The sequence below is a fragment of the Hyposmocoma kahamanoa genome, unplaced genomic scaffold, assembly GCF_003589595.1.
Source record: "Hyposmocoma kahamanoa isolate Upper Pololo Valley unplaced genomic scaffold, ASM358959v1 92, whole genome shotgun sequence".
Lineage (NCBI taxonomy): Eukaryota > Metazoa > Arthropoda > Insecta > Lepidoptera > Cosmopterigidae > Hyposmocoma > Hyposmocoma kahamanoa.
The window spans coordinates 5,672,429-5,816,607 of record NW_020654748.1 but is presented as its reverse complement, the minus strand read 5'-3'; the positions used below and the strand labels follow the sequence as shown (position 1 = coordinate 5,816,607).

General features: G+C 36.1%; 1 protein-coding gene across 2 annotated transcripts; it reads left to right on the top strand.

Annotated features, from left to right (window-relative positions):
• The first annotated feature begins 60,826 nt into the window (after window positions 1-60,826).
• Window positions 60,827-139,958, top strand: LOC113236783. 2 transcript variants are annotated; one of them, XR_003310976.1, is made up of 10 exons: window positions 60,827-61,010; window positions 99,893-100,128; window positions 116,126-116,334; window positions 119,578-119,713; window positions 129,592-129,725; window positions 133,295-133,642; window positions 135,465-135,588; window positions 137,948-138,014; window positions 139,413-139,524; window positions 139,822-139,958. XR_003310976.1 is itself a non-coding variant. In XM_026472959.1 (9 exons), the coding sequence occupies exons 2-9, from the start codon at window positions 100,062-100,064 to the stop codon at window positions 139,423-139,425; spliced, it is 1,098 nt and encodes a 365-aa protein (XP_026328744.1). In that variant the 5' UTR covers window positions 60,827-61,010; window positions 99,893-100,061; the 3' UTR covers window positions 139,426-139,697. The 2 variants fall into 2 exon arrangements, 1 of the variants encoding a protein (XP_026328744.1); XM_026472959.1 differs by lacking the exon at window positions 139,822-139,958 and having other exon boundaries at window positions 139,413-139,697.
• Window positions 139,959-144,179: the final 4,221 nt, after the last annotated feature.

Below are 144,179 nucleotides of genomic sequence, written 5' to 3'. Positions count from 1 at the left end.
ACTGGGCCCATAAATCTACGTACAGTTATTTTAGTAGTTTCTTTTTAGCGTCAAGACGAGTTGTTTACGTTAACATCTCATCACTGGGACTATTATTTTAGCATTAAACAACAAACGAGAATTTGCGTGTTTGTGATTTCGGCATCTAAAACTAGTGTTAAGATAGCACTCATAACTAATGTAAAATGTACTTACTTACCGATAACATTTTGTTTAATATTATTTAATGATATACATATAAACGAAGGAAACCAGTCACTAGCTTTACTCTTAGCCTATATACTATGTAAATATCATAATGTAACGCCGTTGCGGTGGTTCTCTTATTAAAAAAAGTAATAAAATAATAAAATAAAAACTGTAACATCTATTCTATTTATGAAGATCATTAAAATGATTGAGTATTGAATAGTCAAAATAACAGATAAGCCGTTTTAGATTACAAAATCGCCCGATAGCTCGCCCGATCTCTGATCCACCTGCAAGTGACTACAATAGATGTCATTGTTCTGACAGTATACGCGAGGGCATTATTAAGCTGTTCGGGCACCAAACTTCAACCAAAGCTGTCGTATATAGTTTCGTTGTACGACTGTAAGAATGGGAGCTGGTGGCGATGAGTGAAACGAGTGAAAGCTGGTTTAAAACTGGTTTATTGAGAATAATATGAGTATACATATAATACACATAGATCTACACTACACCTTCCTTGGAGGGAAAAAATAAATTAAACATGGTTGTTTTATTTCATTTCTCCTCCTTTAACTTAGAGAAAAAGATCGGTTTTTTCTTTAAGTTAAATGTATAAACCTATAAGAATATTAAAATAGTAAAAGTATAAACCTATATTAAATTACATAGTTATCATAAGATTGTTCGTAGTAAAATATAAGAATTGGCTCATTATTACACAATGACTTACGAGTTACTAGTAACATTGGCTTACAATTATTAAATGTATAATTATTAAAGACAATTATTCAAAATATTAGACTATAGTATTACATATTATATGGTTTGGTGCGGTTTTTATGCACGATATCTTCTCTTCCATTTCTCATTATCTTTACATTACTACCTAAATCTTGCAAGATTAAAAATGGACCTAAATAAACACTATCTATGTAAGGACGGGAGCTGGTGGCGATGAGTGAAACGAGCGAAGGCTGGTATAACACTGATTTATTGAGAATAATATACTCATAGTACGCATAGATCTACACTACGGAATTTACGCTTTCAGTGTCTCCTCCAGACCTTATAGTTACGACACTGGAACTACCCGTGAAGTAAATGATGTAAACAGGGCAGTAAATATCTATTATCTGCGCCATTAGTGCGTGTAAATGAAGCGGACCGGACGCAGGGGACGCGTGCCCAGGACATGAGGGACGTGGCGTAGGGCCACAAGCTTTGATTTGCTGTTTCTTGTCAATGCCGTCTAAACGTACTCTGCCTTCCTCATCACACTAGCTTAATCGACATTTTTATGGAAATTGAGTTATTAAATATCTGGGATCAGTGAAACTAGATCTACATCCTCCTCTAATCGGTTTTTTATTACCTTATTTAGTTTCTGTTTTATTCTAAAAAAACAAGAAATAAATTGTTAAGTAAAATCAGCGTAGTTGACATTTTTTTAGGTGACAATAAAACTATAGATGCCAATATTAAATGCAAAACTAAACTTCTTTTCGCCTCTTTTATCATGAATTTTAAAATTTATGTATCTTATAATTTTAACGAAGAAAAGCTTGTTATATCAGTTCGATTTATAATGTTCTGTGTCGCGACGTACATAATTCCTTACTGTCAAAATTTTAATTTACCTTCATTAGTATTGAAAAAGACGACTTAACGGTATATTCTTCATCAGAATTAATGTAACTATAGAATCAATTCAAAATATATTTTGTTTTATAGAGTTCCTTTTTGGTTTTTGAGTTTGTTACATATTGGAAAATTAACTATCTTTTTACGAATCTAACGACTTCATAAAAGTAGGAGGTTAAAGGTAAAAGGTTCGAGTTTATTTTTTTATATACGTTAGGCGATCACATTTGTGAACCAATTTCAACGATTCTTTTTTATTGTATAGGTGGTACATCAGAAGTGGTCCCATTGAAAATTAAAGCAGGTATTCTATCTCCAAGGGTGGCAATGTAATTCTAATGAAAGTAAAATGTTATGGTGACCTAAAATCTGATGATGGAAACGGCAGACAGGTGAGAGGAATTCTTCAACATTGTACAGCAGCTACGTTGTGTTAAAGCTCATATTATTCGTTTTGATGAGGACTTCCATATTACGCGTTTCAGTTATCGTTAAGGAGACCATGGCAAAGAACCCAGTGACAACGAAGCTAACTTTTAAGGTCTTTTTTTAATAAAAAAAGTTATAATTATTTCTTTTTACGGATCTAAATAGCGCATATTTCTTTTTCCAAATAAACCAACGTTTCGGGCCATTTATAGGTCCCATGGTTACGGCTTTTTGAAAGTTCTATTTGTTTATACTTACAATAAAGTATTGATAATACAGAATGAGTAATTGAGCCAAGTTTCATATTTATAATTAGTTTAAATTATTTGACACTAATTATGCAATGTAACACGTTTAGACTTTCTTTTCAATTAGAGAAGGTCGAATAATTTTTTAACCGTGCTGCGCTTTTATTTAGAATTAGAAAAAAAAACATAAACAAAGAAGCAGTGATCGTAAACATTTTGCTTCAGTCTACCACTAACAAATAAAGGAAAACGTCGTGAGAACCTATGACAAATAATATATTTTTCATAACTTTGTAAAAAGTTTCCGTTTGTCGGTTGGGAGCTCTGTTTAAGTTTTTCTTACAGTGTAAGTCTTTGAAATAGATTAATTGTGTAAAGATATAAATTTTTCTCTTAATTTATAATAGACAATACTAGGAATAAAAAACGCAATAATTACATAAATGTTACAAATATATTTTTTTACGCCTGTATTTAATCTGTCAATTATAATTTCATAGACCATATCACAAAGGCGCTCTTTTTGGTTCTGAACTAAAATTCTATTGTCTGTGGCACTCGCTACTGAACAAAAAATTAAAAAAACAACGTGATATTTTTCCTAATTAAAAGAGTTTCCTTAAACGCGTCACTTTGTTCCTGAACAGAATAACGTCACTATATTTGTGAAATTGTTAAATTTTAAATTATTATATTAATAATATCTCAAAATGTTATATAACAGGTACAAAGGCGTAACCATAGATTTAAAAAAAGGGGCGATATGTAATGACGCTATGTAAGATCGGGTACCGATGTCGCCACTTTTTAGCTTGTGTGCAATTCAAACTTTAAGCACTATTATCTACTACCATAACTTAAAGATTTTGATTGGGTAGGGTTTAAAAACGTGAAAACGACGTAACACAATTTTAAAATTTAACAAAATTAAACTTACAGTCACTTGAGCAAGAGTTATATTACAATATTTCAGTTTTTTTTTCATCCTGGTTCAGCCATTCACCGTCAGGTGGCGTTTTAGTTTCAGATAGCGCTGAAACTCATTTTTCGTTACACTAAGAACTCACGGAGAGGTTTTCATCCGCGTCTGCCGCGGGACCGCGGCATCTGTAGAATGTAACAGTTAAGTATGTAAAATTAGTAGCACATTTCACGGCGCGTTATACGCCTGTAGTGGTGACGGTTGCTCGCGGTTGCCGCGGCGGGGTACTAGTAGAACCGCGCAAGACGCGATGACCTGCGCGCTTGGCGGCCGTCGTCGCCCGCACACTTTGGCGGTCGGTTCAGGCGCAATGTGGTGCAGGCGCACGCAGGGTAAGTTCTCTATTAACTGCGCGACTTGCAATTAACTCCCACTAATTTCGCAGCCCGTTCCGCAATGGCAACGGTTTCGTGCCCGCACAAACTTGCAGGGTCGTAAGTATTGAAATAAAACCGCTGTCTAGCAGCACCGGCGGGCGCGGATGGAAACCGCTCCGTGAATTGTTAACCTTATTAACTTTGTACTGACGCTGCCCCACGAGGGATGCGGTCCTACCTAATCGATAGTTGGAAACTACGTGGCTGTTTTTAATATAAAAAAGAAACATATTCCATTTTTCATACTATGTCTACACTGGTACTGGGGTATTATTAAATTAATATATTAATATAAATTATTATTATTTTCTTAATGGCAGCCACTAGGCTTGGACCAGTGTCAGTTTTATAAGAATAATACAAAATTTGGCGATCGTCGCCCGTGTCAATTTTCCATTATACGTTACCACGGGTTGCTGAAGAGTAAACTCGAACCATCAACGAGTTTAATAAATTAAATTATATTGTTTTTTTATGAAGGACTTATGTAATTTTCTATAATTGTTTCTAATTTATTTTGCATGCACATGTAAAATAAAGCCTATTTTATTTTATTTATTTTTAAAATGCATTTGCTATGGAAATTGAAATAGTAATAAGAAAACCAATCTTTCGATTTTCCTGCAGCTTCAATCCAACCTTCTTTTATTTTAAACTCATTGGATAAACTTAAAAATTAAAAATACTCGACGTTTAATCTACGAGTATAATGGAATTTAAACATCTAAAACACATAAATTTTTCTGTAAGCAACAGCAACATTCAAATTGACATGAAATTGAAACGGTTGTCCGAAATATGAGTTGTGTTAAAGTTACTCGAAATAAAATGTTTAGTAATAATAATAATAATAATAAAATAAAAGAAATCAATTTAACGTGAATGCTTTTCGCTTTAATTACAAAAATCATAGTAAGAAATTCAAACATTTCAGTAAAAATTTATTGTCGATAATATCAGTCATCGTAAATGAACATCACTATATTTGAGTCTAGAAATTTCTATGGAGATAAAAAGAAAACATTGAATAATAATAGAAATACACACATCAAAAGTGTCTAGGGATCAAGTGAATATTTTTGAAATAAAAATTATTTAAGCAATATTTACCAAATCCAGTCTTCCAGGACGACTTCTTACTTTAATGCTTATGTTTTATTTAACCGCTTACTACTATATTTAATTAAAATAAACTAAAATTGATGTTTTTGCAAATTGTGGGAAAAAACTCAAATTAACGGCGTCAATTAAATGACAAAAAAATGGCGAAAATGATGATTTTGCTAATTTTTATTGTAAAGATAAGAAAATTAATAATCTGTATTTCCACCATTAACACGAATCACACAATTACAGCGATTTGGCATGCTTAAGATGAGTTCATCAAAATCACTTTGAGGAATGGCTGCCCATGTGTTTTGTAACAAGTCAAAATATTGTTGTAGAGTATGTACGGTATGCATACTCGGTACAGCTCTTCTTTGAAGCATATCCCATGCGTGCTCAATTGGATTGAGGTCTGGCGATTGAGCAGGCCACGGCAGAACGTTGATACGAGCTTCGGCAAGAATGCGTGTTACGACTCTAGCCGTGTGTGGACGTGCGTTGTCATGCATTAGTTGAAATGAATCACCCAACTGGCCTCGCAAAGGGATGATAAGATCTGAAACAATCCTCTCTGCGTAAACTTGAGCATTGAGGTTACCCCTGATCCAAATGAGATCGGTTCTTCCGGCGATCCAAATACCGGCCCATATCATTATTGTTCCCCCACCATATGGATGAACTTCCTGACAATATCTCAAACGTTCATGACGTCCAGATGTTCTCCAAACTCGAGTACGTCTTGTATCCGGTCTCATACCGAAGCGGGATTCATCCGAAAAGCACACATAGCGCCAGTCTTCTTCCTCCCAGTTTCTGTGTTCGCGAGCCCATCGTAAACGGGTCCTGCGATTGCAGGGTGCAATAGGTGGAACTCTGAGCGGCCTTCGGGATCGCAGACCCACTTCACGTAAACGATTTCGGATTGTTTGATCGCTTATTAGCAAGCCTGAGCAGCTGTGGAGCCTCGTAACCAACATCATGGCGGTCATGGTACGATTCCGTCGAGCAGTATTTTGGATATACCGGTCCTGTCTGCGAGTCGTGATGCGAGATCGTCCTCCATGTCGCTCGGCCACGCTGCCCGTCATGCGATAGCGCGTCCAGAGGCGACTTATGACGCTCTGTGTAGTGTTAAGAGTGAAAGCCACAGCACGTTGCCTGGAACCAGCTTCCAACATTCCGACGGCTCGCATCATCACTTCTCGGGTTAAATGATGTCGTCTCTCCATAATAATGTAAATTATTTCGGTTCCGATGCAGATATTGTAATGATTTTGTCAAAACGCTATAACTCATTTTTATACAAAACCACATTGACAATCGATTTTCTTCTTGTTATCGAATTTTAAACAATATTCCTTATTTAAATGTTAAAACTCACTAAAAAGTATCAATAGCGATACAAAAAAGTTAATATAATTAACCCTAATTGCAGCAATACTCTTAAACGTACTTGATCCCTAGACACTTTTGATGTGTGTAGTAACTAAAAATGCAAATAGCCGGTGGAATGTTATCTCACTGGTTTTAAAATTTTTGTTTTCACTCCAATTTTTACAAGGTGTATCGCTACAACTTGGCATTTTTACGTTTTATGAGAGATCTTGTATGTACAACGGTCGCCATGTCACTGTGAAGATGTTTGTAGGCGTGTCACCTCGATATGGTAATTTTGACCATATCGAGGCGACGCGTACCACGCCCCTATACCATATCTCCCCTTTTTTTCTATATCTGTGGACGTAACCATTTGGCAAAAAGTAACTATATTAAAAACAATATAAAATATCATATATGACGCTATTCCTTGCTCTACTGCCTCCTGATTGGTTGAAATATAAGCGATACTTGGCCAATACGGACACTTCATTGGTTTCATTCCTCTTTGGTTTTTTGTTTTGTAGCGCTTATTTGGCTTCCGTTAGAGTTTATTGTCGTGGATTGTCAACAAAATATACATTAAATATTGGCTGTGTTTCATTATTTTATTTATTCAATCATTACATAATTAGGTCTTAAAATCACGTACCTATTAAACACTGTAGTCAACTTTAAGAACCCTCACTATGCAACGATTGCATAATATGCTATTAACAAATAAATCACTAGAGGAATTTTCCTGTCTGTAAAGATAACTTTGCATTGGACAACCAAGAGACGGGGATACCCATGTTCGCTTATAGATTGACGTTGAATACTTTATACGTCAGCGATCGTTGAGCCCTGTTTATTGGACCAGCAAATTGATGTCACTCTTGATTAAGATCTTAAACGCGTGCTCATTTGAATCGTTTGCTAAAGAGTGTATGTACTACTTCCATTTTAAATAAATATACCAGGAACAACTTTAACGGAACAAAAATAAGTGAGAATACAAAATTGTAATAAGAATCCGGTTTTGAAGGGTATGGGTACTGATAAAATTAGAGGCACATGGGGCTTGTTAACTTATGTCTCAGGGTGACGGGCGCAGGGACAATGTCTCTCAAATCTTTGCAATTTAAAGCTCTGAGTGGCAGTGCAACCTTATGGACAAGCGTGTAGTTTAACATCGGGCACACGACATGCTCAAACACAATATAAATTCCTTCGATCTGATTTGATTCAAAACTGCGTTTGTTGCCTCACAGTGGATACAAAATTACAATTTAATTATCTTTGACATGTACTTTGTAAAACATTAATCAACCTTTATTAGAAATAATCTAAATTAAACAAAATTCACTTTTTTTGGTATTGTGATAAAGGTGAAAAGTGCAAAGAATTAAAAAATTGGCATGGTTAAAGATTGATTGACTCGAGTCTCAAATTCGGTAGTAATGGTCAAAATCATATTTAAATTAAAACCACTTCCTGTCGTGTGGAGGCTATCTACGTTGTTACGTAGATAGTGGTAGTGGCGGAATTGTGAGACAGAACAAGCCACTAAATTACACAGAAAGAAGAAGTAGTCAAAGTATAATGCATGAAAACATTCCCAAATATACTACATTATTTACGCAATACACAAGAACAAAATCGATCAGAAAACAACAAACTTGTATAAAACCCGTAAAATTCAGTTTGATTAGAATGACACATGTCAAAAGTTCATAAACCAGTGATGGGAATTCGAAATTCAATAATTCATTAACAGGGTGAGCCACACAAATAATGTCGAATAGACGTGACACCACTACAAGTTAATTTCAGTTTAGTTTTCATAGAACACAACCGAGAATATCTAAATAATATTATAGTGGTACACATTAGATACAAATCCACCAAAAATAATTTAACCGAAAGTCAATATTACATCGTTGCCTTTACGCGCAGTATTGCAGAATATATTTTAGTAGAGCTCCATGTGAAAGATTTCGTCCTGGGAAGTTACTTATTTCTACCGCCAAGTAGTGCGAGCATTACTGCGTTCCAGTTTTGAAGGGTAAGGGTGCTGGTGAAATTATAGGCACATGGGGCTTGTCAACTTATCTCTCAGGATGACAGGTACAGTGGCAGTGATTTAAAGCTCCGAGTGGCACTGCAACTGTCATGGACAGGCGTGTAGCTTACCATCAGACGTGTGTCTGGCTTGTTCTGACTTGTTTGTCCCGTCACTTGGTAGTATAAAATAATAATAATAACTCTTGCAATTCGCTGCAATGTTATATTTGCGAAGTTATCTAATATCGTTTAAAGTTATCTTTACGAGTTTGAGTAAATTCCTGATACACGAGCTTGCACCAAATCGAATTATGTACAGCAAGTTTAACATGAACACAGAGACAAAAAGATGAACACACATTATTGTTTTCCTATAGTCGTCACAATTTAAGCGGCTAAATTCCACAACTAAAGATGATAACAGTATGTAACTTTGAAAGCAATCAACGAAACACTAAACAAACAATTATACACATATTGAGTTTTTAAAAAATACATTAAATATGCGCCGTTTAAAAAACCGAAACGCAGTAATGCTCACATTACTGCTTGGCAGCAGAAATAGATAAGGGGGCAGTAAGTACTTCTAATTAATTTTATAAAGCCTTGCTAGAGTAACAGCACACTCGTTCTTGAAAGAAGAAAATTATGAGGTCTGAACAAGCAATGTTAATTACATTTCTAAAGTTACATATATGTATATAGCCTGACAAATAAATTGACGAGTCTCATGTGCCCGTAATATCACCAGCAGCAGGGTAAAGATTACCCTTCAAAAACTATTTTTACATTCATTTATTTAATTCCCTACAATACTATGTAAAATTTACTTTGATTAAAATTACAAATTAGGACGATCAATGTAAGTTTGAAGCAGCGCCCTTATTGTTTTAATTGTGTATTTTCTTTTTTACAGAGACATAGTCTCAGTACAGAGTACTAAAAAAACCGATCTCAAGAGTACGTGGAATTACATCCATTTGCCAAGTTTTATTGAAATATGGGGATGTTTAGTTCGCCACTATACAGGACTTGACACAGGAGATAATAACAATCAGTTCTCATTACTCAAAGTATATTGAGAGAGAAAAACGCCTTGAATTGGAGAATAGTAAAACCAACCATTAAAATAATTGCTCCTTAAGTAAAATTTAGGCGCTATTTATAAAAATGAATGTTCATGCGTGGCTGATCACGCCCTTAAAACCAAACCCTTAAAGGTTGATGATTTTCTTCAAAATGAAATGGGACCACTAAGGAGGTACCCTCTTTCCAACATCGTCGGTTAAAAACAATAAATATTTTACATATTTACGATGGCACTCATTATCATCATCATCATCATCATCATCAACCAGCCTCCACTTCATCCGTCTTCGAATATAGGCCTCCTCCATATCTCTCCATTTATGTCGCTCCCGTGCCACATGCGTCGGCTGGTTTGTTGTTGTAGTGCGGCCCGCGAAAATTTTAATGTCATCCACCCAACGAACTGGCGGACGACATCTGCCCTGGCACATGGTCGCCACTCCATGGTCCTCCTTGTCCACTGATCTGCATCCATCCTAGTTATGTTATACGATCATTGAAATCCATAAATCACTTTTCGGGTGAATTACACAAATGCATTATTAACGTTTATTTTCAAAACTTCACACCACGAAGTTAAGTCCGACTGCAATATTTTTTTTATTATTCTAAGTGACGGGACGAAAAACTCGTGCACCTGGTGTTACTGGACGCCTCTGTCCATAGCAGTTGCAGTACCACTCAGATCTTCAATCGCAAAGTTTCGCAGGGAGGCTGCCACTGCGCCTGTCACCCTGAGACATGAGTTGACCAATCTCATGAAAATGAAAATGTCTTTATTAACTTTCACAATAGAAACTTATACTTATATATGCCTGTGGTCTATGGTCCTCACATGGTCTTGAAGGGTTAAGGGTGTTGGTGGAATTACACTTATCAACTTATGTATCAGGGTGGTCTCTCAGACCTTTGCGATATAAAACTCTGAGTGGCACTACAACTGTTATGGATAGGCGTGTCGCTTACCACCAGGTACACTTGGTATTATAAAAAAAACTTCCATTGGCGAACTCTTACTTCTGTGTTGCAAACAATATCTACTCTGATTGTAGATACCACTTCCAGTATCTTTCATTCAAGTATCCTACCAGGCCTATTCCGCTTTGTATTTTATATGATTTATTGACAGACCTCTTTTAGTTTTACTCAAGCGCATTAAATATTATTTGCTTTAGATGTTAATAAATAGTGATATATAACTCAAACAACTTGTCTTATTAAAGTAGAGATTCTTTTTTATTTTATTATTTTTATTTCTTTATTTATATTCAGGTTACTGAGACCCATAGATACATACCTTACAGACTAACATACATAACAATATAAAATAACACTATTACTAATTTAACACGTATTTAGGTTGTCGGCGACGTGTGGCGCCATCTGGTGTCAGGCAACCGGCCACGGAATCGCCGGTATAGGACACCCTTCGGCCAGAACTCCTCCTTCATGAAGGTCGACAGATGTTCGGTCGGCACTCTCACCACAAACGAATTAAAGTTCACGTAGTGGCGGGACTCCAACCGCTCGACCCTCAGGGTGTATTTGGATTTCAACCTGATGTACTCCACTATCTCCTCAGACTTCGTGGAGTAATGCAGGCGTGACAGGTACAGCAGCGTTGTCGGGATTGCCGGACGCAGCAAAAAGTTGGACCCTGTCGGTGCAGTGCCGCACAGGTTACGGCTGGTGGGCTTCCTCTTCTTCTTCTCCACCTTTGTGAAGCCGTCATCGTCGCACCGGTCCGTCTGCCTCTGTGGTTTTGCAACTTCAGAGACAGGTACACGAGGTTTTTTCATCCCCTTCGTTGATAGCTGCCTGGCTTGTGGTTGTGGAGCAACGGGTCGGTTAACAGCTGCGACAGCGGCGTAATCACGTGGAGGGGTCAACGTGTTTACGCGTGACGTCTCCGCCGGAGCGGACAATCGAGGGGCGGGGCGCGGGGAATCGGTGACGCATCCATATGGGCCGACTCAAAACTGCCGATAGATGCATTATGTGCCCCGCGACGAGTATTCACGTTACAGGCCTCGGGTGACCTACTTACCGAAATTGCACTACTCAGTAATACAACTTGGGCACGTAACTCACAGATGGTGTTATCCGAAGCCTCCAATTTACATTGAACTTCGGCCAGACTTGCTTTCAGGGATGTGATGTCCTTAAGCAGCCTAGTGACATCGACATGGTCCTCCTTTGCCACGAAAGCAGGCACGTCGTCTGGGTCGGTTTCCTTTAACATCGTTATAATGTCCTGGATACTCTTCGTTCCTCCATCCCTCCGGCGAGATGGCATCTGCTCGGCCTTGCCAAGCACACGGAAAAGCAGCGCCTTGCCACTGCAAATCTCATCTTCTTTAAAGTTTGATTTGCAGATCTGCATGATGCTGACCTCGTCCATAGTGTCGATGGCGTGTTGTATGAACGCCAGCAGTTCATTGGCTATGAGTTGTTGGGAACCCATAGTCAATTACGCGCAGCGGTCATTACCGCGTGGATCGCGAATTAATATAATTCTTACTGTGTGAGCACGTCCGAATCTGAGCGTGCATCGCACCGGACTTCATGATTTTAAAGTTTCGTTTGTAAAAGTCTGGTGTCTATACTAGGATTAACCTGTGTTATAATATAGTGAAAGATAGGCATAAGACAGGAGCATATGTGTACTTAAACAATTACAAAATAAAGCAAAAATGGAAATTAACTTTTTTTAAGCCCCGCACTAGGGAAACCCTGTGCCGTGGGTGTTATGTACACACACATAGACAATCACAAATTACACCCAAACTCACGAGAGAAATATGCCATATAGGCCATACAAATATTTCTCCCAGCCCGGGAATCCAACCTGGGGCCTCTGCATGGCATTTCGGCATGGTAAACGTCAACTGTTGTTAAATTAGTTTTAGTTATAATAAAAAACCATTGTTGATATGTTTTGTTGTAAGTGTTATATGTATGGGCCTGTGTTTATATAAAGCACCCTTACCCTTCTAAACCGGAACGCAGTAATGCTTACATTACTGCTTGGTGGGAGAAATAGATAAACTGGCAGTACTTTCCAGGATGAACTCTTTCACAAGGAGCTCTACTGCTACTTGAAACATACTTAAATAAAGTAATAAAGTTTCATTCAACTCTAATGACTTTTTATAAAACCGTGTTATAATTCAAACGCCGTATATAGACTTGCTAATTGAAGACTTGTATGAAATCAACGAGACCAAATTTCCATTGATCGTTGGAGTGAGAATATATTTCTGCCATGTTTGGATAAAACAAATTAATCACGGTTAGATAAGTGTGTCTTGAGAGCATAACGGGCGGGATTCTCTCGGGTTACATCCTGGGGTCTATAAAATTTTACGAGCGCACCGTATGAGCATTATGGTTCTTGTCGATGTCAATCCGCCAGCCGTAGTTCGTCACACGAGTTTAGTTCACTAATAAAAATGTGCACCTCTAGAATAGAGTTTATGCTTTATGTTAAATGGAGGGGTTAGTGAAACTTTGCCCTTTGCACCCGACTTTAAAAAAAGGGATGTTTACAATTAGACCGTATTTATTTTTTGTATGTATATTACGCGACAACTCCTTTTTTGTTGGAAAGCGGGTATCTCAATGATCCCATTTAAATTTGAAGAACATATTCGACCTCTAAGGGTGGCAAAATATGTTTAATATCAAATCTTTATTGCCCTAGTACATGGTAACCCCGTACATTTTCAATATTTTTTTACATAAAATAAAAAGTGGTTTATTTTTGCATAATTTAAAACTAATGTGGTTTTTGTATGCAAACATCCATTGACTGGGTCAGATTATGGATCTTTGCCGATCTTTGAAAAGATAATCTGATCTATTCAATCAATTTCAAAAAAATCGCTACGACTAAAAAGTCGTTGAAAAACCAAATACAAAGACACGACGCAAGCACATAGAAAAATTCGTGAGGTCCGCTGGTTCGTTCCGTTGCCTAGTTGGTATAGCGTCTGGCACGGTAAGCTAGAAGACGTCGGTTCGAATCCGGCCGGATCGAAGGATTTTTTTCTGAGTGTTCGATCTTTGTATTAATAATTATAACAAACTAGTGGAGTAATTTCCCAAAAAAGAATTGAATATAAAATCAATAAAAATTTAAAAGATAATCTCAGTACAAAGTAATAAAAAAACCGACCTCAAAAGTTCGTGGGATCTATTTGCCAAGTTTTATTGAAATCGGTTACCGGAAAATACGTGAAACGGAATTTATCCCCTAGTTTGCCACCCTAATCGAGGTGAAAAAAAGAGTTAGAATATGTTCATCAAATTGAAACCAAATTGGGACCAATAGTGAGGTACCCTCTTTCCAACAAAAAAGAATCATCAAAATCGGTCCACAAGCCGGAGTAATCGCGTAACATACATATAAAGAAATAATCTCAGTACAGAGTACTAAAAAAACCGACCTCAAAAGTAAATGGAATTATGTCTATTTGTTAAGATTTATTGAAATATATAGTTCGCCACCATACAGGACTTGACACTGGAGATAGTAAAAATCGGTTCTCACTACTCAAAGTATATTGAGAGAAAAACGTCTTGAACTGGAGAAATAGCAAAATCAACCATTAAAGTAATTGCTCCTAAAGTAAATTTAAGCGCTATTTATAAAAATGAATCTTCATGCGTGAACAGCCACCCTTCGAGGTGGATGATTTTCTTCAAAATAAAATGGGACCACTATGGAAGTACCCCCTTTCCAACAAAAAAGAATCATGAAAAATCGGTTCACAAATACCGGAGTTATCGCGTAACATATATACAAAAAAAAAGAACATACAGACGAATTGAGAACCTTCTCCTTTTTTGAAGTCGGTTAAAAACACAGTCGAATTGAAAACCTTCTCCTTTTTAAAGTCGGTTAAAAACTTGGCAAATAGACACAATTCCACAAACTTTTGAGGTTATGTTAAAAAAAAAACTTATTTATGCCTATGCTACCTAAACTTCAAATTGGGGGTTTTATTAAATGGGTATTTTATGTAACTCGGGTAACCACCATGAAAACTATAGCTTTAAGTTTGTCTATATTTACTGCTTAGTGATAATGTTATTGGAGCTAGTCGAGACATGTTATACGAGTCCTATAAAATGTAGCGAGTTTCGGATCTGAAAAACAGTTTTGGCTGAAACATTTTCCTTTTTATCTACATAATACATGTAACTACGGACCATGCTATTAAAAGCCAAGCTAAATAAAGCTTTTTACTATTATTATTTCTGTGGAGATTTTCTATCGTAGATTCCTGTTAACTAGACGGTCTGCAGAACGATTTACTGGATTGTTTTGTTACTTTATTTAACTAAGTTAAAAAGAAAGCTACATCATTAATAGTACGGTGTATGTATATGTTTTTATTCCCGTTTTATTAAGCTATTGATTTTCCATGAAATAACATATACACAATTGCTGTCAAAAAGTTGTATGTTTAGTGATAATTATAATCATTCATCTTTTGACATTCATCATTTTTCCCGAGGAGTCTTCAAGTTCGCCTTACTGCTTGGCGGCAGAAATAGATAAGGTGGCAGTCCGCTTCCCTGGACGAACTCTTTCACAAGGAGCTCTACTGCTACTAATATAATTTAAAGTAAAATATTGTAGAAAAAAAAAATGTGGGCTATAACACTTCTGCACTGATAGTCTCAATTAGTACAAAATAATATAAAACATTTATTATATTTATAAGTAATAGATTTAGATTTAGATTTAGATTTATTTTATTATCTTGTAAACTTTACATTATTACATACAATACAAGAATCGTTACAAATAGTAATAAATGTTACATTTCAAAAAATTACAAATATCCAGTACAAGTTTTGTACTACATAATTTTAACATAGTCAATGTAGTTATGTGAAATAATGTAGGAACATATTAAATAATATAATAATAATTATGTCAATATAATGATTGTATGCATAAAGTTTATGTAATTTATTCATTTCTGTAAAATAATATCTATACCTAATAATCTATAAATTACAACATATATTACAAGACCATGTCCCTATATTCTTCAGTGGAATAATACGCATTATCCAACAAAAAGTCTTTCAGTCGACGATCAAATGTTTCATCATTAGGCTCATTTTTTAAGTCTACGTGTAGGTGCTCATAATAAGCCGGGCCGATTAGGCGCGGATTTTTATCTATCTATCTATCTATCATTCTTTGAATAAGATTTGGTGTCTATAGAAGCCACAACAAGATTAGGTAAAGTATGAAATTAATGATAAACATACTTAGTATAGTAAGCATGCTAAACTAAATTTTATTGTGTACGTATTATTGTTTATTGTACACTGAAGCATTTTAGCCGGTCTGTACAAAGTCGGATTATACACATTGTCGGTAACAAGTATATTAGAGAATTTAGAATGTTGAATTTGAAATTTTAATATCCTCCAAGGCTTGTTTATAGCCAGGAGACTCTGTTTTTAAGATATTATTGTTAATTAGTAATTACGGTAATACGCGTCAATGAAGTTTATTTATAAATTAAGATAGGATTCGTACGATTCAGACGAATTTTTTATTTTTTATTTTGTGTTCTGGTTACAAAAGACCCATAAATATAGACCAACATACATAATAATATAATAAAACAATAACGCTATTTATTTATTTACACGTAAGGACCGTGATGTGTGACGCAATGTGGGTGTCCGGTAGCCGTCTTCGGAAACGACGGAACATTACACCCTTCGGCCAAAAGTCCTCCTTCATAAGGTCGACAAATGTTAAGTTGGTATTCTGAGTATAAATGAATTATAATTCACATTTTGGCGGGACTCCATCTGCTCGACCCTCAGGGCAGCATTGGCTTTCACCAGTATGTACTCACATGTACACAGTATCCGCAGAATATGCGGAGTAAGAAGTCGTGACATATATAGCAACGTCGTCGGGACTGTTGGACGCAATGGATGATTGGGGCCAGTCGGGACAGTGCCACTAAGGTTATAGCTGGTGTACTTCTTTTTCTTTTCCACCTTTTTTAAACCATCCTCGTCGCACTAGTCCTCTTGTCTCGGTGGTTTTATGAAACTAAGTGACGGAACGAACAATTCGCGCGCCTGGTGGTAAGCGACATGCTTGTCCATAGCAATTGTAGTGCCACGCAGAGCTTTAAATTGCAAACCCAAAAACTAAGTTGACAAGTCCCATGTGCCTGAAATCTCACTAGCACCCTTCAAAATCGGAGTGCAATAATGCTCACATTACTGATTGGCGGCAGAAATAAGTATTGTTCTTCCCTGGAACTCTCATCATATTATTTATTACAATATTGTTTAGAAATAACCTATTCTATGAAATGTTACAGTCGATGAACGTGTTTTCAAAGTAATATATTGATGGAGTCATCTCTGAGTAATGTTTTATTAATGTAGAAAATTCACTGTGTTTTTTTAATTGTTAAATTTCGGCTTTCTACTTTCTATGAACCCGATACAAATCTGATATGACGGAAAAAAGACCATGTCTGCAGACAGGCAACTGACATTCTGTCTGAATATTTTTGTTCAAATTGATATAACTTTACACATGTTACAAGAATTTACTACTACGTGCACGATCACGACTCGTTCGTCCCGTCTTTTACTTGTTATCACAAAAATGTTTAAGTTATGTTATTTGTGTAGTTTTGAAAACGACGTTTGGTCCGTCAAGGTAATTGTGTATGTCTTTAGCGAGTATACTATGTACAATGAAGCAATAGATACTGGAACGTGTAACCAGCAGGTCTGGTACATCCCTAGCCTCGGGCCAATCATTGCGAGCTGAGTTAACGAACTCTGAATACAAATTGAATGTAGGTTAACAGGGTACATATAGAGCTTTGCTAAGGCAAACTGCCTCGTCTCAGCTATGAACAAAGTCAAGAAAATCCTTTTAAATTTTCGGATATATGTACATTTATTAGTGGAAAGTACTTTTACTTGGTTTTCCTCTGGTTTCTCAAGTTTCCTTCGAGAATGAAGGTAGCATTTTTACTAAAGTTTGAAGCGTATTAAGGTATTTATTGTGAAATAACTACACTAGTTTTGTTATGATTATAAAAACAAATATCGAACACACAGAAAAATTTTGGTCGTCCTGGTGGGACTTGCGCCCACGTCCATGTTGCACCGTAGCATGCTCCAACAATCTGAGCCACGGGTCCAATTACCGAGTCGTCGAAATTCTCCTATGTGTTTTTGTTATAGATCTTTGTACTGACTTTCGGCATTCGTCGCAGCTAGTGACATCTAGGGAGAGATTTTTTAATAACCTTATCACCGCAGCCGATACCTTTACAGGTGTCACAACTACGATGACGTCGCTTTTCGATCAAAAGTATTTATTGAGTTTTTTGTGAAACAACTCCACTAGTTTTATTATGAGCATTAAGGTGATTGGTACACTGGATACAAAATTGAGTGCTTTTACCATTGACTTACAAATAAATGGACGACGGGTCTAATACAAAAACCACGAAAAAAATGTCCCAAGTCAACCTATTCGAAATTTAAATTGTAATGTCATCGCAGTATCGCGCTGTCAGTCGAACAAATGAAGACTAAAGCGGAGTTTGGCGCTCTGTATAGGATTTAGTGCCTTACAAGTGCGGACACTTTTTAGCGCGGACCCGACGTGCATATAATTGTAAGTCAATGGCTTTTACCAAACAAGTTGCATGCGTTTTTCAGATATTCTCCTCCTTCCAACTCTTATCTTGCCCATAGTTTTACATTGTAAATAGAACAGACAAATTTATTTCGTAATTCGAAAGGGATGCCCACAGTTAAAGTTATTTTGTTTTCATTTGTCGCATATTCCGTTACTGGAGTAAATAAAACAATGATTATAAAATCTGATCAAGACAATTAATTCATTAGCTGAGTACATTTTGTCAATAGTACAACAAACGAACTGACTTCACTGTTATTATTATTCGTTTTGAAAGACATACGTTGCCACGAAACGGAAATTTCCATTAATCGGCTACGCAATTTCGTTGTGACATCATTTACGGAAGAATGATCCAGAATTGTAATAAGCGTATGTAATATTTCTGCGTCAAACTCGGAGTGTACAATTCTGAATACGTTACAAAATATATAGACTTCGGGAATTATTTATCGAATGTGACAATAAAGTAGACTAAAAAAGAAATTCGGTGTTGCAAAATCGTGCCAGGAACGTGGTACGATCAAACTACACGAAATAAACTTTCTCTAGGTGGACTGGAACTGTCGTTCAGTGGCAATTAAAACTTTTCCCACTGATCAAACTTCAACAGTCACATCTTTGCGACTCCGCCGAGTCACGAATCTCCTCAGCGACACTATAACTATTGAAATTTGTTCACAAAAAAATATATTTTTTAACGTTACTATTATTATATGGTAACTGGCAAACGATAAAGACGACAACAACTAGACTTATTTACAGTTGCTATCTAGAAAACGTCTATAAAGTGTCTTTAAATTGTTTTTTGTCCAATCCAGGAACGAGTTTTTTTCATAATAGTGGGCAGGTAGATTGTAAGATTTTGTTATATTTGAGAGTTTGTCACCGCCAACAAACTGTTATGCAGTTTGGCGGGCTGAAATGTAACCAATTGTTTTTGTGAGAAATAAATCATTATTATTATTAATCATTATTATTATGGCTCTTATTTTTCATTTTTTAGTTATCCTACTTTGAGGGTCAGGGAATATATCTTGTAATCTTACCCTAGTTTTAATGTTTTGCTGTGAACTAACGCTTGGAAATAAATGCATTGAAAAGGTTGTAAGCCGCCAGTGTCGCGAGTAATGAAATAGATGACTCGGTCCACATGAACTTATTGTAAATAGGCAGAGGAAAAGGTAAAAGAAGGCTGCAACAATAAAAATAGTACAAAACATAGGTACAATATCAAAAACCCTACCTACTTAAATACTACGAAACATGTGTGAAACAGTAAAGGACTTTTCCCCAAAAGGGCCGTATTTTCTACAAATATTAGTTAGGTTACTTGATTTTAGTGATATTAGATAAATTACTTGATTTTTATTAAAAACTGGTAAAAAAGATCAGAGTTTCTGGTGAAGGCGAGCAGGAGTTCGACATTAGGTAGAGAGTGACGATGGAACGAAACAAGGTGAGAATGACGAGGCAAAAGAATTAAAGAACGATTCAAAATTCAAAAATAAGTGGCCAGGAACCAAAGAAAAAAAGATAAAAAGGTGGGATGAAGATGGAGGAGGTCGCATCGTCACAACATTATTAAGTCAATAGAAACCTTCTAGATTTATCATTGTTACAACGAATTAGAGGCGAAAGTATACTGCTGCAATAAATATTGTAAATTGTTTATTCTCAACGAGCAACCCCTAGAGTTTTTTACTCATTCTTCTCAGGGGAATCTGCGTTACGGATGAGTAGTAGAGTTTAATCAATGTTACGATTTCATTAGTTATTTGCTTACCTAAGATTATTTGAGTTTGTAGATCGCAGTCTGCAGCTACTGATCGACGGTGACGTTTGGTTTTTAGGTAGACGCTATTGTGACATTGCAAGCAATTTCACAAATTTTATAGACAACAGTAGACTCGTTTGCTGTTAAATACACGAGTACCACTCGAAATAGCACCTTCATTCATTTCAAAATTAAGAACTTTTAGAGTTCAGAGAAAAGATATTTGTGGAATGTTCGAAATGCGCACTATGAAATCGAACGCAAAGAGAAAATTGTCACTTTCCATCAGGTGAGATGAAGGTCAAATGCACACTTACAATGAATAAAAAAAAATTGGAAAGTTTTAGTGTCGTTGCTGACATCGAATGATTATGAATCTTTTCTTTAATACCAATGTACCAAATTTGATTACCAGTACTTGTACCATGAGTATGCAAACACGTAAATTATTTGACAATTTTAATTAACCCGTTCATAGACTTAACTACATGTGGTCTGTGGACATAACTTACCTAATTACTATCGCACACCAAAATGTTACTATTTTACCTTGTGCCGTAGTGCTTAAATTGATTCAATATCAACCGTCAACATTTGCACAACAAAAGTTCCTTGTACAAAAGCAAATACGGCTATGGTAATAGCAGTGTCATTGCCGTTGTGTCATAATCAATTATTGGAAACTGAGAGAAATAAAATGTTTTGGGCTTTAAGTGCAGTGACCGAGTGCGTAATACAATGCTGTGGTCGATGACAGGCATTGCTGATGTGGGGAGCAAAGCAGCCAGGCTCAAATGGAATTGGGCGAGACACGTTAATCGGATGCAACACGAGAAGTGAGCGAACGTCGTAACTCCTTGGATGCCCGAGGACGGAAGGCGATGGCAGGGACGGTCGTGAAGGCATTGGCGGGACGAACTTAATGCGTTTGAGGAGTGGCGGAAAACAACCAAAGACAGGGACCAGTTGGTTTTGAGGGAGACCTTTGCTCAACAGTGGGATACAATAGTTCAATAAACAAAAAGAAAAAACAAAAAAGGCGCTACTGTCTATTGTATCACCTCATACAAATATGTTGGTGTCCACCGTACGGTCTTAGTGTGCACATTATATATATGTGCGTGCGTGTAAATTATTTAATTTTGTCACGTTATTGATACTTCTCTATGTGGAAGTAGTAGGCGGAAAATACACAGAATACATTTGGATATGGCACCGTAGAGCCCGTAGTTCGTTTATTGAGAGCCATATAGCAAACGGGATACTGTGTACTGTCATATTTCGATGTTTTATTTTGCAATAAACTCCGTTACTGTCCGTGAATGGGTTAATTTATGTTACAATTTTCCTACAAAAATAAGTATTTGTCAGTCCTTACTCAACTCAGATTCAAGCCGTTATCATAAATATGTATGGTGTATTCAATTTATGTGTGCTGTGTAATGTACGAGCTGGGAGCGACACTGACAAGTGATCTGTCACCGTTCTCGTCTCGCGGCGGGCTTACACGGATTTGAGGAAGTCGCCAACTCCCGTCATCCTCCTTGACTGATTGTCTCCAACGTTTCTTTGTTGCCTCGTTATTAATCTGGTTTGATCGTTTATTATGTTGTATTAAATGTATTAAGATTTTGTTTAACTGACGTTTAAATATATTTTATATATTTATTATATATCATGCACATGGAACTTGTCAACTTACGTCACAGGGTGACGTATGGATAGATGCGACCACATATCATAAAAAATAAAAAATGTTTTTCGTACGTAATACCTAACTTCCTATCTAATGTTTTTCCTATCATGTTAATCATCGTTCTTTGTATCAATAGTAATAACAAAGTAGTGGAGTATTTTCACAGAAAATAGATGTCTAATGACAATGTAAAATAAATTTTTGAGAGGTGGCCTAAGTTGCGTTAGAAATAAAAAAAAACAAGTAAAATGGCATTTCCTAGACTGAGACCAAATTATTTTTAACAAATGACAGATTTAAAATACTAAAAAGTTACATCGTTACACCTAATTACTAAAAGTTAAATCGTTATAACTCCTAAAACTTGCATTTATAACATATACGAGTTGTGCTAGCAATAAAAAAAATATATCATACGAACGTACTTTGGAGTATAAAGTGGATTGAAATTTTAAATACTATAAACGCTACTGTGGTTCGATTTCTAGAAGTAAAACGAAGAATTTGTCCTTTTGACTTATAAAATATCTTTGAAAGTTCAACAAGAGATGTTACCTTGGCGTACACAGGGACAGTTGTTTCAGTTGTCCCAAGCACAAGTTCGGTCGTGTATGGAGTACTGCTGCCAACTAAGGGATGGTTTTGCTAAATACCAACTGGCCAATTATGCCTGGTGTACAAAACATAGATTGGGTCTTGCATCGAGTATTGTTCGTACCGCGCAGATGGCTTTTTTGAAGTGACGGGATGAACAAGTTGTGCGCCTGATGGTAAGCTACACGCCTGTTTATTACCGTTACATTGCCACTCAGAGCTTTAAATTGCAAAGATCTCAGGGGCACTACCACTGCGCCCGTCACCCAGACATAAGTTGACAAGTCCCATGTGCCTGTAATTTCACCAGCACCCTTATACCCTTCAAAACCGGAACACAGTAATGCTGACATTACTGATTGGCGGCAGAAATAGGTAAGGTGGCAGTACTACCCCGGACGAACTCTTTCACAAGGAGCTCTACTACTACTGGCTCCATCAAGTACTTTCTCCGATACCTTGGATAGCCGCTCACGCGATACATGCAGCCGTAGACGTATACAACACCTAGAGGTGCCGGTGATGATTTTATTTTTATTTTATTATTACCGATTTATCGGATATCGAAGTTATAACAGGTAAAAGAACTAATATTAATTGCTATTTCGGTAACTACTCTAGCAAACCATAAAGTTTTTAATGCCTGGGTCTGTCATTTAAAAAAATAAACAACTTCAAAAATACGTCACGACAATCGTGTGTGTTATTGTTTGGGCTGGTGATTTCGGTGTTTATTTATTGAAAACATACCGTAAGTAGCATTTTTTAAGTTTGCCCTGAATATAAATGTTTATAAACTATACTTTAAGGAGTAATTTCATGGTAAACGTTAGAATCACTCAAACGGAATATTATCATATTTATCCAAGTACATCAAAAATTTCATTAGTGTTTTTAAGTGCAGGATTTGCGGTGTATTACTGCATTTTATTTGAGATGTTTTTGTTGGTAGTACGGAGGGTATTTATTTAGCAATGCAGAATAATAATTTTTATTTATAAAAACTTGTATTTAAACTGAATGCTTTTCTAATTGCGAAACCAAATAGTCGCCATTTTGCGGTAGGAGGAGCGCATCGCGTGAGCGTCTATTTTGCAGCGTCGCGCCTGACGAGTTATTGGCGATGAAGAGGTCTCATCGCACCTTGAACCTCTACAACTACGTAGAGACGTTGTATCACTTAGCGCCTTTTATCGGATGTACCATGGCGAGTGCTCTGAAGAACTGTTCAACCTTATCCCGCTCTCCCATTTCCCGCTCCAAAGCATGTGTGCTGGCCTCCGTAGCCACCGTTTTACAACTCGCCATATACCATCGCGAACTAAACGGTTTGGTGACATCTTCCTCAGTCGCTCAGTTGAAAAAAAAAGGCTACCTTGGACTCAGTTGAAAAGCGTGTCAAGAGGCTCATGGGTGACTTGGAATCAATAAAGATGAAGCTGCAGAGTGTTGAACACCGCCGCGGGATATATCACGGAAAATGTGCGATGGAATTGCATAATTTAATTCCGCCTTCCCCTTTCTATGATCGAGGGACTAGACGTAGGCTGGGGTTCCACCCCAATGTTGTGGATATTTCTAGGATTCGCACGAAGCGTTTTGCTTCCACATTTATATGGGGAATGGCTAGGGAGTGGAATTCCCTGCTTACGGACGTATTCCCGAAAGCTATAACTTGGACATTTCCAAGGCGATAGTGAATAGGTATTGTGTGTGCATGTTACATAGTCGACCTCATCGTCACTTTCCATCAGGTGAGATGGAGGTCAAAAGCGCACTTATTTTTATATAAAAACAAAAACAAAGCCACATGGTATACTATAGGACCAAGTACAAACAAAAAGCTTCTAGATTTACACGCGTTCAGGAGATCATCCATAACTACAATGTTTCACACGGGTTATTTAAGTCACTTCTAGCGATTTTGGTATTTTGTGTTGTTGAGTTTTTTTTTTAACTTGAAGTCGCATCATAATCACCATGAGCTATGTAGAAGGAATAAGAAACACGGACAGGATATAGTAACAGAAAAATGATTGATGAAGACATTTATTATCTGTAATATTAGATAAAAATAATCTATCGATATTTTGCACAAAATTGCCAGCACTAGCTAATTCAATGATTCCTAATTATACCGTCAGAGGGCATTACGAATCGCAAGCACGTTCTAAATTTAAGTTCAATAATTCACAGACTGGCGATAGTAATGATTTATCTTGTTTGATAGACTTTTGGGAATAATGTTTTAATTAATAATGTTCATAAATGAACAGTTCGGATCAATTTACACTACTACAGCGTAACGGAATGGAAGTCGTGTCATGTCATTATGTCAATCTCGAGAATTCCCGCAGTTACCGTATTGTATCTGGTTTGTGTGTGACAATTGACATAAAGTTCATTATGATATGTTATATACCGTTACAAAAATTCACTGCCATTCCATTCCAATATACAACGATGTAAATTGATCCTTAGTGATTTTTTTTATGACACCAAGTGACAAGGCGAACGAGTCGTGAGCCTGTTGTTAAGCGATGCGCTTATCCATAGGTTGCAGTGCCACTCAGATCTTGAAATAGCAAAGATCTCAGGGACACTGCCACTGCGCCTGTCACTCTGAGACATAAGTTGACAAGTCCCATGTGCCTGTAATTTCACCAGCACCCTTACCGAAATATAGTGATGCTTACATCACTGCTATCACAAGGAGCTCTGTTGCTCGTAAAAAATGTGCTATAACGAAACTACTTAATGTTCGAAAATAATATATTATTACTACTGTACAAAGTTGTTTAATATGACGGGTATTTTGTGTAGGTATTTTATACAATTAAATAGAACCAAAGCTACCTAAGCGTATTAATGAAACATTTTGCAGAGTAATTACATTTATGAATTTATTAAATTTTGGATGACTAATAATGAAAATAAATTTATAGTAAGTAAATTATGGGTTATTGAAATAATTTTTTATATTTAATGATGTCTAATTAAAATAAATTTGTAGTAAGTGTTTATGTCTCAGAGTCACGGACGCAGTGGCAGTGCCACTCACATCCTTGCGATTGAGCTCTGAGCGGTATTACTACTGTTATTAGTACTTACTGTTATTAGTATTAGTTATTAGGTGTAAGATTTCTTCGTCCCGTCACATGATATCATAAAAAAGTTTCGTTAAAAATATTTGTTTTATTAGAGTAATGTTCGGAAAGAAGTATCACCCGTAAAGCGACAAAATGTATCAATATTTGTCGGAAATGTATTCGGGTTGAGACGATACAAATTTAATGTCATCTCTCGAGGTGCAACCGAGCCCGGAACTAGATGCGACTCAAATTGAATTATTTTTGACAAGCAACCAGCTCCGGGGTCACAAGATACTCACATTTGACTTCATTCGGGTTCCGTTGTAACTTCTCCGTTGTAACCGATCTCGGGTTCAGATGCTACAAACCCAAATGTGAAACAGCACAACATCATCTTTTTCATAGTAATCTGGACAGAGCGGTCATGGTCATCACGAAGTATGTTTCTTAGGGGCTGATGTGGCTCTCATCACGATATCTCGCCATCTCTCTCTCTTAGTGGACTCCCTGCAGGGCTAGCACGATAAGGCGCGACTTGAGCGAGAGCGATTTATAGCGCGAGATACTGCTATTCTCGCATAGAAATCATGCGCTCTGTGTCGCTCTCGCGGAAGTTCCGCCCTATTGTGCTAACCCTGTTGCGCTCATACAGATGACCCACAACAGATTTTATATTTTAACTCAAGGTTCATTGAATAGTTACCTCAAGTCCGTTGTAACTTTACACAAATGTAATAAATCTAATTTATATGTACCCATTATGTAACAGTGTATTCAATCTAACAAACGATTACGAAAATGGTATCCGTTGACCTCGAAAATATTGTTCTGTTTTTCATAAATTTTTTAAGTACAAATTTTCCCTACGTTTCAATTTATTGAAGCGTAAACAGGAAATTAAGGAGCAAAGTATCAGTCGTTCCCTTATTTACTCCAAGAATTTTAGAGGTAAAAAATCAAATTGGGAGAAACAAAATCGATTACAAAGAAATACCATACATCAACGTCAGGGTTCGTGAAGCTGCGAAGTGATTTCCTAAGGAACCTGAACGCTCAGGAATGTTAAGCGATTTAAGAACTGATTCACGTAATACTTTAATGCCGGGCTTTATTTTTTAGAAATGTTTTCAAGTTAATGCGGCGTAATGGCTTTTATGGTCCAAAGAAAAGCTAATCTACGTTTTATATCTAAGGATAATAACATTCTGAATACCTTATACTGATAACTGGAAATGTGTAAAGCTTAGAATCAACGTGAATTGTTTAAGTACGTTTCTTTTAATATTTTTCCACCGATTTCAAAAAAAGGAGGAGTTTCTCAACTTCTCTGTATTTTTGATGATTCTTTTTTGCAGGAAAATTATTATTGGTTATTATTGGTCACATTTAAATTTGAAGAAAATATTCCACCCTTAAGGGTAGCGGATGAATCGGTTTCGCGCACTTTCCGGTAACCGATTTCAATAAAACTTGCCTGATTGATGTAATTCTACGAACTTTAGAGGTTGGTTTTTTTAAGTTTGATTATTGAATTTTTTGTGTAATAACTCCAAATAATCATAACAAAACTAGTAGTTTTGTTATGATTATTACATAAAAATGTCTTCGACCTGGTGGGATTTAAACCCACGACTATGCTGCATTGTAGCATTGCTCTAACCAACTGAGTCACAGAAATTTTTCTATGTGTTCGATCTTTGTTTAACAATAATCATAACAAAAAGTTACAATTATTACATTATTTGAACTAATGAATTTACAAACACAAATACACACATACCGCATACTCTCTCACACTTACTTACATACACACGCTCGCGCTTGCGCATCTACGTACTTTTAACTTACACACATTAAAACGTACGTTTTTAGCAAAATTGATAGTATTTACAATTTTTATTGCTCAACAGTATATTGCTTTTTTCTTTTAAGATTTGACTTTACTTAAGACTACTCTGAGGGTCGTATTCCAGAACTCTACTCAATACTCAAGTCAGGACTTGAGTATTGCAGTGAGCACTGAAGATCATATTCATGTCCTTGCCATTAGGGTTGTATTTCCAGTGCTTGAAATCATACTCAAGTCAGCTCAAGTCCTGACTTGAGCATTGAGTAGAGTTTTGGAATACGACTCTCAGAGGGCTAGGGCCTGGTGAGCTGTAATACAGGTTTAGTTGCCTAGTACGGTCTCCAGTCCTTATTATAAAATAAGAGTATATTTATTTCCTTGTGTTGAGAAAATAAATCAATATTATTATTATTACAGGTTCTCATACTAATAGTATGAGAATCAACATCAAACTTATTTTGAATGTAACGCAAATTACATATATTTCTATTTGAATGTCAAATTGAGAATAACAATTGAGAATCCCCAGTCATATATCGTCGGTTAAAAGGTAAAACTCATTAAGTGACATTTTGTTCAAAAACTAGATTTTTTCAATTTTGCTTTATTGGGAAGAACATCTATGACAAGAAAAATTCAGTAAGTCTGTGGTGTCCTTCATGTTTTAATACATACCAGTCCTTTAGTGATTTTTCATAATGAAAAAATACAAAATCTTAATTATCTCCCTTTGGCCAATTAGGCTATTAGTGAGTTTTACCTTTTAACCGACGATATCTCCACAAATGCGGAAGTGCAAACGATACATGTAAGTAGCACAAAGCGCAAAGATCTTTAACATTAAATGTACGAAGTTGAATCCTCATCTAAGACATAATCACAAGTTAAGTAATATACAAACCTCTAGCCTAATTCTCGAAGACCAAAACAATCAGTAAAACAGAAAAGATAAAAGCATTGTCGCCTTGGAACGTTCACGTTTTTGCCAAGGGTCCCTCGTAAAACTTTATTAGGCGCATTAAGGTCGTGGTTGAATCCTGTTTATGTAATCGCCTCCGGGGACCTTTACCAGGAAAAATATTAAGTGAAAAAAGAACACACAATGTCACCCTTAGTACGATTATATTTATTACAACCCTACTTAACGTCCCGACCCTCGATACGTAATACCAGACTGATACCTCCGACTCATAACCAACACGACATCAAAACTTCTACCCGTTGTAAATGTAGCAATTTCCACAGTGTCTGTATTAGTGGTGTTCTTAACTGGTAAACACAAGTTCAATCGCGAATTCCCCAACTTGTATAGCTTAAGAACTTTTAAAAAAAAAAACATGATTTCGGGAAAAAGGTGACGCGCGCTCTGGGGAGAAATTCTCAATACTTCTTCAACGAGTATTGTTGTGTATGCCGGTTATTTACGGTACCTAACATACACGATCTCATAATTTCTTATTATGCTCCATTTAACGCTCGAATAAGGAAATGCGTGCACGTTTTTATTTTAAAACTCATGCGGAAAATATAAAATTCTTCTGTACTTTTTCTCAGAATAGACGCTGACAAATGGGGTAGTTTTCAGAGAAACTTGAACTTGACTTGTTACGTTATTTTTGAAATTACGAGTTTTGCGTTAACGTTGCTAAGTGACTGTGAGGGTACCATTTACATAAATGTAATTATACCTATATATATATATATATATATAGTTACTCTCGCAATGGGAGGGCTTGAGCTGTAGTTCCCATACGGCTGCAATGAGGATTGGAATTTCACACACATAATTAAATTGTTTAGCAGATGTGTGCAGGTTTCTTCACTGAAAAGCTGATGGTAAGTTTCACATTAAATTTCGCATGTAAATAAATAAATAAGTATCAGACAACCAACTTCTGATCAACAACCCATTCGTAAAACCCATTTGGACATTTGGTATTCAGCTGTGGGGTATGGCAAACATGAGTAATAGGCATACTTTGTCTCCAACGAGGGCAGAATTGTATCCTGAGGGCAATAGTCAATGCCCCTTGGTTCACTCTGAATAAAGAGATCGCTCATCGCGGAACTTCTAGATCCATCAACTATGGTCACCATTTGCGAGACAGGCCGTTCGCAAAATAATATAAAAAACAATTACACAACATCACATACGTTGTTCTGATCCCAAAGTAAGTTAATAAAGCACTGGTGTTATGGAAATCGCAAAGAACGACGGTACCACAAACGCCCAGACCCGAGACAACATAGAAAAATAGTATTCTGCGTTGACCTGGCCGGGGTTTGAACTTGGGACCTCAGAGATGGCGACATCACGAAAAGCGATTTGCAAGCCACTCAACCTCGGCAGTCGCGTCGTCGAAACGTAAAATTCCGAAAAATTCAGATCTGCAAGCCCAGATTCGAACCCACGACGCTTGGGAGGCAGTAGGTTAAACCATTATATAGTCTAAAACATAAAAAAATCGTAAGATCTGTGGAATCGGTCTGAAGCTCAGTGGGTTAAGAACGGTCGCCCCGGCGTGGCAATGGACACTGGTTGGCGGTAGAAATAGGTACGGTAGCAGTACTTCCCTGGACGAATTTTTCCAGGAGGAGCTGTACTTTTTCATAATGATACCAAGTGGCGGGACGAACAAGTCGTGCGCCTGGTGGTACGCGACACGCCTATCCACAACAGTTGCAGTGCCATTCCGAGTTTTATTTTTATGCGTGGCAGTGTCCATAGGATCTTTGTGATTAAATAATCTGCCACTGCGCCCGTCACTTTGAGACATAAGTTGAAGAGTCCCATGCGTCTGTTATTTCACCAGCACCCTACTAAACTGGAACGTGGTAATGCTTACAGTACTGCTTGATGGCAGAAATAGGTAAGGTGGCAGTACTTCCCTGGACGAACCTTTCACAAAGATCTCTACTGCTTCTAAGATAAACTACGCCTACGCGCAATTAACTCCCTACGTTTTGTTTTACTTTTAAAATGCTCAAACTAACATAAAAAAATGTTGGTAAAGGTGCTTCGACCATTTTATTGTGTTCCATCTACCACGGCTGTTTACCATGGATCAATTTAAAAGTTGCTTAGCCGTTTTCACACTATAATTTGAGAAGCGCGGCGTTTATCTCGCTTTGCTCATCGTCCCTTGCTCGTTGGCGCGAATAATTTCCTTATTGCTCTGCGAAATTCTATTCAAATAATCAGAAGTTCATGACTGCAATCCGAGGAGATGCAAATTGCAAACAGCTGGTTTATTAGTATCTAACTAGCTCGCAGTGCGACATAAGGCGCTTGATCAAGACATATCGGCAACTTTATTGATTTATTAAGACAAGATGGAGTCGAGTTAGGTGGCAACAACCAATAATTGTCAGATTAGACAAATTGTACTCTAATAAATATTGGTTTCTATAACAACTTTAAATGTTTTTCAATTTGATCGACAATCTTATCTACGAGTATACGTCTTCTTATGTCTGATTGCTGATTAAAAAACAATTTCAATTTTAAGATATTATTTAGTACCATTTGTATAATAAATATTGATGCAACGGACATCTGTTTCTGCTTTCGCAACTGCGGAAGTTCCGCATGCTTTTCCACATCTTTTTCGCTTCTGCTTCCGCAACTTATCGGTCCGCGATGGATCAGGCGTGTGCGCGTACTGTTTACCCCACCGGTGTGTAATTATGAAACCAAACACAAGCCCTACTTGGAACTATATCGTTGAGATCTTTATAATATTTATTCTTCTGCTTCCGCATTCGCTGTCGTTTCCGTTTCTGCTAAGATGTACATTTGACATGTGTTTCCGTTAGGACACTTCTGTTGTATCATTATAATAAAGCCACATGTAATACGCCAAAAGTGCTTTTATTAAATGAAATTCATAAATACTAGTGATGCAACAGATCACTGCACACTGCTTCTATTTCTGCAACTGTGGAAGTTCCGTACGCTTTTTCACATCTGTTTCCATTTGTGCTTCCGCAAGTATAACGGAAATTTAATCGAAAGTTTACAACATTTGCGATGGGTCAGGCGCTGGTGCGGATTACTTGGCGGTGGAGCGTGATTTTGTTAGTAATTTCGTGTTGAGTATAATTTGCACTTAAATTATGAAACCAAACAATTTTTCTTTATAATGTAGATGTTATTATATACGAGAATTATAATAATGTGGAATTGAGTTATGGGAAGAATTTATTTATTTATATCTATTAAAATTAGTTTATTTGATTTTGACACAAATGAGGTACACCCTTTCATATCTCTACTTCAGACGTCCTTTAATGTTTCACAGCTGCCCCCGTAGCATGGATAGTCTCGCCAGTTGTACGCGATAAAATTGAAATAAGCGCGCGCTATTTATTAGCTATCTAAATTAGATCTGATTGAGACAGCTAATAGCGCGCGCTTGTTCCAATTTTATCGCGCGTGTCGCGACTATCATGCGTAGCCATGCTACGGGGTCAGGACGCAACATAACGTCGCAAATATATACAATAATGTAAACAAATCATAGTGATCTATTGAAACACTTGTTTCTAAATGATTATGGCCATGCTGGTGCAGGAATTAATGCAATAAATCAAAGTCAGGACATGTTTACGAGCTAACAGAGTTAATTCCTCCATGACATGACGTTTATATTCGTGAATAATTGTTGATTGCTCACCTCTAATGCATGAACGTTTCGGTGGAACACAGAATCCCTTCTACTTTTGCTTCTAATAGTAGCAAATACTAGCAAGTGGTATATCAAGGTTTTCACGCCCTTATACGTGTAATTATACAGCGAAATTATAATATTTGTCGATTAGTTACGTTCGTAGATTATTTAAACCGCTCTTCTGAACAGTAACCTTATTGTAACAAATTAATCACAAGAAGTACTTCTTCTTCTTATCGTATCGATAGTGTCTCTCGTGTGTTTGTAAGTTTCGAGACAAACTTAAAATAGTCAATAAAATAGCCAGCTGTTAAATATTTTTTTCAATTTTGAATTTGAAATGTTTATATTTGTATGTTTATGACTAATTTCTATAATTTATCTCGTGATTGAGAGAATAAAACAGTTACGTGCGACCAACTGCAACTTCGCTACATATGGCGGGAAAAAAACCAATTCCAATTCGAAATCAACTTTGTATATTACACCATAAAACGTTACAAGGAGATTGATTCTCTGAAAGATCGCTAAAGAAGTGGTTGACCGCGGTCTGTAAGGACTGAGAACACCAAAATAATTAGAAAGTAACTTCGCCGAAATCCATGTTGCACCCAAAAGAAACTTGCTTTGCAGACTAACATTTCGCGTGTATCAGTCAACAGAATACTGAAAAACGATCTCAAGGTAAAAGCCTACAGTTGAAGGAAAGTTCACTTAATGAATGATCGCCTTCGTAAATTACGACGCGAACGCTGTCGGAAAAAACATTTACGGTCCAAGAAAAGTTCAGCCGATAAAACTATAACAGCACGCGATACAGGGTTTCCCTAGTGAGGGGCTATGTTGAGTGGGTGCGTTATTATTATTAAAGAAACAAAAACAAGTTAATGCCAAAAGCAACAAACATGTTCCAGTTTCGGCACGAAATTCGCGTACTCATCATGCGGCGAGTGTAATGGTATTGTTGGAGGCTTCGTTTGAAGGTGTCACTCCGTTCCAGCAAAACATTATCAAAGTGACATTTCAGAGACTGTGGTGAAACTCCTCTCTAAACTTTAATTCACAACAAAGAATGGACTTTCCAGCAAGACTCAGCACCGGCTCATAAAGTTAAAACAACTCAGGCTTTGTTAAGGGAAAATTTGCCGGGCTTCCGTCAGTCTTAATCGTAGCGTACTTAACTATTATCTGTGCACTGAATTGGAGCTCTAGGTCTGCCAAAAGTCCCACCCAAACTTAGATTCTCTAAAGCGGGCCCTCATTAAGGAAGGGAACCCACTGGAGAAGATTCGTGTCGCGATCCAAGATTGGCCAGAACATCTCAGAGTTTGTATTAGGAATAAAGGCGATCATTTTGAGTAGTAATTGCTTGTAGTTGTTGGTTAGTGTCTATATATATCATTATTTGAATTTTTTAATAATCTCAGTACACAGTATCAAAAGTCCGACCTCTATCGTTAGTGGAATTACATCTATTTGCCAAGTTTTATTGAAATCTGTTACCGGAAAGTGTGTAAAATCGGGCAGCTTTCCAGAAGCTCCGGGACGTCTTCTTGTCGGCAATACCGCAGTCCTTGAAAATAAAAGTCTTCGAGCAGTCGTGTTGCCAGCGGATCTGAGACGTGGTCACCTACTATGGGTCTCATTAAAAAATCTCAAATTCACTCAACGAGTCATGGAGCGAGCAATGCTCGGCATTTCTCTACGTGATCGAATTAATCATGAGGAGATCCGTAGGAGAACGAAAGTGACCGACATAGCTCAAAGGATTTACAAGTTGAAGTGGCAGTGGGCAGAAAGGTTCTCGAATGGAAATCACGAATCGGAAGGCGTTCAGTGGGACGTCCCCCTACTAGATGGACGGATGACCTGGTAAGGGCGGCGGGTAACCGATGTATGCACGTCACCTCCGATTGGCTGGTCTGGAAATTTTTGGGGGAGGCCTATTTTCAGCAGTAGATGTCTTCCGGCTGATATGGTGATGCTGATGATGTGCAAAATCGGATTCATCTCTTAGTTTGCCACCCTTAGAGGTAGAATATTTTTTTAAATTTAAATGGGACCACTTCTGAGGTACCCTCTTTCAAAATAATCATCAAAATCGGTTCACAAATGTGAGTTATGGCGTAACATACAAAAAAAAAAGAACATACAGTCGAATTGAGACTCTCCTCGTTTTTTTGAAGTTAAAAATATAACTTAATTCTTTAAATTTTTACGTAACTTTTATTTCGTCTCAAAACTTATGAACGCACGGGTACAATAATTTAGCCACATTGATCGCGTTAACGTGGCCAAGTTGTAGGCCACGCCACGTCCCTTGGTAAGAATCCTGTAATAATTAGTGATAATCATTTAGTGAACAATAACGAAAGTCTAAAAACGTATAATAACATTTTTTTACATTACTGTACTGTAAAATTACACATGGACCTAATTTTGCCAGCTAAGTTTCCTTTACATTAAACTTACTTAACTTAAATATAATATGAAGGAACAAAAGCCATTATAATAACTAAATCATTCTTCTGTGACTGCGTGCGATCTCGGTGGAACTGTGTAATTCCACCACTACGCAAGGGGGTGCAATTTGCCTAATTGTTATAATTATGTTAGAAGTCACTTAACGCTTTAAGAAAATATTCTTATATATTTATGAAGTTTTATGCTCCGCGTAGGCCAGAACAAGAAAATCTTGTTAAAAATTCTGTTTGTCTTTGACAGAAATAGAGTAGCGTACTTTTATGACAATTTAAACAACATATTCAAATTCAAATTCAAATTCAAAATAATCTGTTTTTCATAGGTAAGCATTATTACACTTGAAATCATCACAATGGTTAAACTCTACCGCTCATTCGTAAGGCAGATTCCCCTGAGAAGAATGAGCAAGAAACTCTAGGGGTTGCTCTTTGTAAATAATATTTACAATATTTTTTTTTATTTGAAACATCAGAGATCGAGACTACCTCCATGAGCTAAACCGGTACTACCACGGATTTTTGTCATCCAAGTACGCAGAAGTTGTATAAATAACCTTTAGTATAAAGTTTTTGTTTCACTATAGTTTTAAACCTCGTGAAAGGCAAAATTTGTATATCAACCGGAATTTGTTATAGAAGCGTATACATTGCCCCTTAAATGATTTTTTGACTTTGTGAAGACGACTATCAAGAAAAGCTAGTTTATTTTTATTCCTCGTATTAATGTTATGTCTGTCACTATTTTTCATAAAGAAATTACTATTCCTTTTAACATAAATTACATTTTCATAAATGTACTGTGAGGCTAGTGTAAGAATGTTAATTTCATTAAACTTATCTTTCAAAGATACTTTGGGGCCCAGATTGTAAATTGCCGTAACTGCACGTTTCTGCAGGACAAAGATTCTATTGATATCGGCGGCATTACCCCAAAGCAAAATGCCGTATGTCATTAGACTGTGAAAGTAGCTGAAGTAAACCAATCTAGCGGTTTCGACGTCTGAAAGTTTCCTTATTTTTTTAATCGCGTACATTACAGAGCCGAGCCGTTTTGATAACTTACTTATATGGGGACCCCATAGCAATTTAGCATCTAACGTTATACCTAGAAATACAACTGTATCCACAAGATTCAATCTATCGTTTCTAACTACAATGTTTGTAACCGTCTCTCTAATATTGGGTAATGTAAATTTCACACAATTTGTTTTTTTCTCATTAAGAAGTAGGTTATTAACAGCAAACCAATCAACTACTTTAGATATAGCATTGTTCACATCGTCATAGGAACATTGGTGCCTTTTAACTTTAAATAATAAGGAAGTATCATCAGCAAACAATACTATCTCATGTTTTATACCCTACATAAGGCTAGGTAAGTCATTAATATAAACTAAAAACTAAAATGGGCCTAGAATTGAACCTTGAGGGACACCCATGCTAATTGCAGACCCTGATGATCTTGTACCGTTAACATCGACCCTCTGTACCCTACCACGCAAATACGATTTAAGAAGGTGGAGATCACGTCCCGCCACACCATAATGGCGAAGTTTCCTGACCAGTGTATCATGGTGCACACAATCAAAACCTTGGAAAGGTCACAGAATACACCAATACCATCATGTGAGACTTCCCATGCATCAAATATATGATTAATCAACTCGACACCAGTGTCGGTTGTAGAACGACCCCGAGTGAAACCAAATTGTTTAGGAGACATTAAGTTATCACTATAAAAATGTGCACACATCTGATTTAGAATAATTTTTTCAAATATTTTACTGAGAGTTGGTAGTATTGATAAAGGTCTGAAATTGGTGGGGTCAGAAATACTACCAGATGAAAAGTGGATTAACTTTACTTTGCTTCATGAGGTCAGGAAAGACACCATCATCAACACATTTATTAAAGATACAGGCTAAGTAAGGCGCAATACAATCAACTATAGAACTAATTACTCTGACTGAAAGACCATCAAGATCAACAGTATTTTTTATGTTTATGGACTTAAAGGCTTTAACAATATCGTTTGGAAATACATGACGGAACCTTAAATTAGTGATACTAACTGCATTATTTTCTTTTAGTAAGGATTCGGCGGTGATGGAAGATGAATTTAACGACTTAGTCATGACTTAGTAGTCAAAATTGGAATGTCAGTAAAAAAATTTCAAATATTTTAGCAACTTCTGCGTCTGTGTTTACAATTTTGTCATTAAATTTTAGTTGAAAATCTAAGTTACGAGGTTTGACCCTTCCAGTTTCGCTGTTTATAATATTCCAAGTCGTTTTTACTACATTCGCGCTGCTTTTTATTTTATTATTTATAAACATTGCTTTGGCTGCAACACAAACACGTTTAAACATTTTCGAATATTTCCTAACAAAATCATTAAAACTGTTACTAGTGTTATAAGACCTTTCATCGTAAAGATCATATAGCCTTTGTCTACTTTTGTGAATTCCCACAGTCGCCCAATCACTAAATTTCAATGAATTATTAATAGTTATGATTTTGGACCTAAAAACATTATCACGTCCACTTTTCACTATGTTGACAACTTATTGGGATATACAATTTATTGGGATCGTTAACGTACGGAATGTCAGTTAGTTTAAGCATTACATTATTTGTATAAGCTTTAAGTCGACCAATATTTATCGGAACACATGTGATATCATTTTTTGGCATTTTGTCAACAGTTATATTAAAAGTGGCCAATTGACCGCAGTGATCAGAAGTTAATTTATTTATAAAAGATTTATTACTAGGTATGGCGTTAGTATAACCACTCACGCGATGCGCTCATCTTACAGCAAAATGACGGCTATTTGGTTTCGCAAATTAGAAAAGGATTCAGTTTAAATACAAGGTTTTATAAATAAAAATTATTATTCTGCATTGCTAAATAAATACCTTCCGTACTACAACAAAAACATCTCAAATAAAATGCAGTAATATACCGCAAATCCTGCACTTAAAAAGCACTAATGAAATTTTTGGTGTACTTGGATAAATATGATAATATTCCGTTTGAGTGGTTCTAATGTTTAACATGAAATTACTCCTTAAAGTATAGTTTATAATCATTTATATTCATTTATACGCTACTTACGGTATGATTTCAATAAATAAATCACCGAAATCACCAGCCTAAACAATAACACACACGATTGTCGTGACGTATTTTTGAAGTTGTTTATTTTTTTTTTAATGACAGACCCAGGCATTAAAAACTTTATGGTTTGCTAGAGTTGTTACCGAAATAGCAATTAGTATTAGTTCTTTTACCTGTTATATCTTCGATATCCGATAAATCGGTATAAAATTATCACCGGCACCTCTAGGTGTGGTATGCGTCTAGGGCTGCATGTATCGCGTGAGCGGCTAGATGTTGTCTAAACAAGTGGCAGTAGTAGAAGTTATTCTAGTAGGCTCCAAGAAAAGATTCACAAGATTATAACATTGGTAAAATGATATGAGCCTACTGCTAGCACTGGAATCTTCTAATAAGTTAACATTGAAGTCACCACAAACAGCAATATATTTATTTGGATTATTTAATTTGCCTATAACTTCATCTAATATTTTTTCAAATAGTTCGTAAGATGAATGAGGGGGTCTGTACACGCTTAATATAACAAGCCGTTCAAGCTCTATGCAGGATATCTCTATAGTCCGCTCAATAGATAGGCTCACAATATCTGTACGTTCTTTAAATTTTAAATTATTTTTAATAAGAATTAAAGAGCCGCCATGAATAGCTTTTTCTCTGCTGAACGAACTAGCCACCTGGTGATTGTTGAAGCTAAACATGAACTGATGTTTTGATAGAAAGTGGTGTTCAGTAATACACAGAATATCCATATTATTACAGTTAATAAATAATTCTATTTCTAACTCTTTGCCTTTCATGCCTTGAATATTTTGATGCACTAGGTTTAATATACAATTTATTTTATTTCTGTGTATTTTAGGTTGGTTTTTTACTGTCATTGTGTTGCAAGAGTATCTCTCCGTTGTCTTATTAATTATTTAAATAATTAGAAATTGAATTATTTTCAACAGAATGATTATTGTCAGTAAACTGACCTATATCAGCGGACTGCTCAATAGAAGCAGCCGGTCTGGTAGCCAATGATTTGGCTGAATTATAGCAACTCTGCTATCTGTCTCCTAAAATAACTAGTAAGATAATACCTATCTTTAGTCAAATAAAAATATTTACTAATAAAATTATTAGTGTCCATAAAATGAAATGAACTATAATGAAATGTCAAGCTGTGTAATGTTCTATTTAAGTTATGCCTCAAATTATTTTCACTTGTTGTGAGGCTATTGCTGAAGGGAAAAGCTAACAAAATAATTTCTTTTATAAGAAGATACTGCCGATGCTTGAATATATCCTTTTTTTTATCGAAAATCATGATGTTTATACTACCATGTTATTATACAGTTTTATAAAAAGTTATGAATTTATATCTTTAAAAAAAAATACAAATATTAATGACAAAATAATAAAATTGTTACATGTAAAAAATAAAGAAGAATACCTTAATAAATAATGCACATTATATGTACATATAATGCACAATACAGAATGTAATGCACAATTTCAATAATTGAAAATATTATGTTTATCGACCTTGAAATGGTAAAACGTCTAAAATGCGTTTCGAAAATATTGTAGGAGAGCGATTTTAAGCAATTGTTTTTAAGAAAAAAAAAATCATAATTAATTTCATTTGTTATGTGGAAAACTAGAAAATCCCAGCTTTTTCTTATAATAAATAAAATTATATTTACGATTTTTTTTTAATTACATTATTTTTTTTATGTACATTATAATGTACATATATATTTATTTATTACAATTAAAAATTGTTTCTTACCATTATTTTAATTTTCTTTTCATAAGTGAAATAAAAACCTTTTTATAATTTTATATAAACAATATAGAACCCCATTTTTAACAAACTAATTCATAAAAACTAGAGGGCGCGTATTATTTTTCCATTTTTTCCAAATTGTTTGGAAGAAAAACATCTCTCTGAATAATTATATTATTATCACCTTTTCCTTATTACTTTAGACACTCCGACTCGAAATGTAATAAAAAAACGTTTTTGTTATGAAAATTATGCAGAGTAAGATTATTTTAAAGTTCGATAACTATGGAATTGCTGAATGTGTATTTTTCTGTTAAATTCTTTATCTGATGATAAATATTGTATAACGCAATTACAAAACAATAGTAGAAATCGTATCGAGTTAAAAAATTAAATAGTTTGGTTTACGATTTATACCAAGCAGAATTTACTGCTATTTTAAATTAACTAAATCCGTATACGCCCGAAAGGTACACCGGTGGTAGCACAGTGCAGGCAGTGGGAGAATGGTTGTTACCCAGTTGGCCCTGTGACTGTTTTCTATATCTTTAAAACGTTACATTACCTAGAGATGCATGGTGTTTCTAAAGATTTTGGTATTTTTTTCATAATAAATTTTTCCATAAATAATAATAAAAATAAAAATGGTGGATGAAAACACTGCGTTGCGCTTTAGAAACACCGTGTGGATCTAGAACGCTACAGTACTAAATAAATTACCTAACATTTTTATGAATTTTTAAGTTTATTGCAGTTCACGATGTTTTACTATCATGACATTCAATTATTTTTTGTGAAAATACTCCACTAGTTTGTTATAATTATTACAATAAAGATCGAAGCATTAAGAAAAATTCACTCGATCTGGCTGGATTTGAACCAGCACCCTTAGGCAATCCGTGCCAGACGCTCTACCAATTAAGCCACGGAACGAACCAGCAGATCTCACGAATTTTTTTGTGTTTGTTTTTTAATGACTTTTTTGTCGTAGCGCCATCATATGTTGTGAGTGATTAGTACATATGGCGCACTGTAAGTTTTCCGAACTGGCCACTTACATAAACAATATTTAAAAAGTAATTACAACATTTGAAAATGGAACTCTTTGGCTGTAGAATACAGTTTGTTTCATCTGACTGTCACTTGTTTTTACATTGTGGCGTCATTTTAGAAATTGGTTGTCTACATCACCATGGATTTAACTCGTGGTTTTTCACGTAGTATGATTTTCTACGACTTTAAGTGTAATTTAACAGCTCAGCGGAGCGTCTCTCGGCTTGACACTGCTTTTGGCGATGAAGCACTATGCAAGATGACTATTTATAGCTGGTTTGCAGAATTCAAACGCGGTCGTGTGAATCTCAGGGACGAATCGTTTCGAATTCGTGATGGTCGTCCGTCCACTGCTGTGAACAACAAAAATATCGATGCTGTGCGCCGTATGATCAAAACAGACATGCATGTGACATGTGATTTGGGCATCTTTAGGCATAGGCATCAGTCAAATACAATCAATGCTACTCAAACTATTGGGTGTGAAAAAGCTGTGCTCTCGGTTGATCCCAGACAATTCTCAAACAACGGATCGCGTTACTTGGTGCAATGCCATGCTTACCAGATTCAACGAAGGGGCGTCAAATTTGGTGTGGGATATAGTAACATGCGACGAAACATGGATACGATTACGGATTAGGTACGATCCCAAAACAAAGCAGCAATCGAGCGTATGGGTCTTTCGAGATGAGCCGTAACCAACCAAAGTGGCGCGCGTGCAAGTGCCTCTTACCGGATGATTGCTTCTTTTTTTAATAAAACTGGACACGTGGCTACTGTTACTTTGGAGAATCGTTGTACCGTGAATAGTGATTGGTACACGACCATTTGTTTGCCGGAAGTTATTGCAAACAAACAAACTCCTTAAAAATAGCCGTAAACGCTGTATCATCTTGCATCACGATAATGCCAGTTCTCACACGGCCAGACCGACAAACGAATTTTTGAAGGTGAACAACGTTGACCTAAAAAGCCATCCCGCGTACAGTACCGACCTGGCACCTTATGGCTTTTATTAAGAACTAGTTACACGATCAACGATTTTCATGACCTGAAGAGGCTGTTAACGAGTATGAAAAATATGTTTCAGAGATTGTCACGAAGGAGTGGCATAAATGTTTTCAAAATTGGTTCATTCGTATGAAAAAGCGCATTAGCGCTAACGGAGAATATTTTGAGAAACAATAAATTCATTTCTGACCATCTATAATATTTTTTTCTTATTCATTCCGGAAAGTTATAGAACGCCCCACGTACTGACGGTGAAAGATAATATTGTGATAAAACCTGTACGTCGACCAAGGTTTACAATCCTTGATAAGCATGTGAAGTTCCCAACCCGCATTGGAACAGAGTAGTGTACTATAACATAAACCCTTTCCTTAGAAACCCGTGCCCGTGATGGAGATGTTTATATCTCGAAGAATTACTTAATAGCAGCAGAACTTCTCGTGAAAGAGTTCGTCCAGGAAGTAAGTACTGCCGCCTTACCTATTTCTGCCGCCTAGCAGTAATGTGAGCGTTAGTGTGTTTGAGCTTTGAAGGGTAACGGTGCTGGTGAAATAGCAGGCACATCGAACTTATTAACTTATGTCTCAAGGTGACAGCCGCAGTAGCAGTGTCTCTCAGATCTTTGGGATTTAAAGCTCTGAGTGGCACTGCAACTGCAATGGACAGGCGTGTCGCTTAGCACCAGGCGCACGACTTGTTCGTCCCGTCACTTAGTATTATATTTTTATATGCTATGTTTTATATTTTTTTTATTTCGTAAATATTACTTACTACTTGCATAGCATATAGTTGCTCTTTATTAAACCATTATCTTTGTTGAAAAGTATTCTAGCAACGTATATGTATGTTCTAACAATACATGCTTTGACTACACATGCTTTAAGTACAGATTAATAACTACTGTGGAGACAGGATAGGTCTTATCTCTATAGTAGTCCAAATGACAGGTCATTTGGTATAAAAAAAATCAAACATTCAAAATGACAGAAAAAAGCACCTCGCCTCGTTAAAAAAAGGTTAAACAAATAACAATCTACATACATATACCGTTGGAATCAGCTAATGTTTCTGATTCCAACGGTATATTATACAACTCAATATGACCCAAAAGTGTCGCTTATAGCATTTTGCCCTTCAAGCGTCAATATGTACATATACCATTGACTTACAAATAAATGGACGACGGGTCTAATACAAAAACCACGAAAAAAATGTCCCAAGTCAACATATTCGAAATTTAAATTGTAATGTAATCGCAGTATCGCGCTGTCAGTAGAAAAAATGAAGACTAAAGCGGAGTTTAGCGCTCTGTATACGATTTTAGCGCCTTACAAGTGCGGACACTTTTTAGCGCGGACCCGACGTCCATATAATTGTAAGTCAATGACATACGTTCATTTGTCCCGTATATATTCCATTATTATCCATCCGATAGCGATAAATCTTTCGTCGTCTAGTTGTACCTCCCATAAAAGTTTTTGAAGTATTAGATCACTCTGCTTGGCACGGATCTCTTCTAGTAAGAGGGTTAAAGCCATTGTCAACCACGCTGGCTTAATGCGAGTTGGGGATCTTCCACGTTTTAGTTGCAATGAAACTCATGCCGGGTATACTTAATCGGAGGGTAACGGCTATGAAACTAGGTCAAGTTTACAGATAACCTCGCTTTTAGACGCTCAGGGCAGTATGTTTGTGGAAGTTGTATCTGGCCCAAATCGGGATCAGGTGGCCCCTAAATCCTAGTGATCCTCTGCTTTACGCTCGCGTCACGATTTTGATTTCCAATTTTTTCAATACATTTATCGACGATCTTGAGCTATAATAAAAACACATATGCGTATTTTGGACTGTACCGGCACGAACTAGCATACCGTGTCAGACGCTATACCAATTAAACATAAGCGTATGCTAGAAGACGTCGGTTCGAATCCGGCCGGATCGAAGGAATTTTTTTCTGAATGTTCGATCTTTGTATTAATAATTATAACAAAGTAGTGGAGTAATTTCACAAAAAATAATTGTATATCAATTCAATAAAAAATTAAAATTAATAAATAATTGAAATTACTAAAATCAGGAAAAAGATAAAAAAAAATTAAAATAAAGTTTTTTAATCTTTTTATTTTTACATTGAAATTCTAAATTTCAACGTATTTATTATTGTCGTCGTTTTCTACACCTTACATATATATTTTTAAATAAACGTAAGTTCATTTCCACTGGTCTTGCTCGCTCACAGTTAGCATCCCATCCCCATTAATACAGTCCGCTACAGTTATATATATACAGGATGGAAAAAATCAATGGGTCCTGAAGGGGATCTACCTTAAATATTTGAGGTAGATAATTTTACCCAAAGGAAACATTCTTTAATTTTTCTTGACAAAAATAACATGAATAGCATTAACAGATTTTTTTGAAAAAGCGATACTAATATTAGATTAAGCCTTGTAATATTACATTTCATGGACGCCTTTAATCGTAAGGCCCAATGTTTCTTGGAGAGATGTTATCCTTGTCATTGACATTATCGATTAGTGCAATAAAATAGTGAGTGCTTATTTTTTGCATTTTAGTTGGTTCGATTCCCGGCTCGGGTAAGTTTTTTTTAAAAACCTGAATGCAGTAATTTATATCACGAGAAATAAAAGAATGTTTCCTTTCAAATTATCTATCTCAACCATTTAAGGTAGTTGCCCTTCGGGTTCCATTAATTTTTTCCACCCTGTATATTAATGAATTAATTAAAATTAATATGAAAATAATCTGACTATATAAACTGAACACGTAAACAAACAAAAAAGACCAGTCAATTTTCTCTGAAAAATTTACATTTCGGAGAAGAGATACATTTTGTTAGTTTGTAGTATACTGTGTACAGTTTGCCTGACTGTTTAGTGTTGCAAGCACAAGATTTTTCAAATTTACCGCTCTTTTTTTTTGCCAGCTTTCGTTGGCCAGACTATAATAAAACTAATGACAATTCTTTTTATGGATATAACTTGTAATTAGTTTGTAAGAAAATAACAGGGATTATTGTATAATCTGACTTTTCTTTTTTTTTTAACGAACTCTGAGCTTTAAATCGCAAAGTTCTGAGGGAAACTGCCACTGCGCCTGTCACCCTGAGACATAAGTTGACAAGTCTCATGTGAATGTAATGTCACTAGCACCCTTACTTTTCAAAACCGGAACGCAGTAATGCTCACATTATTGTTCGGCGGCAGAAATAGGTAAGGCGGCAGTACTTCCCTGGAAGAACTCTTTCACAAGGAACTCTACTGCTAGTGTATATGCTACATAATTGTCAAAGAGTTCTATTAAAATATGAGGCGTAACACTAAAAGCATTGTTTGCAAAATTTACTGTAATATAGTTTAAAAAAATATCATTTTATTCTCTCCAACTCACATTGTCGTTAAAGTTTAATCTTTATTCTCAGTGAGCGTATAATTTTGCATCATTTTGTACATGTAAGTATGGTACAGAAAAGGGATAGTATGGGTCAAGGGAATTACTAAAGTAATCCCTTTTGCAGCCTGCATTTTGTAGGGGCACATACGTAGGAAATGACGACATCCGCCTACCTAGCCTGTGTAATTGAAACATACCGGCCGACGAGCAAGCACAACTAAATTAGTCCCCGGAAAACGATTGCCTCCCACGGAAATTTAGTCGGATACTTATTTGAAAAACAAATTATGGTGAATTTTAAACCAGTTACGACATGCCATTCAGTTTAAGAGGGATAAGTGTCGACAATTATATGAATTTGGAAGTAATTTTGAAATTTATAGAACTGAAAAATATTAAGTCTTTGAAATGTAAGTCTTTACTTAAAGTTTATTATTAAAGTTTAGTTTAATAACTATTATTTTATAATTATTAATAAATAAAAATAAAATAATAGTTTTTTAAATTTTATTGAATTGACATTCACTTAATTTTTTGTAAAATTACTCCACTAGTTTGTTATAATTATTAATACAAAGATCGAACACTCAGAAAAAATTCCTTCGATCCGGCCGGATTCGAACCGACGTCTTCGAGTTTACCCAAAACATGTACATACCTCAAGTACTATCACGTATTTTTGAACAAAAATTATGGTGAATTCATAAAAAATATATAATTTAATTATCAATACAAAGGTCGAAACACACAAAATTAAAAAAAAATGCGTGCTCGATTTTTGTGTTCATAATCGTAACAAAACTAGTGGAGTTATTTAATAAAAAATCTCAATAAATTGAATTTACTAATCACTTGTATGTAACACCTAAAGTTGTCGTTCGAACATAAATAAATGACTGGCAACACAATATTTATATCTGGCAATGTCTATGCTTCGAATGATAGGTATCCAGCTACCGGGATTATTTAAAAAACTGGTAAAGCCTTCTTTTGCAGGTCTGTAAAATATATCTACATAACTTATTATTTATGAGTCCATTATTATTATTTTTTTGGGTGAGTTTTGGCTTTTGTACCACTGAGGATAATTCTGCCAATGTCCGGGTTAAAAAATACACGGTTTATATCAAGATTGCCAGGAACGCACTCAAGCACGATGATCGGTTGTATCATCCTATGGACAACGACAAAACAGGAGGTTATTTGACTAACTAATTTGTAAGCAAAACAAAAACATGCTCGGCACATAATAAGTGTTATAGACGTATGTTATTTTGTTCAATATATTTAAATATAATAAATAGTAGAGAAGGACGGGGAGAAAGCATACTATAAAAATCTGTGGGACGAGGGATAGAATCTGGAAGAAGATCGTATAAAGAGACGGGATACAATGAACAGTTAAAAATATATGGTCAAGAGTTCCTTCTTCAAGATCACACTCACAAAGGGAGTGATCCCTTATCTTGAGCTTAGCAAGAAAAGTGGATCTGCATTTAGGCCTAGGAGCAATTGGCTTCACGGAAATCGAAGAACCAAGGTTTCTTGGGTATTACTGGTTGAAGATCAGCGTATTATTTGCCTTTTTGATTGTTTCAAGACGAGCCAAGCTCTTAAACCCTATTTAAATGTCACTTCATTATACGATGGACATGTCGTCATAGAGATTTTTTTATTCCGTTTCAGAACTAATTTCCGTAAACTATTTATAAATTATTATAAGAAACCGTTATAATAATAAATAAACCTATATTATAACTAACCGTCAAACTATTTTTTTTTAATATTCTGTTTCTGCATTACTATTTTTGTTTTTTAAATATCCATCACTGACTTTAGGCTATTCTTTACGGATATTCTTCCGACTGCTAAGAATTAGATTTTTTGTATTTTCTACTTAGAGGATGGAAAAAAATATTTTCTACGACCCGGTTAGTAGCTACAGTGACAGTTGTCAAATTATGATAATGCACGTTTCGTCGAACGCTGTATCGTTTAATTTTTATCATTGTAGAATTACATTTTTTTAGTAATTTGTATAGAAATTAAAAAGATTTCAATTGATAAATCCTTTTCTATACAATTTCAGAAATTTTATGATGCAAGTTGTACCTTGTACAATTGTATACAATTTGCGCAAAAAATGAACACTCCTATAAGAAGTTTTGCTGTGCTTCAATATGAGTCAGTGCTTGAAGACAACACATTTTACACTGGTGTCTATTTATCATACGCTCTCCCATAATTTATCGTGAAGAAAACTTTGTTAGGTTATTCTCAAAGGAAAATTGTACTTTGTTACTTCAATGCAATTTGTCAGTTAGAAAATAAACTGATTTTGTTGCAAACTGAAATTGAGAAAATGTTCGTTGTACTGCGGCACCGAAGTTTCCGAGAGCTCTCGAAGAGAAATACTTTTTTCAACGAAACTTATAGTTCGATAATAAAACTAACAGCATTGTTGTTCTTGAAACGTCGATATCTTTAATCCATTTAACACTAGTTACTGCTTTTATTGTACAGGATTGTACAATGTGTTTTTTCAATTTTTTTTTAAAGTCCTGGAGTAAAGATAGGGTCTACCATGGAACAAGCTTGCCTATTCAATCGCACTTTAAAGATACTTTGCTCAGAAACATAGTCGCAGGCAGGATATTCAATTCCTCATAATAAAAGATGACGAAAAGGGCTTAGTACGCCTAAGCAGTATAAGTAAGGAATATCGACCAACTAACTAACTGAATGCGACGGCTGTGGATTATCATGTTAGAATAGTTGTCCACCTTTGCATTTGAATGTTAGAAAAAAGTTTATAAAACGAACGAAGTTTACTGTGGACCATTATCCAGAACATTACATCAAATTGGTCTTACTGTAAACCGAATCCGGGATCTATTATTCATCTAGCGCCAAGTGGATCACTCAGGTCTTCAGTTAGTACAATTTTTCGTTTTGTATTTTAGTATCTATATCTGTTCCAAGAAAGTAATATTTACTGGCAGTGCTGTTGTATACACTTTTGTTAAGACCTCAAGTGACGCGACGAGTAAATCGTGTAACCCGGTGGTACGCGACACGCCTACCCATTCTTATGGATAGTGTCACTGCAACTAACGTTGTAATGATACTCATAGTTTTAAAACGCAAAGACTTGACGGGCTCTGCCACTGCGCCCGTCACTCTGATGTTTTTTTTTATTACGCTAAGTGACGGGACCCGCCTGTCTCTAATAGTTGCAGTGTCACTCAGAGCTTTAAATCACAAAGATCTGAGGGGCACTGCCACTGCGCCCGACACCCTGAGACATAAGTTGACAAGTCCCAAGTGTCTGTAATTTCACCAGCACCCTTACCCATAAAAACCGGAACACAGTAATGCTAACATTGCTGCTTGGCGGCAGAAATAGGTGGCAGTACTTCCCCGGACGAACTCTTTCACAAGGAGCTCTAGTGGTAAAGTGTACAAGTCCCATGTACCTATAGTTTAACCAGCACTTTTCAGCAGCTTTCAAAACCGGAACGCAGTAATGTTCACATTACTCTTTGGCGGCAGAAATGTAATATTCCGTTTCATTGAATTTCTACACCAGTGTTTAAAATGTTAATAGAGGAGTCAAATAAAAAGTGTAACCCCTCGCAGAGTGAATAGGCAATGTACCCCGTTCCAATTACGGAGCGACACTCATTATTTCCGCTGCCACGCGATGTCTTCCTGCCATTCGCCGCTGCTTCGCTGACCTCCCCGAATTCACCTATGATAGCCAACATTACTTGACCTCTTTCATCATTGTTCTTTATTCTGCTAACGTGCTACAAAGATGGGTGTTCTATATTTTGTATTCAAAGATACACAAAAAGCACGGACAGGCATGTCGCTTACCATTAAGAGCACGACTTGTTCGTCCAGTCTCTTGGTATCATAAAAACGGAGGAGACCAGGTAATAAGGATAATTACTAATTTAATTTTCGTCATGTAGTTAAAAACATTAAAAAGAGCGCACATTAACGTACCAGCGCACGTGAAACTAATACCGTATCTAAAAGAAATTCTTGATTATTATATAACTTATTTTCAGGAACATTAAAAATTATTTCCCGGAAGTTGACTGTTTCATTTAGGTATTGGTTCTACGTGATATGTTTTTAAAAATAGTATTATATAAATATGAGACAACGTTGCTCCTATGACAACATTAGTAACTAAAGCACTTGTGTTATGGAAATCGGAAACAACGACGGTACTATAAACATCAAGACCCCAGACAATATAGAAAAGTTAGTTTTTCTATATTGACCCGGCCGGGAATCAAATACGGGACCTCAGAGATTGCGACACCTTGAAAACCGATGTGTAAGCCACTATAAAGCACACTTCCAAGGAGGTCGTCGAAAACTTTGAAAAGGGATTCGGTTAATGAATATGGGTGCTTTTATTTCAATGTAGCTTCTTATAAAACGAGAAGTAGAACACGAATTTATATATAAAAAATTGTTTAAAGGTAAAAATGTCGACAGTTTCCTAAGGAAAAGCTAGTGAGACGACCAACTAATTTCATTCAGAGTTCTCATAAAATTGGCCACCCGGTATCTTCCCGCCGAATATAGTGAGTTATTCCGTGGAAGTACCCTTTATCAATTTTACGGTGACTTCTGTAATTCAACTTGAATTATGTAAATTACTTAGCTGTTAATGCATCCGCTTGACTTGACAAAAGTGATTTATTTAGACTACTTCGCCCTTTGCGAATATTACTTTACTTATAAATGAAAAACAGTCTTGGGGTTTGCTTAATTGATTCGATAAGGGTCCTCGCCGGTAACGTTAAAATTGATTTCGATCGAAAATGATCGTTTTGAAGGTCAATTATTTTCATATTAGACATCATCACATATGTTGCTATGACCCAAAAATAAGTAACTTAAGGACTTGTGTTATGTAAATCGGAAACAACGACGGTACCACAGACGCCCAGACCCGATACAATATAGAACTGCTCGCCAGCGGCAGGTAATCCATTCTCACACTCTGGAACCGAGTCTCGTACTGTACGGTTTCAGAAGAGCTTCCTCACACGTACAATTAGGTTGTGGAATGAACTCCCTGTCGGAGTTTTCCCGCAGGAATACAGCATGGAGTCCTTTTTAAAGGGGGTTGAGAAGGGTCCTAAAAGATTGGCAACGCGCTCGTGACGCACCTGGTGTTGCAGGTGTTCATAGGCGACGGTGACCGCTTTCCATCAGGCGGGCCGTATGCTTGTTTGCTGCCTACATAATATAAAAAATTATAATTGAAAAGTTAGTTTTCTCTACATTGACCCCGGGATTTAAGAGATGGCGACACCGTGGAAACCGGTGGGCAAGCCACTTGACCACGGAGATCGTCAATCTAAAATCATAAAATCTGTTTGAGTATTTTATCTGAATCAAGATTTAGTATTCATTTAGTTTTGCACTATTGTGCCAAATGAGTTCTGCCAAGTGTAGATCTTTATGTAGGTAAGAACACACAGACCGCTCATTAGAGATTGTCGCGGCGAAAAATTTATAATGACGGCGTTGGCAAACAAAAGGTTCACAATGCCGTATCCACATATGCTATTGTTTAAGCTTTTATTGAATTTGGTGCTCATTAAAAACTTATTTAGTAAAATCATTATTTCCCGGTTTTTTAAATCGCTATCTTTCGTAGATATGAATGACCCTATTGCAATTTGAACATTATTTTCATCGTATACAGAACGAATAGTATTTATCGTAGTGTCTATTGTAATAACAATATTTATGCTTTACATGATGAACATAGGCTATTTTTCCAGCTTTTAATGAATTTGGTGCTCATTAAAAACTTTATTTACCAAAATCATTATTTCCCGGTTTTTTAAATCGCTGTTATGAATAGTTATGAATGTATAGAGTTAATATGTGGGAATAAAAACGCTATTCATGCATTCACGATGAAGATACTCTAATGTTCCAGCTTTTATTGAGTTTGACGCTCTTTAAAAATTCTACTAACCATAATGTCTGTTTTTATAAAAACCTTTTATAAAAATTCATTTTTTAAAAAGACCTCATAAACTTATCCACCTTCGCTGTGTTTGTTACATCTATTTGTCAAGTTTTATTCGGATTGGTTAACGGAAAGTGGGTGAAACCTAACAAACCGAAAAATCCCCTAGTTTACACCCTTATAAGCGGAATATTTTCTTCAAATTTGAATAGAACCGCTAGTCAGGTACATCGCTATCTTAAAAGTGGAATTCTATATTTGCCTAATTGCAATTTGAAACTTGTTTTCGTCGTGTATAAGAATAACGTTAAACGTAATGTTTTTGTAATAACCACTAAGTATTTATGCTTTACACGAACCTGATCATTATTACGAAATATAATATGAGCGAAATGTAGCTGAAAAAAATCACGATTAGTTTCACAAGAAATTGAAGAGAACGTAGTGTATTATTTTCACATATACTTACGTTATTTAGGCTTGTAGCTATAATCATATTTTCCAGGTAGAAAAAGCTCAATGCAAGAGTAGAATATAAAACATAAAAGAGTCATTGTATGTTTTATATCAAGGTTTCAGTATATTCACAGGTAATGAACAGTAGAAAAATAAAAAGGTCATTAGCTCATAAGTACACTGGTCTAGTTCTGCACCCTTTGCAAGCCCTTCACCGCTCATCTGGTGGCTCATTAAACCATGCTATGTCTTAGACCAACGTAAAAACTTCAGAAGTGAATTCATCACTAGTTTATTTGGGAAAACACAGGTTGTATAGAAGTTGACATATAATAAATTAAGTACTCAGTTTCACTGTGTTAGGCCAAATGAACATATTGAAGATATATCGTATTGGGTTGGCCAAAAATTCATGCGGTATCAAAGCGTAAATGAAGAATTTAAATCAGTTATGTCATACATATACGTAGATCCACATTATAATGTTGATCTACAATCTTTTGCCATCTTTCACGAAAATTTTGAATTCCACTGCAAAATTCGGTCAATACAATATAATACTTATAAAAAACAGCTATAAGTGTCGTTTGTTGGACTCTTCGTTATCAAAGTAGTGTCCATTTTAAGAATTTTGTAAAGACAACAAGTGAAAATCTGATGGGGCTATGTCGTGCAAATATAGTGTTTCATCCAGGTAACATATCCCAGCTCAACTGCAATAGCTTTTAACAGCTTTGTAAAGATGTGTGTGGCTTGGTATTGTCAGACAACTTTACAATTCACCAGTTCCGGGCGTTTTCATGAATTTATAAACATAAAACTTTCCCGCCTATTCTTAAAATTCGCGTTAAAATATTATTTTTCTACTCGTGTACTTTATCTGTCAATTATAATTTTATAAACCATATCACAAAGGCGCTCTTTTTAGTTCTGAATCAAAATTCTATTGTTTATAGTACTCGCTACTGAACTTTTTTTTTTAATAGCCCCGCACTAAGAGACCCTGTATCACAGGTGCCATGGACACACACAGAAACTACCATACATTACACCCAAACTTACGAGAGAAATAAATGTAGGCCATACAAATATTTCTTTTGACCCGGGAGAACCCTGCACCTCTGCGTGGCAGATCAGCATGGTAACCATTTGCCCACGGAGGCAGTTGGATAAATAAATGAACAAGAAAAAAGAATAAACGCTCTTTTTTTGAAACTCGTTATAGTTCTGTGTACAGAATTGTAGATAGATAGATAGATAGAAAATTCTTTATTGTTAGCACCACATAGAGAGATTACAGGACCAAAATTAAACACATTAGCAGGGTAACAATTGGCGGTCTTACCGCTTACAGCGATTTCTTCCAGACAACCTTAGGATGGAGAGAGACTAAACATGAATAAAAGCGGGGGTGCTAGATGTAAACATTTACACATACATATAGAAATTATTAAGCAACGCGTTATACTTATAAATATACATTCACATATATAGTAATACAATATTATAAGAACAAGAACAACAACAACAATAATAATAATAATAATAATAATATCGCAACACACTCATAGCTTCGCACTAGGGAAACCCTGTATCGCGGGTGTCATGGACACACACGTAGACCAAAAAAAATTACACCCAAATTCACGAGAGAAATAAATGTAGGCCATACACATATTTCTCGCGGCTTGGGATTCAAACCCAGGACCTCTGCGTGGCAGTCCAGTATGGTAACCGTTCGGCCACGGAGGCAGTTAATCTAACTTTGCACATATTTGTTTTATATGGAGATATTTCTCTTTAACCACTACAGAGAACCTGCTAAATTTTAATTCGAACTGAAGCCCTACAGTTATTAAATTTACATTTATCCCAAAAACATCAAAATAAAGCATTTATCACAAAAATATTATATGTAAATTGGACGTAGTTATCAAAAAAGATCCAATCCACAAAATTGAGTTATATGTATTAAACGGTTCCTAAAGTCGAACCTCTTAGATCAGCAAAAATATCCATCATATAAACATAAATAAATATCTATGGAGTTACATGACATTATGAGTTTCGAAAATAAAACAAGAGTGAGGAACACTTTTCAACTTCAAACTGCCATATCACGAAAGTGACAGGATGTGCATTGGATCCTTTTTGTTTAGTTACGACCAAATAAAATATGCAACAATATTTAATTTAAAATAATAATAAATACACATTACAATAAACATAATTACATTATTATTATAAGATGTTTATAAAATTCATAATTAATCTAAAATAAAAAAGTATAATCAAATATATACTAACCCGTACTCTAATTAAGATTTGACAATGTTTGTTCTTAATGTTTGTTGAATTTCTTAGTTATAAGAGTAAAAAAGGTCGCTACATATGAGGAAGCCTGCGGACATTTCAGTATACATAGTCTTACTGATCGGAGATAGCTCCTCAATATGGCCTTACTACACGATGTTGTTAATGCTCGCCTGGATAGCCCTTCCCTTGTTTCCCTGTTTCGCCTTGAAGTGCCCTATAATCGCCCTCGTAACTCACTTCATAAAGTTTACTACGTTCTACCAAGTCGTACGAACTATGGCCAGAATGAAATCGTTTCGCGCCTTACTACTAGGGCGTACAATAGCTTTTCAGTACCATTGACATTTTTACATATGTATACTAAACATTCAAATGAATGAAACGACCGATTAGGAGTAATTTGTCCACCTTAAGCTGTTATATCTTTATTTATTATCCTTTATATATATTTTTTCTATTGCTTCCGTGGCCGGACTGCCACGCAGAGGTCCCAGGTTCGATTCCCGGGCCTGGAGTAATATTTGTATGGCCTACATTTATTTCCCTCGTGTGTTTGGGTGTAATTTGTAGTTGTCTATGTATGTAATTATTAAATCATGGACACACTTTGACATGTCGTGTTATTTTTTATGATATACTGTAATTTTCATTGTATACTGGTCATATAAAACAGATTTTTAAGTTTAAATTGTGTGCTGTTGGATGTCGTTTAATAAATAAATAATTGTAATACAGTTACAAGAAGAGGTGGCATATCTTTCTTTGAACAGTGTCTAGGTGGAGAGGTATTATCGTAAAATAGTAACTATTTTTTTATTTTAGAATTTAAAAACAGTTTTTCTTTTTAAATTCTGAAATAATTTTAATTTTCTTAGTTTAAACATTATATACATAACATTATATAGTTTTGTAGGACTGTAAGATCCAAATGAGTTTGCAATTGAAAAAAGAAAATTTAATCGAGTTCTTTGAGTTTCATGATTATTATACATAGAAAATAAAAGTATTTCTCTGGTCCAAATTGCGCATATTTGTTTTTTCAAACGTCAGTTCTGAAGCTTTATAAAATACACATAACTAAAATTTGTTAAATGATTTTTCAAAATATTCTTGAATTTACATTTTTTGTTTTAATTTCTAATAACTTTGAATAAGCCGTCTAATGGGGACGCAAAACGTTCTTTTAAGGCCCTATCTCCATAGTAGTTAGTGAATCTTTATTTAAAGCATATGTAGTTAAAGCATGCATGATTAGACCAAACATATAAGTTGCTAGAATACTTTACAATAAAGATAATGGTTTAATAAAGAGCAAGTATGTAATATTTACGAAATTACCATTTATAACCGCCTCTGTGGCCGAACGGTTGCCGGACTGCCACGCAAAAGTCCCAGGTTCGATTCGCGGGCCGAGAGAAATATTTGTATGGCTTACATTTATTTCTCTCGTAAGTTTGGGTGTAATTTGTGATTGTGTATATGTGTGTCTTTGGCATCCGCGACACAGGGTTTTCCTACTGCGGGGCTATGTTTAGTATGTGCGTGTGCGTGTGCGTTATTCTATAATTTATATAGCATTTTTTTATATAAGTGGCAGGACGAACAAGTCATGTGCGTGGTGGTAAGCGACACGCCTGTCCCTAACAGTTGCAGTGCCACTCAGAGCTTTAAATCACAAAAGTCTGCGGGGTACTGCCATTGCGCACGACACCTTGAGACATAAGTTGACAACTCCCTTATGCCTGTGATTTCAACAGCACCATTACTCTTCGATACCGGAACGCAGTAATGTTCAGATTACTGCTTGGCGGCAGAAATAGGTAAGGTGGCAGTACTTACAAGGACGAACTCTTAAAAATAAAAAGCATAGATAGTAAAAATTTTAATTAAACCAACAATGCGGTAGCTCGCTTGCGCTTTACAATTTGTAAGAAAATTGCTTTGAAAACACACCTTCCTATCACTTCATAAGTTAATGAATGTTTCCACTGCGTCAATTGAAATTGAAGTGGGCCGTAACTACAGGAGCGCGTCAACCAAAGTTGCCCCTTTGAGTGAAAATTTGTTCGCGTCATCCATTCTTTCGTAGCGCGAAACTGTTTGCTGGGATCATGGAAGTTGTATGAATTGGAATGGCAATTTATAATTTTTAAGGTATTTGCTTGCTGCACGATGACTAGATTTGAATTGGTAATATTTTTTATTGTACCCATGTATGTAAATACATAGACGCGCCTCTTATACAATTGCTGTGTAAGAGGCGTTTGCGTAGAGAGTTAGAGGATCCAATGTTAAAATATCCAGACAATTTTTTTTTTCACAAATTTCACCCGTGAATTAGTAACGCGTTTCATTCGTCCCATTTATACGTCACTCTGCTGAGCACGGGTCTCCTATCAGGAGATGGTTTAGGCCATAGTCCACCACGCTGCTGGTTCAATACGGGTTGGGGACTTCACCCGGATTTAAACTCGTAGCCTCTGCTTGGAGGTCGGTAGGACAAGGCTGCCACGGCTTTTCTACAGTCACAATGAGTATTTGTAAATGTGCGCGTCCGTTTACATTTTAAACCTGAATCATACATTTTTGAGAAACGCGTATTGAAGTACTTAGTTCCCTTTTTGATAAATCACTGCTAAGTATATACACAACATTTTATCGTTCCATTCAATATAGTCTCCGTGTTGAGGAAAACTTCGTATGCAGGGTAATTAGGGCGGTTGCCAGCGGCGGCGCCAGCGCACGTGTCGCCTCGTATTGTGCGACTCTTTCCGATACTCCACGCTATACGCCATCTCACCCCGCAATTAGGTTTCCTCTATTGAAAACGTGAAGCTACCTATACACTATTTATAACGTCACTTACGGCTGCATTTAATTAGAACGCGGGTGTAATTTAAAGTTTGTACGTGTGGTATTCATTTGTTCTTACGCTTCACGTATGTTGGAGTAAAGTAAAGCTGGGACTACATCAGCACAGGTAGACACACGATGAGACGTTAAAATAAGTCATGCGAGGCTTATGTTTCTAATAATCAAGTAATTAGTAGGTCATTTGTAGAAACATGTGTAGATTGTAGAGAAGTTGATAGTAATTAAATAAGCATAGTTTCACCGTATATTAAAAGTATATTATCTATTTATTGAGATTTTTTGTAAAATAACTCCACTAGTTTTGTTTTGATTATGAATATAAAGATCGAACACACAGAATTTTTTTTATCGTCGACCTAGTGTGACATGAACCCACGTTCATGCTGCACCGTAGCATTGTTCTAACCATCTGAACCACGGATCCAGTTACCGAAATTGTCGAAATTCTCCTATATGATTTTGTTACAGTGATTTGTATTGACTTTAGTGAGAGATTTTCGAATAACCTTCGTCTGTTTACTATTACTAACACTAATACTAATACAATATTATCTATTTACTAACTTGAAATAGTTGTAATAAATGACACAGACGAGCTGACATTGAATTTAATAACTCCATCAAAGATTTAAACGCGGTTATAGTGGTATAGGGTAATATTAGTAATAAAAATTGTGAAGTGTAAAGTCAAAAACACATTAACTTGTTAATTAATTAAATTTTAAAATGCCAATAATATAAGAAACAAAACAAAACTAAATAACGTCGAATTGGGCTGTATGATCTAAATACCATTGCAAACGAAAAATATATATAAAAGTCAAAGATGTTTTTCTTTCTAATCTTAGGTTTTGCGGTCAGCGTCAGAGCTAGCGACACAATATTTCTTTTTATTTCAATCGAGGAGTCCTTTTATACATTAAGGAAGTAATGGAATGGATTTTGGAAAAAATAGGTCAGGAGAGGAATTGGACAATGATACGAAATCTACAAAAGAAAACAAAAGTAGAATAATTATAACATTGTTATTAATTAATAATATATTTAGAGTAAAAGAATTTCAATAGTCGACACTTATCATAGTGTCAAATTTTTTGACTCTATGACTTGACAAGTTTTATTAGAGATAGACACTGTAACAACCAAAGAGAAAATATGTAAACAGGAATTTAGGACGGGTTCTTTTTTAGTTTTTTTGAAAATTGAATGACACACAACATGAATTGCGAATGCATCAATATATTAAAATAGCATTTGGGTTACTGTTATGTAAATGCAGTCGGTGAGCAGTCGTGACGCAACTCTCAGAGTGGTTACACTTGGCGACTTTTAGCAGCGCTACACTTGCTATTTATAGGATTGCATCGATGCAAATTGTTAATTGTAAATTTAAAAGTGAAATTAATAAATACATTAAATAAATAAATTTTTAATTAATTTAAAACGTGCATCGCGTTTGTATCGCGTTTGTATTGCGTTTGCATCGCGTTTGCATCGCTGCTTAAAGTCGCGCGTGGTTGTAAAGGTAGACGATTAGCGACTGCGTCGCTACTACATTACAGCTAAAAGTCGTCATGTGTAACCGCTCTTAAATTGAAATTAATTCATTCAAAATGAGAATAATAAATTTAAAAATTCCGAAGGTCAACAACACACAACGACTGAAAATAAAGATGAAATAGATGGAATGTAATGTAGGAAAAAATATTCATGCGCTCGAAGTGTACAAAAATACCTGAACATTAAAAAAAATATCTTAAAGAATTTCATGAGCTGTTTTGATAAAAACTGGTATTAGTTTAAAAACAATTGAGAGCATAGCTTAAAATCATTGCCATAAGGTTGATTTTTATAAAATGTTCAGACATTTTTTAACAGATCTTTACGCCCCGATCAATTTAGATGCTGATGGTGAATCTCTTTTTAAAAATTCATGTAGATTTTCTATAAATATTTAGTACTTAGGTAAAAAAAAACTACTTTATCGGGTATATTCAGCATTTTCGTCTGTAATAACAAAAGGTTTGTTGTGTCAAAACAGTCACTTAAGTACTTTAATCTATCACTTAAGGCTCCGATATGCTAAGTTCAACCACGATATATTAAGGAGTTCAATTATGATTACTACACCGACAACCGAGCCTAGCTCTAAGAGAATATTCTAAGTTAACCATTTAGTATCGGTTCGTAAACGTATGCGTAAAGTAGTTAAGATTCAAATTGGGGACATAACCAATCTGTGCCATAGAAGGGAGCTGTCTGCACATCGTCAATACGTTGTAAGTAATTATATAAGCCTTTATAGTTTCCTCGCACATTTCTATCGCAGCCGTTTGTATGGTTAACGAAGTCAGAAGCGTATAAAGGAGCACAGAATTTAATGACGGCCGCCTTTTGGGTACGCTAGACATGTGAGCTAAATACAAGGCCGGCTTTGTTCTTTGCAGTCAGCTCGTTAAATATTTCAACTTTACAAACGCCATGCGGAGTGGTACGATTACTGCACGCGGATCCAATAGTTTTGTTCGCTGAAGGAAATAGCTTTAGAAAAGGGGAAAATGTGCTCTAAGAATAGTGCAGCGTATTTACTCAAATAAATCCATTGTTGTATAGAGGATCGAGCAAATAAGACGAAGATGTGATTGTGTCAGAAAGATGTAATGTCGAGAAGCATAAAGGCGAGGCTTGTACAGTGTAGCGGGTGTAGATACAATGAGGGAGTTTTGATTTTCGGCTATAGTCAGATGATTTTTTTATGATACCAGATAATAGGACGAACAAGTCGTGCGCTTGGTGTTAAGCTCCGCATTGGTCACCCTGAAACATAAGTTTACAAGTTTCATGTGCCTATAATTTCACAAGCACCCTTCAAAACTGAAACACAGTAACGTTCGCGTACTGCCGGTAGAAATAGGTAAAGAGGCAGTAGTACTTCCCTGCACGAATCCTTTCACAAGAAATTCTACTGCTACTAAATGAACTGTTTTACGAATGCATTTCAAACACTATTTAGTCGTAAGACTGTCGGTTTTCAAAACATGATTCACTTCAAATAGATATTCATTGAATCACGTGAGTAATGTTCTTAAAATAATACAAAGTCCATCCATGTAACCCTGCATGGCGCCGCAATGTATGTCATAAAAAGTGTGTTTAATTTAAAATAATTTAACGTTACAAATGGCATCTTCTATAGGTAAATAATAAAATTGAAGAATACAATTTAATACAATATCAAGTTTGTTCTAAATAAAATAAAATTGAAAAAAAAAATGAAATATAATATTAATTACATTCAATGAAGATTAAAAATCTATACATTTTCCGAACAAAGATAATTTAATGTTGGTCAACAACTCACTTGAGGTGAGACACGTTCATTTAAATTACAAAACAGTTTTTGGAAATGGATGTTGTCAATAATAAGCTACTTAATCAGAAGATCTCAGTCTGCGTTTAAGCTGGACGCATGTTGTTGTAACTAAATGTAATTAAAGCCTAAAAAGATTAAGTATTTTAGAAGAGTGTTGGACAAACATTGACCGGTATAAGAAGATCCATTACTACCGTCTCGCGGTTCACTGGCTAGGTGCCTATCGCAGCGTCCGGTTGCGGGGATGCGCTGCGGCCGCGTACTCTCCTTTCCAGATTATCTTTTTCATCCCCGCGCCATTTCGTTACCCTTAATGAAATCCTCTCAAAGGAAAGAAAGAATTTAATTTAAGACGAATCAGAAAATATTCAGCTGCCGCTCGCTAGTTATAAATCATTTGAATGCTAATAAATTCGACTACCCCAGGCCCCAGGTGGGAACAGAATTTCTTTTCGCTCCATATTTGTTTTCACGAAAAATTTAATATTATTCTGGTCTTTATTATTAAATTCTTTCATAAAGCCGCCGGTGGCTTTGGGGATTTTCTTTAATATCGCAATGGAATTTAATTTGTCCCGCAGTTCAGAGTGGAAAAGAACAAGGAGATTCTCCCGTTTGTCCTATATGTCCCGTTCGCCTATATGACACATCCTAATTGCCTATCAACATCTGACACAGTCTTGTTTCGAATGTAAAGTCTGCTCGAAATCAATTTTGCTTTTAACGAACAAGCTAAATCCTTTCCAATCCTCGGAAGCGGATTGAAAAAGTTATTTTTAGGGTATAAATTATTGAAGTTTTACGTGTTGCCGAAACTGGAATGGCGTTTCCGAATATTCGTAATTCGCTTTACCTCAATTTTTATCCTTGTTCCTTTAGTTTCACATCGACTTGATAAATGTATGACTTATTTGATTTCTATTTTAAATGCATAAGCAATTAAGGTAGCGTGTGGCAGGAGAGAAGATGAGTGGAAGAACTCGGACTGCAACGGTGCGGCGCGGGCCACGGTGCAGCGCCCATCCGTCCCTCAGTTGCTCTCGGGATCTCGCCACGTTTGCCGGTTCCAGACGGCTACGCGACTACGAGCTACGCCGCCGTAGAGTATCTACGAATATTCTGCCGCCAATATTCAAAAAATTTGGTCAATCTATTGAAACACGTGAACTGTTTTGTGGTTATTGTTCAATTTTAATTTATTAATTGTTATTATTGTTGTGTATAGTGTCAAAAAAATTAAAGGTAAGTTTTATGAGATAAGATACATTCTTATGATATAATGAACTGTCGTCCATATTTTTGATTTAATAATTTTTATTAGCAATTAAATACATCGCTTAATGCACTGAAAATACTTTATATATTCATTTAAAAAAAAAGAATTATAAAGAAGTAAGTAAATAAGAGTTTAAAGTAACATATTACTTTAAACTCTTATTTACTTACTTCTTCACGCCATAGCGTGTTGAATAAATAACTTTATCAAAGAATAGTAAATTACTTTAAATGTAATAAATAGAACAATTTTTATTAATGTATTTTTTTAATGAGTAATCCTTTTTTGCCTTAATTGTTCACGGTTACGACCACGAGCCACACCTAATGATGTACGTGTTGTATATTCTGTCTTACGTCATTTTCATAGTGTTCAAATAGCACTATTAAATAGTGTGAGCTTAACCTATAGTTTAGTGTACTACCTTTAAGGTTTCCGTAGGTGTATTTAATATAGTTTTTATTAGGAATAATAGCTTAAACCAAAAGAACTGATTTATTATTTATTATACAGCTGTATTCACAACATGTACCATGCACCTGACAACATTGAACCGGTATCTTCCTCATAAACTGGATTCATTTGACATAGGTCGCTTGTCTGGATAAGACACAAGAAAGTTTTTTTTATAACACCAAGTGACGGGACACTTTACTTTACGACTAACAATTCGTGCGCCTGGTGGTAAGCAACACGTCTGTCCATGTAACAGTTGCAGTACCACTCAGAGCATTAAATTGCAAAGATCTGAGGGGCACTACCACTGCATCCGTCATCTTGAGACATAAGTTGATAAGTATCTAGTACCTGTCATTTCACCAGCACCTTTACTTTTTTAAACCGGGACGCAGTAATAATAGTCAGCAAATACTTCCTTGCTGATAGAGTTTTAGAGCAAATTACAGCTCACACATTCATTTTTTCTTACTTGATAAGTAGAGTCAAATATATACATATATATATTAGGTAGCCAGTGCTATTCTACGAAAAGCCATTGACACAGTTTACATGCAAATTTGCAAAATCAATAGGTGACAAATTTAATAAATGTATAGACCATTATATGTGTGCCTGGGTATCACACGGATTGCCAAATAAACGAAATTAAGTAGCGCTAGAAGCCGTGGTAGCTTAATGGCTTGACCTACCGCTTCTTAAGCAGAGGCCGTCGATTCGAATCCGGAATGAGTTTTTCGTAATTTATGTGCGCAATTTTATTTCAAAGTCAAATTTATGGTGAGGTGAAAAAAAACATCGCGATGAAATCTGCGAAGAACGTTAACAACCCTCAGAAAACGTGCGAAGTCTCCAACCCGCATTAACCCTCGCCTGAGAGAAGACCCGTGCCCAGTATTGGAACGTATAAATGGGTTGATGATGATGATGAAATAGCGCTAAAATACATTAAAAGTTTATGTTTATATTGTAATACTTGAACTAGGACTACATGAAATGGAACCAGTTGAAATGAAGATGATCTCGCGTCAAGTTGCCGAAAATTGCAACGCATTGGGCAAGGTTTCTTTCTACCAGCACTTTGGTCTCCCAGTCGATCCATTCACATTTTGAAAGTTATTCGTTAATCCTTTAATAAAAAGACAAAGAATGCCCTACGGTTCTTATATTTGTACATTGACGGGAGCGTGTAAGTCTTAGTCGGATCAGAGATATTTTTTAACCGACTTCAAAAAAGGAGGAGGTTCTCAATTCGATTATATGTTTTTTTTGTATGTATGTTACGTGATAACTCCGGTATTTGTGAACCGATTTTCATGATTCTTTTTTTTATTGAAAAGGGGTACTTCCATAGGGGTCCCATTTCATTTTGAAGAAAATTATCCACCTCTAAGGGTGGCTGTTTACGCATTTTAGGATATTTCAATAAAACTTAGCAAATAGACGTAATTCCACGTACTTTTGAGGTCGGGTCAAGATTATTGGTTCAATTAGAAATCTGACGTATCGCTCAGGCGTATCGCTTACCAAAATTTATTTAAATACTGATTATTTTATTTAAAACCTTGAAATAGGAGCGTGATGACTCGATGCGTTGTGACGTAGACGAAATTCTTTCTTTGTATGAACTTAGGCTTATGTGAACACTGTTGTGGTGGAAACTTGCTTGTAGTAGACGCACGAATTAGTATAATCTCGAGTTGCATAGCGCGAGTCATCGCAAGCGCCATTCATTATAGAACGGAAGCGTTCGCTCGGTGTTTAAAAAAATATATCAAATGGGAGACATGTTTATTGGTTGGTTCATAAAAAAAGATGTTCCCTTTTAAGAGACATTCTCTTAAGAATAAACAACTTTATTCTTGATTTTCCATTGTCCAACTCAGGTATAATGATAATCTGAGTACAGAGTACTAAAAACACCGACCTCAAAAATACGTGGTATTAAATCTATTCGCCAAGTTTTATGAATGAAATCGGTTACCGATAAGTGCGCAAACCCGGATCCATCCCCTAGTTCGCCACTGTATGGAACTTGCCACAGGAGATAATAAAAGTCGGTTCTCACTACTAAGAGTATATTGAGAGAGAAAAACGCCTTGAACTGGAGAATAGCAAAATCAACCATTAAAATAATTGCTCCTTATAATAAAATATAGGCGCCATTTATAAAAATGAATCTTGATGCATGGACAGCCACTCTTAGAGGTGGATGATTTTCTTCAACATTAAATGGGACCACTATGGAGGTACCCTCTTTCCAATAAAAAAGAATCATCTAAATCGGTTCACAAATACCGGAGTTATCGCGTAATATACATACAAAAAAAAAACATACAGTAGAATTGAGAACCTACTCCTTTTTTTGAAGTCGGCTAAAAATAACTAATTCAAATCATTTAGAGATGCTGTAACTTAAGGATAAACTTTGTATGTATGGCCAGCAGTAATGACACGAAGATGTATCGGCTGGGAAACTAAAAGATGTAAACTAAAATAAGAGATAAAAAAAGATATTTTGAACTATATAAATTATTGATTCCCACAATTTTTGTTTCGGTTTTAAAGTGGTTTAGCTAATTGTTAAGAATGTTACCTTCCTGAACTTCTAGTTAAGAGGCAGATTTTATTGCACCGCAGCAGCCAGCGTCCAGCAGTGATATAAAAAAATAATTGAATCAGAACAATATTATTTAGAACTTGAACTTTATTTAAGTAATAAACAGACATTTGGCCATAATGACGCTTTTAGCCTGATAAAGGCTGAGCGATAATAAGTTGCGGGTCGAACCAAACGCGGCACTTTGACAAACCGTAATTATAAAACCATTGGGACCTTTATATTGCTATTATGTGTCTTTCTTAATGGCCGTGTAACAAATTCTGTTAAAGTGGTATACTCCAACCAAATAACGGCGTTAAAAACAAACACTTCTCAAATCGTTAAAAAAATTGGTCTGTAAAAATAGTTGTAATTATTAGACCAAAACTGTTTGCTTGGCAAAGTTTCCATAATAATAGTTGTTTGATTCCCTATTTTTTATTGTTGTTTATATTGAATAAGTTATCCTTAAAATACGAACATTATTTTTGTGTCACCCTATATAAAAGACTACATTTAATTACAGTGATTGTCCAACAAGGTTAACAAGATTGATTGACCGGGATAAGGTAGCGCAGCCCACTACCAAATTATACCAGGAAATGAGGACGACAGATTGACACTGCATCACAAAGTGAGCACGATCCTCGGTAGTAGAAGGGCCAACTTGAGAGCGAAAGGGAGAGAAAGAATGTGATAAGCCTAAGAGAGAAGAGAAGAGAGGTACCGTTGTTTCCCTGTAATTTAGATTGCAACATATACACTAGACAACTACTTGATTTTTTTTATAATACCAAGTGACGGGATTAACAAGTCGTGCACTGATGGTAACATCAACTTGGCTACACGCCTGTCCATAACAGTTGCTGTGCCACTCTCACAAGGAGCTCTATTGCTACTATATGATTTCTAGGAAGTCTGTTCAACTATACTCATGAAGTAAAGTCATAGGTAATCTACACGATAGGATAATTAGAATGAATGTTGCAACGAATAGTAGTGGCAGAATAGCCAATAATAATAAATTCGGTCAAATCATTTGGCCTGTTTAATGCACATATAAGAATTGGTATGAAAAATACCACTTATTACGTTCAGTTATGTTCAGTGGTTGGAATGGTGTGATCAACAAACAAAAAAGGTACTTGAATTTTCAAGTTTAATACGTATTTTTTTTATAATGTAACCGTGCTGGTCTGCCACGCAGAGGTCCCGGGATCGATTCCAGGACCGACAGAAATATTTGTATGGCCTACATTTGTTTCTCTTGTGAGTCTGTGGCGTCCGCAACACAGGATGTGTGCGTTAAAAAAAGTGGTTTGTTTACTTCAGTGTCATTAATTTTCGAAAACTTAATTTTTGAAAGTTAACCAAACCGAATAGTAACCGAATATACAACTCTAATTAGAATTTGTATTTGCAGTTATCCTATGTAAATATTATTCTAATAAGAATTGATTGGTTTAAGGTTAAACCCATTCGCAGTAAGGAAGACAATAAATTTCAATTAAACTTATTTGTCAGCAAATTTCGAAACCCTTGTCAAAAATTTGCAGACTTACCCTCCTCAATAACTTGGTCCTTGTTCGGAAGAAATTAAATTCGTGTCCTTTTTCGCTTTCGGGTAAAAATTTTCCATTTTGGGGCCATGCGACAAAATAGCACTACCGGTTAAATAATGGACAGGGGAAATTAAAAAATATTACTCGAATGTAGTTCATTGGAAACTTTAATTATATTGTGTACAGGATAAACGATAATTTACGGAGTTGGTTTTTTTGTGATATCAAGTGACGGAATGAACATTTCGTACGACTGATGGTAAGCGACAAGCCTGTCCATAGCAGTTCCAGTGCTACTCAGACGCCCTTCACCCTGAGACATAAGTCCACCCAGATACAAGTCAAGAGAGCAATAGAGCTCCTTGTAGAAAAGTTCGTCCAGGGAAGTACTGCCGCCTAAACTATTTTTGCTGCCAAGCAGTAATATAAGCATTATTGCGTTCCGGTTTGGAAGGTTGAGGGTGCTGATGAAATTACAGGCACATGGGACTTGTCAACTTATGTGCCAGGGTGACTTAGAACGTTGCGATTCAAAGCTCTGAATTGTACTGCAACTGTTATTTGGTGTGTCGCTTGAAACCAGGCGCACGACGTAATAATCTTGGTATTATATCTTGGTGGCAGAAATAGATAAGGAGGCAGTACTTCCCTGGACAAACTTTCAAACGGTGCTCTACTGCTACTTATACATACCATACAAATAAGATCTAGTTCTAAGAAGTAAGGTAGTTTTTTCTTAGGATTATGAATCACGTTCGTATTATTTATGCGTTAGGGAATGAAATTCGCCGGCGTAAGCCTATCGCAATAAAAAAGAAATTACTTCTGTTTACGTGGATTGAAAATGTGATGGAGTATCAAATATCTGTTTACAACAAAATCCATCATATTCACTTAACATGATGATTTGTGAGTCCTTTTAGGTTGTAATACGCAAAAATATAAACACGTCATAAATTGTAAACATTGAAAGTAACATTTACGCTTTCAAGTGCGTCTAACGCTGAGAGTACCAAGTGACGGGACGAATAAGTCGTGCGCCTGGTTGTAAGCGACATACCTGTCCGGCAGTTGCAGTGCCACTCAGAGCTTTAAATCGCAAAGTTCTGAAGGGCATTGCCACCGTACCCGTCACCCTGAGACATAAGTCGACAAGCACCCTTACCCTTTAAAATCGGAACACAATAATGGTCACATTACTGCTTTAGGTGGCAGTACTTCCCTGGACGAAGTTTTCCACAAGCAGCTCCACTGCCACTAAAACTTACTTGTAACGCGCGCACTCTGTTAAAGCCGTGAGCGCATGACTTATATGGAAATAGAAATAAATAGACAATATTTATTGCAACGTCACGTTACAAAAAAGACACAAAAAACGAATGTAAATAAAAACAGAAATAACACAAAACATAGCGTAACAAACATTTAAACAACAACTTGTACTATACTAAATACTTAATACTATACTGACATGTGTGAAGCTGTGGCGTATGCAAAAGGATCCCATTCAGCTAAAGTCACAACCAAAATATGGGCAGTGGCGCAAAGTTTGCATTGCATTTTATCATGCACTTATAATAAAGAGGAATTCATTTTCATTCATTCTATTTATTTTCCTGATCAAAATTTCAAGTTAAATGTACAGTTAAATGTCAAATAGATTTATTCGTCAACATAGGTTACAGTGTATACATTGAAATCATCATCATCATCAGCCTATTGCAGTCCACTGCTGGACATAGGCCTCCCCTAATGCACGCCATTTAGCCCTGTTCTCGGCTTGACGCATCCATTTCCTGCCAGCAATCTTCCGCAGATCGTCACTCCATCTGGCTGGAGGGCGTCCCACACTACGTTTGCCAAGTCGTGGTCTCCACTCAAGAACTCGTTTACCCCAGCGGTTGTCGGTTCTTCGGCAGATATGTCCAGCCCACTGCCACTTCAGCTTGCTTATCCGAAGAGCTATGTCGATCACTTTGGTTCTCTGTCTGATAACCTCATTACGGAGTTTATCTTTCAGAGAAACTCCGAGCATAGCTCGTTCCATAGCTCGCTGAGCGACTTTAAACTGGTGGACTAGCCGTATCGTGAGTGTCCACGACTCAGCTCCGTACGTTAGAACTGGTAGGACGCACTGGTTGAAAACCTTTGTTTTCAAGCTCTGCGGGATGGGCGACGAAAAGACTCGACGTAGCTTCCCAAACGCTGCCCAGCCAAGCTGAATCCTCCTCCTGGCCTCCTTCTCGAAGTTATTTCTACCTAACTGCAGAATCTGCCCGAGGTAAGTGTATTCGGAAACAACTTCAAGAAGGTGGCCATCGACGCAGATGGGTCTCGGATCAATGTGGTCATTGATCATGACTTTGGTTTTATCAAAGTTCATGCCGAGACCAATCCGCCGCGAGGCGGATGCTAGGCTGTTCAGCATCTGATCCAGTTCCTCCAGCGATTCTGCCATTAGGACTATGTCATCTGCAAATCGCAAGTGTGAGATGTACTCGCCGTTTATGTTAATGCCCATCCTTTTCCAGTCCAGCGTCTTAAACATATCCTCCAATGCAGCGGTGAACAGTTTCGGGGATATGACATCCCCCTGTCTCACCCCTCTGCGTAATTGGATAGGTTCAGACTGCTGGTCCTGTACTTGGACACTCATGGTAGCAGCATCGTAAAGACATCTCAACACTTGTATATAACGATAGTCCACTTGGCACCGCTGTAAGGATTCCAGGACAGCCCAGGTTTCGACAGAGTCAAAGGCCTTCTCATAGTCCACGAAAGCTAAACACAGGGGCCGATTATACTCTTCGGACTTCTGTATAATCTGCCTCACTGTGTGTATGTGGTCTATGGTGCCATATCCTCCCCGAAACCCGGCCTGTTCCGGTGGCTGAAACTCGTCGAGTCTTCTTGCGAGGCGATTCGTGATGACTCTAGAAAACAGCTTGTAGACGTGACTCAGGAGTGAGATGGGTCGGTAGTTTTTCAGTAGAGTTTTATCTCCCTTTTTAAAGAAGAGAACTACAATACTCCTGTTCCACGCCCGTGGAGTTCTCCCGCAGTGAATGACCAAGTTAAAGAGCTTCTGAAGTTCCTGGATAATAGGAACTCCTCCAGACTTCAAAAGCTCCGAAGTAACTCCGTCTTCACCGGGGGCTTTTCCATTTTTAAGCTGTTTTAGAGCCAACACGATCTCGTCTTGACTGATTTCTGGCAGGTCGTCGGTATAGTGGCGTTACATACATTGAAATACATGGAGATAAATAAATTTATAGCGACTCTCTACGTTGCACCTTAAAGCATACGAACTAAATACGTAAATAACTATAAGAAACATTGACTTACAATACAACTTATAGGGCGTTAAAATCGTATACAGAGCTTCATTCACGCTTTAGTCTTCGTTTGTTCGACTGACAGCGAAGCAAGCAAAATTAGACAATACTGCGATGACATTACAATTCAAATTCAACGTTCTAGCTTTTTCATATTCCTTTACATGTCACTACGTTTAAATAGGTTGACATGGGACATTTTTTTCGTGGTTTTTGTATTGACCCGTCCACCACGACCATTTATTTGTAAGTCAATGATAAGAAACATAAGAATTATATACAATTTATAAAGTTCTTAGCTAATAGTAGTATGTCTGACACCACTAATTATATTCATTACGTCGTCAATATACATAGAAATAAATATTATGATTCTACAAACTAAAAATATTTTGATTAAAATATTTCAAATAGTTATAAATCTTGGTACTCATTACAATAATATTGTTATATGTAAGGGTAATAACGTTGTCCAGTTTATTAATTCTACGGACACTCTTAACATACTAAAGAATTTTGTTTCGCCTCTGATAAAAACTGCGATGTTAAATACATAAAGAGATGTTAACTTCAGTAATGTTTCTTAAAAAAGGCCTACAGCTGTCTGTTCATTTTAAACCACACAGTGCTCTAATACATTTTTTTTGCGCTAGGGACACTCAAGGCACACTATTTAAGGTACTTTCCCTCTGTGGAGCATAGCCATTATTGGGATGTCCTGTATATAATATTTGACAACCACTAAACAGATTTAATTAATCTGTAACAAGGTCATGTGTACTGCAATGTGACAACATGTCCTCTGAACATTCTACCCAATTTAATGTAGGCAAAAGGACAAACGGTACCAAAGTTACTGTAACGAAATTATTATGTGGTTAATTTGTGACATCTATAACTTTTAAGAGCCACTAAACACATTACACCAGTCTGTCTGTCATCAGGTCACGTACACTGTTATATGACTTCCGATCGCCTCCATAACGTCGTTACGAAAGCGAAATTCATTTAAAGCAGATACGATACTGAATTCGAATTATTCGTGTTTCACGGATACAGTTTTTGGGTACTGAATCAAATGTTTCACAGATTTATAGCACCGGTGAATTCATATTTTAAAAATCCATTTTCGAAATGAAAATATATGAGGATACGGTCGCAATCGAAAATAGCAATTCAGCTCTATCTGCAGGCATTGTGAATAAACCTCAACATATCTGCTACAAAGAGTGATGTTCCTGGTAATCCTTATTTGATTGAAAAAGGGAGCTGGTTTGAATGGCTTTGTACACAGGGTTATATTATATGAAGAACATTTTCTGTTCACTGTCAAAAAATATTATTTGCAAAAGGCGCACGCCGATTATATTGTAAAATACAGTACAAAAATATAAATATGTACGGAAAGAAAACGAAAGTTTCGCAGAATAAACAGTTTCTATCTTATAAATATTTCTTTTATATGATCTTAAATGTTAAAGGAAATTATCTTTCTTACACCAAAGACACAATACATTTATAAAAATGTCATCTAAGATGAAAAGAATAGTATTTTTTTTTGATGAAAAATGGACAGATATAACATTAATACGAGGAATAAAAATAAACTAGCTGTTCTTGACGCTCGTCTTCATAAAGTCCCAAATTTCGTTGAATCTGATAAGTATGGCATTGTACCAAGCGACGCGAGCCGTTTTTTGAGCCTCAGTCAAATCGTGTGGGATCCACCGAGAGCACAGCTTTTTCACATCCAAATGTTTGTGTAGTATTGATTGTATTTGACTCATGCCTATGCCTAAAGATGCCTGAATCTCATGTGGTATGTCACATGCTTCTCTGTTTTGATCACACGGCGCACAGCATCGATATTTTTGTTGTTCAGAGCAGTGGACGGGCGACCATTACGAAATTTGTCACCGAGATTCACGCGTTTGAATTCTGCAAACCAGCTATTAATAGTCGTCTTGCATGGTGCTTCATCGCCAAAAGCAGTTTGAAGCCGAGCGAAGCTCAGCTAAGCTGTCAAATTACACTTAAAGTCGTAGAAAATCATACTATAAAAATTTTCACGAGTTAAATCCATGGTGATGTTGACAACCAATTTCTAAAATGACGCCACAATGTAATAATCTCAGTACAGAATACTAAAAAAACCGACCTCAAAAGTACGTGGAATTACGTCTATTTACAGTCGAATTGAGAACCTCCTCCTTTTTTGAACTCGGTTAAAAACGAGTGACAGTCAGATGAAACAAACTGTATTCTACAGCAATAGTTACATTTTCAAATGTTGTAATTACTTTTTAAATATTGTATATGTAAGTGGCCAGTTCCGGAAACTTATAGTGCGCCCTATGTATACAATTTAAGTATTTGGGGGCTTGGATAAATGAAGCATGGGAATCTGATCAGGAAATTAAGACCCGGATAGAACTTGCTCAAGTCATGTGTTAAAAGATTCACATATGAGGAAAGTTCTGTGCTGTCGTCAATTGAACAACATCTGGCTTACATCTGCCCTCGAAAAAATATTTTTCCTCTTTGTCTGAAAAATGTTCATTAATTGCCTCCTTCAACTCTTCATCGTCGGAAAAATGCTTACCCCGAAGATCTTTTTTTAGGCTTAGGAACAAAAAGTAATCACTGGGCGCCAGGTCAGGGCTGTAGGGTGGATGAGTGATTTCTTCAAATCCACAATTCGTCACAGCAGCCTTGGCAACGCGCCCTGTGTGAACCGGCGCGTTGTCGTGAAGAAGCAAGACACCAGCGGTCAATTTTCCAGGTATTTTTTCCTTTATAGCGTCCTTCAAATTGCGTAGGCTGTTTGCGTAAGCTGCGGCAATAATACTTTGACCCATTTTTGTGTATTCGATCAGTAAAATTCCCTTAAAATGCCAAAACACTGTGGCCATGAGTTTTCCGGCGGATGGGCAGACTTTAAACTTCTTCGGTTGGTCTGTTCCTTTTTTATGCCACTGCATGGACTCTTGCTTACTCTCAGGATCATAGTGATGAACCCACGTTTCATCATCGGTGACAATGCGTTCAACAATTCCACTCGGATTTTCGCTACAGAGCTCCAAAAACCCCTTACTGCACTCAACTCGAACTTGTTTCTGAAGCGGCGTGAGCATTCGCGGCACCCATCTTGCACTGACTTTTGAAAGATAGATGTTCATGAAGGATAGTTTGAATGGTACCCACGGATAGCTTAATCTTTTCTGCTAATGTTTTCACTCTGATACGGGCATCTTCCAATACAAGTTTCTCGACAATTTTGACGTTTTCTTCAGAAGTAGCACTTACCGGCCCTCCAGCACGGGGGTTGTCTTCAATACTCTCTCTACCCCGTTTAAATTCACTAGAACACTTCTGAGTAGTAGATAATGAAGGAGCAGAATCTTCATAAACAGTCACCATTTCTTCATGAATTTTTTTGAGTCTTTCCTTGTTTCGTAAGGAATTTAATCACTGCGCGGTGCTCGATTTTCGTCAACATTGTGGCGTCTGTCATTGTAGTTGCCTTCTCGTATTGATAACTTGAATACTAATGATGACAATTACATGAAATTTTATATTTATACCCTTAAAGAGTGTCTTTAACTAATGAGGTAATTAATTTACTCTTATCATTAGTTAATCACCCCGATACCGAGAATACATTGAACGCCCTGGTACCAACGCATGTTGCGCATTGGTTGGACTTAGAGGGTCAAGATCTTAACCGTGCTACAGCGTGTTCATATGTCTCGGAAAATTATGTTATGCCATCTATCAAAAGGCGCAAAATAGAGTATCTTGGTCCCGTGATTAGGAACTATAGATACACGCTGCTATAGCTGATAATGATGGGCAAAGTGCAGGAAAAGAGACGCGCTGGGCGAAGAAAGAAATCGTGGCTGCAGAACACTCCACCACACACACAGTCGAACAGCTGTTCCAGTCGACTGCTGATAGAGACAGATATAGGAAGCTGACGGCCAACCTTCAGAATTGACGAGGCACTCGAAGAAGAAGAAGAAACAAATACTTTATACAGCTTCGGTGCACTTGGATAACAAAAATCCGAGGCAGTGACCGGTTTAGTTTTTCCAGGTAGTCTCGATCTATGTTGTTGAAATAATGAAAATGATAAATGTGTACAAGTATTTATTACAAAGAACAACCACCAGAGTTCTTCTTGTCCTTCACTCATATCTCTCATGGGAATCCTCCTTACGAATGAGCAGTAGAGTTTAATCAATATGACGATTTCAAGTGCAAATTGAGCACCCAAGAAATAAAGAATGTTGACGTTTAACTTTGCCTTCTGAAGTGTTTACTTTTATATAATGGATTCACACATGAAAAATTTTATACTATTTTATTTAGACTAAAAAATTATCACGAGAAACACGGACGGTGTGTTTCAGAATACGGATACGGGAACTCTTACGAAACAGCAAATTGAATTTCGTGAAAAGCATTTGCTTTATTTCAATGTTTTACTGCTATCTGTTTAAAGTTTAAAATCGTTTAGCTGTCAGCCAATTAAACAGAGTAAATCGCCTTTGTAAGCTTGTTTGCTGGAGCTTAAAGTTTCCTGTCTAGGCCGGGGCGAGGTTGCTTCGTTGGGCAAATAACCGTTTAAAGTATAACAATGTTGTGACAGATCTGGACTCATAAGGCGTGTATATACAGGGTGGAAATTTGTAATGCCACATAGAGGGAAAGTACTTACTTTACGATTTGTAATACAATTCATCACAACACGTTATTAAAAGTTACTCAAAATGAATTCGTTAAAAGATTAAATTTGTGTATCCAAGAAAATGGAGCTCATTTCGAGCAACTAATTAATTAGATTACCATTTTTTTTGTTTTATTAAAATACGTTAAGATTTCATGGTTTTTATTTTTCATTTAATTTACCAATTTTGTGAGAGAGATTTTATTCTTTAATTAAACCCTATCGATTCTTATAATTAAACCCTATCGATTGATGCAATAAAAGTGCAGGGTGCATTTTTTTCAGATTAAGGCGGATTCGATTCCCGCGTGTTGCTAGAAATTTTGGAAAATCCATGATTGCACTTTTATTTCTTTAAAAAAATAAAGGAATGTTTCCTTTAAGTAAAAATTAGGGCGCGTTCTCATTATATCGTGACGACAGATAGTCGTGCAGTTTAAAGTATCGTGGCTTGTATATTTAAATGAAGTTATTCGCATACAGTAAAACACGATTAACTGTCGTTCACGACTTTTTTAACGTTACGATGAGTGTCGTGACAATGGAAAGAGCTAGAACGACAGTCGTCTGACGATAAATAAAACGTCACAATAAAAATGTGACGACAGATAATGGCAGCTTCAAACGATTTTGTCGTGCAAACGACAAGGCGGATGCAGTGAACCGATAAATTGTGTAAAACTGATCTAGTGGGCACAACAGCTATTCACGACAAAATAAACGTCCACGACACAGTCACGACAGGTAGTCGTGATATGGAAACAGATGCGACAGTTGTCCAACGATAAATAAAAAATGTACGACATAATGGGAACGCGCCCTTACTGTTAACAAATTCCACAAGAGTTGTAACTCGGAATTACTTTTACATAGACACTTATACGCAACTTAGTTATATGATATAAGGATCATTATCGTCGTTGTTGAACTATGTAACTTTGTCAAATAGTCATGAAAATCTTCGCAATCGAGTTCGTAGAATTTATTTTTCGAGTTCCCAATATTACTACGGTAATAAGAAAATTTTGCTTGTGTCGAAGTATATTTTTATTCCAAACATTTACAATGATACGTGTTGTGAAACTCAAGTTTTGCAATATAGATAAAAAATAGTTTGTGTGCTTTACAAAAAAACAAGTATAGTAAGTATTCTTTTTAATATACACACATCAAAAGTGTAGACATTTGGTGCAAACAGGTTTTTGGTAATCACTAAAAAATCTCGTTTTTAATTTTTTTTTTAATACCAATGGATTTTTTGGCCAATTTCATTTTCAAATTAAAATTATAAAATGTAAAGGAACCTACTACTACCTGCGCTAGTTTACGCGTGTCAGTCAGTAGTGCTTGGAACAAGCGAGTGATTGTAATATTACTAAGCAACAAAACAAGCACGGAGTGATACTTATAACACATCTCATTTTTAGTCTGTGTGATGTGAGTGATGGTCATATCCCACTGTAACGCATTGTGATGGTAAATAGTAAAGCAAACATGGAGTGATGGGACAATTTATGGCTAATGTTTATAACGCATCACATTTTTAGTCTGTGTGATGTATGTATAAGTGTATATCATACTGTAATATTATTTTCACGGAAATGTAATGTGATATCACATTAATTTTTGAGACACTTTTCGTATACTTTCTTTTCAGAAGGCAACAATTCCATCAGTCAAGGTGGCCGTCGAATTTACTCGCGGACATGTCTAAACACGTCAAAAGTTGTGCCGGAACGTGTCCAGAAAGCAAAGAATTGTCGACTCGTAATAAATTAAAGTATTTTTTTTGTGACGTGGGCACTGCGATGCAGCTGCCTGGGATATTATTCATGTCGACAAACCTGGAAAGGTTATGATTCTACTACTTATACACGAGTTATATAGTAAGTATAATCATTGACGTCCATTTCGTCCTGGATTGAGTTTTGTAAAGTTTGAGAAGATAGTACTTAATATTATATTCCAGGAAAGGAAACCTCTATTGAATGCTATTCTTTTAGTCGATATTGTCCAATGTTTAGTTAGAGTAGAGTTCCTTGTGAAAGAGTTCGTCCAGGGAAGTACCACCTACCTATTTCTGCCGCCAAGTAGTCATGTGAGCATTACAGCTGTCCGGTTTGGAAGGGTAAGGGTGATGGTGGTGCCTGTAATTGCACATGAGACTTGTCAACTTATGTCTCCAGGTGATGGGCGCAGTGGCAGTGCCTCTAAGATCATTGCGATTAAAAGCACTGAGTGGCACTGCAACTGATATGGAAGGGGTGTCGCTTACCACCAGGCTCACGACTTGTTGCTCCCGTTACTTGGAATTATAAAAAGGGGTTCAAGACAAGAATTTACTTTGTAAGAGACTAAAACATTGTTCAGTTTGTTTACTGTCGTTACTGTTTGGCGAACTTCTGTGGTCGAGTGGCTTGCACATCGGTTTTCATGCTGTCGCCATTTCTAAGGTTCCGGGTTCGATCCTCGGCCGGGTCAATCTTGAAAACAAACTTTCTATATTGTGTTGGATCTGGGTCTTTGTCATACCGTCGTTGTATCCGATTTCCATAACACAAATGCTTTAGTTACTTATTTTAGGATCAGAGCAACGTATGTGATATGGTCTAATGTTTACATTATCACTGATTTTGGAATTCCTACGCATGTGATCATACGTCAAAAGTGCTTTTATTACATGAAAGGCGTGAAAATAATATGCACTACGTGAAATAAGTTATATAATGTGAAATATTTATAGCTCTGCCATTTAAGCATAAGAAAATTTTCGACTAATTTCTTTCGCAGAATCTTTAAACCTCTGTCTTGAAAAGGTGTCATTTTGCAGATGTAGCCTTATAACATATTACACCAAACATGTGAATTATAAATTAAATAGGAAATAATAAAAAAAGTGTGTCATAATTTTATTTTATATAACATCACTAAAAAGTTATGTTTGCAAAACAGTAACGCGTGTATATAAATGTTATTTGGACTCGCAAGAGTAAATAAATCATTTGCGTACGATAAAACGAAATAATGAATGAACATTATTTGTTAAAATTCATAAAATGTGAGTCAATTAAATCTTCAGTAATGACGGCTTTTATTGCGCTGACGTTGAACGTCAAGCATTTAAGCCGCCATAAATGGGGAACAATTCGTGCAAAAAAATAAAGTGGTGCAGCTATATTTTATTTCACGACGCTTGTCTTTCAAATGGGCGAGTTTAAATAAAATATCGTCGATTTTTCAAGAGAGTCGCATGCTCGACGGGGTGTGAACGGACCAATAAAGTAGAGTGTCACTGCGTCGCGGGGTGATGTATCGGTTGAAGGCTACGGGTCGCCAACGATGTCGATATCTTTTCATAGTTGGACAGTGATCTTTTTTTACGATACTAAGTGACACGAACATTTGTTCGCTTGGTGGTAAGCGCTAGGTCCATAACAGTCGCAGTGATGTTTGGAGTGCCTGTAATTTCATTAGGACCCTTAGTGTCTTTCAAATTAGATGTTTTTAGAAGTGCTGTAGTAGCGCGAAAACCAAGCGTCTGTAGCGTTTCAGTAGCTTTTAGTTCACTAATTGTGACTGCAAGAAAGGCGCGCGCGTGCCGCGACAGTGGCGCTGCAACTGCGCTTATAAATATTGTATGAAAATTAGTAGTAGCGCGGCAGCAGCGCCACAGTGGCGCCACTGCTACATTTCTGTAAGCCTCTATAGTTCAATTCAAATTCCAATTTCATTATACTGACTCCATCGATTTTCACGATGATTCTGCCAATGTCAAGGTTGAAAAAGACACTTACGTTGGTGTGACTATGTACGGTTGGATAGCCGGAGATCTGGTTGAAAACGATGAATCTACAAAAAACACAACTTACACATTTGCATGTATATAATGAAAAATAAATAAAAGAGAGGAGTAAGTTTATAAATATAATAGTTCATTTCACGTAGCATGTTTCCAGATACATTTGAGATTTGAAGTTTTTAGAGTAGTGATGTAAAGTCGAATGAAAAAAAATTGATTTAAATATCTTATAGAGATAATTTGTAATGAAGGAGAATCGATTTATAGAAAATAATTAAGAACAAATAATAAACACAAAAAAAGGAATTAAATTATTATGTTATTAAGTTATCGAAAAGTTTACACAACAAATTAAAAAATCAACAACAACCAAACAAAAAGTCAACATCAAAGCATGAAATCAAAAGCAACGAAACGAATTTTGAAAGTTATATACAAAGCTCGAAACAAAAGAAAACGACCCTCATGCAAGGTGTATGCATGCGTATTCACGCGAGATACACGATAGCCGTATAGATTCTGTGGTGTAAATATCTCTATGGATAAATAGGCCGTTGTATTCATCAAGTAGTTGAGGCAATTTATTTATAACAAAAGGAGATGGTTATACGTTCGGCTGTATGTATGTTTTATTAACCGACTTCAAAAGAAAAGAGGAGGTTATACGTTCGGCTGTATGGTTGTTTTATGCATGTTTTCAGATATCTCCGTCAATTGTGGACCGATTTTAAACTTTTTTGTTTGAAAAGATGATGATGAGACTGTCGTGGTGGTCCCATTGTTACCAAGTCAGAATCTGATGAGGCGATCCAATAAAAATGTAAGGAAATCTTCAAATTGTATAGACATGTCCGTGTATTCACGAATTTTTCCATCAATTATGCACCGATTTCGAAAATTCTTCTTTTGTTTGAAAGGGTATACTCTCCAGGTGGTCCCTGATTATGTTCCGGGTTCGTTTCGGCTATTACAAATTATTAATTATTTTCCACAAATAAAAGTCGACTTTGCATTTGACGCAATACCTACTCACGTGTAATGTACGAGTCACCGTCACCATGACAACCAAAAAAGAAAATACAAAATGCACAAAGGAGTCCGTAACAGTCACAATATCACCAAGAACTCAGAATCTGCTGAGGGAACCCATGGAAATCGAAAAAAGCCGATAACCAAACTTTTGAGGTCTGTTTTTTTCAATGAAAAACTTACAATTCTTTATCATTTCATTTTGAGTCTACTTATTATGCTGTAATTTTTACTTAAAATTACAACTGCAACAAATATTGTTTGTTTTTGTGACAATTATATGACGGCACCCATTGACTTACAAATAAATGGACGACGGGTCTAATACAAAAACCACGAAAAAAATGTCCCAAGTCAACCTATTCGAAATTTAAATTGTAATGTCATCGCAGTATCGTGCTGTCAGTCGAACAAATGAAGACTAAAGCGGAGTTTGGCGCTCTGTATACGATTTTAGCGCCTTACAAGTGCGGACACTTTTTAGCGCGGACCCGACGTCCATATAATTGTAAGTCAATGACGGCACCACATCAAATTATTGACGGATCTTGTTCCATTGTACTGGACGTGATATTCGAACAAAAATGTATGGCTTGATGTGCTGTTCACTATACTATTTCTTTCTAATCTGGCCCTGTACTCTCGTTCTCCGTCCAACATGTGAGAAATAAATAATACCCGACCTAATTAAAAGACGCATGGTGCGAATGAAGTTTCATATTTGACATGGTCTTTTAATTTTCGTCGAATATTACTTATGATTAAGAGATTAGTTACAAGTGTATTAGGCGTGCAACGTAAAAATTGGAAATGTCACAGGACTCAACCTATGTGAAATGGTCTACAATTTGAAAGCGCCCTTACCCCAGTAAATTAGAACGTAGTGATATTTTCATTAATGCTTGGTGACAGAAATAGGTAAAGTGGCAGTACTTCCATGGAGGAACTCTTTCACAAAGAGCTCTATTGCTATTAAACACAATGTACCAACCTTCTAATATTATACCTCAAATTATTGTCGAAATGTGTTTTTTATGTACAAGATGTCCCACGTCCACGGAACAGGGAAGAAAAGTACTTTATATATTGTAGATATGGCACTTTGCTTCACGAAGACATTATTTTTAACTGACTTCAAAAAAGGACAAGTTCTCAATTCGACTATATTATTTTTCTTTGTGTGTGTATTTTACGCGATTGCTACTTCATTTATGAACCGATTTTATTGATCCATTTTTGTTGGAAAGAGGGTACATCAGTTTTGATCCCATGTAAATTTAAACAAAATATTCCACCTCTAAGGGTAGCAAATTAGGGTATAAATCAGGTTTATTGGATTTTAACCACTTTTCGTTTACCGTTTTCAATAAAACTAGGCAGATAGATGTAATCCCACAAACTTTTGAATTTTTTTTAATAAAAATGGTATAATTGGGTATATTTTTAAAGGTAAGTACTGCATTAAAACTTTCACGGACTGTACTCAAATAGTACCGCACACAAAAATATGAGTACTTTACTTGCCGTAGTGCTTAATTAATATAAAATGTTCAATCTACACAGAAAGCACTTGGAAATAGTACTTGCACAGCAGTAGTTAGTTTTTCGAGATTCATATAGTGATACGAGGTACCCCGAAGTATCATATTTTAATATTTAATTTTATACTTATAGACGGGTTAGGAAAAGTTAATTTAACAAATTGAACATATTGGTAATCGAACCCGGGACCTCCTCACCCAGCGCCTAGAATGCAAACCGTTGGGCCAACGAGATCATCAGAATGAATGTAAAGAATAAACAAAGCATATCGTTGATAATGCTCAGCCCTATTTCGTCCTGATTTGGCACAAAATGGGTCGTATCAGAAACATTCGCAATTGCAAAAAGACCGTCCAGTTTTCTATTAAGATTAACATATTTGATGACGAAATTACTCGACTGATATATTTTTATGTACGAATCGTGTACATATTTCACGTAATTTTATGGCCTGTTTACCATTTTGGAGAAACATTAAGGGTTAACGGAGTCGAAGGAGATTCAATACGTTTCTTTTTTATTTCTTGGCTTTTTGCGGTTATTGGTGAAGCCACAGACGGCGTTCGCTTAACACAGATTATGGTAGAGCGAAGCCAAATGAAACATTGTAAAAAAAATGCGCACGTTTTTCTTTTCTGCTAGTTAATTACAGTTTAAAATTATAGTTTTATGTTTTTATTGAATTTTTGTTATTATCTGGTGTGTTAAATGCTGAGTTGAGTTTTGTACCAAAAAAAATTAGTTTATTCACAAGCCGAGAAAATAATGTTTAAAGAAATGAATTTAAAAAATATATCTACTTAGGAAATGAAATCATATTTTCGGATTTAATTCGCGTATATTTGTTTTTTTTTTTAAATAAACCAACCTTTCGGGTCCTTTACCTTGATCACGGTTGACTGAGATGGAAAAGTCATCAACCAGTTATGTGTAATATTAATGCAAACCGGAAAAATAGTTTCATTTCCTATGTGTAACAATCGCGAACACCTAAGGACTCGAAAAATATCTACTTTTCTCTTGAGGTAACTTCATATTTTATCCACATAGGAAAAAATAATAATCTCAGTACAGAGTACCAAAAAAACCGACCTCAAAAGTACGTGGAATTACGGCTATTTGCTAAGTTTTATTGAAATATCCCCTAGTTCACCACTATACAGGACTTGACACTGGAGATAATAAAAAATATGTTCTCACTACGACACTACTCAAAGTGTATTGAGAGAAAAACGCATTGAATGGGAGAAATAGCAAAATCAACCATTAAAGTAATTGCTCCTAAGTTAAAGTTAGGCGCTATTTATAAAAATGAATCTTCATGCGTGAACAGCCACCCTTCGAGGTGGATGATTTTCTTCAAAATGAAATGGGACCGTTATGAAAGTACGCCCTTTCCAACAAAAAAAGAATCATGAAAATCGATTCACAAATACCGGAGTTATCGCGTAACATACATACAAAAAAAAGAAAAAAAAGAACATACAGTCGAATTGAGAAACTCCTCCTTTTTTGAAGTCGGTTAAAAATAGTAACAGATTGTCATTTTTTTTTGCTGATTACGGCAGTACACATAATAACATGCTGGTAATGTAAATTGATTATGTACAAGGGAAAAAGTCACATGAACCAATCCAACTAACAGCGTCAGTATTGATTCTTGCTCTTCTTGATCTTATATTAACGATGTTATTGAGGGTGGTAATGAAAGCTCCGAAAAGTAAATTAAAAAGTACTTATTAAAATTATGAATGTTACGGATTTATTTACGTTGCTACCTATAAATCTGTGCAAATAAAAATATGTAAACAACCAAATGAAATACTGAAAGTTCCGAAACATCGTGCTGACGTAATACTACTTAATTTATATTTACCAACTTAATTTATATTTTACCGAAAACTATTGTTACGTATTTTTATCGTAAATCACTTATTATACATTTAAAAGCAATTAATTTTGGTACTTGTTACTTTTGGTACTTGTTAGTTTTCTATCACACGGAAATATATTATAATACGGGTGACAACACAGGATATAACATCGGTAAGTTAGTATTAATTTCGGAAGTTTAATATATTATTCGAACAAGTTCTTGATTGTTTGCTAAAATGATTAGTTTCGTCGGTACATTCTGTGTTTATTTGTCAGTAACTTTTACATATTTATTACATTTTGAACCAATTTGGTTCGTATTATAATTAGACATAGTTAGCCGTAATTTTATTTGTTTTTTTTTAAACCTTAATTATTTTCATATTTATTTTATAAATTGATTTTAAAAATGTCCCTCAAAATCATGGCCACCCAGTTTGTCCAGTGTAAAGCACTATGGGCGCTCAATAGGACCCATTTAAGAAACGAACTTTTCCAAGTTGGTTTTCGTCTGACTCTTCTAGGTAATTACCGTCACTATTTAACTGACTTTGAAAAAAGGAGGAAAGCACAATAAATCACTATGGTCGAAAAGGCGAAACGAACTTTTCCAAGTTGGTAATGGTCTGACTCTTCTAGGTAATTACCGTCACTTTTTAACCGACTTTGAAAAAATGAGGAGGTTCTCAATTCGACTGTATGTTTTTTGTATGTATGTTATGCGATAGCTCCGGCATTTGTGAACCGATTTTGATGATTCTTTTTCTTTAGAAAGAGGGGTACCTCAACAGTGGTTCCATTTAAATTTGAAGAAAATATTCCACCTCTAAGGGTGGCAAACTAGGGGATGAATGTATTTTGAGGTCGGTTTTTTTAGTACTCTGTACTGACATTATGTACCTCCAGTACAAGAGTAACGGAAAGTACATAGTAGATTACAAAGCATTTCCTAGTTTAAGATCAGGGGCCTTACAATGAACTCTTATTAGAGTTCAGTATAGGTTCGTAACGACAAGAAAGCGAGATAGTGATATATATATTATGTTGTAAAAGCTAATTGTTTTATTCTTAATTAAATATAGCTATTTTGTTTTTAAGCACTAATATAATGAATCTGTGCACAAACAAGATGCTTAAGATACAGGTAATAATGTACTTAGTTTAGGCACCGCAACTATACTGGTAGGCTTCTAATAATTAATTGTATAGCTTTATGATTAGTATAATAATTAAGGTTTATTTTTATTTTTTACCAATTGTATATTAGCTTCCCATACATTTGTTTTGTTTTTTTTTACTTATATTTAGATTAAGTTATATTGAAATAAATTTATCTTTATCTTTATATGTACATTTCATGCAGCGCTGTCTCACAACGACTTATTTTAGGTCCTAAACTGAACCGTAACAAGAGTTAATGGTAAGGGCCCTGATACTGGTAGTAGTAGAGCTCCTTGTGAAAGATTTCGTCTAAGGAAGTTCTACCATTGTACCTATTTCTTCCGCCAAAGAGTAATGTGAGGATTACTGCGTTCCATTTTCGAAGCGCAAGGGTGCATTTATTCGACACAAATTTAATCGAATTTCACGCAGCGACCGCGTGCGTCTAACAATCATGGCAAAATACGCTCTATTTATTTAGATTTTACGTTTTAACTTGAATTTTCGGTTGTATTGTTTAGAGGTATTGAAACGTTGTTGCCTAGTAAATACAATTCAGATTCGCGTGCGAAAAAGGTGCGGTGTCTCCTTCGCAACTCTTCGCTTGAATATGTCGCGCTCTTTCGCACGAACGCTGTCGCTTAATAATTTTGTTTAATGTGGACACACTCATTACTTGTAGAACATTTAAAATTTCTTTACGAAATGAACAAATAAATTTCGCTTGTCGTTTCTGCAGTGCGGCCACCGACATAATGTTTATATGAGTTTGTTTTCACGAAATCGCCATCGCGTCGCAGTCGCCTTAGTAGTGCGGCCGGGGCCTCAATGGACACAAAGGTGTGGTAACTGGGCGGCCGCCGCGCGAAAACTTTCTACTCGTGTAACTGGGCGCTAAGGACGCTGGTGAAACTACAGGCGCTTTCCAATCATGGCAAAATAAAGTTTCATTTGTTAGTTAAAATACGGAATTTCCAACATTACGTTTCAAGAGTGCCTTTCCGGTCTTTGCATTAGAGCTCTGGGCGGCATTGCACTGTTATAAATAGGCTTGTTGGTTACTACCGTATACTGACTTGCTATCATGAAAAGATGGAGGTGATTTGTGGGATTGTCTCGTACATTAATTATTATTATTAACTTTTCCGTGACCCATTTGCCCCATGCACTGAGGAACTTCGTGTAGTTCCAACTATTCCTAACAGTTCACAATTGCCCGATACGCTGCATCGTCGATAGAGGATGGCGGTTCGTGGTTTCGTTCAATCAAGTAGGTACATAGGAATTCATGATTGCATACGTGTTGTGTATACGTACCCCTGTGCAATCTATTCGCAGTACATCGTTTCACATACGCCGCTATCTATTTATATATCTTATAATTGAGGCAGTGCTTTCCAGACTATTTACTAAGAATGTACTAGACTTGTACAACGAGTACCAAAGCAACGAAGTTCAGTCTGGGGCACTTCTCAGAACACCCAGACCAGAACCAATTCAGAAAACTTCATTTTCCAACTTGGTCCTACCAGGAACCGAACCCGGAACCTCCAGTACAGTATTGCATCAATGTTTTCATAGTTGTACCTAGATTTAACTTTAGTAGCAGTAGAGCGCGTTGTGAAAGAGAAAGAGAGAAAACCTTACCTATTTGTGCTCTACTAAGGTAAGATTGCGTTAGTCGTACCACCGCCTAAGTCGTGCTCCGGCGATATCTGGTCTCACATGCGTGGGAAGTAATATCTAGTAATATAAATTTGAACTATTAAGTTAAGCAAGTAAACAAAAACAAACCGGCGGCCGGCTGACGTTCGTGTTGGGAAAAATATGAAAAAATAAGTTTATGCACTGTTTTCTTTAAAATTTCTCATTAATTCGGAAGCAATTCCAAGGAAGAATGTGGCGGTAAACTTATTTTTTTAGTATTCGTATATTTATCACGTATTTTAGCATTTATTTAAGCACAAGCACAAGCGGCAAATCTTTGTAACAGTAATTTTGACTTGAAATTTTGAAAGTGTCGTTGCTTAAGTCGTACCCGTGGAAAATTCCTTAATCGTACCGGTACGACTTAGGAATTTATGAAAATTATTTCTTAGTTTTTTCAGCTAAATAATATATTTGTGATATTTGCGTTCAACAAAACTAATTTTGTAGTGCTTTTATTATATAATATGCCTTATTTGATTACCGAAGCATGTTAATTTTATTTAATTAGAATTCGTAAATTCATTTCAGGAGAATTTGAATTTTATTTAATTAAAATGTATAAGAAATGAAACTATTTTTCCGGATTTAAATCGTATATGTGTTTTTTCAAACAAACCAAACAAAACATTTATAGTTTTATTTCATAAATATTAACTTATAATTTTATTTCATAAATATTAACTTATAATTTTATTTCATTACAATTAATAATTTTATTTCAGAAGAAATTATAATTTTATTTCATTACAATTCATAATTCTATTTCTGAAGAGTTTAAAATTTTTGCTTTCTGTGTTCCCTTACACATAAGATTTTGGGATTGTTCTTTCCCTTCACAAATATAAAGAATTATTTGATTTTAACCACCTTAGACCTTAGTAACTGTTTCTAGATTTTAATTGTTATTATGATATCTTTTTATTAGTACTGTACTATACAGTTTATGATGTCCTGACTGAAATGTTGTTCTAAGTACGACTTAGGATAAAGGTGGTACGAATTAGGCGACCGGTTGCTAAATCGTACCAACGGCGCTTTTTTGAAAACCTTGTCAATAGCTAATTCAATAAACGTTTTTCGTATTTTCATTAAAACATATTGATAGTAAATAAATAAAGATCCCGTAGACGCTAAAGGTTTTGTTTAATTTAAATAACCTTAAATATTACAGCGGTTTTTTCTTAGGGGGTACGACTAACGCAACCTTACCCTACTACTAAATGGTTGATGACTAACATCATTTGTACAACACAACATCATCAGTTGTTCTAAGTACGACTTAGGTTATAGGTGGTACGAATTAGGCGACCGGGTGCCTAAATCGTACCAAAGGCGCTTTTTTGAAAACCTTGTCAATGGCTTATTCAATAAACGTTTTTCGTATTTTCATTAAAATACATTGATAGTAAATAAACAAAGATCTAGTAGACGCTAAAAGGTTTGTTTAATTTAAATAACCTTAAATATTACAGCGGTTTTTTCTTAGGGGGTACGACTAACGCAACCATTTAGTAGTAGGGTACTACTACTAAAGTAGGGTACTACTACTAAATGGTTGATGACTAACATCATTTCAATCAGCCGTGATCATAGGACATGTAAAGAGATCGAAACTTTAGTTCCGTTCGAAAAAACAAATATACGCGATTTAGATCCGAAAAATTCGCTTCTTTCCCGTGGAGCACCTGACTGGTTCACGTGGGTGGACCATGGGCAATTATTTCTTCCCGTGGTTCACCTCTTACGTATAAAATAGAAATACTCAAAACTTATGTTAATTGTGGTCTACCTCAAATATTAACAGTTTGATGCTGGCCATTATAATACTTTATCGTTTTATAAATATATGCATAACTTACAGTTTGATCCACGGAAAGTATTTTTTTATGTTTATTGCGTGATATTTATTAATATTATTATCATTAAATTAAATCCACAAATTTTGCGATACTTAAAATACTCATATATCGTTGGCTAAACTCGAAAATGAAAACAAATAAAAAATAAAATTGTCTCTAGCATTTTAAGACATCAGCAATAATATTTTCTAAACTTGTAAATAATTTCCAATTTGATATCACACCTCTAAGTTTTCTAATTTACACCTTTGTCTTTGCGTACTCACTTCATTCATTCATTCACTCCAAACTGCAATCTTGTACTTTAAGGATTACCTACAGCTCGTACTTCTGAACCATTTTTTCGAAGATAAATACTAAATTTTAAGTTTGTTTTATTGTTTTAGATATTATTATTATTATTATTTATACAATAGGTGCCCTCTACCCTTCATTGCTTAAGCCATTGCAGGGGAACATTTAATAAGGACTATATAAGTTTTTTGAGACCTTCTTAAACTGTATATGGAGCTATAAATTAAATTAAATTTAATTGAAAACTTAAGATTGTATAAAACAGGTTGCGGACAGTGCATATGAAAGAAATAAATTAAAACAGCGTGTGTTCAAAGGATATAATATCTACATGGATCTTGTAACTTTCTCTGTGAATAAAACACCGTTTATTAAATACGAATAATCACATCTGTAACAAGTGTCAACAGCACTGACAAGAGCTTTAGCACTTTTGGATCGTTCTTATCGCAAGCGGCAAAAGTTGAATTTAAGTTTCAGTTGTCAACGTTTTTATTGCCTTGACCCTAAACAATGTTGATATACTTCTTTTGTTTCTATTTTTTATGGTACCAAATGACGTAACAGTTGCACGCCACTCAGAACCTTCGGAAAAATCTGAGGGATACTGCCCCTGCACCGGTCACCCTGAGACGTAAATTTGACAAGTCGTACGTGCTTATAGTTTCATCAGCACCCTTAGAGCGTTTGAGCACTACGTCCGATTCATGTCAGTTCTGAATCCGAGAAATGACGGTCCGAAATGTCACAGGCATCATTTTGTCTCCAGGTGTACAAGCGATATTCGTATTTTCCCGGATTTGAATCGGACTCGGTGCACGGGCGACATCCGAAGTTGGTCCGAGTTTTCTTGATTTGTACAGTCTCGTATTCGGAACTAATACGAATCTATACATAGATAATAATATAAAATACGGTGAACAGAAAGGCAGAGGACATTAAATGTATTAATTTATATTTTATGCTATAACAATCGAAATTAGGAACATATTTCAATGCTCTGAGACCGACCTCAGAGTATCGCTGCGTATTTCTCTCTGCGCTATCGAAGAGCACGCTATAGGATACGAAATTCACTGGTAGGCGCTGGTATCTACCGGTATGCGGCGGGGCGTCTGCCTAAATGCGCCGTGGACTTCGTAGGAGAAGGGATTCAAATCCTAGCGACTGGCGGTATTTCAGCGGATGCAGCGACATCAACTGTTATGGATAGACGTGCCGCTTGCTACCACACGACGTGTTCGTGTATCGCTTAGTGTTATAAAAAAAACTTTCCTGGAGGAATTCTTTGATAAGGAGTTCAACTGTTACCAATTCCATCATTCAATGATTAAAGTATTTTATACTAGGCTTTTTCCCTATGAACAACAATTATAATCGAGTTCTTAGGTTTTTGCGATTGTTACACATAGGAAATGGAACTATTTTTCCGTATTTAAATCGCGTATATTTGTTTTTAGAACAAACCATCGTTTCGGGCCCTTCACAGGTCCCATGGTCACGGTTGTAAAAGACCCGAAACGTCGGTTTGTATGAAAAAAAAAAACCAATAACCGCGATTTAAATCCGGAAAACTAGTAACAATTATAATACCAGCAAAAGTACGTAATGCTATAATATAGAAATAACTACTGCGTAGAATGTGTCTATTGAAGATGAACGGAGGTACCTTATTGGGGCCAATTGGAAAATTGCTTTATTGGATAGATACGCCGTGGTCGGTGGTCGTGTGAAGCGATGATTTAGTTCAATTAACGCGAGGGCTCGCCGGCGTGGGGACTGGTGCGACGATAATTGATATAACTGCATTGTGGTCTTTTCTTGTACAAGGCATTTAATGATTTCGGCCAAAAATAACATTGCTGCACTTTGCTTCCTCTTTCTTATTCCCGCGTCTTCAGTTATTAACTTTCCCTCGTTGCTTCAGTTATTAACTTTATACAAGGCAGCAACATCTTTTCCTCCTCCACTTCCAGTAACAATTACCACAACGCTGTTTATTTTTAAAAAACGATGTCAGCAGTCGCCCGTATTTGTACAGAAATCGAGTAACAACTGGTCACCAATTAGAACCACTAGCAGCACAAAATTTTAAATTTTAAGTTAAATAAAAATTTACTTTAAACGGATAGCCTATAAACTTTACGTAATTACTTAATGTAGGCAGAGTTTATGCTAGTGTTATAAAACATTCGAGTCCGGGAACTTTTTTTTATAAACTCGACTCATTTAGCGCGGTTCGGTGGCCCAAAACACTTACGAGTCCGAGTCGCATTTAGTGCGAATCATCGGAGCACGAACTAAAGTCTAAAAAGAACTCGAATCTTCAACGTAACTCGAGTTCCAAAAGTCGACCCGAAGCGACTTCTACTCTACAAAGTCTCGAGTACGATAAGCAGGGTTAAATTTTACTGAACAACTACAATTGCAAACAAAACCCTAATATAGTGATTTAAAAAAAGAAGAAGATATTACACTACAGTTTAACACACCACACCATAACGGCGTTCAGTGGGTACTTACCAGAGTTAAGCTCGACTCACATACATAAACAGACTCGAGCACTAATGTCGAACTCGGTAGGCTCGTAAAACATCGAGCAGTGAGTATCAGGGGGCCTACCACAACCTCTTAAAACAATATTACTTTAACCTTACATTAACTTTTCGTACCATAACGCGCTGAAAGCAAGCTTATTTGTAATGTTAAAACTATGATGTTTTATTGGCAGCTTTGTGACTATTCATTCACTCAGTTCGTACTATGACGCGACTTTGACATTACAGTAATATTGCTCTTATGTCAAATTTAGCAATCTTAAAATAGTTACACGGATGCAATGGAAACAATATTGTTTTCAGTTTTATTGTTTTAATATTGATTTGTAATGATTAAAAGCTAAGTTGAACTTATTTATTTACATATATCTCTTGAATATTTTGTTTATTTTTTATTTAATAGCACGTAGGACAAAATTTCTCGTAAAATAAAAATACGCGATGTTTATTTCGTAAAATTATGACAGCGACGTCTACATGCTCCTTGGTGAAACTAACAGTTGACACTAGACTATGGATCCGAATTCACAACGTGACTATCAAGACTCAGCTTGTTTTATTTATTTTCTTCATGAAAATGTGGAATAATAATTGAAAACAACGTAATTTTAATAGATTTCGTTATTACATACTTTTCTTTTTTTGGCAGTTAATATTCTCTGAATGTAAATAATGTTAAGTACTTTAACATTATACTACAATAACACGATTCGGAACATCAAAAAGGAAAGAGATGGCATTATATAGTTCATATAGCGTTATTTCTTTCCTACTTTTGGTAAGGGTTAGACAATATTGGGAAATCACTCGTTCTTTCAGTCACTTTAGCAATAATACATTACTTGGTTGATAGGTTTGTCATGATACTAAAATGAGTAGTATTACTTATTACGACAACAAGCACATATAAAAATTCATGAGGTCCGCTGGTTCGTTCCGTGACTTATAGGTATAGCGTCTGACACGGTATGCTAGAAGACGTCGGTTCGAATCCGGCCGGATCGAAGGAATTTTTTCTGAGTGTTCGATATTTGTATTAATAATTAAAACGTTCATACTTTAGGTAAATTAATTCCCGCAAATAAATCACTGGTGATAATAGATTATGCCATCGGTTCGATAAGAATTTAAATTACGTAGAGCACTCAATAAGTTTTGAGATGCTCGAAATTTAAAAATGGAACGCACCCGTATTATATGTTTTTAAAAAGCAAATTTATTTAAAAATAGATCACCAAAAGCAATTTAGCTAAATTTAAAAAAAGATGACATTGTTAGTCATTTTACTACAACGCTTCCCGCGCTTTTTCTTTACAATAATGGATCTTAACTGTGAACATTTGCGTGCTATGATCTTCTATGATTTTAAATGTGGTTTAACTGAACAATTGAGTTTGGAACGTTTGCAGTCAGCATTAGAGGACTCTGCTCCTTCTCGTGCAACAGTTTTTAGGTGGTTTAAGGAATTTAAAAGAGGCAAAACTAACCTTGAAGATGACCTAAGAGGCGGACGCCCGGAAACAGCAGTTACTGCAGAAAATGTGTGGACATCTGAAATGTTGGTGCGAGAAGACCCACGAATCACGTACACGAACATTGAGAAGATCCTAGGCATTAGTTCGGGAAGCATCAATACTATCCTGCATCATCATCTTGGAGTGAGGAAGCGTTGTTGTCGATGGATTCCACGATTGCTCTCCGGTGCTGAAAAACAGGCTCGAGTGGATTGGTGCCGAGAAATGCTTATATGTTTCGAAAATGGGACATCGAGACGTGTTTCAGAAATCGTTACTGGTGATGAAAAATGGGTCTATCAATATGATCCAGAAAGCAAGAAGCAGTCGTCGGTGTGGGTCTTCGCAGAGGGACAATTACCGACAAAGTTGCAAAGACCTCGAAACGTCGGCATAAAAATGGTAGCTAGTTTTTTTTCTCGGAGCGGACATTTGTCGACGTCAATGTTAGAAAATAGTAGGTCTGTTAATTCAGAATGGCACACAACAGTAGCATTGCCAAAAGTTTTTAAGTTTTCCAAGCTGTGCGGGAGAGGAGACCAAAGACCGGGCTTCGGGGAATCATGCTACGTCACGATAACACCTCTTCACATACGTCCCTGAGAACAAAGGCGTTTATTAAGGAATCTGGTATAGAAACCTTAAATCACCCGCCGTACAGCCCTGACTTGGCTCCCTGCGATTTCTTTTTGTTCCCAACAGTGAAGGATAAAATCAAAGGAAAATTTTTTTTGAGTGTCGAAGAAGCAGTAGCTGCCTACGAAATGGCAATTTCAATGCTGACGGATCAAGACTGGCAAAAGTGTTTTCAGAGTTGGTTTAGACGAATGAAACTTTGTGGAGATAATGATGAGAGTATTTTGAAAAAATGTAAAATAAATTATATTAATATGTTTGATATTTTTTCTTTATCTCAAAACTTATTGAGTGACCTACGTAAGAATTTAGTAGCAGAAGAGCTCCTTGCGAAAGACTTCTTCTACGTGTTTCTGCCGCCTAGCAGTAATGTCAGTATTACTGTGTGTAAAGGTGCTGGTGAAATTACAAGCACAGGAGACTTGTTAACTTACGTCGTTGCGTTCTCCACTGCACTCAGTCTTTGGCTAGGTGGAATGTGACGTTCACTGGTACTGCTAGACTTTTAGCCATCAGGTCACACCATCGTTTTGAACTTCGGTCTCTAGGTCGTTTGCCATCAATCCTGCCCCTAACAACCACGCTCTAGAGACTATCAGCACTTCTGCGTGCAATGTGACCAAAGAACTGCAGAATGCGTAGCAAACAGATGTAAGATAAGAGTGTGTGATTTTGCAACTGCAATTCCTAAATTCAAAAAAAGCACGGATACGTTCGTACGATGCGCAATCCAGGGAATCCTTCTACTTCTTCTTATCGTGTCGATGCTTCTTTTATTTTAGGACTATATTAACTCTGAATAGTACGTTGCTACTTTGACTGCGCTGTACGTGGCCGCGTAGAGACCTTCCCTCGTAGGAAATTATATCCCAGGTATTAGGATACAAGGGGCAAAACAGTAAGTTCTTCATGGACTGTGTTGGGGCACCGTAGTCACATTGGGTTTGACTAGTATCCCTGAAACCCCATTTACACATCGTGTCTCTGCAGCGTCCTGCCTGAGTGAGAAGACGATTCAAGAACTGCCACACGGGCCACCGCAGATCGCAACCTGGTGGTAGTTGCTCTTGAGGTATGATGAAACCAGGTGATGGGGGGTTTATCCGTTTCCACAATGCACACCTAGTGACAGTTGGATGGTCACTCGTAGCCTTTGTGGTGCGCAGGAAACTTTTACGGCTTTTGAGGCGGGCTTGGAGAATTTGGTGGCAATATAAAGGGTGTCGACTGTCACTCCCTTGTTTTGTTCTTGTTTGCACAGGGAATCCTTGTTCCAGGGAATGATTGTCTAAAATTGCATAAAAAACAGCCAAATTAGTGGGCAAAAGGTTGTATAAAAACTATTATTGAAGAAACGTATACGATTCTACATAGCACAAATAATTGTGTATAGATCCACAGGCACTAATACGCACAGAATATTTTATTACACCACGACCTAGCCCAATGTGGATTGGCAATTAATCCTCGGACCTACTCTCGTTCTCTATCCGACATTCGTCCGAAACAATAAACAATAACAAAAATAATTTCTCAGTAATTGTTTGGGATGGATATCCAACGGTAAACGAGAGTACAGGGCCTTCTTGGACATATAGGAATCTTTTTACATTTATTTATTTTTAAGGGATACAAACATTTGTACTTTGTATATTTACATTCAGTGTTAGTTATTTCTAACATAAGTACACGTACAATCAACAACATAATCCACAAATTATTATTAAAATTAAAATTATTTGTGATGGATAGTCAAACAAATACAATTTAAATAAAAAAGAAAATAGCTTATTAAATTTAGAAGCAGGAAATTAGAATATATCAATTATGTAAGTCTGTGGATCATTATGATTAAATTAAATGGTACAATCATTGACTTACAATTATATGGACGTCGGGTCCGCGCTAAAAAGTGTCCGCACTTGTAAGGCGCTAAAATCGTATACAGAGCGTCAAACTCCGCTTTGATGCTTTGCGATGACATTACAATTTAAATTTCGAATAGGTTGACTTGGGACATTTTTTTCGTGGTTTTTGTATTAGACCCGTCGTCCATTTTATTTGTAAGTCAATGGGTACAATTGTCAAAAACACACTTCTTACATTAATATGGTTCAGTGCTATTTACCACACAATAATTTTAAACTAATAATTGTAATGAGAAACAATACGACGTAGAGGAATTTGTTTGTCAGTGCTTGTTCGGCTAGCCAGTTCCTTCGATCTTGAGCATAGCTTTCGAACAAAATACACATCGGTCTTATTGCGAAGACAACTGGCTGCAGAAAACCTGAAACATGCCTACTGTAAAACCTTAAAAATAGTAAACTACTTTTGACATGATATCAACTAATCCTATTTAAACAAATTATCATTGCTACTAAATGAACATAAGGTACAACACTTACGTACGCACGATGTGATTATATAACTGTTATTACCCGCCTCCGTTCGGTTACCATGCCTGGCTGGCATGCAGAGGTCACAGGTTCGATTCCCCGGCCGGGAGAAATATTTGTATGGCCTACATTTATTTCTCTCGTGTCCTGTCCTGAGAATAAGTACTCGTAGTCTTGCGCATAGATCTTTGTTCCACGGATGACATAGATTTTTGTGATACGGAAACACACACACAAACGCGATTACACACTCGCACACGAATTTCATGAACTGTTTGAATTAATGTTTTTTTATCATAGTTTTTTTTTCTTTATCATTATTATTTTTTTCTCATAATGTTCATGAATATTTTTTTGATAGGTGTATGTAAATAATTATATTCTTCATCAACCCTCGTTGACATGTTTCCCACTCAATACCATAGGGATTAGTAGCGAGAGGTTGATAAACAGCGCTGCGCGGTCTCATCACCGTGTCAGCATAAGCTGAACCTCTACCTTTTGTCTCAATATTTTTTGTATTTATTTTAACTAGATGTTAAGAAAATACTGTACGAAACAATAAAATATATTATTATTATAATTAATTTTCATACTGGGATCTGTTTTCTTTTACCGTTAATGTTAGAGATGACTTTACTTATTTAAACTATAGTCTGTTCTAATCCATTTTGAACAAAAAGTAAACAAACCTGTTTGGTTAAAATTCTAAAGCAATCACTTAATAAATCGAATAAGTAACACTTTCAGGTATATTTCGAAGATTTCGACTTGATATATCATCACTTTTTCCAACAATATTCATTTGAATAGCATCTTAAAATCGTATTTGATAAATAGTAGTCCAAAAAGTGAGGTTATTAATCATCTATACCTCTATGACTTGCCTATGGTTGCATAGTGCTGTTCGATAAAAAAAAAACACACGGTTCAATCAATTAAAGTTTAGTAATCGATTATTAAATCGAACATTTCAATCGCAATCGAACGAATATCTAAGATTTGAAGAAGGATTTAAATTGAAATTTTAAATATGTTGATATAGGTTATGTAAGGAAAACCGCTAGTATGACTCAATTGAACAAATTGATTCATTCAATTAATTAATCGATTTGTGGTTGGCGTTACAATTGGTCATCACCAAACCGTCTATTTTGACAAATCGGATTTCGAACGTGTTCGATCTATAGTAGCGATCCTCCAATTTTGACCGATTGTACTGTGTAATCGTATAAAAACGGAAGTTATTTTTAAGTGATAGCGACTGTGATCTTGAACAATTTGTTCAGTTATCGAACTGGGATAGTAGCGACAGCGACCAAGAGCATCTTGTGTCCTCAAGAACGTTTAGGCGTATAAACTTCATGGCAAGTTTAACTGACGCTGAATTTACATTCAAATTTGGGCTGAACAAAACATCAGTTGAATTTGTTTTAAATGAAATAATGCAATTTATCAAAACGGTATTTTTATAATTAAGATTATTTTATCACGTCACGAATACGAACAAACTTCAACAAAACATAAATTGACACTAACATTTCGCCGCCGCCCCGCGCGCCTTCCCTTTATTTTTTTTCCATCCTATATGGCCGTCCCGCTCGTTTGACAATAAACGTTCCGTTCTGTTCCTCCAAACACGTCATTCTTGACGTACTTACGGTTTAAATATTTTATACTTGAAAGTTTGCAATTAATTTATATTTTTGCCAAAAGCACATGTAATATCACATAAATTTATCTTAGAAACATAACCACCATTTTATTCACTAATTCATGTAATGAACTTTTACTCCGATTGCGTGGAATAAACGTCAGAGAGGGAGTAAATTTACGACCGATCCTTTTTTTTAAGGGCGCTAGATCCAAGATAGACATATTGAAATACAGATCCGGCAGCGATCGATGGATCGAATAAAATCTGGATAGAAAACAATCTTAGATTCAGGATCAAATATAGAAATCGGCCGTATATCGCTTGCATGCAACAGCTCTGTTCGACCTTCACTAGATTGTCGTGCTACACATTCGGAGGGCTATCGTGCGCTACGTTTACAGTACAGGTATTTAATGTTTCGATGTGAAACATTATCTTTAACACGAAAAAGTGAGTTAATAAACTCGTCAGAGCAAGTAATCGAAAGACAAACCTCCTTGTCTCCTTGCTTGCATTTATAAATTTTATAATTTTTAAATATCGAGTTCTTAGGTTTTCGCGATTGTTACACATAGGAAATGAAACTATTTTTCTGGATTGAAATAGCGTATATTTGTTTTTTCAAACAAAATTCCAATTAAATTTTTAAATACTTTGTAATTCGAACGTCGAATTCGAATGATCAGCTTAGGTAAAAGGGGTGTTGACAACGCAAATCATTTTTATATGCCATTTTTGCTTAGTCGGTTTGTTAATGAAAATTTAAGGCAATACGATAAAAAACGCCTTGAAATGGAAAAATAGCAAAATCAACTATGAAAATAATTGCTCCTTAAGTAAAATTTAGGCACTATTTATAAAAATGAATCTTCATGCGTGAACAGCCATCCTTAGAGGTGGATGATTTTCTTCAAAATTAAATGAGACCACTATGGAAGTACCCCCTTTCCAACAAAAAAGAATCATGAAAATCGATTCACAAATACCCGAGTTATCGCGTAGCATACATACAAAAAAGAAAAATAATATACAGTCGAATAAGAACCTCCTCCTTTTTTCAAGTCGGTTAAAAAATGAGTGAAAGAGATATGGGGGAATAATTTTTCAGTATTCAAGGTTACACACTTACTGTACTCGTATATACGGCTGTTGCTCCCACTGTAATAAAAACATAAAGCATGAGTTTCACGTACTCCGTGCAGTTTATGTACAAACACGTACCATAAATGTAATTTTATTGTTGTACGTGAACATACTATGCAATGCACTCGATAGGAAAAGTTTAGAACATCTAAGTGTTGGTCGTTACCACTTGTGAAGAGCCAAGGCGCTTCTTTTGGATGTGTAAACTTCTTTACAACTTTCAAATGACGTAAAAGTGACGCATAAATGAACGTGGAGTTGAGAGCTGTGGTTGCATGGGAATTAGCTAGGCTGGTTGCCAAACAGCAACCCGGGCTCGGAGGTCGGCCGGCTCGCATGATTCTCGCTTTTCATCAATCTAGGCTTTCGTGCTCGCTCATAACTCTAAAATTTTATGGAAATTTAAACGTCGCTTTTACAGTTGCTCAGTCAGGTGTGCCTTCCACGAATCCATTTTAAACTTGAAACGAATTCACTGCATCCTCCCTGTTTGTTTATAAAATGACTTGAGTTTATGAGAGGCTATAATTTTACTTCAATTGCTGTCTGGCTATGTGGCGTCTTTTAGTGACGCAGCGGTCCAATTGGCTTTCTACGGTTCGCGATGCTTAATATAAAAAAAACGTATAAAATAAAAATGAACGTCGTTAGTGTACCGCCTCTAGACAAGAGCTTGTTTGCTTTAATAAAAACCTATAATGTCTATACATATATTAATAGTTTATAAAATGTTCATTATCTTTGCACAGTGTACTAAAAAAACCGATCACTTAATGCGTGGAATTTCATCTATTTGCCAAATTTTATTGAAATCGTTTAGGTTGCCACCATTAGAAATGAAATATTTTTTTCAAATTAAAAGGGGGCCACTAATGAAGAACCCTCTTTCTAACAAAAAATAATCATCAAAATCGGTTCACAGTTATCGCGTAACATATATATAAAAAAATACAGTCTAGTTGAGAACGTCCTCCTTTTTTTGAATGCGGTTTATTAATGATTGAACATCTGTTCGCAGTTTGAAATGGGCTTTTCGATTTGAAAACGAACGGTTCAAACTAAAAAAAGTTGTAGGATAGATTAGCTAGGTTCGTTGGAGCAGTGGTGGCTGTGGGCGCGACGGGCCGACCATTTATTGAAAGTCGGGGGCTAGCGCGTGAAGCCATTAGTTCTTTCGGGCTGAAAAAGTGTCGTTTTCGCTGAAACATTGCGCTGGAGCGCGGGCACGCTATTCAATTGGCGAATGTATTTTATTCGAGGCCAATCGATCTCTAGACAACAAAACGCACGCCATGAATAGAGTGTCTCGCGAGGCGATAAATCAGCGGCGTCTTCGATACGTTTAATGAAAAGATCTTTCTGTTCTCGCCTTGTTTTATTACTATTGAACGAGCATTTGACTTGGCAAACATACATACGAATATACTAGAGGTGTATTGGATGTTGCGAGTTCTCTCGGCCATTCCGAAGTAAATAGGTATCTTTTGTCCGAATCGCTGTTGCACAAAGTTCCGTCTATTCGTGGACGTTCGATTTATAGTTCAGATGGTCCAGCTTGCGCAAGTTTTTATCGAAATAAACGATCGCTTTTACGTAATTGATTAGGAATAGCGATCTCGTTCTGAATTGTCGATCTCTTTGTCGAGATATCTGTGTGCTTAATCAAGAAGCTCATTTCTATAATAACTGCCTCCGTGGCCGAACGGTTACCATGCAGGACTACCACGCAGAGGTCCAAGGTTCGATTCCCGGGCCGGGAGAAATATTTGTATAGCTTACATTTATTTCTCTCGTGAGTTTGGGTGTAATTTGTGGTTGTCTATGTGTGTGTCCATGACACCCGCGACACAGGGTTTTCCTAGTGCGGGACTATGTTGAGTGTATGCGTTGTTATTATATTATTATTATAATAAAAACTCTCGAACGTTAGTCCGGGCTATGGTTTTAACAAAGTGTCCTTGAGGTAGACGAGAAATCTCTGCATCTAAAATGCCATTATTACCTACGTTATACAAGCCAAAGCAACCACTTCGATTCTGTTGTGCATAACTGGGTCTGTAAAGGTTCTAATAATAATAATACAAGCTATGGTAAATCGGTTTTTTGTGTAGTTAACGTCTCCGAACAAGATTTTTTTTAATGATACAAGTGAACGGACGAAAACGTGGTGCGCTTGGTGTTAAGCGACAAGCCTGTCCATAGCCAATCCCAAGTACCAGTAATTTCACTAGCACCCTTACCCTTCAAAACAGGAACGCAGTAACGCTCACATTACTGCTTGGCGGCAGAAATAGGTAAGGTGGTACTTCCCTGGATGAACTCTTTCACAAGGAGCTTCACTGCTACTAAACATTGGACAATACCTACTAAAAGAATAGCATTCAATAGTGCTTTCCTCTCCTTATATGTAATATTAAGTACTGTCTTCTCGGTCCTCACAAAACTCTACCCAGGAGGAAAGGGATGTAAATGATTGTACTTACTATACAACTGTTGTATAGTAGAATCATAAGCTTACCACCGTTTACCCATGTCAAGAAAATCTATTTGCCACAATTTGAGGTTTGTCGACATGAATTCTATCCCAGGCAGCAGCATCGCGGTGCCCACGCGTCACAAACTTTATTTTATTATGAGTCGACAATTCTTTGCTTTCTGGACACGTTCCGGCACAACTTTTGTCGTGTTTGGATATGTCCACGAGTGAATTCGACGACCGCCTTGACTGATGGAATTGTTGCCTTCCGAAAAGAAAGTATACGAAAAGTGTCCCTGGACGAACTCTTTCACAAGGAGCTCCATTGCTACTGACATAGACACATAATAATATGCACATTTCTACGACAATATCCAAAACTAGTTGAAATAATTGTCATACAAATACCTTAAATATTCATTTTCATAAACGCAACCACGAAATTGTAGCACATTGTCCTCATTTCGTATAACATTCTGCTGATTCAGTGAAACATCTTCTTATTGTTCCAGATACGGTCCATGGTCACTTAAGACGAGATGCGCAGTCAAGGGCTACACGTTTCTTAGATAAGTCGATTCGGCTACGACGGTTCGTGATAAAAAATTTCGTTTAAAAGCTTAAAAATGGAGAAGAATATACGACAGCTACGCCAGAGCCGTCACGAGGTCGTGACGTGACATGCCGCTAGTGCACCCGTACATCATGCCTTCGCAATTTGCCGCCATATTATTGTGGCTGGCTGGAAGTAAGTAGCTATTACTTTTAAGACTTACATTTAAAAAAAACTTTTAATTTTTTAATTTAAAAATATAATCAGAATTTTATGAATATCTTTTGTGCAAGGACCTAAAGCAAAGTTCCAGGGCGTGTAAAATTATATGCAACTACGCTATAATCACAAAGTGGTTTTTAGGCTATCGGTATCGAAATCTATTACCGGTGTATCGTAAATTTTACCATGCCTGCGCGACACGTCTAAAGCAGCTACCTTTTTCCGGCTTTTGTTTTAAATTGCCTATTCATTGGCACATACTTTTTACGACTAGCTTAATAACCCGTCATCAAGTTAGGGACTAGAAAGATTCTTGTACTACAAATAAGCAACATCATAATGGTAAAATACAGACTAACGTGATTTGATAATAAATAAATCTGAAAACACATTTGCGGTTACCGCCAGCGTACGATATATTATACATACGTGTGTGTGATAAGCTTATTTTATGAACATATTTCTTTACTTAGGTATATCAGTTTGTATAAGCATAAAACGAAACGCATAATTAAAAAAATAAACTTTTGCCTTTTCCTTATGGGAAAGAATTTAAAAACAACAACCATTGCAATACTGGTGAAGCAATTCTCGATCATTTGCTTCTAGATTGCCCTGAATTCATTGAGCAGAGATTGTTCGTATACGTGGTTCACTGAAGATTACTGCTATCTTTACTGTACAACGCGGAGACTTTTGAAGCTATGTACAACGATATTTATGTACTAGTGTATACACAGTATTGACACAATTCAAGAGATTAGAATGATTTAATATAATAAGATCATTGGAATGACATCATTTGCCGAAATACCTACTAAAGAAATAAATTCAAATCAGAAACTAAGTATTGAAAGAACATGGTTAAAAAAGTAATTTTTGAAGATTGGTATAATGAAATTATTCCGACGCCGTCAAACTAAGAACAAGCAAAAAAGCATAGGAAATGAAACTATTTTTCCGGATTTAAATCGCGTATATTTGTTTTTTCAAACAAACCGACGTTTCGGTTCCGAAGTCAACCGTGACCATGGGACCTGTAAAGGGCCCGAAACGTCGGTTTGTTTGAAAAAACAAATATACGCGATTTAAATCCGGAAAAATAGTTTCATTTCCTATGTGTAACAATCGCGAAAACCTAAGAACTCGATAAGCAAAAAAGCAACTAAAAACAAAAAAGAGGTACCGATTCTGTTCACATTCTATTATTTTTCCATGTTTTCACAAATAAAGCAGAACTTTTTTAATTCATGTATATTAAAAGAATTTCATAAAACAATTGTCCCAGGCTGCAGGGTATTATCTCGGATTCGAATCGGTATAGTGCACAAGCGACATCCGAAGTGGGTCCGAGTTTTCTAGATTTGTACAGTCTCGGATTCGGAAGGAATACGGATAGGATGCAGTGCGCAAAAGCGCCTTGACCTAATGGATTTATTTCGTAAAATAATCAATAATTGAATGTTCTCTTGAAAAAATATTGAAGTATTTTCTATAATATATATTAAATATTATAAGTATATACTATAAGTATTTTATATAATAAATTTATTTATTTATAAAGAAATTCTTGCGGACTAACCGATTAACCAACACGATAGCAAGATATTGGATTACAATATTAATATAAAATGATAATAATAATAATAAAAGTAACAAACACAAAATAATATTAACAACAATTTGAATTCTAAATAGCTCTACAATAACATAAATTCACAAAATTTACAATAGCGGCTGTGAGTTGCGACCAAGTATCCGCGAACACATCAGCAACCTGGTCAAGAGTGAGGAACTCGTTCAATAAGACAACCGCTCTAGTGGTCGGTGCGTTGAAACCCTGTAAAGTGCGCGTTTTGAGTAAATGAATGTTTATACTGAATTTAGCCCATTCCTATCAGCGATCGGAATTGAGGGAGTTAATTTAGCTAAACTAAAGAATAATGTGGACATTCCCTTTTACAAATCCTAAGACTCCTCAGAACTGAGTACACTTGAATATGCGTGTTATTTATTTAAATTTAAGTACATTGGCAGCTAAAATTATTATGTCCTATTAAGTATTTTCTAAAAACTATAGTCTCAAAAAATAATATTGTAGTTGTGTTTCTATAGGTACTTACGTATTTAAATACTTTAGCCATTTAAAAAATAAACATGAGACATTTTGGAATGCTTAGAAAATAAACAGTAATAAAAGTAACTTTATACGCATTGATGACGAAATTTGTATGTCCGTACTAAGAACACGTTCATACTTTAGGTAAATTAACTCTCTCAATTCCGGTCACTGATTATTATCCATCTGATTTCGATATAACTTTCGTGAGTTGCTGTGCACACGTTTGCGAAATTTCTGAAGTATTAGGACCATTTTAAAATCAGTACTTAAAATAAAATTTTGTCAGTAAATTATAATAAACTTGGCAGAGGCATTGCAACTGGTGACATAGTAAGACAAACATGATTTATATTTAATATTATTACTCATAATTATGCTAATGGTACAATGACCACATGTCAGTATGTGGTGAAAGTGGTAGGGTACTTGATAGGTTTTGAAAATTAAATGGTGTTCGGTTGCAAAAATAGACATGAATTGATGATTATAATCATCAATTTAATCAATTAAATCGTCAATTTCAAAAATTTTAAGAAAGTAATATATGAATTCCAATATTTATTTATTGAATATCATGACTTTTTTACTGCTATTATTATTTTTTGTGAATATACTCTACTAGTTTGTTATTATTATTGATATATGTAAACGTAAAATACGACCAGTCATATCGATGGAATTTTTCTTTAGAGTTTTTCGATTTTAGTTTTTTCGATTTTTGTAAGAAGAAAATTAGTTCGTTGCATACTCTATTTTGACCAGAGTAAGATTGTAATATTTTTTTTTTTTTTATATCGAAATCTTAATTGCGTAATACAAGCTACATAGTAATTATCGTTTCGAAAAAGGGACAGACCATTTACCTGCCGCTTATTTAACCGTTAATCTCTGGTATCAATTGAGACATTGAAAAACAGAATGCAGATCAATTTTCAAAATGTTCATGTGAGTTTTTTTGAAGCAGCAATAGTTATTTGTTATATAAGACTGCAAAGTTGTTGTGTGTCATCAATTTCATTATTTTTTACTCTTGCTTGTATTTATGATTTTGTGTGATTAAGTGATTATTGAAATTATTTTAGTTCTTCGACGAATTAAAATAATTTAATAAACACAATTAGTTATCATTGTCAATTTAATGTCAACAATAATAAGAATGAAATATACCAACGGATTTATATTACATAATGTACGATAAATCGTACGTAGTTGACTGTGTCATTATGTTTTTTTTTTTAAAGAAAAAGTTTGGTGCACCACAGACCATCGTCAAGTTTGAATTTCAAAAACCTTTTCCACGTTGATTTCTAATGAGAAAGAAAGCCTTTCCGGGCTAGTCCGGTGAATAATAAATTTTAGTCAAGCACTGCAAAGAAAAAAAAATATAAAAAAACATAGGTATCACACTCTTCGATAAAGTTCGAAACACGAAAATCCGACATCGGACGAAAGTTCAAGATGTTGCCGTAGGGGACCGTGTTTGTTTTGGTACGTCATCAGCATAGGGCCCAGAGGGACGCTTATCTCCTATGGTGGTGCCGGAGACGGCGGTCACTGGTGGGTTCGCGGTACTGTGCAGTTGCGTTCCCGCGTTGTGTACCAAACTTTATCTATGTCCTTTCAGAGATCAAAACAGAAAGTAAAACAACGAAACATTCTCCTCATTTTCAGAGCCTCGCATGACATGGCCTCAAAACGATCAATTCTGTGAAACAGTGACGCATATATTTCTCCCCTTTGCATTCGATGCGTGAGTTGCTGATCGTTGACTCTCATGAATGATGCAATATTAAATGGCGCCGAAAACGATACACTATATGTGTAGATTGGAATAGTCGGCAACAAAATTGTTTTAACGGTGAAAAATAACTAAAAATAACTTCACTTGTATTTGTATTTATTTATTGTCACATGTACATTGTCAGGTGTTACTAATGTGTTACATTATGATTAGAGTGTAGTACATGACCCTGAATAGGGCACTGCAAGTCAAGATATTGTACACTTGCAAAATGGTACGTTAAGAATTTCTAATATCGATCTTAATTCAATGAAGTTAAGGGGCACATGTAAAACTAAGATTAAAATAAATTTATAATTGCATGTTGTTATTTTTTTTTCAATTGAAACCCATGCCAAATGTGTGGATGTTATCGGTACAGTGAACGTGTAATACTAATGACCGCTCCATATGGATATTTTTGGGTTGTTTGACCGTCCAGATTATTTTGACGATAACTGTACCTCTATGTATTATAAGTCTTGTCTTATGATTGATGATAAATATTAATGTTCATAAGTACATATACGAAAAAAACACATTTTCAGTAAACAGTTGTTTTTACATTTGTCAGAATCTATAGAAGTAGTATGTACCATGTAGTAAATTTTAATTATGTAAAATTCAATTCGATATCATTTTCACTTTACACTAAAATGTGTATGTGGTAATTATTCTTAATTTTTTAATGCTGTGTGCAGTTGTCATTGGAATGCATATTATACATTGGTTATAAATAGTGTTGTTAATTAAGTATTGCTTGTAAAGTTACTCGTCTTGGCAACTGCTTTAATCTATTTGGAAGAATTTAGTCGTTTATTCTCTATAAAGTAAACTTTATATATAAATACCAAATTAAGCCTATGTGTAGTCACGTCACCGATGTACATTCTCCAGCAGAAGCAATTATAGAGTTGAGAAAGTTCTAGCAAAATAAAACAATTAAGAAAGGTGTGTGAGCTAAATAAAGATCGAATATTAAATTTACTTGCATTAAGTAGAATGATTTAACTTTGCTATCGTTCGTATATTCTCTACGTGATCCAATAATAAATCTGAAGGTTTCAGAAAATATTAAGCGAATTTAAAATATTTTTGAATCTTCTCTCCGACAAAGAGTTCTGACAACATTTTCCACAAAAAGCACCCCTTAATCAGATCTTTCGTGTCTTGTACAGGCACAATAAATGTACAGAAGTGATGAATTATTAAAATCACTTCGGATACAATTGACTTTTCGAATCCAATCCCTTAAGTAAAGCTGATTATCGGAATTCCCTGAAGCACAGATCTCGAAAAATTCTGTAAAGTGCCAATCTCTTGGCGGAGATCTTAAATTATTAGTTCGGAACACGCAACACCGTTCATTTATTATACATTGCTCCGGGCCACAACCACAAGCTTGACACACGGGTAACCCTACATCAACAGGGATCCATTGCGAAACTTTTACTGAATTATTTGCCTCCTTGACATTTATGGGCAACTAAGAGAAATGTATTTGGAAATTAAGTAACCAGATTAGGGCAGCGGTTTTGTTGATGAGACGGGAAGCCTCGACCATAAACCTATTTTTTGGAAGAAATTTATTACGGCAAGGGTTGGGTTCCGAATGAATTGAATGACAAAGTTCGTAACTCGGATTCTTACATTGGCCTGCCTCGTTAGTAATTACTAATCCTGTCATTCGAATGACAAATTAGTAATTTACTAATTTTCGTATTCGAGTGATCTGAATGATTATTCATAACTAATTAGTATTACTAATCCATAGTATCTATAAAGCATTTCTGCCTACTGACGCATGGTAAATAGCGTAAATTTGACGGGGACAGGGATATTTTGACATGGACATGGTGGATGGTTCCGGGTAGTTCTGACATAATAATCATTCGGCTAGTGCACTGACCGAATGGCACATTCGGTATCGGTAATCATCCGACTCGAATCGAATGATTGTGCTTGGATTTTAATTATGCGAATGATTTGTCCGTTCGCATGATTAATACTAGTAACATTCAAAGTCGCGCATCGCTAGGAAAAGCGCTAAACGACCAACGTAATTAATGCGCAGGCCACACCGCGCACGAAGCTAAGCTAACTTAACTTAGCTCACATAGCCGGGGCATCTTTTCATACTTCGGTTCACACCGCGAAATAAGTTAACCAAGTTAATTAAACTAACCTAACGATCCCGCTAAGTATGTAAAATATGTCGCCCTTCTGACGCCCTTCACCCCCGCACGTATCCATAGTCACTACTTACTATGTATTTTCTTAGCTTAGCTTTGCATGCAACTACGCGAGCTAAACTAAGTTAGCTAGCTTCGTTCGCGATGTGGCCTGCGCTTTAAAATGCACTAAATATAATTACAAGCTTTAGGCCCAATAAAGTGTGCCCTCAGTTTTGTATTTTTTACGTAGATACTCTATGGTCATGTAGAATATAATTATGACGCTAAATTAAAATGCGATATTTTCGTTAAAACTGCACTGAGAGTTTACGTGATTTATAGGAATAATATTGTCTGGGCCTGAATGATTTCACGTATTATGTACATTTTGGTGTACACGGGGCCTCACGATGATATAGTATTTCCGATATATTGTGTAATAGTGTTGGTTTCTGTATCTTTACAATGTCTTTCCAATATATGTTTATACATATAAGTGTACAATGTTTATATACATCATATAATGCCATTATACAATCCGTGAGCAACAGTAGAGCTCCTTGTGAAAGAGTTCGTCCAGGAAAGTACTGCCACGTTACCTATTTCTGCCGCCAAACAGTAATGTGACCTTCACTATGTGATGAAATTACAGGGACGTGGGACTTGTTCGTCCAGTCACTTAGTATATTATAAAAATAAGTAATTTTGTTTTGCAACGGTCTGTACAAAGTAACGCTATAATATTTTATAGACTCATCCACCAATAGCTTAAACACATAACTAACGAATGCACCGTAAACAGGCACACACAACAGAACGATACAATAGTTGTTTTGACTTTGAGTTCGAGTTTATGGAGGATTTTTATACCAAGTGAAGGGATGAACAAGTCGTGAGCCTGGTGGTAAGCGACACGCCTGTCCATAACAGCTGCAGTGCCACTTAGAACTTTAAATCACAAAGATCTGAGGGACACTGCCCTGCCCCCGTGACCCTGAGACATAAGTTCGCAAGTCCCATGTGCCAGTAATTTCACTAGCACCCTTACGCTTCAAAACTGGAACGCGTTAATGCTGACATTACTGCTTGGCGGCAGAAATTGGTAAGGTGGCAGTACTTCCTTGGACGAACTCTTTCACAAGGAGCTCTACTGCTACTAAATGCAAATTATACGAAGCGGCTTTTGGGCGCTAGTGAAGCTGCCCCGCTTCTATAACGTGTTAAGGATATTCGCAGAAGCAAAAGTGAATTGCTTTTACGCGACCTTGTGCAAACGACCCTGACGCGCCAAGTGCAGTCTAGCCCCATTCTGCATCTCCATCATGAAATGAATTGCATGTTTCCAGCAGTGTCTTTGGTGTATAATTTTGTACCTCACAAATATTAGTATTTAGTGGTTTTATTACTATTGGTGATAATATTACTAGAAATAAATAAACTATTTTATTATTGTATATAGCGGCACGGCGTCTCCGACAAAGTATCCTACCTGAGTGATGTGTCCGCAGATTCTCCCGGCCAATAAGAGTGCGCGAAACTATCTCGCGAATTTTAGTTCAGTAATCCTTGAAAGGCTTGCTCTGATTGATCAGATGCGCGATGCGTGCGCGCGCATCGGTGCGTCTTCAATCATAATAGTGTGCAAGATCAGCACACAAATTACCTGGTCTCAACGAGTGCCAGAGCGACGGAATTCGCTCCGGGGCAAAACCCAGAACACGCAGACCAAAACCATTTAGAAAAGTTCATGTCTCAAATTGACCCTATCGGGGATCGAACCCGCGACCTCCTGATCTAGAGCTCACTTTGCAAATTTGGGCCACCGAGTTTGTCCATAATAAAAATAGTATAATACTACCAGTTACAGAGCGTTAAATTCGCGGTATCAGTTTGTTATCTTATAATGCAACTTACACACTTTACTGCCCAGATGAGACAATCTACCTTTATTATTTGCACCTGTGCATTGCTAATTACTTACTATCGAGTTAAGCTGCCATAATGTACTTGATTATATTAAAGCATACGGAACACCGTCATTTTTTCATAAGAATGAAAGAGTCAGTTGCTCACTACATAGTATTTTACTGCGGCAAAGGGACTCGGTGATAGGCAGCAACTTGCTTATACTGATTATAAACCGTCACAGATTTTGTTTATACAAAGTTAAGTATGTAACCTAATTAAATTTTATTGAATTGATATTCAATTATTTGTTTTTTGTGAAATTACTCCACTAGTTTGTTATAATTATTAATACAAAGATCGACCATTCAGAAAAAAATCCTACCAGTCTACCCGTCGCAAACGTGAAAGGCGACTGAGCGTAGATACTGCGTAGAGTTCGCGGGTAGGAAGGAATTATTATTTTTAAATAATAACACTTAATTTATTACATTTTTATTAAATTGATATTTAATTATTTTTTGTGAAATTACTCCACTAGTTTGTTATAATTATTAATACAAAGATCGAACACTCAGAAAAAAACACTCAGAAAAAATTCCTTCGTTCCGGTCGGATTCGAACCGACGTCTTCTTGCATACCGTGCCAGACGCTATACCATCTAAGCCACGGAACGAACCAACGGACCTCACGAATTTTTCTATGTGCTTGCGTCGTGTCTTTGTATTTGGTTTTTCAACGACTTTGTAGTCGTAGCGCCGTCTATGAGAAATCTATGAAAGATTTATCACCCAGTTAGTACATTTAAAGCTACCAGTCCTGGCGAGAGATGTCGCTATTCACTGTATTAATTAAATTTTATTGAATTGATATTCAATTATTTTTTGTGAAATTACTCCACTAGTTTATTATAATTATGAATACAAAGATCGAACACTCAGAAAAAGTTTATGTAACCTAAATTAAAATTCAAAAAATAACAAAACAAGTCACCATGTGCAAGCTAAAAACTCGATGAGATCAATTTGGTAAGTAAAGGAAGTATTTTATCTGCATGTGTCTGTCCTGATTGCAGCATCAGATTGAAGTTGCCATATTCTTGTAATGTTATCGGATTTCCATAGAGCTATGTCCAAACTCATAGTATCACGATTTCGTTTAACCAAATAAACGGTTCTTTTATGGGGGTATACGTTTTTACAATAATATTCCGGAACATATATTAAGACTATCATTTCCTAGTCATATTACAAAATTGAAGACTACGTGTTAGATAAAGATGTATGGAAAGGCGACATGGCTCTACATTCCACATAAATTTCATTTAATGTATTTTAGCATTTCAGTTAAGTAAGAGAATCCACAGGATTACAAGGTGGGCATTGTGTGGAGTTGCTTCTTTTTCATATAAAAATATTTTTTTACATCGAAATTTGTAATAAATATGGAATTATACCAAATCCGTATTCGCCGGACAAAAGCCCACGATTGTGGGCAAAATAGGTTAAAAGCTTTGAGTAAAAATCAGTTAAAACTCGGTTGGGTTTTATGGGTTTTAACCCACTGCCCATTTCTGGTCACACGTGATCATACGTCAAAAGCACTTCCATCACATGAAAGTCATAAAAATAACACGAATAACATGAAACAAATATGTAGATGTGAAATTTTATAACCTATTTAAGGCATCAAAAAATTATCCACTAATTTCGATCGTAGCATCTTAAACACGGCGATTTTTAGCAGCGATGCAAACACGCGTTCGTGAAACGCTACACTTGCGATTTATAGGCGATTGCATCGATGCAAACGCGTGACTGCATCGATACAAACGCGAGAAGATTACATTGATGGAATCGCTTATAAATGCCAAGTGTAGCGATGCAATCGCGCGTTTGTATCGATGCAGTCGGGCGCTAGCATCGCGCGTTTGCGAAAATCGGGCGCTTGTGTAAAGGTAGACGATTAGTGACTGCATCGTATTTGCATCGCGTTTGTATCGCTGCTAAAAGTATCCGTGTGTAACCGCTCTTACACCTCTTGCCTGAAAAGTTGTGAGTTTTGCAAACTGAAAATTGTCAGTATACACACCAGGTTATTAAATTCTGTAGCCGAAAATAGGCTAGTACGTTAACGTTAGGTTGAAATATTGCGTAAACACAAAACCAAAACACAGATTTATTCCTATTTAAACGTAGACCAGCGGTGAAATGAATCCGTGTAATGCGAATGAACCTCGCTCGAGATGAAATATTATGATGCGGCTGAACCGTAAATTGGATTTGGTTACATTGTAATGAGTTCATGTTGTCGGGAATTGTGTATTGGATAGATCTTCAATTCGATCACGTACAGTTCACTTGATTTATGTATTCCGACCACCTTTACCATACCTGTAGCTGACGGCCAAGATTTGATTACTTACGAAGCGGATTCTGCTCAGCGAACCGCTAACGGACCGACCACAAACGTACCTTTAACAAAAATTTACCTTCGTGGAAATAAAAGTGTTTATAGGTGTACGTTTCCACAAATAGGTTTCTTATGTAGCCGGGTATAAGCGCTGCATTTAAAGTGGCAAGGTAGGACGGAAACCGCGTTAAGTTCGTACTGCCCGTTTTCCTCCCCAACCTCTTATTTCCGTTTTCTATTGAGATATTTTCTATTTTAAATATTTTGTTGTTACTATTTCAGAGACTTTGTTGTAAGTACAAATGTAATAAATAATATAATAATATTAATAATGGGGACGCGGTCGCCTAACGGTTTGCACTGTGCGCGATGAATGCGCAGGTCTCGGGTTCAATTCCCAGTAGGACCACTTTGGGCAATGAACTATTCCAAAGTAATTTCCGTTTTTCTGGTACCTAATCATAGTACAAGGAATTCAAATGGTATAGTTTTCTGGAACTTTTTTTCATACTAGGAATTAAGGCTGAGTTGTATTAAAACGAACCTAAGTTTATGCAAAAAATGAAATTAAAGATTGAGTTTATTTCGTAATGAAAATAAAATAGGTATCAAAATGAATTCCATTGAGGGTAGTGCCCAGAACACTCAAACCAGAACCAATTTACAAAAGTTAAATTACCAATAGGAAATGAAACTATTTTTCCGGATTTAAATCGCGTATATTTGTTTTTTTCAAACAAACCAACGTTTCGGGCCCTTTACAGGTCCCATGGTCACGGTTGACTGAGGTGGTACAGTCTTCAACCAGTTATGTCTAATATTAATGCAAACCACCCTATTTTTTCACTATAGTTACAATAGTTATTAATTAAATACCTTATTTTTAATTTTACAAAGAAAACATTCCAATTTACGCTACATTAAGTTTTACAAATTATTTTATTGAATGAATTTTTATTAAGTTTAATTTATTATTAATTATTAATAGAAATTAGAATAAACTAAAACATATTAATTAGTATTGCAGCCTTATGTCTGTTTGGGATTTTTCATTAGAGGAAATACTGGATCCCAAACTGGTGTTACGGAGAAACCATCTTCCCTGTTGAAATTAGGATGTTTTTTAATTTCAATGGCCTCTCGCAGCATCCTGGGTAGATAACGGACTTCTTTTGCAAGGACCTGGGGTTTGTCAAACTTCATTGAATGTGTAGGTTTATCCATGACGTGCTCGCAGACTGCAGACTTGTTTACGCGACGGTGTTTGACATCAGCTATATGTTCTTTGACGCGGGTACAAATACTTCGCTTTGTTTGTCCAATTTAAGAGAGACCGCACTCACAGTTAAGCTTGTAAACTCCTGCATCCTGTAAGGGGATGTTACATTTCACGGGTCTCAGGAACTGAGAAATCGTAACGTCGTAAATCAGAAACGTCGGTTTGTTTGAAAAAACAAATATACGCGATTTAAATCCGGAAAAATAGTTTCATTTCCTATGTGTAAAAATCGCGAAAACCTAAGAACTTAAATTACCAAATTGGTCCGAACGGAAATCAAACCAGAGATCTCCTCAGCGCCCACTATGGGTCACTGAGGTCGTCAAATATAATAAAAAAGCGATGCGATATTATTAAAATACGATAGTATTTGGAACTTCAAATTCAGTACAACGACCTCTTTAAATATTTGCAGGGTTCCGGTTAATTAGTTGTTACGTTAGTAATCTCAAATTGTAAATATTATCTTTTAGTCCAGAATTTCACAGACAACTGAATACATTTTTTACGGACGTTGGCGTTTGCATTGTGAATCTATTTCATTATTACAGATATAAACACCCCAACCAGCGTCTGTTGCCACGCCGGGGCCACCGCTCTCACTAACTAATATGGTATTTCAATTAATCATCATGTATTATTCAATAAACTAAATATTGTAACATATATCATTTTAATTTTAATTATCTTACATTATAATATTCTCGCTCATAAACATTTCACTTCCATTAAAAGTTAACGTTTATATATGAGATTAATATTAACGCTGTGATATTTCATACTTGAATTACGGGATATTTTTCTTGGAAATATGCACATATCGGTATTAGGAAATTGTAAGCATAAGAGCGATACGACGCCTGTGCGGTGATGCTGTATTGTACTGTACTACTCATAGATATGAATTAGAACTACATGCCATACATGTATGTCGGGCAAGGGGCCATAAGAGGAAGCGTTAGGGTGCTGCAATGCATAAGTAAAGTAAAAATAAAAATTAAAAACTAAAGTCCCCTTTCCTGCTCCGAAGCGTGCTGGCCTCTGTAGTCACCGTTTTACAACTAGTCATATTCCATCGCGAACTAAAAGGTTTAGTAGCACCTTCCTCTATCACACAGTTGATAAATGGAACTCGCTCCCAGCGCACGTATTCCCTCCATCTTATGATATGGGGTCCTTCAAACGAGCCGTGAAGAGTAATTGTAATTTGCCTGTCATGTATAAAAAAAATTAAAAAATAGGTGGCAGCGTCACGTTGGGACACCGTCGTGTGGCACTGCGTGCGCTAATAACATGGCTTTGCGACGACGACGACGCAAATCGCCGATTGCACCCGTGTGCTCTAAGTCTTAATCCAAACTAATATTGCCTACACAGATGAATCAATTTTGATGAATTTTGGGACCTACGAGAAGGACATAGGCTACTTTTGTCTCAAAAATAAATGGGTGAAATCGGATATGCAATATTTATGGAGACCAATAAAACTGTGAAAATTAGTATAGTACAGTAGGCTACTCGAAGTACTTATTCACTTTACTATCCACTTAGACGAAGTCGCGAGTACCGGCTAGTTGGTTATATTTAAGTACCTAAGTAATCATTTAAAAGTCTACCTAATATAAATAAATATAGAGCCAGTATTATGAAGTGAATGTTGAGTTCTTAAACATTCGCGATGGCTACACATTGGAAACGAAACTATTTTTTCCGGTCTAAATTCTGTAAGAAACATAGGCGATTTTTTTTACGAAATATCAAGTGACGGGAAGAACAAGTCGTGTGCCTGATGGTAAGCTACACGCCTGTCCATAACAGTTGCAGTGCCACTCAGAGCTTTAAATCGCAAATATCTGAGGGCCACTCCCACTGCGCCCATCACCCTGAGACTGATCTATCATTTCCAATTATGAAGTGAAATTAAACCGGATTTAAAAAAATTATATTCGATGCTTAGTAAAACTAGAATGACGCCGTAATTTGAATTTTAGAAAACACGTACATGTAAATATCCTACGAAGTAGTAGAAAATATTGGTCATTTTTTTATTTGAAATTCCTTGTGCAATAAATCGTCGACACTTTGAGACCACTAAGTTTGATTGTACTCTACGTAATAGAGTAAATTCTGCCCTTCTTATATAAAGAAATAATAATCTCAGTACAGAGTAGAGTAGTACAAACAACCGACCTCAAAAGTACGTGGAATTACATATAATTACCAAGTTTTATTGAAATCGTTTACCGGAAAGTTCGCAAACCCGGATTCATCCCCTAGTTTGCCACTATACGGGACTTGACACAGGAAGTAATAAAAATCGGTTTTCACTACTTAAAGTATATTCAGAGAAAAACGCCTTAAATTGGAGAATAGCAAAATCAACCATTAAAATAATTGCTCCTTGTAATAATTATATAGTATCTATTTAATAAAATTTAGTCGGTACCCTCTTTCCAACAAAAAAAGAATCATGAAAATCGGTCCACAAATACCGGAGTTATTGCGTAATATACATACAAAAAAAAAACATACAGTCGAATTGAGAACCTCCTCCTTTTTTTTGAAGTCGGTTAAAAAATAAAATAAATGAAAAGACTCTATTCTTCAACACTACAACGATACATAAAACAACTTAAAATAGTGGCTTAAAACGAATGGCTGCGTTGAAGAAAAGGCCCCAGCAATTTGCTGGTTTTCAGGCTTCACCTTGTATACAAAGTAGAACTACAAGTGCAGTATATTCGTCGCTGTAGACACAGCAGTATGCAGTTTGTAATTAAATATATAATTAAGAAAGCACCTCACTCACCGCAATTGTCCTCTATTATATGTATACTACAGAAATTCCAGTTCAAATGTTTATGCCAAACTACAAATGAATACACGCACCGACCATACAGCAAAAAGTGTAAAAAGCATTTTACTGCATTATATAGAATAGAACAGGTAGAGAATGAAATTGAATTGAATATTATTATTAACCTAGCAGAACCTTTTTTTTCTATACAGGAAAATGTGTTACACATATCATGCCGCGGGCGAAGACATAGCGGGGTTATTTGGGACTCTCCTCTGTTGACCTACCCGGCGATACACGCTCGCTCAATGGATCCTTAGAGGCCTAACCACTAAAAACCTGTGAACCTTCACCCACCGGTGCCGGTTCGTGGGATCCCGTTAAGGCTCGCCACTCACCCCGGTGGTTGTCCCCTTCCGAAACCTAGCAGAACCTTATTTTACCTTCAATCAACAGCATGTCCTTCTGTTATTTCAGTAGCCATTCTTTGTACATATATTTCAATGTACCTATATGATATAACTGACTTAATCGACATTTTTAGCGAAATTGAGTTATTAACATATCTGGGATCATCGAAACGAGATCTACAACCCCCTCTAATCGGTTTTTCTATATCTTACTTAGTTTCAGTTTTATTGTTACGGAAAATCTGGGTAATTGACATTTTTCACTAGCAAAAAATCTTTAAGTGCCAATATCTCGAAAGTTTCCGAAATGCAAATATGTTAGTTATGACAAGTGCCTCTACCACGACTTTACTGTGACCATTGACAATTTTGTATGGCAAATTATATAGCACTCTTAGCAGTCACAAGAAGTAACAACATTTTGTATGCAAAATCTTACGCGGTCGCTAGCGATAACTTATTTTTTATAATATTAACTGGTGGGACGAACAAGTTGTGCACCTGACGGTAAGCTATACGCCTGACCTTAACAGTTGCAGTGCCACTCAGTGCTTTAAATCGCAAAGATCTGAGGCGCACCACTGTATCCGTCACACTGAAAAGTCCCATATGCCTGTAATTTCACCAGCACCCTTATCCTTCAAAACCGGAACACAGTAATGCTGACATTACTTTTTATAACTATATTTTTTATATTATTATAATTGCCTCTGTGGCCGAACGGTTACCATGCCGGACTGCCACGCAGAGGTCCCAGGTTCGATTCCCGGGCCGGGAGAAATGTTTGTATGGCTTACATTTATTTCTCTCGTGAGTTTGAGTGTAATTTGTGGTTGTCTATGTGTGTATCCATGGCACCCGCGACACAGGGTTTCCCTAATGCGGGGCTATGTTGAGTGTGTGCGTTATTTATTTATTTATTTATTTACTGCTTGGCGGGAGAAATACATAAGGTACTTCCCTGGACGAACTCTTTTTTTTCTTTCACAAGGAGTTCTACTGCAATTAAACTAACTAGCGCTATAAACTCATGGCAGAGGCAAAGGAGGGCTGAATTAGAGTATCACTCATTTGAAAACGTTTCCCCCAGGTGTGCTATGTCTGCGAGACATCCAGCTAAGCGTACCCGAGGCCGTGGGCGTTGGCACTAGTACGACTCTGGGCTGCCGCTGGGCACTGGACATAGGCGAGGCGCTCTACACCGTGAAATGGTACCATGGTGCTCAGGAGTTCTTCCGCTTCGTGCCAAAGGAGATGCCAAATACGCGCGTATTCTCTCAAACTGGAATCAGTGTTGACGTAAGTTGATTTTTTTTTACAATGAAAGAAAGGAAAGCAAAAAAGGAAGTACGCATCAACAGAAAAAATAGAAGATCGAAGACGGATGGTTGTTTTTTTTTTGTTATGGATGGTGTTGATTTATTTAATGGAATGGAATGTTTCTTTTTATTGTGGTACGTAGCTATATACTTACTGTGATGTATTTACACTTAAGTTTCATTATAATCAACATAAGTTGACGTCGACGCGATACCGGTGTTGTTATAGGCATATTTTTAAGTCTTAAGATTTGAGATTATAGTTATTAGAAGATTCAGAATTATGTGTGATCTTATTAAGATAGATTGTAGATTCATCAATTGGAGTGTTATTAAATATAGAATTCTGCTAATTAGTTCAATGGTATCAATCAAATCTCTCAATTAGTAACACAATATAGTGCCTAAATACCTATATTCATGAAGTTATAATTCCGATATTATTCTCTATTATTGATCTAAAGTAAGTGACTTAATAGCTATAATATATATATAGGGGATAATATGCTAATTAAGCATATTATCCCCAATAACAAAACTTTTACCGTATTCATTTTGTTCGCGAACGTGAACGTGAAAATAAAAAGAGATTCTTACGCAAACGGCTCACTAACGTCGTAGCGATAAACAACGTCATAACTGTAATCATATATGGGTCAACGACTTTGCGACATCTTGCTACGAGCAGTAGTTCGTTAAACCGCCTTCTGCTTGTACTCGGCAAAAAATCACTTAAGAATCTCGTCGGCGGGCACGTTAAACCTTTAGGCGTTGGCACGACGCCACTCGCGCTATAACATTGTGCCAAAATAATACATTAAAAACCCTTTCACGGAGTAACGAATGCTCCGGTTTGCATCGCGTAGAGTGTAAGTCAAAACGCTCTCGAATGTGGTGCTGCTCGATCCTTGAAAATCGGGTCAGGCGTCTTTGGAGAGCGAGACGGGCATGATTTAGTTCGGCGGTAGTTCGAAGTGGACCGACTCCGTAAGACGGATCGATGCTTTTTGCTCAATTTGATTCTTCACTAGTTCCGTACGGTCAAAAACTTATTGCTACTTGTTATACGATTACGGTTAACTTGATAACAAAATGATGCATGACTAGATACGGTGCATGTTATTATAGAAAAAAAGAAAGAAAACTGTTTATTACACAAGCACAGATACGCATATAAACAAAACAACAGAGGAACAATAATAATAATAATAAACTAAAACAATTGTTATATATATATGACATACATGGACTGCCTCAGTGGCTGAACGGTTACCATGCCAGACTGCCACGCAGAGGTCCCAGGTTCGATTCTCGGGCCGGGAGAAATATTTGAATGGCCTACATTTATTTCTCTCATGAGTTTGGATGTAATTTGTGGTTGTCTCTGTGTGTGTCTATGGCACCCGCGACACGGGGTTTCCTTAGCGCGGGGCTATTTTGAGTGTGTGCGTTATTAATTATGCAGTACAATCGGAACTTGCACAGCTTTAGCCACAAACGGTTTTTTTTAAACCATTTCGCGCGGTGATTTTCAGGAAGCCCGTGGCGAGTGAGCCACTGACAATAATAAATAAATAAACAGACAATAAAATCGACATAATTGGAAGTATATACACAACTACATACGCACGTGAAATACTTATAAATTATTATGTGTAAATAACAGTATATCAATAAAACGAACTTAAATTGTAATATTTTTATTTAAATTTCATATATATTTTCTTTCATTTTACTATTCGCCTATCCATGACAGTTGCCACAGCAACTGTCATAGATAGGCGATTAGTAAAATGAAAGATCGCGTTTTAAAGTCTGAGTGGCACTCCACTTTAGTAGGGGAATTACTACTGCGCCTGTCACCCTCAGACATAAGTTGACAAGTACCATGTTTCTGTAATTTTACCAGCTCCCTCACCCATCAAAACCAGAATGTAGTAATGCTCATACTGTTGCTTGGCGGCAGAAATAGGTAGGTGAGAGTACTTGACTGGACGAACTCTTTCACAAGGGCCTCTATTGCTACTAAAATATTAATCAATTCATGTCAAGTATTTACTCATTGGTTATGTAAGTAAACATAGCAAAAATGTTATATTTAATATAATTTTATATCCCCTTTCCTTCAATATCTTTTATCAGAAATCCCACTGTCCACCCGAAGCCCGTGTTCATGATATTTTGCTATAAATATACGGCAAATGGTTATCGTTATGCGGATTACTCGTGCAGAACAGCGTTATTTTCTGAACGGCTTTTCGTGTTGTTTCTAGATTACGGTCCGATAAAATAATTTTTACTATTTGTTTAAGGTTATTGTCAGTTGACCCGTTACGTATATTAGACGAAAATCTGTATTCCGTTCTTCGATCTGATATTAATATTTTCCCTTTGATATTTGAAGTAAGAGATAATTTGTTTATTGCACCAAGTAACGAAAGAAATATTAACAATATAAAAAGACACCACAGGTGAACTTACCTTTAGTGCTGTTAAAATGCAAACTTTATATTCGTGCTGTAACTAGTGTTATTTCTTCATATTATTTATTTTATTAACGTAAATTGTAATATTTTTATGTTTATTTATCTATAATATAATCTATATAATTTATCTATATATATAATCCTTATGTAATCAGGTCACGGTATTTTTTTTAATTATCTACCAGTTTACAATATCTCTCCCTCTATTGTTATATATATATATATATATATATATATATATATATATACGCTGTTGCCCGCTTATGACATTTGCTCTCATAGCCATGGGTTGGCTGGAAAAGATCTCTTTTAGAGATAAGTTCACTTTGGCTCACCTTCTGTTCAATTAATATTTCTGTTGTATTTATTTGGTGTAATAAAGAATATTTTATTTACGAATTTGATGGTGTAGTTTGATGGTGTTACGGTCTTTGTGATTAATAGTCGTATTAATGGTAATCGTTTGAATGCTCGGAAGCGGGAACAGTCAATGAACCTGAAATGCTGCGTTTATCACCAGCAGTTCTAGCATCACACGCTATACAGTGTACTTTAGCTGCTGTAGTAAAAAAGTTCACAAATATTTCTGTGTTAGGGTTGAAAATTTATGAAAGAAAATCGACTTTAGACATTCGCGCATTTACTTTGTCTTCACGAATTGTGAGAAAGTAAAGGAAATCATTTTGTCACGTACCTTTCCTGAATTTTATAATTGACACTTTCCCTTTTTGACCCAGGTGTCACGTTCGGGGGCCCACCAAGTGGTCCTCCGCGTGGAGACGCGCGGACTTAGCGGGCGCTACCGTTGTGAGGTCTCTGCCGACGCACCCTACTTCCACACGGTCTTCAAAAGCGCTTACATGCGTGTTGTTGGTAAGTACATGATTAGTTAGTGAAACATCTTAGCGTCTCTTGTTACTCATTTATTACTAAAAAGAAAAACATCGAATAGACATCAAGAAACTTTAATCTTTTTTTTATATTGTAGTGCCCCTATGGGGTGTTACATGTCAAGTACCATTAACATAAGAACACCCGTTATATAACCATGTAACTTGCAAATAAAAAATATTAATATGAATATGATATCAAGCGATGGGACGAACAAGTCAGAAGACCAGTTGCAATGCCACTCAGAGCTTTAAATCATATAGATAGCAAAGGAATACTGCCACTGCGCCCGCCACCCTGAGACATAAAGTTGACAAGACTTGTAATTTTACCAGTATCTTTACCCTTCAAAATCGGGACGCAATAATGGTTTCATTGCTTGGCGGCATCCATGAGTTGTTCATTCATTGGGGTAGCAACCGTTAGTTGTGCAGAGCGCAACGGGAAGTGAGCTCCGATACCTATCTGGAAAGTATGCATCCGGCGCAGCTGACCTTAGGCACTAGATTTTTGAGAACCGGATGAAGTCCGTGTAAACGGGCTGATCTGGGGTCAGGACCTGATTGAGAAGATCAGGACGACGTACGGGCGTCCGGGCCAAGCCCTTCGCCAGTGATACGCTTTCACAGGCGTGTCTGGTTTGTGGTTAGCTGCAGGGATGAACACGTTCATCTGTCCCGGTAGCATGTGGCCGGGGCGTTCATACCGCGCACAGCTAGCGCGTCTTAGTAGCTGTTTAAATGAGGGCCTCGCGGAGCACGTGAGTTGCCCTTTAAGTTAGAAACTATCTCCGGGCATTGTCACAGGACACTGCGACCGACATCTCCGGTACTAGCCCGAAGAGTTAGTAGAGGATGAGCTAAACCTTCTCCGGTCCCTCCAGTCGCGTAGGTTTTCGAACTGGAGAGACACCTCGGCGTCAGAAGTAAGCGTGGCTTACAGCTCCGCAGCCAAAGAGGAGATTTGATTGAGAACCTAACTGCAATAGTTTTTGTTGGCTTCTTAAAGTGTGTGATTTGGAATTAAGTATCATGGTGAAACACGACACCTTGACAGTTCACCAATTCTGGGCGTTTTTCATATATTATACGTAATAATTTCATATATATATTATATATTTCAAATTTCATATATTATATTTCATATATATATATATACATATAAATATTGTTTTTAAAATTAGCATCAGTAATGTAATATTTTGCGAGAAAAAAGTTTTTTTTTCTTAAATTTACAGCAAAAACGACATTTTTCATTTATGAGAATATCAAATTAAACCGTTCATCATAAAATAAGCAATTTCACGAAATAATTAATTTCAAAACGTGTTTGTGTGTTATTTATACACTTGCCATATCATTATTACGTATTGAAGTGTTAATTAAATCTAAAACAAAGTTATTCATGAAATAATTTTGATTTGATTTATTAAATATACAGTCTATCACAATTAAAATATACGAACTATATATCTATATAAAGACTAATTACAGATTTTCTTAAATATACTTTAAAATGAACTCGTGATGAAAAGAAATATGTCTGTATGTGAGAGGTCAAGGATCTTATGTCCATATTTTGAAATTTAAATGTTGTTTACAAACCATTGCTTTTGAATGCTAAAAATCACGCAATGGTAAAATACATAATATTACTTAAATCTTGTTGTTTTTCATTTAACATATTTTATTTGACCTTAAGATTGATTTTAAATGCCTAATTAAGAGCCTCATTCTCTTTAAAACGCATTGTTGTAAAAATTACTTATAATTATTAATACAAAGATCATACACTTAGAAAAGTCGATCTTTGTATTAATAATTATAACAAACTAGAGGAGTAATTTCACAAAAAATAATTGAATATCAATTTAATACAAATTTAAAATGACTTATACTTAAGGCAGGTATTTAGGAGGAGATATTTTGACGCGTGGCTGGGTTTTAGGAGGTGAGGTGTGTATCGCGTCCGTAATCCGGGCGCTTAAAATTGATATCAATAAAATGAGAACATGCGGAGAAAACTTGACACAGATCCGACGTTGACAAGGGCTCGACTAGAGACGCGGCGTATTGTAAAACCGCTGGACAATTTTCAAGTTTAGAGATCAATTCTGATTAATTTAATAACTATAGGGCTTCAGTTGAAAAGCAAAATTTTGCAGGTTCTCTGTAGTACATAAAGAGAAATATCTGCATATAAAAATTATGTGTCAGGTTAGATATTTTATTCTTAAATAACTTGTTTTAGACTTTTATTGTAGCCTGTTTTCGGGTTTTCTATATGATCGGATAAGACAATTAGGTATGTCGGATATTTTTTATAACACCGTTATTTAATAGTAAAAACAATTTAATCTGGCAAAACAGGTTTTCATGCTTCTCTTACGGTGATGCGACTTAAGGTTCTTTATCACTCACCTACAAATATAAGAAATGTGTATTAACAACGTCAATCATTTAATTTTTTATTGAATTGATACTCAATTATTTTTTATGTGAAATTACTCCACTAGTTTCTTATAATTATTAAATACAAAAATCGAACATTCAGAAATAATTCCTTCGAACCGGCCGGATTGGAACCGACGTCTTCTAGCATACCGTGGCAGACGCTGTACCACGGAACGAACCAGCGGATCCCACGAATATATTTCTATGTGTTTGTTGTCGTGTCTTTGTATTTGGTTTTTCAACGACCTTTTAGCTGTAGCGCCATCTATGAGAAATCTTAAGTATTTCATCACCCAGTTAGATATCTTTACAGCTACCAGCCCTGGCTAGAGATGTCGCTATTCATTGTATTTAATTTTTTATTGAATTGATATTCAATTAATTTTTATGTGAAATGACTCCACTAGTTTGTTATAATTATAATAACCGTTCGTTCCGTGACTTAGTTGGTATAGCGTCTGACACGGTACATCGGTTTGAAGGAATTTTTCTGAGTGTTCTATCTTTGTATTAATAATAATATAATGTTAATTATTTTATAAAATGTTGTGTTTTAAATCGCGCGTTTTATAAGAAAAAAATACCCTTTATATGTACATAGCAATACAAAAATTCCATTAATAATAATAATACAGAATGTATCACTCAGCAATTATAAAGTACGTAAGTAGCTAGGAATACAATAAGAAGAAAACCAATTAAAACTTTTCCCAAGTATATGAATTAATTAATAATAAGGGCTGTCGAGACTTGGCTTGTATATTAGAAGAAACTTTGACGAAATGACATTCTGGCAGAAACACTACGAGAACGAAAAAAAATTAATCACATCGACCATTGAATGACATTTATTAGTCTAATGTTTATTTCATAGGTAAGCAAATTATACTTAAACGTTACTGCTCATTCGTAATGCAATTTCCCCAGAGAAGAATGAGCAAGAAACTCTAGGGGTTGCTCTTTGTAAATATTTTACATTTAATATAGGAAATGAAACTGTTTTTTCCGGATTCAAATCGCGTATATTTGTTTTTTCAAACGAACCAACGTTTCGGGCCCTTTGCAGGTCCCATGATCACGGTTGACTGAGACGGTAGTCATCAACCAGTTATGCTATTTTTCACTATTGTTACAAAACTTATTTATTTTTATTTTTTTTAAAGATACTTTCCAATTTACATCCAAGTATGTATACTTGTTTTATAAATCAATTTTATTTTTAACCGACTTAAAAAAAGGAGAAGGTAACTAAACTTAACTCCGGCGGCATTTGTGAACCGATTTTAATGATTCTTTTTTGTTTGAAAGTGGGCACCCTAATAGTGGTCCCATTTAAATTTGAAGAAAATATTCCACCTCTAAGGGTGGCATACTAGGGGTTGAATGACTTTTGTAGTCGGTTTTTTTAGTACTTTGTACTGACATTATAATAATATAAAATTTTATTAAATTTATTTTTATTAGTAATTAATAATGGCAATTAAAAACATACTACTTAGTACAGCAGTCTTATGTCTGCTTGGGATTTTTCATCAGGGAAATATTCAGAGAAACTATCTTCCCTTTTGAAATTAGGATTTTTTAAAATTTCAATGTCCACTGTCAGCATCCTGGGTAGGTAACGGACTTCTTTTCCAAGGACCTGCGGTTTGTCATTAATAGACTGTCTATGTTTATACATGACATGCTCGCATACTGGTTTATTTACACGGTGTTTGACATCAGCTATTTATGTTCTTCGACGCGGGTACAAATACTTCGCTTTGTTTGTCTAATACTGAGAGAACGTATTTGCAGTCAAGCTTGTAAACTCCTGCATCCTGTAAGGAGATGTTAAATTTCACGGGTCTCTGGGACTGAGAAATCTTCCTCAGGGGGCTGAAATACTATAAACTCTTGGAAAACATGTGAAAACTGTGTGATCTTTTTCTGAACAGGACGCTAAAGATTGTGGAGACTCCCATAATGGGTTCATGATGATGTAAAGTATTTAATTTTCATATTATGTTATCTATTACATAACACGATATTTGACTAAAAAAAATGTATTGCTTCAATCGAATGACACAAACGTGCTGAACATGAATCTCGAATTCGTTTTTCGATATTTCAATTCAGAGATATTAATAGTTAAAGTCAGCGGTGATATTCCGTCACTGTTTAGCGAAACGTTCATTAGTATATAGCTTGTATGGCTCCGTCAAAGGTGTGACGTCACAATCAAGTTTCCCACCGTTTTTGGTTCTGCTTTCTAAATATCTGTAACTTTTATTTATAAACGAATTTCAATTCGATTTTCAAATTTTACCATCAATTTGTACATCTTCTTTTTAAAAGACCTCGGTGACCCAATGGCTTGTACTGTGGGCACTGAATGAGGAGTTCCTGAGTTCGATTACAGCTAGGACCAATTTGGCAAATAAACTTAACTAAATTTGTTACTGCTCTTGGTGTTCTGAGTAGTGTCCCGGAATGAATTCCGTTGCTTTGGAACTCATACTACAAGAAATTGGCGTAGTTGGGATGTGGCGATTGTCTCGCACATTATTATTCGTTCGGATGTCTAGTATAGAATGATGCCACACGACGCGTTGCATCGGCGGCGATGACGTTGCATCGTGGCGCTGCGTTGTACATATAAATCAGAGCGACAAGCAACTCAGTGCAATAAAGCATAGCGTTTGACGACGCAACGAACTGGCAACGCCCGTGTGGTACAGCTCTTAGCCTAAACGATACAAGTTTTTCTTCTTACTTAATCATTTAGTTTCTCTAATAAACCCACTCGAAGGCGATTTTCTATTAAATTTCTTTTTTATTGACGATTAAAATGTTTTGAACCCCATAAAAAATGCTGTGTTCATTTTTTTGTTTCTTATTACTATACCTTGTCCGGCTGAAAAACACGCGTCGTTTTCTTGTGTTAACCAATCCTTATTAACTTACCTCGACATCGGAAATGAAACCATTTAGTAGCAGTAGCGGTCATTGTGAAAAAGTTCTTCGTCCAGGGAAGTACTGCTACCTTATTTATTTCTGCCGTCAAGCAGCAATGAGAGCATTACTGCAGGCACGTGGAACCATTCTTTGCTATTTAAAGCTCTAAGCGGCACTGCAACTCTCATGGATAGGCGTGTCGCTTGATATGATAAAAAAACGAATTTAATGTTGCGTAAAACGTGTTTCTTTCAAAGTTTCGGGCTTGTTACAGATTCTTAGGTCACGGTTTACCGAGATGTATTATTCGTATATATATATATATATTCTTGAAATAATTGGAAAGTTGAACTAACAGGATGAATTTCGTCCAATAACTTCAACTTTTTGAAAAGTTGTACCTAGTTGAACTAATTGGAATATTTGTGTCCGATTAGTTCAACTGATTGAACTTGTAGTTGAACTTAGTGGAAAAGATAATCCGGAAAAAAATACTTTCGTCTCCAATGTGAAGCAATCGCGAAAACATATAACTGTAGTTCGTATCGGTAAATTTAACAACAGTTTTGATACCGATTGTATAAGAGTATATAACGAATAGCTATAATGTACTAAAAGATATAACCTACATAAATCGCAGGTATAAATTGGATGACAATTTAAACAAGGTAACCAAAGTTTGATCAATCAGATTAGCCAACTAAATCCGAGAGGAAATTGGATTTGCATTTCGCGAGTTGTCTAGAGCAATAGTTCCGGTTTCATTATGGATAAGCTGTTAAGTACATTTTCGGCGCAATGGCGAAGCCACTGTTAATACCTACGAGATAGACTTATAAACAACTCGGGAGGGTTTACAGAGGTGCGTTTGCATTGCAAAATTATTTTATTGCCTTCTTCTTCTTACGTGTTATTAAAATAAAATAAAAACCAGGACTAAAAATTACTATTGCATACAGATTATATTCCACTGAGTTTTTCATGCTCCCGAACTGGCAATCACCAATTCCAAGGAGGCAAACCATGTTGTTATAAAAGAAATAGCAACTTGCTTGTTTATAAGAGACACAGGTTGGTACTGAACATGTACGTCGCGTTGTCGTAAATTGTAGTGTTTGACGATCGATATTACAATAACATTAGAGAGAGATCTCATTAAAGAGAGAGAAAATATATACGTTTTTATTTAAGTTATGTATGAGTTATTAGATATGTTTCTATGGTAACCAAACTACAAATAATAAACGTATTAATTGGCATCAGCGGCAGCGGTTCCGTTGTTTATTTATTTATTTTATAAATAAGGTACATCAACAGTATTATACTTCTTTTTTAGATAACAGTGTAACTTTACATTAGCATTGTGGTTATATGTGTACCAAGTCTACCTATTATAGACGTATTCTGCATTTAATGTAATAAAATAGTAGTAGCAAGTTGTTTAAAAAAAATAGATTTTTGCTATTAGCCAACCGTGTTCCAATCTTGTCCGTAAGGGTAAAAGATTCCTTTTTAAGAAAATTGTTTTACCACGATATCTACTAATAAACTGTATATCCTCTAATTTAGATACTTAAAAGTATACGTAAGAAACTTCAAGAGTAGCTCTACAGCTACTCTCTACTACTACAGCGCTCACTGTAACTTTCAAGCCTTATACTACTACAGTATAAGACTTGAAAGTTACAGTGAGCGCTTTTAGAAGCGTCAATTGTTGAGCAACTAAGCCCCTGTTTGGTTAGTTTCTAAATATAATTAAAAATAAAACACAATGAGGGAAATTTACGTTTTAATAGTCTATTTAATCAGTCTTTCACAGTTAATAACAAGCAATCAACGTATAAAATAATACCAACGTTGAATAATCCCGACGCGCCCTCGCAATCCTAAATCGTAAATCAGAACTATTGTTATGCAATAAACGGAATCGAACACAAGGGATGTTTGATTAAGGTTTATCTCAGTTAATTTACGGTTATAGTATACAGCAACGTCGTAGCTACCTCGTTGATGAATACAATCTTCCAAGGGACTTTCCTAATATTAGTTTATGACCTGAGATTGTACTTAAGGCGAGTGAAAAGGACTACTCCTTTGTACAAACGGGAAAAAGTGTTTTGTTGTAATGGTTTAAGTATTTACTGTTAAATAACGGTCTGACAAAAAATATAAAAGACACTTATAGACAGATTGTTTAAAGAATGTGCTAATTCGTTACATGATAGGATGTACTATATCCGATCATATAAAATTCCGAAAGCAAGCTAAAATAAAACTCTAAAACGAATTATTTAAAAATAAAATATCCCACTTTACATATCATTTTTATATTTAGATATTTCTCTTTAAGTACTACAGAGAACCTACTAAATTTTGGTTTTCATCTAAATCCCTATAGTTATTAAATTCACATTTATCACAAAACTTGAAAATTTCCCCGCAATTTAACGACGCGTCTCGCCGCCCGCTACCCCGTCAGGCGACATTCAGCGCTTGTCAACGTCTGATCTGTATAAATTTTTTTCCGCCTGTTCTTATTTTAAGCGCGCGGATTGCGGGACGCGAGAGTCGGTCCCCCACGCCTCATCTCCTAAAACGGCTCGCGACACCTCGCCTTAAGAGATCTCGAATTTATATATTTTCGTATACATCATCATCGATCCATTTTATACAGTGTGACGTCTGTGTACGGATCTCCTCTAAGGCGGGGGTTTAGGCCGCCACTCTGGTTCAATGCGGGTTGCGAACCGTCTTCGCCGTGAAGGTTCCATCACGATATTTACCTTTACCGAAAAAAAGTTATGGTAAATTTCAAATAAAATTTCGCATATAAATTTCGGAAAACTCACGAGACCTCCGCTTGAAAGGCGGTAGGTCAAACCACGACCTTTTGGCAATGTAGTAGTAATTTTAACAAAATGCATTAAATGACATTTGACTACGATTTTAAATAGGTTTAAATTTAGTTAGTTTCAATTTAAAAAATTACTTGAATGGTTGTATGAGTCATTATTTAGATCCTGGTCTAGTATCACCGCCATGTCGTTCTATCGCAAAGCAACACTGCTTCCGGATTGAAAGAACCAGCTTAATTGAAACGGAGATTTAAGACCATACATTAAAATGCAAAAGCTATATAGGTGTAATACCGTACAACTTTACTAATCTAATTTTATTTTTTCTCTTTTCCGGGTCTATTGTGCAATAAAATAGGTAGTGTATAAATACTTATGTGTACAGCGATTTTTGAAGAGCGGCAGGCTCACTCTCGAGTGGGACATCCACTAAATCACGGGGGCTACTAGGTGACTGGTATAATTTCCCATTTGTCAAATACACGTGCCACCGTCTTAAGTGATCGTTAATAATTAAGTTGGGAGCAATACTCTGAACACCCTGTCAGGCATATTGCGTGGTCACGACCTCGGAATTTTAGATGAAATCTAGGTACGGTTCCCTTAGCCAAAGTTTGTATGTATAATTGTTCAACTACGGGTACAAGGTTTTGTAAAATCTGGCACTTATTGCCTTAATATCGCAATACTGTACACGCCAAGCCAAGAAATATGCGCACAGTGTTTTCACTGATGTAGAAGCGATGGTTGAAAACAAAACAACTTTTACTAATAAGACAAGTTTTTGGCAGAGACTTGCCAATTTGAATAAATACTAAAATACACCCAGACGGCCAAATTAAACGAGGTGTTGGAGAACTGCCTGCGTACCCATTAAGTAGAATTGGCAAAAAGCGACAGAACAGAAATGTAAACACTTAAAACTTTGCTCGGCATCGAGTTTCACCGCCTCGAAGTAGTAGAGGGCGCTGCTGGCAAACAAAGCATGCCACGTTTTAGTTCGGTACGCCATTTCGCATGTTCGGCGTTTTAACCGGTTTGTTCGAATTTCGGGCAAATTGGGACGAGCGCGTATGAAAGATGAATATGCAACGTGGACGTTCGTCGCGCTCTGAAACGCCGCAATTTATTGCCTAGGTTGTTTTCCTTTAGATTGGTGCCTCCGTAGCTTTGTTTACACGTCCGGCTCGCTGTGCAAACCATGTTAGACTTTCCGTCGGTGTGGCAATTTGATTAGCCTGTGGCGTCAAAGGGCGTAAATCACAGGGTTTGGATGATTTATGTGACGTGTTACACATTAGGTACTTTCAAGTTAATTAAAGAATGCTTATCGTTGCCGGGATCACTTGATTTTATTTGTGGGCATACACTGTGTGTCGTAGTGTTACCACCGTTGTGTTTTGGATTGAAATGGATATAAAAAATAAAATTATAAATGCCCATAATTGGAAAGTTGGGAGATAGGAAATTTAAGCCCCTAATAAGAATGCAAGAACACTGAGAACGTAATTAGGAAGTTAATAAAGATGTTTAGTCAGTATCGCAAGTTAATATAAGTCCACTTAGAATCTTGTTATTTGCTCCTTAATATAACATATAAATTATTCTGTCATAGATCTGCCGCCGGCTGGGCCGACGGTACAGACTGCAAAAAGTTGGTATTCGCCGGGCGATCGACTAGAGGCTAACTGCACCACCCCAGCTTCTGACCCGCCCCTCAACCTTACGTGGCTGATCAACGGACAAAAGGTTAGTGTTGAATTATAATATCTTCATCTTTACTGTATTATTTCTGTCTCGTCAGAAAAGGATAATATGTAACAAATATTTATTAATTTTTTTAATAATGCCAAGTGATGAGACGAACAGGTCGTGCGCCTGGTGGCAAGCGACACACGGTTACCTATCACAAGCTAGAAACATGATTTATAGAATTTTGTTTCTCCGAAAACCTTTAGACTTTTGTTGAATAGATTTTGTTTCATTTGTCCGAAAACATGGCACGGTTTTTTTCATTGCACCATTTAATGTTTCCCTATTTTGACATATTAACAAGTTATTCTTTTCCCGATTTTTATTTCCGTAACAAACCGTTTGACCAATGTATCTAATTGAATATTTTTGTTTTATAAAAAAACGATATCCATGATACATTTTTCTTATATTATTTCTTATTACAGGTACTAAAAGTATTAGAACGTGTCGCACAATACAACTCGTCAAATTAAAGCATCTCGCACTTTAGAAAATATGGCAAACGAGATGCAAGTTAATTTGATCGAGTTGTAGTCACTCGCTTAGCTCGATCGGATCGTGCTGCTTTTTCATACACTAATCTAATCTAAACCTACAGAAGGGGGTCGTACCGTCTAGGTAATGCAAACAAATTCGGCTCTGGCACTCGCCGGCCGCTGCCGCGGCACGCTCGCTATTGTCTCTCGGCTCGTGCGGTATTTTCATATACTAACCTAACCTAAACCTACTGGAGGGGGCCGTACCGTCTAAGTAATGCAAACACACAAAAAACAGGCTCTGGTACTCTACTCGATTCAGATATAAGTTATTTATTGAATACTCAAGACCATTGCTTTTAAATTACATTTTAGATGACAACAAAAATATAGCACAATGGTATGACGAAAATTACGTAAATGTAAATGGACTTGCTGTGCACCAGCAAAGTACAGTCCAGAATTTTGGAGGAGTATGGTAAATTTGTATGGTGGTACAATTTTATCTAAGAATAGTAATTTTGTTGAAACGAATTTTCAGCAATCTAAATTATATGGAAAACAGACAGTATAACAAACATGATTAGACCAAACAAACTTCTGCCCAAAGAATGCGTATGTGTAATAATTATTCTAACAATAGGTTTTCAGACAAACGATACTTCTGCTGTAAGAGATTTCCTTGTTGAAAATTTAACGAAAAAAAGTCGAACCGTTTTCGGACTAATGAAATTCGGATAAAAGAAATTCGAGTTCATGATGGGTTACCGCGACACACCTGTTCATAACAATTGCAGTGCCACTCAGAGCTTTAAATCGTAAAGATCTTTAGGGCACTTCCACTGCGCCAGTCATCTTGACACATAAGTTGACAAGTCCCATGTGCCTGTAATTTCACCAGCACCCTTCCACTTCCAAATCGGAATGCTGTATTGCTCACATTACTGCTTGGCGGCAGAAATAGTTAAGGTGGCAGTACTTCCCTGGACGAAATCCTTCACAAGGCGCTCTACTGCTACTAACTGAAACTGAATATCATGATGTTTTATATTATATTGAATATTCATATTCTTATAATTATTAATACAAAGATCGAACACTTAGGAAAAATTCCTTCGATCCGGCTGAGTAAAGAAATAGATTTCTCACAGGTCTACGGCAAAAAAAGCCGTTAAAAACCGAAACAACGAACTGTAACAAGCACATAGAAAGTCTGCTGGATTCTTCCGTAGCGTATGGTATTCGATCTTTGTACGAATAAACAAAACAAACTAGTGGAGTAATTTAACAAAAAATATTTTCATTCTGACATTCCATAAACTTAATTCATATACTTTTTGTGAAAATACTGCACTAGTTTGTTTGTTAAAAAATCTTTTACATCTTTTTACAACAAAAATATGAAATACCTCTTTTCGTGGAACACGACCACGTTAATTTAGTCGTATACGTTGAAAACGTTCCATTTGTTTACTACCTGTGCTCCTCTGCATCTTTTATTGTGCAACATTCATATGAATTACAAATATTATAAATAAATTACTAAATGTCTCAATATTAGAAATTTAAATAAATAAATGCAAAATTACACATTTTGTCGTGTCGTATACATTGACGTGAGTTTCCGTGAAATAAAAAAGAAATATTTTTGGCAGTTATCGGAAGAGTTTACATTTCCATGATATGGCGTGCTCGATAAAAAACCTCTTTGATTTTTTATTCTAATGCTAAAAAAGGAAGTTATCGGATTGATGACCTTATGCTTTAATGCGCAAAAAGACTGCCAGTGGACCAGTCTCAACTCCATCTTGATGACTGTGGCGGCAATATATGACTCGCTATGCATGCGCCATGTTGCCCAAGTGCTGATCAACAGGAATTAACTTTTTCTGTTATTCAGACACTAATTTATCTAGATAGTATGTGTTTATACGAGCTCGTCCACAATAACATTGATTATGCATTTTTAGAGGAAATCACGTTTAACGTACCTCGTATCTTCTCACGTTTATAAAGGACAGGAGAGCCATCTTGTAACTAATTTTTATGACAAGTTGGACACGGTCAACCGTGACATGTTTGTTTGAAAAAACAAATATACGCGATTTAAATCCAGAAAAATAGTTTCATTTCATATGTATAACAATCGCGAAAGCCTAAGAACTCAACATATCTATTATGATGTTGATATGCTTGCAAATTCCTTAGATACCTACATTTAAGAAAATAGATATAGAACTGACAATCATGGGACTTTTTGGGTCTGTAATGTTAACATTTTGGTAGGATAATGTAAATATTTTGTATCCGTCACATCTTTGCACAATATATGTTATATGTTTCAATGTATGGTACATCAAGATATAGGTCTATTTATAACACTGTTCTTAGATAATTGTTTGTATAATGACTGTGTGTTACCTGGATAAATAAATAAATAAAAATAAGTTTCTCACAGGCGAAACTGACGCCAAAAACCGTTCTAAACCTAATACAAAGATCTGGAACAAGCACGTAAAGAAATTCGTAAGATCTGATGAGTGGGTCTGTAGCTCAGTTGGTAATAGCTGTGGCCCCGATTGGGGCCCGTCCATACAAGGTAATGCTCAAAACTCAATTTCCAAAAGATGAGTATTTTAAAAATTATGTATATTATAAAATTATGTATATAGTTATATATATATTTGCGAAATCGTAATAACATATCACACGCGTAAAAATACTGACTCGCTAACTACTGTCAGTTGTGAGGTGCATAAGTTTTGCTCTTTACGCTAAATATTGTATTTATTGCCTACGTTTGATATTAAACTCGATTTAAATGCATTATGTTAGTGACCAAGCAAGGCATGTTGAGTCTCCTAACATTTTTATTATTTCATAAGTTTATCGGTATCTGATACACGATTAATAATTTGTAGTACTGTGAGTTTTCTTGTGAGTTTTGAGCATTACCTTTTATGGACGGGCCTTAGTGTGCGACGTGGCAACAGACACTGGTTCGAGTGAAATCAAATTGAAGAAATTTTTCTTCGTATTGTTCAGTCTTTGTGTCAATAATAATGAAAAATATTTTTACATTCGCAGCCAAAAGGACGAGATATATTCATGCGCGGGGTATCTTACACGCCGCCCAGAAAGTCTGTGTTAACCGACGCGTCACTCGAAGATGTAAATAGGATTATATTCAGCCCATGGGATGCAATTTCTGGGTACGAGGAACCGGTAACTGACAGTGTTATAGACATTCCGGGCAATATCGATGCTCTGACCGAGAACGATGGAAAACGGAAAAATAAGAACGAGAGCTCGCTTGCACCCGCCACCGAACAAATGGCGAATAAATTGAAGACTACCAATGAGGAAGAGAGACCTAATAAATCGGCCTCCTTCTCACAATTACACATGACTGTTGAGCCTGTACACTTCCACAAAGTAAGTATCGAACCTTATAATTATTACCAACTCACGTTAACGGTACTAAGAACTCATAGTGTTATAAAGTCACATGTGATTATACGTCAATAGAGCTTTTATCACTTGAAACTCGTGCGATATTTTGGTTATAGTGAATTTTGACGACTTCCGTAGTCGAATGGCGTGCACACAGTTTGTCGCCATCTCTGAGGTTCGATCCCCGGCTGGGTTAATGTAGAAATTAACTTTTCTGCATTGTATCGGGTCTGGGTGTTTGTAGTACGTCGTTGTTTCCGATTTCCATAACACAAGTGCTTTAGTTATAAACTGAGATCAGAGCAACGTATATGATGTCGTCTAATATTCATAATTTGTATAATTATGTTTTATACAACTCTCTTTAATTTCTTGAATTGACATTCTTGAATTGACAAGTTCATGTAGGCGTCTTTGTGTTCTGGATATGAAAAGTGATTTTACTGTTTGCGTAAAGCCCCACTGTACATCACACATAACACGAAATGTGAATTTCATGACCATAGAGTGGAGCTCTAGTAATTCATTATATGTAAATCACTTGAATATCAACATTATTTTAACGACATAAGAAAGAAATAGGTTTTTCGTGTTTTTAAAGCGCGCAATTCGCAATGTTAAAGCTTTATGGATTGAAATATCACAGGTGAAATCAGTTGCACTTGATAACATGAGTATGAATTTTCTACAGACTAACCGTCAAAATTTTCGTTTCAAATTATGTATAGAAAGCAATAAATATTTCGACGGACTTAAGATTCTTTATCCGATCATATTTTCAATATTGATTTAATGCGGTTTAGGGATTAATAAATGTCTTATACAGGGTGGTAATAGGCTACTAGATAGTAGTAAAAGTTTTCCTGACATTGGTAGTAATTTCAAAACTTTCGTAATAGAAACCCTGAATAAAACTTAACAATTCGTTTTCTTACATAATTGCAAATATATTAAAATTTTTTTGGTACCACATTCCGAGGTTCGAAGCGTGAGACGTCATTCTGTGCTCATGACGGGACGTGACGTCAACACCACTCGCCTTATTGCGTTTTTAACACGTTCGTCTCCTTGGTGGGTCAAAATGACCGGCACGACACATCTAACTTTGCGATGCTCGTTCACGCCGCAGTTGATATACGCTGTGTATTTAGGCATATAACATGACCGACGCGGCCCTGGCGAACTTCTATTGCCATTTGATTTTTAGGATTTTTGATGGCATACCAAGTTTTTTTAGATTTAGACGAAAAAATATATATTTCGAATCCAAAAAATTGGTCTTAACAGTGCTTTGTGTTGGATTTATAAATTAAAAAAATATGTTTGACTATGAATTACCTGTCAAGTTGTCTTTTTTTTCTTTGATTTTCACTTACGGTACTCTTGTTCATAATTGTTAAAATAAAGAAAAAAGTCATTAAATTCGCGTTGTTTATATCGCCATCCCCACATATATGAACTGAAGGGTGATAACATGTCATTTCAATAAATCTCAAATAAACTACCTCTGTGGCCGCACGGTTACAATGCTGGTCTGCCACGCAGAGGTTCCAGGTCCGAATGTCGGGCCAGGGGAAATATTTGTATGGCCTAAATTTATTTCTCTCGTGACTTTGGCTGTAATTTGTGGTATTCTATGTTTATGTCCATGGCACCTGCGTCATAGGGTTTCCCTAGTGCGGTGCTATGCGTGTGTGCGTTATTTATTTATTTCTTTATTAATCTATTTATGTACGCATTTTGTTATGGAAGAGCTGATTATGTTGCAACAAGCGCGATGAAGATACATTTTATCGTGGTACAGGGTCGTATAAACCTGACGTGTGTGGCGAGCATGTTCTCCGTATGGTCGGCCAGCGGCATCGTCCTTCTCGATGAAGAGAGGCCGCAGATCGCCTCTGTCATGGGCAGCCGGAATTCCAATTCAGGTAACTCTATAGCAAAATGTGTCTTAATTTCTGGGATTGGTAACTTTGTGTGGGGCAAGTCTGTGATTTTAATTTCGAAAACATGTTAAAGGCTTATAAGACAAATTTGACTATAGCCATACTGTGAAATTTCTAGGAGTTATATCCACATAAACTAGTTTCTGCTGCTGACAAGATGAAGATTCTTTCACAAGTAATTATTTCAGAGTGAAAAAGTAACTTGTCAACCTTTGTATATTTCCTGTATGTTTTTATAATTCTTTATATTTCCATTTCTGCTCCTGTAATATCTGATTACAGCCATGCTATCATTTTGTTTATAATAATTTGTATATTATAAAATGACTGGTGCGTATGCTTGTAAGCGACACGCGCATAAGAGTGACTACACAAGGCGACTTTTGGCAGCGATGCGAACGCGCGTTCGTTGTATTGATGCTGTCGCGCGTTTGCATCGATGCAATCGCAAGTGTAGCAATGCAATCGCGCGTTTGTATCGATACAGTCGCGCGCTTGCACCGCGTTTGCATCGCTGTTTAAAATCGCGCGCGTGTATAAAGGTAGGCGATTGCATCGCTACTGCATCGCGATTGCATCGCTGCTAACAATCACGGTGTGTAACCGTTCTAACTGTTGCAGCGCCACTCAGATCTTTACATCGTAAAAACCTGAGAGGCACTGCCACCGAGCCCCTCACCTTGATACATAAAGTTGACAAATTCCATGTACCTGTATTTTAATAATAATAATATCGTTTATTACGAAACATGTTACATTTAGCTTTTGTAGTACTTGGTGAAGCATTAAACATGTACCCTGTAAGGGCGCAGGAATGTCAATTTTAACATATATACATTACTAATTATAATATCATTACAATAAAAATAAATAAATCTATGCAAATATATTCAGAAAATCAAATGATTTAACTTTACAATGATTAAATTAAAAGACTTTAAAAATAATTCAATTTATTTATCAATAGTTAATCAATTGAAAATTAATTAAATATCAATTAATTATTAATTAATCGTCAAATTATTCTAGTATTGTAAAATAATATTTTCGCCAGCACCTTTACCGTTCAGAAATTGACTTGTAAAACTGTAAACGTCTACTAGTTATGCAGAGTAAAACTTATGACACCATTCTATTTGTGTAGGAGGTTAAAAAGAGGATGTTTAATATCTAGCTCTAACGTTTAGAAAAAAGCCTCTGATGGTAATTGCCGAGAAAGCGCAAATCCTTAAAGATGTTTTCATAAGGATGATAAAGCCGATTTGGCTCGTGAGACGAATGGATTTTACATAATCGATGACAATGATGACAAGGATTTGATAACGAGTCGGGGGAAGATTATATGATAATTTTCTCGTATTTACCTATTTTAGCATTTCTTTAATACGCTGAATATTCATTTTTTGTAATAGATTTTATCGCTACCTGAGAGCGTTTAAAATATATGAGCACATTCGATACAAATACACAGTAAATCAATAAACGTAGGGTACATTTTCACAAAGCAACTGTGGGCGGTAAAGTTTCGACAAGGATGAACTTCCAATGAGTAAATTAAGGACGATCTAAAGAAAGCCCAGGTCAAGAATACCAATACAATAAGTGTAAGGAATAATAAGATATTACAAATTACAACTAGTCTACGAAAGATATATGGAGAGAAGGTGCTTTAAATATTGTAAACAGGATGTTTTGCTTCACGGAGAGATTATCTCATTTTTAAAAGTACGTAATACTATATTCAAAGGCTTTTGAAAGTTGCTTGCCTCATCAGGGAATCAAACTAAAGAAATTGTTAAAATAGGACATTTTAAGTCATCGATCGATAGCCCCAGTGTTCCTCAGAGCTGGAAATAGCAAAGATCTGAGGGTCACTGCCACAACGACCGTCACTGTTGTAATTTCACTAGCACCCTTACTCTCGATTGGCGACAGAAATAGGTAAGGCGGTACTTCACTGGACCAACTTCTTCACAAGGAGCTCTACTGCTACTAAAAATTAAGATACTATTTAACTTGTAAGGAAATTAGTCTTGTAGTTACAATTCTTACGCCTTCAATTGGCATTATAAAAATACAGGATTTTTTGTTTCTTATTTAGTTGGTTTGATTCTCAGATGAGACAAGCAAATTTTATACAAGTCTGAATGCTATATAGGACCTTTTTTAAAAAATATATATCTACGAAGCAAAATATCCTATTTACAATATTTAAATAATTTCCCTCCATGTCCCATAGCCATGAGACGCCCTCTATAGGTTTTACGAAGGTAATTAGGATTAAGAATAACAAGGACCTTTATTAAACTTGTAAGTATTTATGTTACTCTTGTATTTGCAGGTCTTCGTCATTCCACGTCACATGCTGGTGCCTTTGCCCTGCTCAATTGTCTATTGTATAGGCATTGGTAAGTCATGTAGTTCAACGAATAGTTACAGGGACTTTGTCATCTATTGAATAATATAATTTAGCACAACAGGAAAGTTCCTAAGATGCAGTGGCGAGGCGTCAATATAACTAAATTTTCCACGTATTATCAAATACTACATTTTGTGCTAAATTTTATGTGTAGAATAAGTTAACCTGTGAAATGAAGTATACTAGTACCTTGTGTGCCATTAAGTTGTGGCGCCAGTTTTTCTTAAGGGAAGTGTTTTGTTTTTTTCTCCGGCTTTACCAACGACAATTTTCACGCGTCGCCACTGCGAATGGTTTCGTCTTCGTTTGAAGTTTAGAAGTTGTTAAAATTATATATATCTTATCAGATAGCAAATTTTGTGGTCACGCCATAGTTTTACAAGGCGTAGGCGTTCTTGCGTAGCTATCAAACTGACGATGATAATTTTGTCAGACAAACACACTAATCATTTGATCTCGAAATTCCCTATACAATGAGTACCAGACTAGGAGTATTTTTTTTAAATATCATACTAAGTGACGGGATGAACAAGTCGTGCACCCGATGGTAAGTGACATGCCTGTCCATAACAGTTGTATTGCCACTCAGACACATAAGTTGACAAGTCGCATGGGCATGTAAATTTACCAGCATCCTCACCCTTCGAAACGAAATGCAGTAATGCTCACATTATTGTTTGGCGGCTGAAATAGGTAAGGTGACAGTACTTCCTTAGACGTACTCTTGCACAAGGACCTCTATACTCTCACTGTTAGTTAATTATCTCGAGACATTAGACAGACCAGACCCAATTTAGAAAAAATACTTTTATCCCCGGGGCCTTCAGATGAAGCGTCCATATCATAGTATAATAACACAAGTAATGTAACTCTAACCGTAACTACGATTCTTGCATGTGTACACTCGCACCGTGCTCCGTGTACGAACACATCCATTTGCATATTTTCGCGGTGCACTCGAATTGCTCAGCGTGGGCTGTCGCACCTGCTATTCGTTATGGAATTGAATCGTTCGCTCGGTGTTTAAAAAATGACATCAGATAATACAAAGGTTTATTGTTGTGTTTATGATTGTTTACACAAGAGTGCTTCAAATTAAGAATTGCTCAGCATTTCATTTCTATTTTATAATCTTATTCACATATGCGATTCTGGTATGAAAATATCAATACGAAGTATTGAATTTAAAAAAGGTTCAAATTATGTTTTAAACCTTAGGTACAACTAAAATAATAATGTGACAACCCTGCGCTCCAAGGGAAGTATGGGTATTGACTATCTGAATACACGAGAGTTGCACTACTGGTCTTATTATACTATGCCCATAATGCTACGGGGCAATCAGGGTTGGTAAAGTTGATTTGAAAAACAATTTATTTCCTTTCAGGTTAATGCGATGATCTGGAGAATAAAATCGTCCCGTCTTGCAATTTTCTCATCTCAAATCAGTGTTAGACTAAAGTTTTAGTGATTAAATTGAAAGTTTAAAGACTATGCAGGTAATTAAAAAAGTTTTATCAAACACGTGAGTTGGATGTAGTGAATTTTATACCTACTTGTAAATAACTAGTTTTATATAGACCTTCTAAGGAAAAATAGTGATGTTTTGCTTGACGAACTTTATGTACGTAACTGTTATTTCAATGTAAGAATCGTAAAATAAAGGATCCCAGTTTTTATTTACTACTCTTATTTTCGATTCCTAAAAATATTAAAGGTAAGTGTCTGAATAAGAATAACTTGCGTCTTAATGTGTAATAACTGCGTGTAATAACTGTCAGAGTTTTTTTTTTCAGTAATACCTATGTGGAAAAAAGAAGAGCAAAAATGACTGAGTTGAGCCTTTGTGGATAAGGCGATATGTACCTTAACTAAATTTCAAAACTTCACAATCGAACATTGTTCTTGTCCAGTTCGAAGAAAACATAATGCGACGGTATTCGAGAAACCAAATTTCGATTATCATATTATCAGTTTAAGCTTTTTTCGCGTGAACTTTCCCGGCAAGACTTGAGTCGTGATTTGAAATTCGATTACGTTTAAAAATAGACGGCGGAGCAAAATCAGCGTAGTTACTACCCTTGTAGCTACGCTAATCTCTACGTAGCGTAGCGACAGCTACGTTAAACGTTACTATCGTCATAGTCAATTGCAATTACTATTGATTGTGGTGCAAAGAAAATAGAGACCAGTGACTAATTGAACGCCATTTTGCAAAAGTTGCAGTCTAATTTCTATTTCTCTGCAGCTAAGTTAGACGTCATTATGTCTCTTAGTGATGAATGGAAAATTGTACCGAAACATCTTCCACAATATTCACATTCTCTAGGCACATTGACCAAAATTTTACAAAACTTTTTTTTATAATATCTAGTGACGGGACGAATAAGTCGTGCGCCTGATGGAAAGCTACGCGCCTGTCCATAACCGGTGCAGTGCCATTCAGAGCTTTAAATCACAGAGATCTGAGGGACACTGCCACTCACCGCCCGTCACCCTGAGAAAGAAAGAAAAGAACGAAACGTTTATTCGGCTTAACAGAATTCAAGTAAAACAGATAATTCACATTAATGATTACATATATCTATAAGCAGAAACGGATCCAACTCAGCATATGTTATAGCTCTTCTGCTGTAACGCTGGTTTTCAGTTGAAACCGCTTTTACAAAATGAGATGGCACGTAAGTACCAAGTGTGGTAAACACTAAAATTATGAAATGCAACTTAAATATTAAGAGACATAAGTTGACAAGTCCCATGTGCCTGTAATTGCACCAGCACCCTTACCCTTCAAAACCAGAAACAGTAATGTTGACATTACTGCTTGGCAGCAGAAATAGGTAAGGTGGGCAGTACTACCCTGGACAAACTCTTTCACAAGGAGCTCTTCTGCTACTTCTGTTCTGTTCTGTTGTAGTACAAAAGTTTAATCAAATAAGCAACTGCTGTTATACGTATTTCACGTTTTCACACACTAAAGTTAAGTGGTAATAAAACGGTGGGTACTTTGGAAATGGCTATTACGCATCCAAGTATGTAGAGCATTAAATGAGAACAATAACGAGTGCGGTAGTCATGTTCATGAGGTTGCATAATTAGGACGCAGCAAATTATACGTGTACGTATTCAATTTGCGCTCATTAGGGTAGCAAGAACACATAGCACCCGGTGACGTAATTCGAAATTATCCACCCATACCACTGAACCCTAGATATTACATGCAATGAGAACCGGCGCCAGAGATATTAAGGCCCGACTTGATAATATTATCAAGGGGTATAAATAGGGGTAATATTTCAACGTTAAACTGTATTAAAAAACGATTAAAGTCATCATTTTACACTGAAAAAATATAGATATGTAGGAGTAGATTCGTTATCCATATCTGGTGATTCGGGACTTGAACCCGAAATACGTAAAATTAAAACAGAATATAATATAATAGCAGAGAAGTAAAGGTACGTGAAAAGTAATGAATAATATTATTTCGAATATTATTTTATAATACTTTACTAATAGAATTATATACACAAACGAGCACAAATTTAGAAAATATGTAATTTCAGTGAAGCGAGCTGAGCGCGTGCTTTAAGTTCTAAAGCAAGAAGCAAGCTTGTGAAATGGATCTTAAAGGAATCAACCCTAACATTGCGCCCTTTGTAATAAGGCAACACCTATTCAGGAGAGAACGAACGAAATTAATTGATAACTTTTTAACTGGCACGGTATGTTTGAAGACGCTTGTTCGAATCCAATAAGATCGAAGGAATTGTTTCTTAGTATTCGATCTTTGTATTAATAATTATAACAACGTACTGAATCCAAATTGTATAAATATATTGTTCACGACCATTCACTACTGAAATAAGGATTCAATTTGTGTGATAACAATAACCATTTAATAAAGGAAACAGTTGAACTCTCGACTTATGTTTGTATGAAATAGTAATGTTTCGTTGTGTAGTTTGTACTATGGCGTGGTTTGAAATATTGTTAATGTAGTGTTTACTGTTGTACTTAGTACAAGGTCCATTGAGTATATAACTTATTTACTCGATGACAAGGTCTCACGTGAGTGACAAAAGCCCGAAAAATTGGAAAAATATAATTTGGAAGCATTGAATTACAATTATATGGACGTCGGGTCCGCGCTAAAAAGTGTCCGCACTTGTAAGGCGCTAAAATCGTATACAGAGCGCGACACTCCGCTTTAGTCTTCATTTGTTCTACGGACAGCGCGATACTGCGATGACATAACAATTTAAATTTCGAATAGGTTGACTTGGGACATTTTTTCGTGGTTTTTGTATTAGACCCGTCGTCCATTTATTTGTAAGTCAATGTTTGGAAGGCTCATATTATGTCAACGTTTATAAACGTAGACGTTTAGAAATATGTTTTGACGTTTTATTTAGCGTAAATTATACATAAAGAATGGAAAAAAAAGAAAGAAATAAGGAATTATACTTTGACTTTGACTTTGACTTTGACTTTAAAAACCACATAGAGAAAATAGAGTTTTGAAATGATTTGATAACAGCGAAAAAAAATCCATTTTAATGGCTCCATGGTTTTCTTTAGGTAACTTCAAGTTTTGACAGGTGTCAACGTTAAAAGCGGAAAAATAAAGGAAAAATATTTAAATTTTTGAAAAATATGATTTTTTCAAAATGGAAATTTTTCCATGACCCAACACTAAATAAGGTACGACATGATTAAATTAATTATTTAAAATTTATGCTGCAATCATTGCCCAGCTCATTCCACGCATGAAAACTAGTTGCTTGTTTATTTTCATTATTTTTTTCAGTGAAAACCCTCTTCGGAGTGTTGGTTCCACAAGTGAATTCTGTAGGTTTTTTTTAGTATTTTTTCTCCACTGCATAAGATGGGTGGAACTATTAGGATTTGTGAATACTTTTGTCTCCACTCCTGGCCCTGTACTCTCGTTCTGCGTCCGACATCTGTCCGAAACAATTACTGTTAAATAAGTAATACTCGACCAAATTAAACGCGGCATAATGAGAATGAAGCTTCGTACTTGACATTGTTTTTTTAATTTAGTCGATTATAACTTATTTGACACTAATTGTTTCGGACGAATGTCGGACGGAGAACGAGAATAGACCCTCTATTGTAAAGATTTTTTTCCCTACGGGACCTATGAATAAGGTTGTTACTTTTGTGTCACTATTTCTGTGTATTTGGTAAACAAAATTTCGTTCCTGTTTGTCGAATATTTTTGGCAGTGTGATTCTAATGTCACGCTACGATTGTCGCAAGTCGGAAGTGTTAAGTTGAATAGTTCCATTTTATTTTCACGCTCATGACGCGTGACATAACGGGCTCGTTGGCCGTATTGTATACGTAATCCTGTGAAAATATAATTTTCTGGAATTTGATATACACGGTGCAACAAAATGGTACATAATTGTTATTAATATAAAAATAAAACATCGTTCGATTCTGACTGGACTGAGTCCTTTAAAGATGTGTATGTATGTGTGTGTATAAATCTTGAGTCCAGTCAGATCGTAGGAAGTTTTCTTTGTGCCGTTCGATGTTTGTATTAATAATAATAACAAACAAGTGGAGCATTTTCACAAATAATACATGAATATCATGGTTGTAAAACATTATATTCCATAGTGTAAATATTGCAGGTATAAACATAATACAGCTGGAGACGGTGCTGAGATGATTGAAAAATACTTGTAAATATTTTATTATTTATTATGTTTTCATAACATTGATATTACTAACTGTTTAATATTTGTATTAAGACTAGAATGGCAAGTAAATAAAACATATAATTGCCCGGAAAGCACCTCTGCAAAAACAACAACATAGGAATGTAGATTTGACATAAAAAAGTGGCACCGTGTGTTATTCTTTGACGAGAACAAGGTCAATTAGGTTCCTTCAGATGGCGATAAGAATACGGAATTCGGCAAAAATGTATCTAAGTTTCACAAAGAAACAGATAGAATACAATAACAATACAATACAAAATATTATTTACTGGACTTGCAGTATATTTACCAGGAAAGTTCCAGGTTATTGGTACCAATATCAATACTACTAGCAATGCAACGGAAGTGACGTAACGGAAACAGAAACGGATATCAAAAGTAAATTTTTACGGAAACTGAAA

Excerpts from the sequence above, each read along its gene's own strand:
- LOC113236783 (XM_026472959.1), top strand. The coding sequence starts at position 100,062 with ATGCCGCTAGTGCACCCGTACATCATGCCTTCGCAATTTGCCGCCATA. Across the intron at positions 133,643-135,464 it reads AGCCTGTACACTTCCACAAA|GGTCGTATAAACCTGACGTG; the intron begins GTAAGTATCGAA and ends ATCGTGGTACAG. Across the intron at positions 135,589-137,947 it reads CAGCCGGAATTCCAATTCAG|GTCTTCGTCATTCCACGTCA; the intron begins GTAACTCTATAG and ends TTGTATTTGCAG.